This window comes from Rattus norvegicus, chromosome 18 (assembly GCF_021556685.1).
Source record: "Rattus norvegicus strain SHRSP/BbbUtx chromosome 18, alternate assembly SHRSP_T2T, whole genome shotgun sequence".
Taxonomy (NCBI): Eukaryota; Metazoa; Chordata; class Mammalia; order Rodentia; family Muridae; genus Rattus; species Rattus norvegicus.
In genome coordinates, this window is record NC_141551.1 from 53,986,552 (window position 1) to 54,108,447 (window position 121,896).

General features: G+C 40.7%; 1 protein-coding gene and 1 non-coding gene across 2 annotated transcripts; one reads left to right on the forward strand and one right to left on the reverse strand.

The window, feature by feature from the left end:
• The first annotated feature begins 43,197 nt into the window (after window positions 1-43,197).
• Slc27a6 (solute carrier family 27 member 6) lies at window positions 43,198-101,446 on the forward strand. The gene is given in 10 exon segments (NM_001106145.1): window positions 43,198-43,900; window positions 58,208-58,411; window positions 65,468-65,626; window positions 68,013-68,137; window positions 86,806-87,000; window positions 90,873-90,963; window positions 93,643-93,841; window positions 96,312-96,409; window positions 97,367-97,497; window positions 100,749-101,446. Coding segments are annotated over 10 exon segments (1,860 nt in total). The 5' UTR covers window positions 43,198-43,419; the 3' UTR covers window positions 100,926-101,446.
• Window positions 101,447-103,188: 1,742 nt separating this feature from the next.
• On the reverse strand, window positions 103,189-103,320 carry LOC120098379 (small nucleolar RNA SNORA17). Its single transcript, XR_015643190.1, has one exon. It is a non-coding gene; the product is annotated as a small nucleolar RNA SNORA17 (small nucleolar RNA).
• Window positions 103,321-121,896: the final 18,576 nt, after the last annotated feature.

Consider the following 121,896-nt stretch of genomic DNA (forward strand, 5'->3'; position numbering starts at 1 on the left):
GATTCTCTCTAATGGCCATGTTTACATTTCCTAACTAATCCCTTAATATGCAAAATATCAGATGTTAAAAAACCATTTGCTTCTGTATCATCCATTCAGTATCATTTCTCACGATGCTTGCTTACACTGTTTTACCCTTTGATACTCTGTACCTGCCCACAGTACCTTTTGGTTATTTTCACACCCCTTTACCCTCTCCACTTCTATAGAAGTCTTTCTTTTCTCCAACATGTCTCCATCCTACTGTATTGGGCCACTGGACTGTGGTTACACCATCTTGTAAAAGTATTCTTAAGAATACTTTAAGTGCTAAAACTATCGTGGGTAAACTGGCCTCCAGTCACGTAAGACCAGACAGAAACTCAATGGCCACAGAGAGCAGCCACAGATTTCTGTAAAATCTATCCCTGACCTCCAGGTTATGAGAACAGTCTGAGCACTTCACTGCTGTCTCTCTGCATCTGTAAATGACACCTGTTTGCCACACATGTCCAGGGATGCCTTTCTGTATACATCACAACTGTGATATTTCTGCCTTTTAAAACCTGAATAAATTCGGGGTCATGGGTGCTTCCTGCCACTCTGCCTAGGACAGCCCGTCTATCAGTGAATAAAAGCTCCATATAACTTGACTTATTCAGGTCTCTTGATGATTTTTGCTTTCCTCAGAGACCCCCATAACATTACCACCATGAATCGGGGATCAGGTTTGCTTTGAATTGCTTCAAATGCCACGTGGTAGATTCTTAGTGAATTTTAATCACATTAATATTTTCATTGCACTTATTTATCTCTGCGTGTTTGTCTGTCAGCACAGTGCATGTTTGTCTGTCACCACAGTGAATGTTTGTCTGTCACCACAGTGAATGTTTGTCTGTCACCACAGTGCATATGTGGATTCCAGGGACAGAACTCAGTAGGTCAGGCCTGGCTGGAAGTGTCTTTTGCCCCTGAGCCATCTCCCTAGTCCAGAATCACATTTTTTTTTTAACTTGAGTATTTCTTATATACATTTCGAGTGTTATTCCCTTTCCCGGTTTCCGCAGCAGCAGCAGAATCACATTTAATAGAACAGTCCAACACTCTTAAAATGTTCTTGCTTACTTAATTTCATGTCAGACCATAAGCACAAATTAACCTGTCTATAATTGCCTGAGCCCGTACCACCTCCATTATGACCCTGCTTGTTTAAAAGAGGAGAACTCTTAGACTATTATATCTTCTCTTTCCCAGATTTCTGTTCTATTTGTTTTTGAGACAGGGATTCTTTGTGTAACCCTGGCTGTCCTAGAATAGCTCTGTGGATCCCATTGGCCTGGAACTCGCAGAGGTCTGCATGGCTGATGGCTAGGATTAAAGACTACACCCCTAGCTCCTTCCCAACTTTAAGGAAAAGAGGAAGAAAAGCAGAGCAGCAATGATCTGGGTCATGCTATCATCACTAAACACTAAACATTCACCAGCAACTTCTGTTTCATGCAGCCGTATGTATGTATGTATGTATGTATGTATGTATGTATGTATGTATGTGTATGCATGTGTGTATGTATATATATTATGTATACATCATATTTTAAAGTATCTTTAAATATAACTCAACTGTGGAATTTAAATAAAAATGTTTTAAGCTTTCTAAAGAGTATTGTGCCTAAATCTATTACTTGATAGTTAAAGTGAGAAAGTGTTGAATCATACATACTATGAATTATTTCTTTGAAGATTATCAGGAGTCAGCATGAGTTAGTTCTATTTTTATCTTTTATTGAAAATAGTTTTTCCCCTCATACGGTATCTCCATATTATGGTTTCCCCCTCTCTATACCTTCCAGCTCTTCCCTACCTCTCCTCCTGTCAAGATCCACACTCCCTTTCTCTCTCTTGTTAGAAAACAGGGCTGGAGAGATGGCTCAGCTGTTAAGCACTAGCTGCTCTTCTGGAGGACCCGGGTTCATTTCCCAGCACCCACAAGGCGGCTCACAACGGTAGCTTGAGTTCCAAGGTGTCTGACACCCTTGCACAGAAATGCACACAGGTAAAACACCAATGCACATATGGATGTAGGTTAAACACCAATGCACATAAACTAAAAATAAATGAATTACTTTTTATAAAGAAAATAAAACAAACAGGCTCCTAAGGGACAATAATAAAATAAATCAAGACGGACTCCAGGCAGTGCTAAGGCAAGGTATTGCTTGGGTTTAGGGGGGAGGTGATCCAGCAAAGAGGTTCATTTGAGTCGCATTGGAGCTGTGCTTAAGGAGGAAGGCTCTTGTCAGGGCCATCGATGACACAGCACCATGATGGATGCTGAAAGCCACACGTGGTTTAGTTTGGTGGGAATCAGAATGAAGTAAAGGAAAGAGAAGTTGGGGAGGGAGGAAGTAATGAATGTTACGATTGATTTATTCTGCCTTGCAGAGTGGCTGGCCGGGATCTTCAGATTATCAGTTCACTTCCATCATCACCGTTCGAGCAGCTAAAGAGCTTCCTTAATTCCTAGAAAACGTTTTAGGTATCTCTTGAGGATGCACCAGTAACTCCATTATCATTTTATTTCATCTCTTGAGATGAGCAGACATAAATTTACTTAACATAAAGTAGTAAAATTTTAACTGCAAGAAGTCTTAAAAGGTTCATAACTTATGAATAATGCACCACGTGGCTTCCATCCATCCCTACCAGAAACGGACTGAGTGAAAAGAAAAAAAGTTAGGTGAAATAATGGTCAGTTAATATGGTTTCTGCTTTCTAGTTCAAGAGTTGGTGCTATGGGCGCTCATAGAGATGAGGGAGTGTGGCTGACTCAGAGCTGTGGACACAGCGGAAAGATGGGAGAGAAAATTCTATCCCATGTTTGATAATGAATCAAATCATCCTATTGAGCTATTAGGGCTCTTATAGCAGTCTTATCATGCTGGGATTTTGTTTTGTTTTGCTGTTGTTCAGTACAATACAGTTTATATATAAAACATATTAGATGTATACTGAACATAAATAGCACAGCAAAGCTTTTATAGGAGCCCTGAAGCTTCAATAGGATAATGCCCCAGAAAGGGAACCCTTGAAAGACCAAAGTAATGATTGCACCAATGCACTGAAGCTCAATTTACTGAGCCAGTGAAATGTATTGGGTCACTAACAGGCGTGTGAGTGAGCGCTTACTCAAAAGGATATGGAAAACTCGAAAAGCAGCTGTATCACCTAGAAGCTCATTGCAACGAAGGTAATGACTCTTGAAAGCTGCAAGCAAGGAACTGAAGGGTAGCCTGACGGGTCTAAAAGTCTTCTTTCTGAGGCTTTGCTGAGTTTGCTCAGTCTGCTCCCCAAGCATCTGTCTACTCCTCTACAAAGCTGGGAGGTGTCCTCAAAAGTCTTCCAGGTTTCAAAGAGGCATCCCTCAGAATGGGAGACAAATCTTTGCCAATTATATCTCTGAGAGATGGTTGGTTTCTAGAATATACAAAGAACTCAGAAAACTGAGTGTGATAAATATTAGTAATGAAATAAACATTTATAAATGGGGTATAAAACTAAACAGAGAGTTCCCAAAAGATGACACAGTAAAGACTGAGAAATAGTTAAAAATGTTCAACATCCTTTGCCATCAGTAAAACGGAAATAAGAAGTACTTGGAGATTTCACCTAAGTCCGAATGGATGAAACAAATGGCAGCCTATACTGGCAAGAATGGGGAGAAAGAGGACCATTTATTCATGTCTTGGTGGGAGCAAGAACTACAACATCCAGTATGACATCAATTCAAAGTTTCCTCAGGAAGCTGAGAAGATATCTACCAAAAGATCCAGGTATACCACTCCTGAACATAAGTCCAAAAATCTCTGTGTCTTGCTACAGAGATACTTGGGCATTTTTGTTTTTTTGTAACTCTGTTCCCAAAAGACAGAGATTAGAAACAGCCTAAATGCCCAACAACTGGTGATTGGGTCATGGAAATGTGAAACATTTACACAACAAAGTATTATTCAGCTGTTACAAAAGGAATATTATGAAATTTGCAGGTAAATGGATGGTGCTTGAAACAATCACTCAGAGAAAACCCAGATCCAGAAAGAGAAACATTGCTATGTTTTATTTTATATATGGATATTAGCTTTTAGTCTTTGATTATAAGTGTTTCATTCAGAATATCCATAGTAGCTAGGTAGTTGATAAAGGACTATGGAGTGGGAGGAGGGAAATGTAGGGTTCTAAAGGAACACAGGAAATTAAAACAGAAGGATTAATTGGGAGGGAGAGGTACTGGGTGAAGTAAAGAAGAGAATGTAAGGAGGACAACTAACACTAAAGCCCCCTTTAAAAGCCACAAGAAAGTCTACTACTGTAAAAACTGCCTAAGACACTTTCATATTAATAGTAGTTTAAGTAAAGTTACCTTATAACGAGGAATATAATACTCCAACTAGATATCACATGTCACCAAACTAAACCCCCCACTGCCAGGAATGAATTACTTGTCAAAGAGGTTCAATAATAAACCTTTCAAACATTACCAACTATTGCCAATGCTTGCCTGATGATAAGACTCCGTTGTTGAGGATATCACTTACTTAGGTCATTGAACGTGGAGAAATTGTACTGGTGCTCGTAAAGAAGTTTCCCCCTTAATGACTAGCATCCATAGTGCTGGACAGTATTGTGTACACTACTGAAGGAGAAAAATAATCATCAACGTTATCCAGATACAAACTCTTAGACCTACAAAAATATGTCCACCAGTCCAATATTGCCGCAAATGTTATGGGAGTAATCAACCACTTTTAAAAATGAGATTTGAGGCTTGCTCCATTAGACCTACCCCTGACACTGTCAATGAGAACCCAGGACTAACTAGGTCATAAGTCCTAAGGGAAACCTACTCCTATTTTGTTACATGAATCTAGCTAGAAAATGATTCCTAATGACATATATGTATTGATGAGGACAACACTGTTCTTTCAACAGAGAAGTTTCTTCTTGCAGTGTGGTATTATCAGAGATACCCATAACTGGGTAGTGGGCAGAGAATCAGAATATTTGGCATGTCCAACACTTTGTGAAATGTCTTTACCACACCCCTCTCTTCAAGGCTCTAGGTAGTGGGCAGAGAATCAGAATATTTGGCATGTCTAACACTTTGTGAAATGTCTTTACCACACCCCTCTCTTCAAGGCTCGGGAATCTATGCTGAAGGGGAAAGGTAGAGAGGTAAGGGCCAGGGGTGGTGAAATACTGCAAAGAAACAATGTTTCAGTCACAACAGGACCAGTGCACTTATGAGCCCAGGAGACTGAGACAGGATGCAGAAGGTCTGCACAAATTCAAGCCATTCACACACAATTCTGGCTCTGAGAGGGGGGAGCGGGCCCAAAGTCTCACCCCTCTTTGCATTTGAAAATTTCTGGGAGAAGAAAAGTCCGTGTTTTTTTTTTTTTTTTTTTTTGCTTGATTGGTTTTTGATGTTTTGGTTTGGGGATTGTTTGTTTGTTGTTTGTCTTTTTTTTTCTCAATAGAATAACACAAGGTATGTGGATCACACTCCAGGGTAGGTCTCACATTTTTTGAACAGTTGGCCAACACAAAACAGAGTCCATGTTTTGTTTGGGGTTTGGTGCTTTTTTCCCCTTTGGTTGGCTGGTTTTTTTATCATCCTCACCATCACCACCATCATCATCATCATTATAGGAGAGAGAAGAACATGAAATTGGGTGGATAAGGAGGGGGAAGGAGTTGGAGAAGGGGAAAACTTATATTCAAAGTATACTATAGGAAAAAATTTAAACTTATTTTTTTAAATGTTCCAAGTTTTCACTTCCGGACAGGTGACCTTTGGTTTGTCTCCTGAGCCTTCCCCTCCCTGCTGGAGGGAATGTTTCAGTTCTGAGAAAACTGCTGTGTACAAGGGCCCTGCACATACTGAGACACGCTGCACAGCCATAGACAGTTGCCGAGGAAGAGGGAATCCCTTGATTGAGGACCGGAAGCTGGTACATTTATCATTCTCCAATGGATGGCCCATGTCCGTGTGCATATGGGCAGCTCTAAATGGATTTAACGGGTTATTTTTTAAAGGTGTAAAGTTGAAAAAGGGAAATAGGAAGTAAGTTGGAGGGGAGAAGTTTGGAGTAGGTGTGATCATATTTCGTTGTATACATGCATGAAACTCTCAGAATTAAGGGGGGTGTTTAAAACAACAACAAAAACAATAAAAAATACAACAAACTAGTATTGTAGGCTCTTGAATAGTTTAATATGTTGAGTAACATTTTTTGATTTTTCAGAATCTGTTCCAATATATATTAGTGTGTAGTTCTTTTATCACTGCTTTACGAAACAGTGCTTGAAAATAATCTTCAACTTACAGGTTTACTGAAAACTTATTTAGTGTAAGTCTGTTTTGTTAGCACACGGATCCCAAAGAGGTTTGAGACTCTCTCCCTTCAAAGGTGTGAGCATCAATTTTCAAGAGAAAGGGAAGAGTATGGCATGCTAAGAAAACCTACAATTGGAGTCCTGTGAAGCTAGCAATGTAGTTAAGGAAGATTTCGTGTCACATGTTATAATAAAATACCTTCTAATTTATGTAAACATGTGTTATTCGGTGTTATAGTCCATAACCTAAAACATCCAAATCTACCAATCCTGGAGGCTCTCACAAGACAGAGATAGGACAATGCTCTATTAGATCGGACTTTGAGGATCCTCTGAGGGCTCGTGTGTCACAGATTCATTCCTTGGAGCTGCTCTGCACGGGAGTGGCTGAACCTTTAAGATATGATGTATGTTGGGAGGTCTTCGAATCACAAAGCATGTCCTCGAAGGAGAGGATATGACTCCAGTCTCTCCCTTTCCCCTTTTCATATCTGAGCCATGAGGTGACCAATCTTATCTTCCCAACAGACCCAAAGCAACAGGGCTGAATGATCATGGGGCCAAATGGACCTTTTCTCTCCACACATTTATTATCTCAGTAACAGAAAGCTGACTGACACAAGCGAGCATATAGTTTCCCTTTATTCGTGGTTTGATAATTATTTCCATGACATTCTTGTGGTTCCCTTCCCTTCCAACAACACTTTAGTAGGAAGAAAGAGGGAAGGAGGCACTGCAGCTAAGTCACTGGTGTGAATTCTCAGCTGCCTCTAAACTGTGAGAAGTAAGTCTTTTCTGTTTACAAAATGTAGCTGTCTAAAAAAAAAAAGTCCTACAGAACTTTTGTGATGATCAAAGACTTGATAAATGCTGAAAAGAAAAGTAGTTACCAATTCAAGAGTCTCTTATTAAGCTCTAGGTTTAACTCAGACATAATGTTTTCAAAAAAATAACATTCTTTACGCCCTCAGGAAATCAGCAGTTTGTTTTTCTGAATGAGAACATGACTGTGCATTCTGGTGGATGGTTTTACAGTTATTCTTCCTTGCTCTGTGAATCATACCATATAGCAGGAGCCCAAGTAACAAGATAGCACTTAACCAGTAGATGAATTAAAGGATTTAGTATGTTCTTCAATGGCACAAAGAAAAGTCCCAGTGTTGTGTGTTGGAAGATGCTTTGTAAGACATGTTCACCTCTGTGGACCAACTCAAGCCTGACTCTCAGGACCTTCGAGTTAGTGATACTCAATGATAGAGAGACCGAGGAATGACTAGCTGAGACAATGGGTTGATGTCCATCTTTGCTGTGGTCTGTAAAATGCTGACTTAACTTTTGGAAGCCCTTAAAAAGACTTTCACTTTTGTGTCAGAGAACAAAGGATGAAGCAATTTCTGGATGTCTTTCCACTGCTGCTTCGTATGTTTATACTTGAGATGCTTCCCCTAGTGCCCATGTGGCTTTTCTCCAGCCCAGCTTCTACTTAAGACCATTTGAGGAAGTTGCAAAATTATTGTGAATCAGTTGTTTCGAAACATGTTACACGTGCAGCCTGCTTAACAGTGCTCGTAACGTGTCAGTCACGACTGTAGATCCTTCCACAGTATGGAAGTTCTTTCTAGAGAAGTTCATAATGAATTCCGATTTGAGAGAATGCCCCACTACCCCATAACTGTACCGCTTACCCAAGTGCTCATTTTGATCACTTAAGGCTAGTCCTTCTTCTGCTCAGGGAAACAGAAATAGTCAGGAAAACTGCATGGCAGGCCACCGTGTCATCTCAAAATATTTCTACCAGTCAGGAAAAACAAACAAACGAATGTCGCAAAGAATGTAGGGGAAAAGAGACTTTCATGTACTGGAAGGGTACATTAGTAAAATCATTAGGGACGCCAGCATGGCGGTTCTTTAAAGAACTGAAAGTAAGATAACCACATAGCTATCCCCTTATTAAAATAGATGCATGCATTACATTAATTTCTGTTTCTGTGTTGGGTGCCTCCCCGAAACAGTAATCTAGGTGAGAAAAGGTTTACTGAACTTACAATTCTCGTTTGTAGTCCATCCCTGTGGTAAAGTCAAGACTGGAACTTGAAGCAGCTAATCATGTCTGCAGACAAGAGCAGAAGGGGTACACGCTGCTCATCTGATTATCTCCACTCTAAGACAGTCCACCACCCAAACCCAAAGAATGATGGTCTCATTAATGGTGGTTTTAGTGCTCCCACATTCTATAACAATTAATTTCCCATGGACGTGCCCCACAGGCCAACCTAAACTAGATAAAATTTTGAGGTCCTCATGCTGGGAGAATCTCCATTGTGTCAAGTGGACAATTAAAGCTGCTATCACAATGCTAAAGATAGGAACTTGGCCTTTAAAAGACATAGATAGAATTCCCCATTTAATGCAGTACCCACTCATAATGGCAGCTAAGAAGTGAAATCAGCCCATCTGCCCATGATACGTGAAGAGAATGTTTAATGCACATAATGGAGAATTAAATCATAAAGAAAAAACCTGTTGTTTGCAGCAAAATGGATCAAATAAGAAGACATCACTTTATTTTAAGTGAAATATGCCAGACACAGAAAGATAAATACCACATGTTCTCTCTCACATGTAGAAACTTTTTAAAAAGACGTTGGTCTGAAAATACAATAGTAATGACTAGAACCTGTAAGAGTGTGAGGAACGGGGAGAACAGAGCAGAGGGGACGAGTGCATGCTGTGGGCATGTATGGAAATGTGCATGGATATTGTCAATCCCTAATTAACATGTTAGTAAAAGCCAGAGTTAAGTTCCAGCCTCCAACCTTGGGAAAAGGGTACTAGAAAGAAGACTGGAGAGTTCTCTCTCACATGCTATTCAGATTTCTCACAGAGCCCTGAAAGTAACTCAGATAGTTCCAACTCCAGTCCCAAGTCAGCTCATTGGTGGCCATGTTCTGTTCCTTCTCCCCTGCTTCTTCCCAATGCCAAGACTGTTGCCTAGACGCTAACCATACAGCTGTCTGAATAGCAGTTTTCATTGCTATTGGTTATGTACCATAGTTTATGGAAAAAATGTGCTCAGTTGGGGCTGAAGAAATGGGCCAGTAATTAAGAGCACTTGCTGTTCGTTAGAGAACCAAAATTTGATCCCCCACCCACGTGCCTACCTCATAACCACTTACAACTCCAGCAGTAGGAGATTTGAGACTGTCTTCTGGCCTCTGCAGACATGCATGTGAGTATATACACATACATACGTGTGCGCTCGCATGCGCACACACAAATACACACACACACACACACCACAAAAATAAAATAAGTCTTTTAAAGAATATCACGAGGGTATTTTGTCTTTTGTAATTTAAAAATATGGTAAAATATACTTTAAAAGTAAAACAAAGAATTTTCACATCATCCCCTAAATGATCAAAATGATAGCTACCATTCAACTGAACACTTAGTTCACCGAATATTTAAGCTTTTTCTCGTCCTCTTTTTTCTGGTTTTGAGAGGGCAGCCACCTCTGTAGCGCTAGGTGTCCCTCAGATATGTGATTCTCCGGGTCTGCCTTCCCAAGAGCTGGGATTACCGGTGTCTGCCCCTTAGCATGTGAGTATTTTGGCTTTAGAAGGCCCTCCCATGAGAAATGAAACTTGGAGAAGCATCTGCTCTTTAGCTGCCAAAGAGTTCCATAGTCCACACCCTTTTTCTCTGGTCCCCAGAATGAAGACAGAGCAAGATCCTTTGAAGCCTTTGGCCTGGAATAACAAATCCTCTGGCAACATAAGTAAGGCACTCACTGGTTGTTTTGAGAGAGATGCCCAGTGCGTGCTGCACACTGCCAAATGGGCTTGCGTTCCTGATGCCGCCCCCTATCTAGGCTGCCAGGCAGTAATGTTTGCAGAAAAGGTTTTAGGGCTCTGGATTTCACTGGCATCATTTAGCCCAACCCTTCTCCTCTTGTCTGGGTCTGAGTCTCCGAACTTTGTGATAATCTGCATTGGTTAATCTTTTTGTAATCAGTTGTAGCCATTTCGCCTGTGTCTCAAAAGGAAGGAAAGAGAGCCTGAGTACAAATTTTGGAGGATTAATGTGCATTGCTGATGAGACAGGAAGTAGAAGAATCCGTGTTGGGTTTTTCCCAGTTTCCTTCTTCTTTTTTTGTTTTTTCATCTTTATTAAATTGGGTATTTCTTATTTACATTTCAAATGTTATTCCCTTTCCCAGTTTCCAGGTCAACATCTCCCTAACCCCTACCCCTCCCATTCTATATGGGTGTTCCCCTCCCCATCCTCTCCCTATTACCGCCCTCCCCCCAAGAATCCCACTCACTGGGGGTCCAGCCTTGGCAGGACCAAGGGCTTCCCCTTCCACTGGTGCTCTTACTAGGCTGTTCATTGCTACCTATGAGGTTGGAGTCCAGGGTCAGTCCATGTATAGTCTTTGGGTAGTGGCTTAGTCCCTGGAAGCTCTGGTTGCTTGGCATTTTGTTCATATGGGATCTCAAGCCCCTTCAGCTCTTTCAGTCTTTCCTCTGATTCCTACAACGGGGGTCCCATTCTCAGTTCAGTGGTTTGCTGCTGGCATTCGCCTGTATATTTGCTATATTCTGGCTGTGTCTCTCAGGAGAGATCTATATCCGGTTCCTGTCGGCCTGCACTTCTTTGCTTCATCCATCTTATCTAGTTTGGTGGCTGTATATGGATGGGCCACATGTGGGGCAGGCTCTGAATGGGTGTTCCTTCAGCCTCTGTTCTAAACTTTCCTCCTATTCCCTCCCAAGGTTATTCTTGTTCCCCTTTTAAAGAAGGAGTGAAGCATCTGCAATTTGGTCATCTTTCTTGAGTTCCATGTGTTCTGTGCATCTAGGGTAATTCGAGCATTTGAGCTAATATCTACTTATCAATGAGTGCATACTATGTGTTTTTCTGTGATTGGGTTACCTCACTCAGGATGATATTTTCCAGTTCTATCCATTTGCCTATGAATTTCATAAAGTCATTGTTTTTGATAGTTGAGTAGTATTCCATTGTGTAGATGTAACACATTTTCGGTATCCATTCTTCTGTTGAAGGGCATGTGGGTTCTTTTCAGCTTCTGGCTATTATAAATAAGGCTGCTATGAACTTAGTGGAGCATGTGTCTTTGTTATATGTTGGAGCAACTTTTGGTATATGCCCAAGAGAGGGATAGCTGGGTCCTCAGGTAGTACAATGTCCAATTTTCTGAGGATCCTCTAGACTAATTTCGAGAATGGTTGTCGGCAATCCCACCAACAATGGAGGAATGTTCCTCTTTCTCCACATCCTTGCCAGCATCTGTTGTTGCCAGAGGTTTTGATCTTAGCCATTCTGACTGGTGTGAGGTGAAATCTCAGGGTTGTTTTGATTTGCATTTCCCTTATGGCTAAAGATGTTGAACATTTCTTTAGGTGTGTCTCAGCCATTCGATATTCCTCAGCTGTGAATTCTTTGTTTAGCTCTGAACTCCATTTTTAATAGGGTTATTTGTCTCCCTGCAGTGTAATTGTGTGAGTTCTTTGTATATTTTGGATATAAGTCCTCTATCAGTTGTATGATTGGTAAAAATCTTTTCCCAATCTGTTGGTTGCCGTTTTGTCCTAACAGTGTCCTTTGCCTTACAGACGCTTTGTAGTTTTATGAGATCCCACTTGTCAATTCTTGATCTTAGAGCATAGCCATTGGTGTTTTGTTCAGGAAATTTCCTCCAGTGCCCATGTGTTCCAGATTCTTCCCCACTTTTTCTTCTATTAGTTTGAGTGTATCTGGTTTTATGTGGAGGTCCTTGATCCACTTGGACTTAAGCTTTGTACAGGGTGATAAGCATGGATCGATCTGCATTCTTCTACATGCTGACCTCCAGTTGAACAAGCACCATTTGCTGAAAATGCTCTTTTTCCATTGGATGGTTTTGGCTTCTTTGTCAAATATAAAGTGACCATAGGTGTGTGGGTTCATTTCTGGGTCTTCAGTTCTATTCCACTGGTCTATCTGTCTGTCTCTGTACCAATACCATGGAGTTTTTTTTATCACTATTGCTCTGTAATACTGCTTGAGTTCAGGTTTAGTGATTCCCCTGGAAGTCCTTTTGTTGTTGAGGATAGTTTTAGCTATCCTGGGTTTTTTGTTATTCCAGATGAATTTGCAATTGTTCTGTCTAACTGTATGAAGAATTGGACTGGAATTTTGATGGGGATTGCATTGAATCTGTAGATCGCTTTTGGTAAAATGACCATTTTTACTATATTAATCCTGTCAATCCATGAGCATGGGAGATATTTCCATCTTCTGAGATCTTCTTCAATTTCTTTCTTCAGAGGCTTGAAGTTCTTATCATACAGATCTTTCACTTGCTTGGTTAAAGTCACACTGAGGTATTTGATACTATTTGGGACTATTATGAAGGGTGTCGTTTCCCTAATTTCTTTCTCGGCTCGTTTCTCTTTTGTATAGAGGAAGGCAACTGATTTATTTGAGTTAATTTTATACCCAGCCACTTTGCTGAAGTTGTCTATCAGCTTTAGTAGTTCTCTGGTGCAAATTTTGGGATCACTTAAATATACTATCATATCATCTGCAAATAGTGATATTTTGACTTCTTCCTTTCCAATCTGTATCCCTTTGATCTCCTTTTGTTGTCTGATCACTCTGGCTAGGACTTCGAGAACTATATTGAATAAGTAGGGAGAGAGTGGGCAGCCTTGTCTAGTCCCTGATTTTAGTGGGATTGCTTCAAGTTTCTCTCCATTTAGTTTAATGTTAGCTACTGGTTTGCTGTATATGGCTTTTACTATGTTTAGGTATGGGCCTTGAATTCCTATTCTTTCCAGGACTTTTATCATGAAAGGGTGTTGGATTTTGCCAAATGATTTCTCAGCATCTAATGAAATGATTACGTGGTTTTTATCTTACAGTTTGTTTATATAGTGGATTACATTGATGGTTTTTGTATATTAAACCATCCCTGCATACCTGGGATGAAGCCTACTTGATCATGACGAATGATTGTTTTGATGTGTTCTTGGATTTGATTTACAACAAATTTATTGAGTATTTTTTCCGTCAATATTTATGAGGGAAATTGGTCTGAAGTTCTCTTTCTTTGTTGTGTCTTTGTGTGGTTTAGGTATAAGAGTAATTGTGGCTTCATAGAAGGAATTCGGTAGTGATCCATCTGTTTCAATTTTGTGGAATAGTTTGGATAATATTGGTACGAGGTCTTCTATGAAGGTCTGATAGAATTCTGCACTGAACCCGTCTGGACCTGGACTCTTTTTGGTTGAGAGACCTTTAATGACTGCTTCTATTTCCTTAGGAGTTATGGGGTTGTTTAAATGGTTTGTCTGTCCCTGATTTAATTTCGGTACCTGGTATCAGTCTAGGAAATTGTTCATTTCCTCCAGATTTTCAAGTTTTGTTGAATATAGGCTTTTGTAGTAGGATCTGATGATTTTTTGAATTTCCTCTAATTCTGTTGTTATGTCTCCCTTTTCATTTCTGATTTTGTTAATTTGGACACACTCTCTGTGTCCTCCTGTTAGTCTGGCTAAGGGTTTATCTATCTTGTTGATTTTCTCAAAGAACCAGCTTTTGGTTCTGTTGATTCTTTGTATAGACCTTTTTGTTTCTACTTGGTTGATTTCTGCTCTGAGTGTGATTATTTCCTGCCTTCTACTCCTCCTGGGGTATTTGCATCTTTTTGTTCTAGAGCTTTTAGATGTCAAGTCAACCTGCTGATATATGCTCGCTCCTGTTTCTTTCTGCAGGCACTCAGAGCTATGAGATTTCCTCTTAGCACAGCTTTCATTGTGTCCCATAAGTTTGGGAATGTTGTACCTTCATTTTCATTAGATTCTATGAAGTCTTTAATTCTTTATTTCTTCCTTGACCAGGTTATAATTGAGTAGAGCATTTTTCAACTTCCATGTATATGTGGGTGTTCTTTACTTATTGTTTTTCAAGACCAGCTTTAGCCCGTGGTGGTCTAATAGGACGCATGGGATTATTTCTATCTTACTGTATCTGTTGAGGCCACTTTTGTGCCCAATTATACGGTCAATTTTGGAGAAAGTACCATGAGATGGTGAGAAGAAGGTATATCTTTTCGTTTTAGGATAGAATATTCTATAAATATCTGTTAAGTCCATTTGGTTCAAAATTTGTATTAGTCTGTCTATGTCTCTGTTTAATTTCTGTTTCCATGATCTGTCCATTGATGAGAGTGGGGTGTTAAAATCTCCTACTATTATTGTGTGAGGTGCAATGTGTGCTTTGACCTTATTAAGGTTTCTTTTATGTATGTAAGTGCCCTTGTATTTGGAGCATAGATATTTAGGATTGAGAGTTCATCTTGGTGGATCTTTCCTTTGATGAATATGACGTGTCCTTCCTTATCTTTTTTGATGACTTTTGGTTGAAAATCGATTTTATTTGATATTAGAATGGCTACTCCAGCTTGCTTCTTCATACCATTTTCTTGGAAAGTTGTTTTCCAGCCTTTCACTCTGAGGTAGTATCTGTCTTTGTCTCTGAGGTGAGTTTCCTGTAGGCAGCAAAATTCTGGGTCCTCATTACATATTCAGTTTGTTAATCTGTGCCTTTTTTGGGGGGAATTGAGTCGATTGATGTTGAGAGTTATTAAGGAATAGCCATTGTTGCTTCCTGTTATCTTCGTATTTGGAGGTGAGATTATATTTGTGTGCTTGTCTTCTTTTTGTTTTGTTGCAAAATGATTAGTTTCTTGCTTTTTCTAGGGTGTAGTTTGCCTCCTTGTGTTGGGCTTTACCATTTATTTTCCTTTGTAGGGCTGGATTTGTAGAAAAATATTGTATAAATTTGGTTTTGTCATGGAATATCTTGGTTTCTCCATCTATGTTAATTGAGAGTTTTGCAGGATACAGTAACCTGGGCTGGCATTTGTGTTCTCTTAGGGTCTGTATGACATCTGTCCAGGATCTTCTGGCTTTCATAGTCTCTGGTGAGAAGTCTGGTGTAGTTCTGATAGGTCTGCCTTCATATGTTACTTGACCTTTTTCCCTTACTGCTTTTAAAATTCTTCCTTTGTTTTCTGCATTTAGTTTTTTGATTATCATGTGACAGGAGGAGTTTCTTTTCTGGTCCAATCTATTTGGAGTTCTGTAGGCTTCTTGTATGTTTATGGGCATCTCTTTTTTAGGTTAGGGAAGTTTTCTTCTATGATTTTGTTGATGATATTTACTGATCCTTTGAGTTGGGGGTCTTCACTCTCTTCTATACCTATTATCCTTAGGTTTGATCTTCTCATGTGTCCTGGATTTCCTGTATGTTTTGGGCCAGTAGCTTTTTCCATTTTACATTATCTTTGACAGTTGTGTTGATGGTTTCTATGGAATCTTCTGCTCCTGAGATTCTCTCTTCCATCTCTTGTATTCTGTTGGTGATGCTTGTATCTATGGCTCCTTGTCTCTTCCTTTGGTTTTCTATATATATCCAGGGTTATTTCCCTTTGTGCTTTCTTTATTGTTTCTATTTCCATTTTCAATTCCTTCACCTGTTTGATTGTGTTTTCCTGTAATTCTTTCAGGGATTTTTGTGTTTCCTCTCTATGGGCTTCTACTTGTTTACTTGTATTTTCCTGCATTTCTCTAAGGGAGTTCTTTATGACTTTCTTAAAGTCCTCCATCATCATGATCAAATGTGATTTTAAATCTAGATCTTGCTTTTCTGGTGTGTTTGGATATTCAGTGTTCGCTTTGGTGGGAAAATTGGGCTCTCTTGATGCCATGTAGTCTTTGTTTCTGTTGCTTTGGTTCCTGTGCTTGCCTCAAGCCATCAGGTTTTCTCTGGTGTTACCTTGTTTTGCTATTTCTGACAGTGGCTTGACCGTCCTATAGGTCTCTGTCTCAGGAATGCTGTAGACCTGTTTTCCTGTTTTCTTTCAGTCAGTTATGGGAATAGAGTGTTTTGCTTTCAGGCATGTAGTCGTTCCTGTCCACTGGCTTTCAGCTGTCTCTGTCAGCGGGAACAAGAAGGGCCTGCCCTGAAGGTCTAGCTCTCCCTCCCATTGGATTTGGGTGTAGGGAGCTGTTTGACTGGGTCTATTCAGGTCTGGGCAGTGTCTGGTCCACAGTGGACCTGCAGCTTGATTGCCCCTATCTTCCTGTGCCCAGAGGCCCTATACAGTTTCCTCTTGGGCCAGGGGTGTGGGCAAAGGTGAGCAGAAGTGGCAGTCTCTCCTGCCCTGCAGTCTCAGGTTTGCCCACATGTCTGGGCAATCAGCTCTCTCTCCCATGGGGTTTGGGAGCAGGGCTCCTTTTTTGTAGAGTGACTTCCTCATTAATTTAGCTTTTATCATAAAAAACTCACTCTGGGAGACTTGAAAGACTGATTGAATGAGGAGAAAGGGAAGGCAGCCATTGACAAATGGAAATGTCACAGGATGTGTACCCTTAGGGAGAGCAGCACTGTGACACCTTCCCTTTCTCATGTTCAAAGCCAGCCCAGGGTGACTTTGACAGGAGCAGCATATGCAGTCCTATGTGAAGGCCAGTGAAACATGTGAAAATTGAGATCTGGTTGAGTTCTTCCTCATCAACAGATGTGTGTGCAGTTGTAAGCTTCCAGGCTGAACTACTCAGAGGGTGCCTTCTTTCTTCTGTCATTTCTGAACAAGATTGGAACAAGGTTAATTTCAAACCAAATGATGCAGATTGAAGCTGCATGTTGCCTTTGTCTTTGCAATTCTATGTTTTTATATTCTAAGCATCAGCTTTGCACAGGACATTTCAGACCAAACATAAACTCAATGAAGGCATATTCAAAACTAGTTCTCCAGCAGAATATCATCAGTTTACCAAATCTGCACTGAATTAGCACACATGTGTTAATGTCGTGACTTCTTAGGCATACCAGGAAGCCAAGTCAGGATAAATGTCTCCAGCAAATGATGAAATAAAGAAGCACAATTAAATAAGAAAAAACCCCAAACCTTGGGCAATGAAGATGATTTGATGGTTAACAACGTCTCTTATGCAGCCGTGAGGACCTCTATTTGAAAGCCAGGGACCCTTTCTCAAGAAAATAAAGACAGATGGGTTCCCAATACCCTTCTTTAGCTTCTAAACATATGTACAGACATGGATGCCCACATAAACACACACACTCTCCCACACATATACACATACCATACACACACACACACACACACACACACACACACATACACCATGAATACACTTAAATTAAAAACAATAAAAACAAAAATTTAGAAATTTTTAAAAATTGCAAGTGTGTGTTCTCATGAGTGTTCGATTCAGAGGACAGCTTATACAGGTCAGTTTTTTTCCCCTCTGTCATGTGTATTCTGTGGATTTAGCCCAGGTTATCTCACTCTAGTCATTGTGTCTAACCTCTATTATCCCTGTCTTGTCCAGAGGTAGACCTACTGCTTGCCAGGCCTGAGAAACGTCTCTAAGACATTTGTCCTCTTTTCGACATCATTATAATCACAAGAAACCAGTACAAATCATAGATATTGTTCATATGGTTCTTATGTAGTAGAGATTTCCATAATGTCAGTTAAGAATTAATAGTCATTGCCTGTAATTTCAGACTTGAATATGGTCAGGATCAATGTCTTAGTGTGTCTACTGCGTTAGTAAAACACCATGACCAAAAGCCACTTGAGGGACTAGGGGTTTGTTTCCTCTTACAGTTGTAGTCCTTCATCCATGGAAGTCAGGGTAGGAACCTAGAAGCAGGAGCTGATGCAGAGGACTCGGAGGAGTGCTGCTTACTGGCTTGCTCCCCATGACTTGCTCAGCATGCTTTCTTATAGCAAAAGATCAGTAGCCCAGAGGTGGTATTGCCTAAAGTGAGCTGGATTGCCCACAGCAGTCATCAATTATGAAAATGCCAGACAGGCTGCCTATAGGCAAATCGGATGGAGGCATTTTTTCAGTTGAGATTTTTCTGTTCCAAAATGACTCTCGATTGTGCCCAGAAAAGGTAAAACTGTCGTGCACAGCCAGCAAATCTAAGCTTGGTTTTGGACTGTGAAGGGGCAGTGTGATGAGGGGGACATGGCTTTCTAACTTCTGTACAGCTGAAGTCTTAGGGGTTGGAAAGACTAGTTCTTACTCATGAGTTAAGGATAAACCCATCAGCACCCATAAACTGAGAACCAGGGGAAAAATAAAACTAGAAGAGACAATGTTAATCTTCGATCCAAGTAATGAAAAAGTCATTGAAGCTATGTATATACATGTATGTATGTACATGTATGTATGTACATGCCTATAATCCCAGAATTTGGGAGCCAGATGTAAGAGAGCAAGAATTCCAGGCCAGCTGTGACTACGTAATGACACAACATGAACAGCAAATTTGAAGGTTTGACACACATGACACGAAGGTTTTGAAGTCTTTCTTCTCTAATCAAAAATTCTAAAGTGCACCCATAGTTAGAAATAGTTACCCCGGGGCGTAAGCATATTTAGGGTTTTCTTTTAAAAAAAGAAAATTGAAATCTGTTTCCAGAGACTTCAAAACGTATTTCTCTAGTTCGTTACCTGTGTAGCCATAAGTTGCTAGCCTCTTCGTCTCTGCTTTTCCTTCTCTCCGAGTCCTGAGCCAAGTGGTACAACCATCCTATATTATGGCAGGAAAGAAAGCTAGAATAGATCATTTGTACTAACAGCTTATTATGTGGCTGAGGACATTTTCCCCCACACGTGTGTTACATTGTTTAATGCCAGCAATAGCCTCCGCTAGGATAGAACTACCTCACTCTGTCATACCGCGCCAAGATCAGATGTTTCCATGCCCGTGCCTGAGTCACTTCTCATCCTTGAAAATGAAATGAAAAACTCACTTCAAGCATCATTTCCTCTAGTAAGCTGACTGAGTTTTCCATGCAGATCAGCTGTATATCTTTATACATATTTATATTATATATAAACTTTACATTGAGTAAGAGAGGCAAAATAGGTGAAACAGCATCAAACTGATATTCTAAAACTACTTAATACAAAATACATTTTTTCATTCAAAGGATTTCTCCAGTGAACAGAAAGTAAAATTTACAATATGTGCTAAGCAGTTGCATTGCAGAAAAGGAGCAAAGCTCGTCCTTAGTGAGATAGCACTACTTACACTCAATAAGATTGCCACTGCTTCTCTCTTGTTGGATCCTTGACTCCTGAAACAGAATCCCTGATGGTAGTGTTTCCTTTCTTCTGCAGGCAAAGCACACTGAATTTGGAATTTGCCTATAGCACAGGTGTTAATCTTTCTTGAGATCGAGACTTTGCTAGCATCTCATTTACTCTTTGTCTCCAGTCTCTACAGGAGAGCGAATGGACGCTGTTCACGCAGCTGTGCTAATGTGTCCGATAAAACCCCGAGTCTGGGGGTTGGGGATTTAGCTTAGTGGTAGAGCGCTTGCCTAGGAAGCGCAAGGCCCTGGGTTCGGTCCCCAGCTCCGAAAAAAAAGAACCAAAAAAAAAAAAAAAAAAAAAAAACCGGAGTCTGACACGCCTTAAGAGTTTCACATATTTATGGAAATTGGTTTCCAAAATACTGAATATCTGCCACAGAAAAATAGCAACACTCTCTAAGGCGTGAGAGGGGACAGAGGAGGGACACTGAGGGTGCCTGGTTTGCTTACAGGGGAGTTTTGGAGAGCAGTACATTGGAAAAATTAGATGTTTCTGGAAGCTTCCCTGAACTGAGAGGTGGATCTCAGAATCCAGGGAGATGGACATGACTATACACAGCCATGGCACAGCGTTGGGGAGGGGAGGGGCTACCCAGAAAGGACAAAATCTGCAGTGCTATTTAGACCACAGCTAAGTTCGAATCAGTCTCCACGCAAGATGAACCCATGTCTGACAACAGTCAACCCAAAGAATGGGAGAGAGCACCAGTCCACACTCACACAGGACCTGAGCATTCTCTCCTAGCCGAGCATTCAGAGTGGAAACCCAGCACTCACAGGACGCTGTGTCGATGGTCAGAGAGCTTCTACCTGAGTACCGCAGATTCCATACCAAGTATCATTGTGGGTTTTTCTCACTGAAGCTTGAAAATTAGTCTCAAGAGGGCTGGAGAGATGGTTTGGGAACCTAAAGTTTTAAAACACATGACGCAAAAATTAATAAAATGATGAAAGGAAATATGCAGCTGTAGTTAAGGATTTTAACAATCCTCCCTCCATAAAATGTATAGGACATAGCATATTATTACATTTTGTTTTGTAGGACAATTAGTCTGAAATGCTGTATAAGGCTTTAATGACACTATTAGGCGTATTGACCTAACGGAGATTTTTTTTTATATTGGATAATTTTTTTATTTACATGTTCAAATGTTATCCCGTTTTCCGATTTCCCATTCAGAAATCCCCATCCCATCTCCCCTCCCCGACTTCTATGAGGGTGTTCCCCCAACCTTTCCTGCCTCCCTGCCCTGACATTCCCCTACACTGCAGGGATCCAGCCTTGGCAGGACCAAGGGCTTCTCCTCCCATTGGTGCCCAACACGGCCATCCTCTGCTACATATGCAGCTGGAGCCATGGGTCTGTTCATGTGTACTCTTTGGGTGGTGGTTTAGTCCCTGGGAGCTCTAGTTGGTTGATTTTGTTCTTCTTATGGGGTTGCAAGCCCCTTCAGCTCCTTCATTCCTTTCTCTAACTCCTCCAATGGGGACCCCATTCTCAGTTCAATGGTTGGCTGGTAACATTTGCCTCTGTATTTGTCATGCTCTGGCAGAGCCTAACAGATTTTTATAACTCTCAACCCATTCATAGAAGAAGACCTACTGTGCTTAATGTCCTTGGAACATTTGTGGAGCACAGTTTGGGTCACAAAATGAGTCTTGATGACTTTTAAGTGATTCCAATTATCAAGTGTGCCTATTTTTACCACAGTGAAATTCAATTAGCTGTTATTTGAAAAGCTAACACGGAAACTGCACATTCGTAGGCACCAACGACACGGTAGTAAATAAACCGGGGATCAAAGATGCAATCAACAGGGGGTTTTAAAGTATTTTGAATTACAATTCCAAAAGATAAAATTACAAAACACACAAAACAGAACTATAGCATTTTCTGAGCAGGAAATCAAGCAGCTGGAGTTCCTCTTCTAAGAAAAGCCAGGAATAAAGAACAAATTAGATCCAATCAGGGCTCCCTCTTGAGAGCTCTTCACCTCGTTAATAATAGAATTAAGAAACAGACTTGGGAGGAATCTTGAGGACAGTCCTATCAGGGTTGTGAATGCCTTAGATCTTTCTGAATATGCATGTTGATTTATAAAAAAAAAAAGTTTCCTCTCCCTCTCTCCAAAGTATGGTCTCACTTTACAGCACAGGATGGCCTTGGACTTACTAGCTAGGGTGGCCTCAAACTCATAACTGCCTTGCCTTAGCTTCTCAAGTATTAGGATTACTGGTGTGCACTATTACACCCAGAAGAGTCTTTAATTTTTTTTATCTCAGTTGTTGTAGTCAAGTATGAATTTTCTGAAAAAGCTTTCAGAGTTCAAATCTTTATGAAAGTCAAACAGTTTGTGAAAACATCTAAGGCAATCATCCAGGACTGTCCAACTAAGACAAGAAGCCACTGTCACAAGTAGGATACACGTTCATAAAGAGTCCCGGCCTCGGCTTGGTGTTTTAAAGAAAACTGAAATCAAAGCAATGAAACTGGATGAAGTAAGCTGCATTTTCAGTTTATAATGTAGCTTCTAAAGCACATGGAACCCATCTTGTAATTCCCAGATACATTAACAAGGAAGTAAGAGGTTCTGAGGAGATCTCTGTGGAGGCTCGTCAGTTCCCTCCTCACCCTCTATCAGACTGTCAGTAAAATGTCAGTCACAGCACCCTTCCAATGCCATGCCCACCCCTTGCTGCTATCTTGATCTTCTCCTAGCTGGCCGATATTTAAACATGTGGTTTACAGGGACCCGCTCTTCTGACCGCTTGGCTTCTCCCCTGCTTCCACCGAGGCTTTGACACTTACACGGTGCTTGACGTGGCTGAGATAGGTCAAGCAATACACGTTGACTCAGGACTTCACCCATGTGGGGCTTCCTCTGCACTCCAAAGCATATGAGAATAGGTTTATCATGCCACCGGGTCTGGCCCTCTATGCTTAGTACTGAGATTCAGGAGGAAAGGGGAAAGATGAGACAGGGCTTCATGGGATAGCAATGGAAGGAATGGTGAAAATAAATCTTGGGAGAAGTATTAATACATTGAAGGCCAAGGCTTTCCTGGTGGATTAGCTTAGACCCTGAGTATCAGCCAGGGAAACGTTGATATTTAGTACTAGGTCCAAGCAGAATGATCCCTGAACCATAAGAGCTAATTGCAGCTCATTTCTACCCAGGATATGTATGGACATAAAAACTGCGTGTGACTGTTCTCCATAGTTTATAGGTTCAGATATCATGCAGCTTCCCTAAATCCTGGCCACAGCATGCTGTAGGATAAGTTCACAGCTGACAGGAAATGTGTGTCCATGCAACACTGTTAGCTTAGATATGAGTGCTATGTAATTCTATATATTTACTTGAAAATTCTATATATCTACTTTTTAAAAAAACTATCAAGAAAAGAATATTACTTGAGTTTTTGGGTCTTATGTCAGATGACCATGGAAGCCAGGAAGGAAGAGCAACACAGAACTAAGTTATCCATAACAGAATCTGATTGAGCCCCCTGCCCATTCTGAATGTGAATATGAATACATAGTGACATAGACTAAACCCTGGGTCATTGGTAATCAGGAGCAAACACATAATAAATAAACATATAAACTCTATTCCATCCAGATGAATAATGCCCCTTATGTCCTGTGAGTATCACAGATGATATTGAAGCTCTGATTCTGTATGCTTGACGGTAGTGGATCATGCCAGACATAGGTATAGGGCAGACATGGTTTTCTGGGGCAAGATGTTATTTAGTTAATTAACTTCCCCCTCGGGAGACCTTAAAAAATGGTTCCAGTTTCATAAATATGTCCTGTGTCTAACCTTGGCCTGATAACAGTGAAGTCTAGCCTATGATGCTCGGTTCTCCCCCCAGCAAATCTTCTAACTTGATGCTGGAAGACATTTGCTTGGCACTCTCTATCTCTTTGCGAGACCCATAGCTGTGAAGGAAAAGCAAGCTGGCCTTTTGTCTCAGGTTATATATATATATTGTTGGCACAAGAATGGAATACCAAATGTGTTACTCTATTCATGGCATTGCTACATTGGAAAAAATGTTTACAGTAAGACCTTTGAGAGGCTCTCTGAGTTCAGAAGCTAATTCTGGAAACCAGCAGGTTTGTCGTGGTGTCAAGCATCAGACATCTGTTGCTACAGCTCTAGATTTTAATTTGGTGTTATACTACACAGCTCATGTGCATCGCTGACTCGTTGAGCCAAACTTTCCACACACCTCCTGCAGCAGATCAGGAGACACACTCTTACGATAGTCCAAAGAACAATAGCTCTTTGAAGTGTGTAGCCTAGACTTTGAGGCCATGTCTGTAAGATTAGGTTGTTTGGTTTAAGTTTTTTTTTTAATTTGTCTTTCTAGTTTGGTTATATAAGTACGTGTAGGAAATTTAGCACAGTGAAAAGTATAAAACATATGGACTTTGAATCATGTAATTTCATGCCAACTAACATTTTCATTATATAGTGGAAAACACTTTAATAATGTTATTAGCACACAGAATCAAAGCCTTTGTGTGTATATGTGCATATGTAATATATCATAGTATATATAAAATAATAATAATATATATAAAACTAACTTTCACAGAAATACATACGTGTGAGAGATATAATGGATTTGGGTTCAGGCCCCTGTAATAAATGCACCATTGTAGTGAAGTGACTCACAGGGTTTTTTGTGGTTTTCAATTCAATATAAAAATTTTAAATTTCATTATACTGTGTAATCCTTTTAGTAAAAAACAAACATACCCTAATTAAATATAATTTATTGCTAAAAATGCTAAAGTTTTGCTGGTGGACATCTTACTTCAGGGTTGATTGCTGATCCTGATGACTGTGGTAGAGAAAGACAGGTGTTTTTGTTAATTGTTGAAAGAGAGACAGCAATGAAGTTGGTATCAACCGTTAACTTCTCTTTTCATGGAAAACTTTGCTGTCACATACAAGCTAGTTAACAATATTCTCATCATTATCGAACCTTAAAAATGGACTCAAGCTCTTGCTCTCTTGCTCTTGTCCTCTTTCCCTCCCCCCTTCCCTCCACGTGCTCATGGCCGACCTTTACTCCTCTCCTCTTCTACTGTTCTTCTCTCATTAAACCTTTCCATGTGGAAAAAGAAAGTGGACTCGATCCACTTAGACTCTGATGCTTCACTAACTAAAGCTTATAGAATAATGTGACTCTTGTCATTTCAGCAGCATCTATAGCATCTCTTCTTGGGGAAGAATTAATAAAAACAGTTTGTGTGTGTGTGTGTGTGTGTGTGTGTGTGGTCTGTCTGTCTGTCTGTCTTTGACTGTGTGTCTGTATGTGTGTGTGTATTTTTGTGTATGTCTGTCTCTGTCCGTGTGTCTCTGTGTCTGTATGTCTGTATTGTGTGTGCCTGTGTCTGTCTGTGTGTGTGTCTGTGTGTATGAGTGCCTGTGTGTGTATCTGTGTGTCTGACTGTCTGTATATGTGTGTGTCTATGTCCGTCTGTGTTATCTCTGTCTCTGTGTGTATCTGTCTGTGTGTGTCTGTCTGTGTGTGTCTGTCTGTGTGTGTCTGTGTGTCTGTGTGTCTGTCTGTGTGTGTGTTCACAAGAAGCAACTCTCCTGCCACTAAAGGTTTTACTGTTAGTTGTTGCTCCACGTTTCACAAATAACTCCAGGTTTTTGTGTCATTGGGCCACAAGCAGGGTAACTTCTTGAAATGAAGTCATAAGACCTCTTAAAATTTTTCATGACGTTAAGTCACTTTTGTCAAAATTCCTTTTAAAGTTGATATTTTAACTTTGAGGCGTACTGGATGCTTTTAATGGGACTTGCAAAGAGAGTCTCATCCTGAAGGTTTTCAACTTACTGTTCCAGATCTATCCAGTGAATCATTGCCCAAGACCTTGCAAAATGTAGTTCTTAAAGGCTTGAAAGTCCATAAAATAGCCTAAGAATGGAAGATTTGTTAATAGACATCCTTATATTTACAGAAATGAATATTTAATTGAAAATGTCAATTAAAAACCCACTAAGTGTAATGGGTGGAGGGAGTAAGGTTAGAAGCAAAATTTCTGAGTATATCTTCTACTTTTAAGGCTGAATGATTTATATATATATATAAATCATTATTTATATTATATATATTATTTATATATATAAATGTAATATAGTTTAGGGTTTCTCAATATAACTTGAAAGTGGACTACCTTATGACTCAGCTCTACCACATCCAAGCCATATTCCAAAAAGGACTTTAGTCTTACTATAGAGACACTTTCCCTCTTCATTGTTGCTCTATTCACAATGGCTAGGGAATAGAATCAACTTAGATGTCTACCCATCGATGAATGCATAAGAAAAATGTGGTTCATGTACAAATGAAATATTATACAGCTGTAAGAAAAAGTAAAATCATTAATTTTTCAGGTAAATTGGATGGAACTGAAAAAAAATTATACTGATTGACATCACCCAGGTCTAGAAGGACAAATATTTGTCTCTCTTTCTCTCGTATGTAGATCTCGGCTTTGAATTGCTCAGTCTGTGTGATGACTACAGGTAGAAGCCAGGAAGCTAGAAACACACCATTGGGGATGAATGAATTAAGATACTTGAAACAGCAAAGTGAGCATAAAATGAAAGTAGGCATGGCAGATACTGAGAGGAGAGAGATTCGAGCAGAGAGCCGGATGAAGAGATGGAGATAAAGGAGAACAGAGGAGGGATTAACCAAAATGAAGGATGTGTTAAAAAGCCATATGGAAAACTACTATCTTGCAATCTCATTTAAGGTCCCAGAGGCTCCCAAAGATAAATGTAGACTATTGCTATTGCTCCTGGTTGCCCATCATAGCTAGCTATTAAAACCCTGTTGCTGAAGACAACACTCACTCAGGATGCATGACAGAGAAAACTCGATCTTGCAATCAATAAGAAATTCTCTGCTTTCTGGCTAGCTTTCATGGTGCTGGGTTGTGGTATGCAAAGTGGTATGAGGGAGAAAAGACATCAGTGATCTCTCTCTGTGCTTGACCTTACATCGCATAATAGCATCTGCTGGACAAGATGTGCCAACTGCAATCATTTCATGATGGTTACAGGGGTAACTGATCATGTTCTGACTGGATTTTTATGCCAGCTTCGACGCCACAGGGTAAACTGAGGGAGGCAGCATGTGCAGAGTCAGTGTTTGGAGTAGGTCCTGATAGTAACTGACATTCCTCCTCCACTCTACTGATAGTGGCAAGTTATTAAAAGGAGAGGGAGAGGAGGGGGAAGCTGGTGCTGACGGCACCACGGTGTAAGCTTCTCCTGGTGGTAGCAGGCAACAGGAGGAAAGAAAGAGGAGGAAACCAGTGCTGGTGGCAACTGGCTTAAATTGCAGCTGATAGTAGCCAGAGGAAGCTGGGCTGTCATTGATGGTGGTCTTAGATTAGAGAAAAGAAAGAAGGGGAAAAATCACACACACACACACACACACACACACACACACACACACACACACACACACACACTGGATGAAACAAAGCAAGATCCAATCATCTTACACATTTGGTGGACAGAGTCAAGCTCTAATGAGCAAGCTCTAACCATTTCATATATTATATACATATATACAAATATACACACAGTTAGTGGATGGAAAAAACTCCAAAAGCTGTATTTTTCCTTTAGTCCTATATCCCATAAGACAAGGTTCTCTATGTAAGCAAAAGAATTACTTCATAGATAAAATGTTATGCAAGAGGGAATTGCAGCAGGGTTGTTGGCATAAGCTCAAGGCAGTAGTTCTTTTGATCTTCTGCTCCATAAGCTCACTATAAGTTCAAGGCAATAGTATTTTATGCTCATGGCCTTAGTTATCATGGTGCACATCTGTGGCCTCATTCCTGGGCCTAACCTAGAATGAATGCTTTTCTTGATCACTAGCTTGTTTCAAGCTTATTTTTCTTCCTAGTGCAATTTATGTGCTTGTGGTGCACGAAAGCTCAGTGTTCTTTTCTTCTTTCTTTTTTTTATTGGATATTTTTACTTACATTTCAAATGTTATTCTCTTTCCCGGTTTCATAGTCATAAGCCCCCTATCCCATCCCACTCCCCTTCTTCTATAAGGGTGTTCCACTTCCCAACCAACCCCCCTTCCCACCTCACTCTGACATTCCCCTACACTTGGCAGTACAAAGGCTTCTCCTCCCATTGGTGCCCAATGAGACCATCCTCTGCTACATACGCAGCTGGAGCCATGGGTCTGTTCATGTGTACCCTTTGGGTAGTGGTTCAGTCCTTGGGAGCTCTGGTTGGTTGGTATTGTTGTTCTTATAGGGTTGCAAGGCCCTCCAGTTCCTTCAATCCTTTCTCTGATCCCTCCAATGGGGATTGCATTCTCAGTTCAATGGTTTGCTGCCAGAATTTGCCTCTGTATTTGCCATGCTCTGGCTGAGCCTCTCAGGAGACAGCTATATTAGACTCCTGTCAACATGCACTTCTTGGCTTCATCAACATTATCTAGTTTTGGTGGCTATATATATCTGGGCTGTGTCCCCAGGTGGGGCAGGCTCTGAATGGCGATTCCTCCAGTCTCTGCTCCAAACTTTGTCTCCATATCACCTCCTATGAATATTTTTGTTCCCCCTTTTAAGAAAGACTGGGGCATCTACACTTTGATTGTACTTCTTTTTAAGTTTCATGTGGTCTGTGGATTGTATCTTGGGTAATTCGATCTTTTGGGTTAATATCCACTTATCAGTGAGTGTATAACATGTTCAGTTTTTTGTTTTCTATTTGCTCGTTTGTTTGTTTCTGTGATTGGGTTACCTCACTCAGGATATTTTTCCAGTTCCATACATTTGCCTATTAATTTGAGGAAATCATTGTTTTTGATAACCGAGTAATATTCCATTGTGTAGATGTACCACAATTTCTGTATCCATTCCTCTGTTGAGGGCATCTGGGTTCTTTCCAGCTTCTGGCTATTACAAATAAGGCTGCTATGAACATAGTGGAGCATGTATCTTTCTTGCACATTAAAGCATCATTTGGGTATATGCCAAGGAGAGGTATAGTTGTGTCCTCGGGTTGTGCAATGTCCAATTTTCTAAGGAACCTCCAGACTGATTCCCAGAGTGGTTGTACCAGTTTGCAATCCTACCAACAGTGGAGGAGTGTTCCTCTTTCTCCACATCCTCATTAGCATCTGTTGTCACCTTAGTTTTGATCTTAGTCATTCTGACAGGTGTGAGGTGGAATCTCAGGGTTGTTTTGATTTGCATTTCCCTGATGACTAAGGATGTTGAACATTTCTTTAGGTACTTCTCAGCCATTTGATATTCCTCAGCTGAGAATTCTTTGTTTAGCTCTGTACCCCATTTTTAATGGGGTTATTTGGCTCTCTGGAGTCTAACTTCTTGAGTTCTTTGTATATTTTGGATATTAGCCCTCTATCAGATGAAGGATTGGTAAAGATCTTTTCCAAATCTGTTGGTTGCCGATTTGTCCTAATAACAGTGTCCTTTGCCTTACAGAAGTTTTGAAGTTTTATGAAGTCCCATTTGTTGATTCTTGATATTAGAGCATAAGCCATTGGTGTTTTGTTCAGGAAATTTTCTCCAGTGACATGTGTTCAAGGTTTTTCCACACTTTTTCTTCTATTAGTTTGAGTGAATCTGGTTTGATATGGAGGTCCTTGATCCACTTGGACTTAAGCTTTGTACAGGGTGATAAGAATGGGTTGATTTGCATTCTTCTAAGTGCTGACCTCCAGTTGAACCAGTGCCACTAGTTGAAAATGCTATCTTTTTACCAATGGATGGTTTTAGTTCCTTTGTCAAAGATTAAGTGACCATAGGTGTGTGGGTTCATTTCTGGGTTTTCAATTCTATTCCACTGATCTACCTGCCTGTCTCTGTACCATGCAGTTTTTTCACTATTGCTTTGTAATACTGCTTGAGGTCAGGGATGGTGATTCCCCCAGAATTTCTTTTACAGTTGAGGATAGTTTTCACTATGCTGCGTTTTTTGTTGTTGTTGTTTTGTTTTGTTTTGGTTTGGTTTTGGTTTTGGTTTTTTGTTATTCCAAATGAATTTGCAAATTGCTCTTTCTAACTCTATGAAGAATTGAGTTAGATTTTGATGGGGATTGAATTGAATCTGTAGATTGCTTTTGGCAAAATAACCATTTTTACTATATTAATCTTTCCAGTCCATGATCATGGGAGATTTTTCCATCTTCTGAGGTCTTCTTCAATTTCTTTCTTCAGAGACTTGAAGTTCTTGTCATACAGATCTTTCACATGCTTGGTTAGAGGCACACTGGAGGTATTTTATGTTATTTGGAACTATTGTGAAGGGTGCCATTTCCCTAATTTCTTTCTCAGTCTGTTTATCCTTTGAGTAGAGGAAGGCTACTGATTTGTTTGAGTTAATTTTATACCCAGCCACTTTGCTGAAGTTGTCTATCAGCTTTAGTAGTTCTCTGGTGGAACTTTTGGGGTCACTTATGTATACTATCATATCATCTGCAAATAGTGATATTTTGATTTCTTCCTTTCCAATTTGTATCCATGTGTCCTGCATTTGCTGTCTGATTGCTCTGGCTAGAATTGGAGTACTATATTAAATAAGTAGGGAGAGAGTGGGCAGCGTTGTCTAGTCCATGATTTTCGTGTGATTGCTTCAAGTTTCTCTCCATTTAGTTTAATGTTGGCTACTGGTTTGCTGTATATTGCTTTTACTATGTTTAAGTATGTGTCTTGAATTCCTGATTTTTCCAAGACTTTTGTCATGAAAGGGTGTTGAATTTTGTTAAATGCTTTTTCAGTATCTAATGAGATGATCAGGTGGTTTTTCTTTTTCAGTTTGTTTATATAGTGGATCACATTGATGGATTTCCATATATTAAACCATCCCAGCATCCCTGAGATGAAGCCTACTTGATCATGATGGATGATCATTTTGATGTGTTCTTGGATTCAGTATGCAAGGATTTTATTGAGTATTTTTGCGTCGATACTCATAAGGGAAATTGGTCTAAAGTTCTCTTTCTTTGTTGGGTGTTTGTGTGGTTTAGGTATAAGAGTAATTGTGACTTCATAGATGGAATTTGATAGCGCTCCATCTGCTTCTATTTTGTGGAATAGGTTGGACAGTATTAGTATGAGGTCTTCTGTGAAGGTCTGATACAATTCTGCACTAAACCTATCTGGTCCTGGGCTCCTTTTGGTTGGGAGATTTTTGAATAACTGCATCTGTTCCTTTAGGAGTTATTGGGTTGTTGAGATGATTTATCTGTTCCTGATTTGACTCTAGCACTTGGTATTTGTCTAGAAAATTGTCCCTTTCTTCCAGATTTTCCAGTTTTGTTGAATATAACCTTTTGTAGTAGCATTTGATGATTTTTTTAATTTTCTCAGATTCTATTTTAGGTCTCCTTTTTCATTTCTGATTTTGTTAATTTGGACACACTCTGGGTCCTCTGGTCAGTCTGGCTAAGGGTTTATCTATCTTGTTCATTTTCTCAAAGAACCAGCTCCTAATGTTGTTGATTCTTTGTATAGTCCTTTTTGTTTCTACTTGATTGATTTCAGCCCTGAGTTTGATTATTTTCTGCCTTTTACTCCTCTTGGGTGTATTTCCTTCTTTTTGTTCTAGAGTTTTTAGGTGTGCTGTCAAGCTGCTAATGTATGCTCTCTCCAATTTCTTTTTGGAGGCACTCAGAGCTATGAGTTTTCCTCTTAGCATGGCTTTCATTGTGTCCCATAAGTTTGGGCATGTTGTGCCTTCCTTTTCACTAAATTCTAGGAAGTCTTAATTTCTTTATTTCTTTCTTGACCAAGTTATCATTGAGTAGAGCACTGTTCAACTTCCATGAATATGTGGGCTTTCTGTCGTTATTGTTATTGACGACCAGCAGTCCCTGGTGATCTGATAGGATGCATGGCATTATTTCAATCTTCTTGTATCTGTTGAGGCCTGTTTTGTGACCGATTATATGGTCAATTATGGAGAAGGTACCATGAGGGACTGAGAAGAAGATATATTCTTTGGTTTTGGGATTAAATGTTCCATAAATATCTGTTAAATCCATTTGGTTCATAACTTCTGTTAGTTTCTCTATGTCTGTTTAATTTCTGTTTCCATGATCTGTCCATTGATGAGAGTGGGCTGTTGAAATCTCCCACTATTATTGTGTGAGGTGCAATGTGTGCTTTGAGCTTTATTAAGGTTTCTTTTATGAATGTAGGTGCTCTTGTATTTGGAGCATAGATATTTAGGATTGAGAGTTCATCTTGGTGGATTTTTTCCTTTAATGAATATAAGTGTCTTTCCTTATCTTTTTTGAAAACTTTGGTTGAAAGTCAACTTTATTTGATATTAGAATGGCTACTCCAGCTTGTTTCTTCAGACCATTTGCTTGGAAAGTTGTTTTTCAGCCTTTCACTCTGAGGTAGTGTTTGTCTTTTTTACCGAGGTGTATTTCCTGTATGCAGCAAAATGCTGGGTCTTCTTTATGTATCTAGTCTGTCAGTCTATGTCTTTTTACTGGGGATTTGAGTCTATTGATGGTAAGAGATTTTAAGGAATATTGTTGCTTCCTGTTATTTTTGTTGTTAGGGGTGGAATTATGTTCATGTGTCCCTCTTCTTTTGGTTTCTTTGCAAAGAGATTACTTTCCTGTTTTTCTAGGGTGTAGTTTCACTCCTTTTTGTTGGAGTTTTCCATCTATTATCCTTTGTAAGGCTAGATTTGTAGAAAGATATTGTGTAAATTTGGTTTTGTCATGGAATAGCTTGGTTTCTCCATCGATGTTAATTGAGTGTTTTGCTGGATATAGTAGCCTGGGTTGGCATTTGTGTTCTCTTTGGGTCTGTATGACATCTGCCCAGGATCTTCTGGTTTTCATAGTCTCTGGTGAGAAATCTGGTGTAATTTTGATGTGTCTGCCTTTATATGTTACTTGACTTTTTCCATTACTGCTTTTAAAATTTTTCCTTTGTTTTGTGCATTTAGTGTTTTGACTATCATATGATAGGAGGAGTTTCTTTTCTGGTCCAATCTATTTGGAGTTCTATAGGCTTCTTTTATGTTTATGGCATCTTTTTTTTAGGTTAATGAAGTTTTCTTCTATGATTTTGTTGAAGATATTTACTGGCCCTTTAAGTTGGGAGTCTTCACTCTCTTCTATACCTACTATGCTTAGGTTTGATCTTCTCATGTGTCCTGGATTTCCTGGATGTTTTGCGCTAGGAGCTTTTTGCATCTTACGTTATCTTTGACAGTTGTGTCAATGCTTTCTACGGTCACTTCTGCCCCTGAGATTCTCTCTTCTATCTCTTGTAGTCTGTTGGTGATATTTGTGTCTATGACTCCTTGTCTCTTTCCTAGATCTTCAATATCCAGGGTTCTCTCCCCTTGTGCTTTCTTTATTGTTTCTATTTCCATTTTTAAATCCTGGATGGTTTTGTTCAATTCCTTCACCCTTTTGGTTGTGTTTTCCTGTAATTCTTTAAGGGATTTTTGTGTTTCCTCTTTAACGCCTTCTACTTATGTACCTGTGTTTTCTTGTTTTTATTTAAGTGGGTTATGTCCTTCTTAAAGTCCTCTATCATCATCATGAGATGTGATTTTAAATCCAAATCTTGCTTTTCCAGTGTGTTTGGATATCCAGTATTTGCTTTGGTGGGAGAACTGGGCTCTGATGATGCTAAGTAGTCTTGGTTTCTTTTTCTTAAGTTCCTGAGCTTGCCTCTAGCCATCAGGTTGTCTCTGGTGTTAGCTTGTGTTGCTGTCTCTGACTGGCTTGACCCTCCTGTAGGCCTGTGTGTCAGGACTCCTGTAGACCTGTTTTCTTTCAGCCAGATCTGGGAACAGAGTGCTGCTCTTGGTTTGTGTGACTCAAAGCCTCCATGTGGATTGCTTGGAGCAGAACAGTTGGTCTTACCTCTGCTCTCAGGTGTGTCAGCGCTCCAGGCAACTGGCTTCCAGCTCTATGCTCAGGCTGAAACTGGAAGGGAACTACCCCTGTCTGCTCCTAGCTTCCAGTATCCGGAGGGCACTAGGCAGGTTCCTCTTGGGCCAGGAACGTGAGCAGAAGTAGTGGTCTTCCCTGAGGTCTCAGGATTGTCCTCACTTCTGAGAGTCCAGCTCTCTCCCCCATGCATTTTGGGTATAGAGAGCTGTGGCACCGATTCAGTTCAGTTTTGGGTGCAGGTAGAAACCAGAAGGTTCCTGCTGCTGACTGCTGCTAGATTCCTGTATCCAGAAGGCGCTAGGCAGGTTCCTCTTGGGCCAGGAATGTGAGCAGAAGTTGCGGTCTCCCCTGGGATCTCAGGATTGTCTGCACATCTGAGGGTCCATCTCTCTCCTTCATGGGATTTAGATACAGAAAGCTGTGGGACCATTTCAGCTCCAGGTACAGCCAGAAACTGGAAGTCCCATGGAAGTCCCAGTGTTCTCCTTTTCATGCTGTCTTTTTTTTTTTTTTTTTTTTTTTTTTTTTTTTTTTGGTCAGAGGAAGCATGCTCTAATTTTGATTTTTAACTCAAACCTTAAACTTACCGCCAACTATCTTAACTTTTTAAAATTCTTTGAATCAAATCAGGAAATCTATAAAATCATTAATTCATCTAAACTGCATTATTTCATGCCTGTTGATCTGTAGGAAATTTGCCCAATAGGTTGGGCTAATACCCAAGTATCAATCATAACAGACTACAGGCAAAAAGGGACTTTATTTGCCCAATCACACCATGTCAGAAAAATGAGGAATACGGTAACGACAAACATGAGAAGTCACTTCAGCAGCAAGAAGCAATCCTTGGGCTCAGCTCCTGGGGCTGTGTGCCTGCCAGTAAACCTGATCAAATACCCATGTGTGGGAAGGTTGTATACATTAGAAAGAACCTACTAGTGGTGTTTAGCTAAATAGTCATGCTTTCAAACTGCCTTCTAAATATTAATGTTTATAAACTTAGATTCATGCTGCTTTCAATCTTGGTCAGAGAAGCTTTTTTTCACAGTTGGTGGTGGTTAATGCAAAGCCTGATAACTGGTCAGTATTCTGAAAACAAATGAGTCTAGGTACTGAGCTATAAAGGAGTCATCTATCTCAACCTTCCACTGCCCCAGGACGTTGTATAAGATGGGCACCTGAAGGACTGAAAGGACCCAGATGACAGGGTGAACAGCTCTGAGAAAGTCTTCTGGATACAACTTGGCTATTGAGCAACTCAAAATTTTAGAGAGGATTTGGAAAAGGTTCTTGAGGCCTCCAGGCCTAGGATGAGAGCTGTTGGCAGTTGATGAATACAGAGGACAGCAAGGCCACTTTTCCTTGTATTATGGCAGCTGGTTGAGTGCCATGCCCCAAAGGATGGGCTCATATCCATGTACATGTGGACATCACTAGTTTGACTCAGTGTGAATTATTCATTTTTTTTTTCAAATAGAACAGAGATTGAGAAAGACACTCGCTGGTGGGGGTCATTGGTGAACCTTGAGGGGGTAGTAGTAGATATATAGTCAAATAACTATATGAATGTATGCAATTTTCAAAATATATTTAAACATTATTTTTTAAAGTAATACACAATTCAAAACAAAAATATATTTCTGTTTCTTAATAATGAGTTTTGTTGTTGCACATCTTCCTTTTACCAGTTAGTTACTACAGAAAGGGAATGAAGCATTTACCGAACTGTCTTATACAAATATACAATCTAACCATAAAGACTTCATTATTTTTTTCTTTTTTTCTTTTATCTTTTTTTTGGAGCTGGGGACGGAAACCAGGGCCTTGTGCTTGCTAGGCAAGTGCTCTACCACTGAGCTAAATCTTCAACCCCAAGACTTCATTATTTAAAAAATGCCAGATAGCAAGGTAGGTAGGATGATAGTCAAAGAATTTCATTCAGGGCAAGTATCTATTACTTGATGATAAAAACAAACAAACAAACAAAAACATTGAGTGCTTGATAAAAACTTGGACATTGTCAGAGAAACAAAGGCCACTTGGTAGTGCTTGCGAAGTGACACACCACAAAGGGAAGACAAATCAGACATCACCACCTGAAAGCATTAGTCAGTATTGTCATTGCCAATAGTGATTGTTGATTGACTCATGATACCCAAATATCCATTATTGTGATATAAGGTGTATAACATCACCTATGGCGCATTCTTTTCTTTTCTTTTATGTACACTGGTGTTTTGCGTACATGTATGTCTGTATGAGAGTATCTGATCCTCTGGATCTGGAGTTATAGACAGCAATAAATATGAATGTACAAGTGTCTCTAGAAGGATGTCGCTGAATGCCCCAGTATGATGTAACTGGGTCACATGGTGGTTCTACTTTTAATTTTCGAGAAATAGTCACATTGATTTCCATATGACTGTATTAGTCATACTCCTGCCAGCAGCAAATAGGAAGTTTTTACTTTTCATTTCTTCATCATTGGAAGTATTTGGTGACCTCTTTCATGATGGTAGCTATTCTGCTGTTCTTCTTTGTGGTGGCTTAGGATGCTGGACCTTAAAAATCTTTATTAGTGATTCATATACTTTATTTCAAGGGCTTTCTGTTCAGTTGATTGCCTCATTTATTGATTGGCAGATTTTAATGGTATTTTATTTTAGCAGTCATTTATATTCTAGATATTAACCCTCTAACTGACGTAGCCAATGTAACCTTAAATGGAGAGAATGCTATAGTAGGTATCACCATACCTGACCTCAAGTTATGCTACAGAGCCATAGTGACAAAGTCAACATGATATTGGCATAAAAACATTAGTGTTGACCAGTAAACAGAATATGAAGAAATACACCTAAAGCCATCTGAGTTTTTATCAGGGTGTGTCAAGAACTATAGCGGGAATAAAAACCAGCCTGTCAAACAAAATTGGTGCTGACAAAACTGTATATACTGCCAAAAAATGAAACTAGATTTATCTTTCTCATGCCACTTAACAATCAATCAAAGTGGATCAAAGCCTTTAATTTAAAAAGCTGAAATCCTGGAACTACTAGAAGAAAAACACCAAAATATATATCAAGATGTGTGTATACAAAAACTTTCTGAACAACATTCCAACAGCACAGAGCTATCTTCAAGAAATAGCAAATGGACCAAATTAGATTTAAATGTTCCCGCACAGCAATGTGAACTACCAGATGCTTCGATAGTCTACATAATGAGAGAACATCTTGGACTATTCTTTTAAAAAAATAAGTCTTGGGAAAAGGCAAAGGAGGTTGTGACAGGGACTATACAGATTAAACTTTTTTGTAAGCTAGGGCTGATTTTAATTTGTCTTTCTCCCCCCAACCTCCCAGAACTAAGGATCGAATCCAGGGCCTTGCACTTACTAGGCAAGCGCTCTACCACTGAGCCAAATCCCCAACCCCAGTTTTAATTTCTCTAAAGCAACAATGACTAAACTGTTTTCAGAGGTATTGCCTATGGAACATTAGACTAAGCACTGATTTTTGAAATTCTTACTAGATGTAATTATTATTGTCAGTGGAAGAATTTAGTAAATAGCATTTTACAATTTGTTTGTTTTTGTATTTGCTTGATTTTTAGACGAGTTTCACACTGTAGCCTCACCTAAACTAATTTTCTCGACACAGCCTTCCAAGTACCTAAAGTATAATTGTAAGCAATTACTCACTGCTACAATTTATTTACTACTGCTTAGTGTCCGTGATACTGGAAAGGACTTTGTATGCTACCAAAGGAGAAAGGTAAGCACCAACACAGCTACAAACTCCTTGATCTGCAATAGTGTCCCGCCTGCAAGATATGCTGGGACAATAGTGACACAAACGTAGTAAGAGTAATCAACAAATATCTGATTGGATTTCATGCCTATATGAGATGCAACCCGTGCTCAACCCTGTTTGGGTGGCCAAGGACCTGGGACTTGATAGGCCATGGACCTAGAGGAAAACCTACTACTGGTGCTCTACTAAAGGAAGATAGTAGTAAAACGGTTACTCCTGATAGTATCTGCTGTACTCAGATTCAGTGCTTTCCCCAGTCATCATTAGAGAAGCTTTCTTCTGCAGTCTATGGGAACAAAAACACAGACCTAAAACTCAACAATGTGGAGAGAGAGAGAGAGAGAGACAGAGAGACAGAGAGACAGAGAGACAGAGAGACAGAGAGACAGAGAGACAGAGAAGGGGTATGTGTTTGGGTGGGTGGGTAGGAAGAGAGATTTTGGAGGAGTTTGGGGAGGAGAAACCATACCCAGAATGTATTTATATTGTATGGTAGAATCTACTTGTAATTTTTAAAAAGAAAAAATTCTAATTCTACCCTTAAAAATGTATTTTTTAAGATTTTATTGAGTTAATATATTGTTTATTGATACATTCTAAACTGCCCCTGAACTTAGTGTCACACAGAAAAGGAAGACAAACGAATCGAGCACAACATTGGTCATTAGTAGGCCAACAGTTTTTATTTTTTCTACCCTTTTGCATATTTGACGTTTCTGAAGTAATAAAAAACCTGAAAAGTCAACACTGAAACCGAGAATCATTAACTGGTGTGACTTTTCTCAGCTATTCCCCTTTTCTGATGCTCATGAGGATAAAATCTGCAGCCCAGAATCTGTGCTGTCTGTGAAGGCGAAGCCAGTACAAGATGACACTGGCAGAATCAAACCAACCACGGACTACTTAATTATTCACATAATTATTGTTCTATAATTAGAATACTTTTTAAAAAGAGCTGTAAAATGTGAAGAGTGGATAAAATGGAGTGTGCACATTAGATTTTAGAAGTTTCTGGTTCTTCCATACATTAGGAACTAAGTCATCACCCTTATGATGTATTTAAAAACAGGGACCCAGGAAACAATCCCATGCAACATTTAGAGAATAGTTCATGCCCTGCAGAAGGTGCCAGAGAGGCTCTCTGATTTGCTTTAGTAGTGATCAAATGACCTACATCTACACAGGCGGCTTATAAACTAGAAATGAAACTTCCACGAGTTCTCAGTCAGTAATAAAAATTTACATAAATATCTTTCCCAGAAAGTCAGTTTCACCAATAGCAAGAAAGGGAAAAAATTTTCATAACCAGCAGAATCTGGACTAAAAAATGTGATGCATAAAACACATGTGTGAAGAATCTTGTTAGGACTTTGACTCACATAAATTCCTAGTTGCATTTTCAATTAGTGGTGAAGTGATAGTTAAATATTTAATTTGTTTGAGAGTTGCTCCCAGAACTATTATTAAGGGATGTTTTTAGTTGGTACTATAAAACTTTTTATATTTCAAGATGTGTTTGATGTGTCTAAGACATGTAGCAATGATAATAGCCCCCAACTCCAATAGCACTCCTTTAATATTGTTTGTTTCATGAGGTCTTGTGTGTGTGTGTGTGTGTGTGTATGTGTGTGTGTGTGTGTGTGTGTGTGTGTAGGGGTGTTCTAGACATAATTATTCATTGATGCAAGTAAATATTGAACTACAGGAAAATTAAGCCTTCAATCACAATCAAACTTGGTACCCCATCCTAAAGGCAGTCATTACAAAGTGTAAATGCCTGCTGCTTCTGGGTGGAATTATGAAGGGGGCGAGATCTGCAATCAGTATTTCAACTCTATTCTTCTCCTCTTTGGAAGAGAGGACCTGTGTCTCCCTGTTTCTGTAGAAGGGTAGGAACCAAACTTCTCCATGAGCGCCTTGCTCTATGTGGCAAATTACCTCATGTTGTGAAGATGGGAGACAAGTTTCTAGTCTTTTGGGTGAGACCAATTAGCTGTCATAAATAGCCTTTTCCCTCTTCCTTCCTCTGTAATGAGCATACCATAGTACTCTCCTCACCCTCAATCATGGGAGGCCTACAAGAAATGAGGCCACAGCTGAAACCTAGCTGGGAAAATTGGTCAGTTAGCCATCATTAGAGATGAGAGATCGGGTGAGTAGAGGGTTGTCATGGCTCCACAGACCTTAATGTTTCCTTCTCCATACAGGATCAACCAAGATATTCCACACATGACCAGCCGAGATCCACAGCTTTTGTAGGACTGCTTTCAGGGAAGAAACTGAGATTTAGCCCTTCATTTATAGACGCACAGGTAGCCTTTGATGATGATGATGATGATGATGATGATGATGATATCATCTCTCTCCCCATTTCCTGGCAGTATTAAGTACCCAGCCTGTTGATTCCCTGAGAGCACCCATTGAGATGCTTTCTGTCAAGCTCACATCCCGCAAAGTCATTTTCAGCCTCTTGTATTTCACCCCGGCCTTCCTTCATCCTAATGCTGACTTGCTACAGAGCTTCACTAGAAAGCACAGGAGGGAAATGGACATTGTGCTGGCCATGTTCTGAGGAAGTGAGTTACTGCCTAACCTCTGTTTGTTCAGACTGAAGTTGACCACTTGGTGCAGTTCATCCTCAGCAGAACTGAGAGTGCAGAAGGGACTGGAAGAAGGGATAGGGAAGAAGGGTAGAGAACCCCAAATTAGAAGTGAGGAAGAGGTTGACAAGAGCGTATGGTCGACTGGGAAGACCCTTCTCTTCCTGTGCTGACTTGTATTTAATCATTCTGTTTTTTACTTTCAAATACCCTTAGAGGGGTTGGGGATTTGGCTCAGTGGTAGAGCGCTTACCTAGGAAGCGCAAGGTCCTGGGTTCGGTCCCCAGTCCCGGAAAAAAAAAAAAAAAAAGAATTTCAAATACCCTTAGAGAAAAAAACATAGTATTGCTATATGTCCCAGAGTGAACCTGTGTAGTATTGCACTGTCCCTGGTCAAAAGCAGTCTCAGAACAGGCATCAGGATGATTTCTGGACTCTTGTTTCTCTGTATTTTACTTAAGGCATAGATCTATTTACTTGTAGCTATGGCTGTCTGGCAGCCACCGTACAATAACTTGGTATTGTGGTTTATGTTATATCCGTCTTTGATAGCTATCTTTGGCAATACTTAAAGTGGATATAAAATTAGGGATGAGATAACCAATTCACATGCTTACACAGGAACACTCATTCCTCTTAAATGCTTCAAGGTGTTTACAGAGTTCATCTTCCGTGGAGAGGAAGCACATAGGGAATATGCCTGTGTAAGTTTTAACAACCTGAGCTCTAAGATCTTAATATGTTAGAGTCTGATATTAACAGCGTAACAGACTGTCTCATACTGACAACCATGCACATTCTCTATTCTGGTTTATATAAACCACTGATAAAAATTAAGTTCTGTCCATTGAAATGGTGTTAGACGTTCAGAAGGAGAAACAAGCATGTTTCCCTGTGAGAGGCGAACATGTTTACACACCTCGGTGAGCCAACCACCCGAGACACTAACTGCTCTGTGTTCATTTTGTGGCTCAAAGGGGTTTTCCAGGATGTGACTGAATCCCTGGGCCAGGAAGGCAAGCGATGCTGTTTCAGACATGCTCACTGCTCCCGCCTTCCTCCTACCCAAAAAGATCTTTCTGCATTGAAAAGCTAAAATTGGAAGACATTCTCTTCATCTACCTGGGAGGGTCTAAGAGTCTGTGACTTCAGGGACTTTAACCGTGATTTCAAATGAACCAGGGCAACTAGAGCCCATGTTTGGTTTTAATCAAGGGTTTTGTTGTCGTTTTGGTTTGGTTTAGTTTGTTTTTTGTTTTGTTTTGTTTTTGTTCTCTCTCTCTCTCTTAAAGAATCTGAAGTCTAGCTAGAAGCTAAGGGATCTATGGAAGAAAAGCCATGCATAATTAGGCTCTGATAATTATTTAAATATACTATTAGCCTTGCATATACATTTAAAAGGGAAGGGCTGGGCTGATGGTGCCACTAGGAAAGAAGTTATTAGTGGGAGCTAGGGAGATGAGTCAAGCACCTGCCGAGCCAGCAGGAGTAGCAGAGTTTGGATCCCAGCATTTAAGTAGAGCCACGCAACATGAGCCCACAGTCTCATCGCCGGAGAGCCCAGCAGGCTTGTCAGCCAGCCAATCTTGTCCATTAGTTCAATGAGAGACCCTGTACCACCACCATCACCACCACCACCACCACCACCACCACCACCATCATCATCATCATCAAAGATGGAGAGTGATGGAAGAAGCCGCCTGACATCAGCCTCTGACCTCCATACCAAGTGTACAAACCAGTGTGCACACCAACCAACTTGCAAGTGTGCATACATGAACACATACACACTTACAGATAATTGTTGTGTATGTAAACACGCAAAAACGCATGATTTAACATGTGTGATTAAATGGTCCCCCGTGTTTTCCTTTTAGTAGAAGGCTCTTTAGGCACGAAAATCTGTATTCTTTTACTACAGCTGGCTCTCTTCCCACTTCAAGCATGACTATGAAACCCTTTGAACTTTGACCATTTTTTTATTGGCTGAACTGGAAAAAAAGCCATAATTTTTATTGGATTCTTTCCTTGACAATTTCATACGTGCATTTAGGGCATTCTGATGACTGCCTGCTCTCACGCCTTTCCCATCCCTGTTTCCCCCTTCACCCCTACGAGTTCCTTTTCCCAAATCTCAGGAGAGGCAGCATTTCATACATTAAAAAACACGGAGGTGACTTAAAATATTAAATCAATATTTTAAGAAATTGGCATTCTGAGGGTAGTGTTACAATGGACGGGCCAACACTAACTTAACCACACACTTTTTTTAAAAAAAGGGTCCAAATATTCCTCCTTTTCTCAGAAAATAATCCTTCTGGGACCTAACTAATTCATAACTGTACGTTCTCCTCCCTTTCTCGGCCGATTTCCCCATGCATTTGCTCACTCTATTAAAGACACCCCGCCCGCCCCCGACATCATTCTTTCACCTCACAAGTCTGTCCAGAGGCCCTTCATCACCCGTGACAATAGTTGGGTGCCTCCACCATGTTTTTCAGTCTCTGTTTTACTCTACTTGGGATTGCAGGATGCCCAGCCTGAGGTGGGGCTTGAGGTGTGAGCTTGAGGTGTGAGCTTGAGGTGTGAGCTTGAGGTGTGAGCTTGAGGTGTGAGCTTGAGGTGTGAGCTTGAGGTGTGAGCTGGCTACTACACTCCCCCGTGGAAGGGGAGGACCATTTGCCCAGCAAGAAGCCTGACAGATTCCAAGCAGTCACTGTCACACTGGCTCCAGGCTGGGGGAGGCGGGAGGTAGGAGGCGACTCTTCCAGCTCCAAGGACACTGGCAGGAAGATCGCTGGCCTCAGTGCCCAGCAGCTCCTTCCAACAGACTGGAGCTTGTGTAGGAGGAAAGGCAGAGCCTTGTCCTGGGCGGGGCGGGGCTGACTAGGAGAGGGTGGCGCTGACTGCAGCATTGATCTGGGGACTGTGAGGCGTGGCTGATCCCTTGCGTGCCCCAGGGAAGAAGCCAGCAGGAAACCGCGGGCTTTCTCAGCCACCCCAGTTCCAAAGCAGATCCCAGATCCTGGTGCTCAAAGGAGCCGAGCTTAGCAGGGTTCTCTCGGAGGGAGCAAGAGGTGCCAAAGGCATTCGCAACTTGGAACACAGGAGCTCCTGCAAGGAGCCTGTTGGACAGCGAGGGAGGGTGGGTACGTTGAGCTGCCCAATACAGACGCTTTTTTTCCCCCTTTTCTTTTTTTATCAAAGAAGACTCTCCGGGCTCTGCTCCACAGCTGCCTCGTCCAGTGCCCCAGGCCTTATCACCAGCACTCTGTGAGCTTTCTGGGTGAAAACTTTTGATTTCTTTCACGGGATACACAAAGAAATCTTGGGACAGAACTGCAGGTGCCAGCCTGAGTTGTCAGGACAGGAGTCCCCAGGGCAAAAGAACTGAAGCTCTTGGAAAAGGAAGAGACACTGGTAGGACCCATCCGGTCAGCTGGAGTTCTGGGCGCCCATGCTTCTGTCATGGCTCACAGGATTTGGGGCTGGACTGCTCTCCCTCCACTTCGTGCAGAAACTTCTGTTCCCGTACTTCTGGGATGACTTGTGGTTCTTGCTGAAGTTGGTGCGGTATGGAATTCAGATGGAGATATACAAACTGAGGGGTGAGCTGGTCACGGTGCTGGATAAGTTCCTGAGCCATGCCAGGAGGCAGCCAAAGAAAGCCTTCATCATCTATGAGGGGGATGTGTACACCTATGAGGATGTGGACAAGAGGAGCAACAGAGTAGCCCACGCCCTCCTGAACCACTCCGACCTGAAAAGGGGGGACGTTGTAGCTTTGTTGATGAGTAACGAGCCCGACTTCGTTCATGTGTGGTTTGGCCTGGCTAAGCTGGGCTGCGTGGTGGCCTTCCTCAACTCCAACCTTCGCTTCGAGTCCCTCCTACATTGCATCCGTACCAGTGAACCCAAAGCCATGGTGGTGGGCGAAGGTAGAGTATGAAATGTGGTCTGCTATGCACAAAGCGAACCAAACCTATTTTCCTGCCTTCCCTTTCTAACCATATTTCTGTCTAATACTTTGAGGTGGGTGATAAGGTATGTAAGTTATGTGTATGCAATACTTTTCCCATCCCCATAGCCAGTGGCTTAGGTCCTCCCACGCCTCCTCAAACACTTTGCTGTAGATCAGCAAAGAGCAATGAAAGAATATCTTTATAAAACTTCTGCTTCTTGCCACGTTGGGAAAGGGGCAACTGGTACCTTCAGTCCCTGCAAGAATTCAAGAGAGATAGGGTTGGGTCTGTTATTTTATTGTTCCTGACAAAATGTCTCATGAATAAGAAAGCTATCATTTTTTTTCTAAGTGTCCCTTCCCCATGGGAACTTTATCATCACTCTTCCTATGTCTCTGTGTCCTTCAGCCTATCTTGTGGTTCAATCAAGTCAGGAAATATTTAGTGTCAAGCACGGGTTTCAGCCAATATAGGACCATAGGAACAGAGAAGCTAAAAGTGTTCCTCGAGTGCTGTCTGGTGATTCCCTCAGTCCTGTGTTCCATTCACCGTGTTTGTACACTGAGGCCTCAGTGACCTATGGTAATGAGTAGAAAAATCGATGAACCATGCAGAATTTTGACAGTGTAGCTAAACAGCATTTGCTAATTACTTACTATAGCTCTGGACGTAGCAGAAAAGTAGGCAATGCTTATTGTGTATGGACATACTCCGACATTTTAGTCACGACTTACATCACTACACATTATGTAACAATTGGAAACTCCGACTTGTGCTAGAAACAGCTACCTCCTTTCCGAAGAGCAAAAGAGGGTTACAGTGTGAGAATATCTTTGTGGCCAAGATGTTGAGGTGGATACGAGAAGCTCCACTAGAGCAAAGCACTCAGGAGTTCTCCTCAGGGACACAGTACAGCGCACCTCTCAAGCTGGCACGCATACCTGGCTGGAGCATGAGGTGGTGTCTAATGGTCAGTTAATGGTACCGTTCATATGTTCTAGCTTTTACCTAGTTCTCCAGTAATTAATGCATCCCAGCACCCCCCACTTCCTTTTGAATACATAAAAGCTATGGAGAAAGGAAACATAGTTAAGTCCAGCAAAGTACCATCCAAACACAGAGACCTAAGGTTGATCTCCAGAACCCAAATTTTAAAGTAAGTAGGTAAAGCTGTGTGCGGTAATCTCAGAGCTTTGAGGCAGAGGTAGGTGGATCCCTAGTGCTCAACTGGCCACTTAACGTAGCCTACTTGCTGACCTCCAGGCCAATGCGAGACCTATCTCAGAAATTGGTAAGGTGGAACTCAGTGAAAGAACACACGAGGCTGACTTCTAACCTCCACACAAGCTCACACTCATGCACTTTCACACACACGCACACACACACACACTCATACACATTCATACACAAAGTGGTACACACACATGAACACGCATATGCATTCACACATCCACACACATGCATACACAAAAAATACATGCACACACACACATACACACACACAAACACACACAGACTACTACTTTGGGTTACTGGGTTTTTAAGTCAATATTAAACAGTAGAGTTTTTCAGCAAAATAGCAAACTAGAGAAATCAAGTTTAAGTCACATTAACTATTCATTTTAACACTATCTCAAAACAGAAATGAAAGATGTGATAGATCTATTTTAATTAATGAATGGGTTGCTTTAAGGACAGCATAGACCTCAGTAAACTGTGTGCATTTAAAGTTCTACTGTGGAATACTGTGTTCTTTTAAGTGGCATTTTAAGCAGTTGGACAACATACTCATAAAAATTTGATTGTTAATTTTCAGAATCCATAGGTTCTGACCAGCTATTCCTAACAGGGGTTCATATAATCCTAGAGCAAGTGTACTGAAGTGGAAAGATGAGTGGTTTAGACAGAGCAGCCAGCCAGACCTGAAGTTGAGGTATAGTTAACTGCCTTGTAGCTGATGGAATCTGTTGTGAGTGTCACTTTACTAAGCTATAAGATGGTGACAATGCCAACTACTTCACAGCTCAGTTCTGAGGATTATATGATCTGGCTTCCATGACTTAGGCAAGAGCATCATAGGCTAGATGCTCAGTGATTGAAACTAATTCGTGCTGTGCTCACCAAAACATCCTACACTCAACTATACGCAGTTTGTTCAAAATGGTATTTTAGAAAAATTACACTTATGTACAGTTATGTACAGTTTTTAGGGCGTGTGTGTGTGTGTGTGTGTGTGTGTGTACAAGAGTGTATGTGAGAGTGCACATGTGTGTGAATGCATGCAAATGTGTGCATGTGGAGACCACAGGACAACTTGTAGCACATTTCTTCAGTTGCTATCCATGTTCCTTCTGTGTGAGTCTCTCTCACTGGCCTGGACCTCATTGAATAGACTAACCTCGTCAGCCATTAAACACCAGGGTTCTGCCTGTGTCTCTGTCTCCCCAGGACTGAGATGAGAAATGTGAACTATGACACCCAACTTGTAAAGATAGTATGCTACAGTGATCAAACTCAGACTCGGGGCTTACTTGACCAAATGAGATGTCCATAGCCCAAGAAGTTATATACGACTTTAAACAAGTTTCAGGGGTCGGGTCAGATAATGCCCTTGGTGATAGATACAAATTCCACCTTGGCTTAGCTTTCTGGCCATCTTTAGGAGGAAGCCAGAGGAAAGGTATCAATCAGGCCATCAACAAACCTTATTCAGTACTCATTTCTCAAGGCTGATTTCCTGAAAGGTGTTCCCGGTGGCCCTGAGAGGCACACGTTGTGATGTTAGGCCAAGAAATCAAATAACTCAGTTGGGTAACTCGCTTTAGTAAGTTGCAGAACCGGGATCCAAATCCTGGCTTCTGATGTGGGGGTTTTGATTTCATCCTAATCCAGCTGTGTAGGGACTGCCAGTTACACTGCATACAGCTATTAAAAAAAATATCTGTCCAGGCTCTATGAAAACATTACACAGTAGCAACATCATGATGCCGTGATAATTATAAAAATGTGTATGATATTATTCCCTCCAACAGAGTCTGAAGACTCACATAGACATGCAAAGGAGTCTGCTATCTGAGCTACAGTCTAGGGGTTTGGATCAGGGCTGTGTTTTTGACTAGTCAAAGAATGCAAATGAAAAGACAGGAAAAATCCCAGGCAGAACAGGTGACTGCCTGGAGATTCTCGACCCAGCCCACAGAACCTGCTGTTGAACAAAGCTTCACTCGGGAAGAGGAAACGCTACTCTATAAGAAACGCTGTTCATCCACCCGGTGTCCACCGTTTCCTTGTTACTGGAGCGTGTGTCATACACTGCCGATTAAATCACTACAAACAGGGAACTTAAAAAGTTCTCCCCTTACCCCGGTCTCCTCTACTTTAAATGTGATAGTACTTAGTGTGTGGGTTTTTTTTAAAAGACTTGAGATGGCCCTTTATGAGAAGTAACTACTTCCGGTCACAGTAGCGGAGCCCTGCTTTTGTGAGCAGCAGCCCTCAGGCCAGGCAGAGGAAATGCTCAGGTTAGCTACTGAGATGTTGCAATCCTGCACTTTCTTTTAGTCGTAAATGCAACAGAAAGAGAGGGAAAAAGTCCCTTTACCTTTTATAGAAAACTGATATGTACAAAGGTACAGAAAACTAAGGAATCCTGTGAACTTTATTACCTACCTGTGTTCCGTGATACCTTCTCACAGAATCCGTGTACATTTTTTTTTTCAGGACCTTGCAAATTTTTCCTGTATTTTTTAGAACGGCTGTTACCACATTTTTCCTCATCTTGGATTTAGCAGGGTCAAGAAAAGGTCTTTTGTTACCTTGCCACAAAAGAAAATAATTGTATTAATTTAAATGTATAGTGTAATTTTGAAAAAATGAAAACCTAGAGAGAGAGAACTGAATGAAACAGAGTGGCTCAGACCCATCCCTTCTCAATGGGAAGGGGAAAATGAATTACATCAGGTGGAGGCTGCCCAATTTGAAAATCATTATAATGAATGGGAATGTAGAAACCATGCTAATTTGTGGCGGGTGGGGGGGATGGGTGGCGGTGGGTGGGGGGTGAGGAGTGGGTGGCGGGTAGGAGGGGATGGGGGGAATGAGGGGGTGAGGAGTGGGTGGCGGGTAGGAGGGGATGGGGGGTGAGGTGGGGGTGGCAGCGCGGGTGTGTGTGTGTGGGGGATAAATGTTGAAGTTCAGTACATCTAGATTAAATCAAGGGCACTAGCCTGGGCAGACTATCTCCTTTTAGACTTTCAGTCGCCTTCATATTCCTTTCATTTCCAAGATAGGAAATAGCACTGAGAGATTAGGTGTTCTATGACTTACAATAAACTGTTCGTGAAAGTATGCATAAATAGCAAATAGATTATTCGTAAGTATCATAAATACACATGGATAGTACACACTTCCTGAGAGTTCCGTGATTTATAGTAAATAGTGTTCATAGAAGTAGCCAGACCACTATTTACGCCAGAGCCAGTTTCTGGCCTGCACACAAAACATTGTTATCAGAATGTCTGTATAGTACTTTAGGACACAGCTTACTTCAGGGTCATTTTCTTAAAAACCAGAGCCTAGCTATGCACAGGAGAGTGACCAGCCACATATGTAGCAGAGGATGACATTGTCCAGCATCAATAGAAGGAAAAGCCCTTGGTCCTGTGAAGGCTTGTTTCCCCTATGTAGGATAATGTCAGGGCGTTGGGGTTGGAGTGGGTGGATGGGAGTGGGAGCATCCTCATAGAAGCAGGGGGAAGGGGTATAGGAGAGGAGGGAAAAGGGGATAACATTTGAAATGTAAATATATAGAATATCCAAGAAAAGTAAAATTAAAAAAAGATGTATAATTTCACCCTGACTTCCTTAGGAACACTGTTTTGCCCTCTAAAGAGAGCAGGTCACCTATTTAGAGCTTATTTTTATATGTGGTTTATTGCTGCAATGTTTTTGGTGCTGGAAATCAAACCATGGACCTTACCTCGAGATATATATATATATATATATATATATATATATATATATACATATATATATATATGTGTGTGTGTGTGTGTGTGTCTTTTACCTTTACATTTTTATTTTATAAAATATTTTATTTTTATAAAATACTTACCAATATATTAATTATTTATATTAATTATACATATGTATATTTATATATGTATATATATAAAATCAACGCCCTTCCCTCACATTTGATAGTATAAGTCTGCTAAATGTACAGCTGGATAACATAAAGGGTTTTTGCAACATGCAAAGCACAATTCATATGGAGGGACATGTGGAAATTTTGTTATTGACTTTACAGTCTCAGAAATATGACTGAGAGGTGCGATGACAACGTAAGAAGGAGAAATCACTTTGTATTGAGGGTTCTGAAGGCTCAGGCAAAGGAATGTCACTCATGTTTACACTTGGGTTCTCCCTAGTGCTGTGCCTTGAATGTAGGAGAAAATTCTGCATGTTTCTTGAAAGAACCTGCTGCAAAAACAAACAAACAAACAAACAAACAAACAAAACCAATTAACCAAACACCAAGTGCATTGAGCCTTCTGCACTTGGATTTTATTAACCATCACAGGAGACCTAGCTAACGGATGTTCCCTCACACTTCACTGCAGAATCTGCATCTAGTCTCCTAAGCACAGACCCCAGCTCCTTCAACCGAAAATCTATGCAGAGCAGCGGGAGTCAGCATTGATCTCTTTGTTAAGGTGTCTGCAGTAAGGCAGGCACCAGTGATTTGTACATTAATGTATTTAAACAATGTTATTCTAGGGGCTGCTTGAACAGGGTAGGATGCTCTTCCAGAGGACCCAGGTTTGATTTCCAGCACATATATGGACCTGGCACGCAGCCTTGTCTATAACCCTGGTCCCAGTGGATCTGAAGAGAGGATACTCTTCTGGCCTCCACAGTCACTAGGGGTGTGCATGGTACAAAGGCATACATGTAGGCAAAACAGCCACAAAATAAAATAAACTTAATTAAGCAGTAATGTTTTGAGTCATATCTGTATTCTGAATTCCCATTCAAAATCAAGGAAGCATCTTTCATGTTGTTAAAATTGATAACGGTAAGGAACTAGTGATTCTGTATCCTTTCTTGTAAGATTGATTTTCTTTTTACTTAAGGTTGGGGGTTGGTAAACCCCAAGTGTATGCGGATGCTCTCAGAGGCCAGAAAGAGGGGGTCTGACCTCTTGGAGCTGGACGTGCCCGAGGGGAACTGAGAACTGAATTCTGGTCCTCTGGAAGAACAGGAAATCCTCCTACCACATTTCCACCCTCCAGTCTCTCTTCCTCCTCACAGTGATGCTTCAAGCTTTCATTTCAATGCCCATTACCACTTTTATTTTATCCATTATGATTTATTCTCTACTCTGACGACTTGTACTCAGAAGTTAGATAGCCAAGGGGCAACCAAGCGCCATGCAAAGAATTGGTCTGGAATCTTTGCAGTGAAGGCCATGTAATCTCTTCAGGGAAACAAAAATAAAAACACAAAGAACATAGTTTCTAGGCTTCTGAAATCTCAATGGAAAGTAGCACCATTAGTGAAATTGTTACCATAGCATGGAAAACAGATTGTGCTCAAAATATTAAAATTAACACCCAAGTATAGATGATTTTTTTATTATAAACAATGATATGTATACATACATATATATACATATACACACACACACACACACACACATATATATATATATATATATATATATATATATATATATATATACACTCAACTACAAACCCTTCATGTGGAAAGGGTTTCTAACATGAGTTACTTTAACATTGTGAAGTGAAAACGTTTTTAAGAACCTCACAGCCACTACTGAAAGATCTGTATCTGAGAATTCTGCCTCCGCTGTAGCAGCTGGATTTTAAGGATGTGAAATCACGTTGCCTTTGAATTATGCTCACCTCCTTTGCTCTTGTAAACACGATAACGGTTTCTAAACCCTCACTGTTCCCTAGACTCTGGTCTCAATCAGGGTTCCGTTCCCAATCATATTGAAACTCCATATTTACATCCCAGTTCATTAAGAAGTTATAAAAGTTTAGCCGTTGGCTTATAATTCCAGATGGCCAATTTGAATTTATTATAACTGCAATAGCTAGTTGAAAAAAATTGATAAGAACAGAATGCCTGAAAGAGTGATTTAAACAAAATCTAGAACCATTGTTTTAAAAGGCTAACTCTTTTGTGCTGCCTTTCTGTTCCCCTCTTGTCTTTCCTCCCAGCCGTCCTCGTGGGCTTTCGCTCCTTGCCAAAAGCAGTCTGTACACAGCAGGGTGTAGCTGTGCGCTAACCAGAACTGAGAACTCTTGGATTCTAAAATCTTGCTTTATTTCAATTTGTGATAGAAATAAAGGTTAATAAGACACTTTAAGATCTAACCCTCAGCTCCCTAGCAATGTGGCACCTTGCTATTTACGTGTTTGTTTTAAGTTTCTTACAAATTCTTTTTATGAGTTATCTAGTGCCATTGACTCATTAATTTTATTAATTGATTTCATTGAAAAATATTTTTCATAGAATATATTTTGTTCATGTTTTCCCCTCTCCCTCAGATCCTCCTGATCTCCCTAACTTCATGTTCTCCAACTTTTATGTTCTTTGTTTTCTCTTTCTGAAACAAAACAAGAAAGGAAGCCACAAGAAACACACACACACACACACACACACACACACACACACACACACACACTCGCCCCAAACACAAAAATGAAAAATCCAAACAAGCCAAAGACAAAAGAGGAGGAGGGAAAAATGCAAAATGAAACTAAAATAACAAAACTACACACAAAATACTTTTGAGGTTTTTGGTGTTGGCAAATCAGTCCTGGTCACGAGGCTTGCCCTGAAGTGCGGTTGTCACACCCAACGAGATTGCATTGGAAAAAAATAAAAGACCTTCCCTTTGCCAGCAAACATCAACTGGAGATAGCTTCCTAGTTAGACCTAACCCTGTAACTACTTCCCAGTCTCAGTGCTAGGACCCCTTTTTAGCTGAACATGAACTAGGCTCTGTGAATCCTGACACAGCATCTGTACGTTCATATGTGTGCCAGTCCTGTTGTGCCTGGAAGACACATTTTGCTTGGAGTCATCCATCACCTCTGACTTTTAGAATCTTTCCACCTTCTCCTCCAGGAGAAGGATGTGATGAAGACATTCCATTTAGGATCCAAGGCCTTTCACTCTGAACTTTGTGCAGTTATGGTGTTAATTTCCTAGCGTCTCTAATGTGTGCTGGGCAAAACACTCATCTAGTAATCTAGCAGAATGTCCTTAGAAGAGTCATTTTATTACGTTAGCAGAGTAAGAGGATTAGGTTCCCCCCAGGTCCAGGTCCTATCTAGCTCTTGACTACTTTAGCCATGACAGGTATGGGATCTATCTCGTGGAGCAGGTCTTAAATTCAATTTAAAAAGTGGTTGTGATTCCCATAACATTTGTACCAGCACTGCACCAGTATTTCTTGTAGCCAGGACACTGTTGTAGGTCATAAGTTTCGTCTCTGGGTGATATTGGTGTACCTTTCTCTTATGTGCTGTTCAGTGTATCTTCCAATACCACAAATGATGGTCATTAGGGGTAAAACTTCTAGTTAGGCACCGGCTTGATGTCTGTGTGTTTTTTTGGCATAAATGTCAATAGGGCTTTACCATCAAACTGTGGATGTCAAACAATAACATTGGCAGTAGCCTGTGATATTTGGGGATTTATATGGGACTCCTTTGTACAATGACTTAACAAGATTTAACCAATTCCTGCCACTGGAGATTTCACTTTGTGCGTAAGATATCTAGTTGAGGACTTGGCACCACGATTATATCTATTTCTATCATCTATATAGATTTCATATTTGGTACATACACACACACAGACACATACACATACATACAGACACACAGACACACACACAGAGACACATACAGAATACACACATATACACATACACACACACATATATATACACACAGACACACACACACATATATACACACACAGACACACAGACATGCACACAGACACACACACATAGACACACACAGACACACAGACACATAGACACACAGACACATACACATGTACACACACACATACACACAAATACACAGACACAGACATGCACACAGACACACACACAGACACACACACATATATACACACACACACACAGGCACACACACACACACGCACACACACACACACACACACACACACACACACACACACACACACACGGAAGCTTCTATAGTAGTAGGTTTTATCTGTCCCCTCCCATATCCCTTTGTTTACCCTTCACTCCCATATTCTTCCTTGTTTAGTCTTCCTTTTCTAAGTTCTTCTTGTCTCTCCATAACAATAATTTTACTTTTCTTCCCTCTCCTCTGGTCCCTTACTAGCTACTTAACCTCTGTGCTTCTTTGGTTTAAGCCACACATTGTGAAAGCTTAAAAACTAACATACGCATAAAAGAGAAAAGATAGAATATTTGTTATTTGGGCTCTGTGTTACCTCATTCAGGATGATTTTTTTCCCTAGTTCCATCCATTTAAAGATGAATTTTAAAATTTAAGTTTCCCTTGTGAATAATATTCCACTGTGTAAATGCACCACATTCTCACTATCCATTCATCAGCTGATGGACAGCCAGGCCCTTTCCAAGTTTGGGCCCTTAGGAATGGTCAGTAATGAATGTGGTCGAGCAAGTGTCCCTGTAGTAAGGACATAGAGTCCTTTGGGTGTATGCTCAAGGGTGGTACAGCTGGGTGTTGATGTAGTTCTATCCCCAGTTCTCTGAGAAACTAACATGGATTTCCACAGTGGTTACACAAGTTGACACCACCACTAGCAACAATTGAGTATTGCCCGAGCCTACACCTTCACCTGTATGAGCTGCCCTTTGTTTTATTGATCTTGGCCATTCTGACTGGGGTAAGAGTTTTAGTATGCATTTCCCTGATGACTGAAGACATTGACCATTTCACTAAGAGTTTCTCAGCCACTCGGTTTCCTCTTTTCAGAACTTTCTTCTGAGTTCTATACTCAATCCTTAAATTGTGTTATCTACTTTCTTGCTGTTCATGATCTATTGTTTAACATTCTTTATAAATTCCAGATACTGCCCTTATTATCTGTATAATTGATAGAAATATTTTTTCCTTTCTGAAGGCTGCTGCTTTGATGGAATGATACTGGCCTTTGCCATTTAGAAGCTTCTTAGCTTTATTATGTGTTAAGTGTTAGGGACTGTGGCGTGGGTATCCTGCACTATCAGTATCCTGATTAGAACTTCCTTTCCCATACCAAAGATTTCAAGCCTACTTTTCACTTTCTCTTTTATCAGGTTCAGGGTGGATTTATGTGGATTTATGTGGAAGGACTTGATCCATTTGGAGTTGAGTTTTCTACGGGGTGATAGACAGGAGTCAGTTTTATAACTTCTACATGCAATCATTCAGCTGAACAGAGCCATTTGTGGAAGATTCTGTCTTTTCTCCATTGTATTTTTGTCTTATTTGAAAAAAATCAAATGTCCATAGATGCAGACTTATACCTGGGTCTTCAATTCTATTCAGTTGATCAATGGGTCTACTTTTATTCCAATGCCATTCTGGTTTTATTACTATAACTCTGTATGTAGTACAACTTGCAATCTAGACTGGAGATTCCCCCAAGAATTCTCTTTATTATTCAGGATTGTTCAGCTCTCTGGTCTTTTTCACTGTTTTCTCAATATCTAGAAGAATTATGTTGCAATTATGTTTTTCCTATGCAAGCCTTTTAATTGCTTGACTGGAGTTATCCCAGGATATTACTTTTTATTTTTTATTGAGGCTGTTGTGAAAGGTACTGTTCCTATTATTTCTTCCTCAATCTGTCCTTCATATATAGGAAGGGTACTGATTATTTTGTGTGTTAAATTCGTGTCCTGCTATTTTTTATTAAACTGTTTACCAGCTGTTTGAGGCATTTCTTGGTGTAGATAACTGTTCTAGTCTTTATTAGATGGTGATCCACTCTTTGGTTGCCGTTCCCCACTCTGGATCCTAGGCAAGTGTGGTGGGTGTGTGGTCCCTGGTAGAGAATAAATTTGTTGGTTGGTACGTAGGTGATGCAAAGGAATGGAGATGGGCTAGGAGAAAAGTTGAGGTTGGTTGGGAAAAGGTTTGTTGGAAAGAACTAAGGAGGTTCTGGGTCATCACTGATGGGCAAGGTCTCTAGAAAATGACTCCTAGGTAGGCTAGGAGAAAAGGCTCCTCTAGGTAGGCTGCAACAAGACGAAAAGAAAGTCTGAAGAGAGAGAAGTGAAATATGACTAATTTCTGCTGTAGCTTCTTTATGATTAATCTGAATTATAGAGATCTAAGCAGGCGTGTTTCCAACCAGTTACAGTGTAATAGAACTGATCAGAGACTGACAGCTTTAACCAGATCGTCCTCCATGCCTCACATCCTCATTCATGAAAATGTGTCACATAGAACTATAGATTCAGTTTCAAGGCAAGATGTAGCTTGTGATTATGTTTCAAGTTTAATTTTAAATAACATATAGTCGCTTTTTATGTACAGGCCAAAAAAATCACATATTCTAGAGCATCTGACCTGGGTCTATTGTATATTTAATGATATTATTCTTAATCACTTTTTTTACAAGATTTTTTAGAGCATGTATATTTTTGTGTGTCTCTGTGTTGAAGAATGTGCATGTGAGTACAAGTGCCCAAAGAGGCCAGAAGAGGGCCTCTAACTTTAGGAGCCTGATTATAGGGCATTGTGAACCTCCTGATGGGAACTCAGGAAACTGAACTCAGGTCTTCTGCAGGAGCAGTGCATACACTTCACCTCTGAGCCCAATCGCTCCAGGTCAAGTCATTGGTTTATTTTATGATACATATATAGTTTTAAAACCATTTAATTTCAGTTCGATTACATGTTGCGCCGGGCACCATTTTGAGACCTTGTTTGATTAGCTTTCTCAAGATGCTGTGATAAAGTACCCTTAACTGGGAGTTTAAAATAAGAGAAATATATTCTGCCCAGTTCTGGAGGCTAGCAGTCTAAAGCAAAGGAGTTGTCAGGGTCACATCCACAGGAAAAGAAAGAATCTTTCTTCCCCTTGTCTGGCTCTGGTTGCATCAATTGCAAAAGGCCAGTGGGTGTCATCATACGGTACCACCAAAGACGTTGTAGTAGATGTTAAATTAAAATAAATACAGCATTAAAAAGTCCTTCACACCTTGGAAATGAATAACGTATCATAGAAATAATGAAAAAACTAGCAGCTATAATAAATGTAAAACTTTTTTTCTCAGAGATCCACGTTAAACTATGGCAGAAATACAGTAAAAAGAATGTAACAAACAAGTGTAGTTCTCTCTATGTTCTGGGAAAAGGGGTTTTCAGGAATGATGGATTCTGTTTCTTGGGTACTGGGTACCTTAGTATCTAAGGTTCCCCCATGAGAGGCTCACTGCTACCTCATCTTCCCTCTCTAGAGGATGAGACTCCATCCTATATTAGTGGCTAAATGAAAGTTTTAAAGAATTTAGTCCCACCTCACTCCAGCCATTGCTTTTTGTATTCTTAATCCTTGGGGGGTGGGGGGAAGAGTTTCTTAAAAACAGTTTCCTGCTTCCTTTCCAGTCCCCTAACACTCAGACCCTTGGACTCACTACACCCCAAGGCTTTCCAAGAGCAGAGAGACAAGCTCTCAGGATGGTCTGTTCTTCTAGTCTGCTTGACTTTGGTTCTGTCCTTGGCTTTAAACCTCAGGCTGTTCTGGACTTTCTGGTCACTCCACTCTCAGCTGCCACATAGCTTCCCGTGTGGGGGACCTTGTTCCTTTCTGGAAGGTAGCCTTCCTTTTCTTCCCTCTCTGCTTCAGGTATTTGCAACTTTGCTTAACAGTGGTGCCAAGAACAGGCTTCTTTCTAAATTCACTTAACCTTTGGCTTCAAACTGGCCTTAAAACCACAATGATCCTAAGATTTCCAGAACAGCCAAGGGATTTACCCAAATGTGTTTTATTAAGGTTGAGCAATTAAGCACCTAGATGAATTCCCAGAGCAATTAACTACCAAGTTGTATTTAAAAGAAAATGTCTAGTGGGTTAACCTAAATTTAGAGTTGAAGGGAATCTGGAAAGTAGGACTCATCCCACTGGGTGAGAATTAGACCACAACCACAATTTGGAGACAAATTTGAAGCAAATTTAATTAAATACTGGCCAGAATGTTGTACTCTGACCATATCTCTTCCTGGGTTTTCAGAACATGGCAAAGAGTTTTTTTTTTTCCTTAGTCTTCAAAAATAAAACCATAGGGTCCCTGTATTTCCCATCAAGTTGTACCAGGAGGCAAGCATATAGCCTGATGTAGTTCCTCCTGCATACGTTCAATCAGGGGTAAGCATGGACCCTGATGTGTTTCCTGCCCTCTTACCTCCTGCCTACATGTGATCAAGCTTATCCGACTCACTCGGGTCAAACTCGTTTAGAGGAACAAAAACATGTGGCTTGTTATCTTCCCCACACAATATTCTCCAGTATTCCAAGAAGTATCTGTCCTTGGGCAAGTGGGGCTTACCTTACAGGTTAACATTGACACTTACAGTAGTTTTATTTTAAAACTGAAAAAAATAATACTTTTAGTAATAAGTCTTTAGATTATTTAAGGCAGCCATAACAATACAGAAGGCAGGAAGAAAGCAAGTTTTTGTATCTGACTTACTCGTGATAAGGAGCATTTGCGCAGATGGTCAAAATATCTACAGAAAATGAGAAGATCTGGCCCCTTATAGGGACAGAAGCTGCGACCACACCGTAGTCCCTCTTTCCCAGATCTAATTGGCCTGGCCAAAGGAAGCTAGAATATAAAATCTTTTAGCAGAAAACTATCAGAATGACCAAAATGCATGTGAATCTGTTTGTGTTGTTCAATCAGTTCGACGAAATTGTTCTTTCAGGTGTTCCTGTTGAAATAGAGCCACAAGGCCCAAAATGGTGGCTTGTGCTTATAATCACTGGATTTTGTAAACTGAAATAGGAGGCTGCAAATTCAAGGACATACTGGACAGATTAGGGTGATGTGCCACAAAGCAAAACAAAATTTCTCAGACCAGATATAAGGGTGAAATAGCCTTGAGGTCACGTAGTCAGACAGAGGAGACACTTTGTTTCCACTTTATCTATGTCCTAACAAAGGAAACCCAACCTGAAACGTTTGAGATTTGAGTTCGTTGATCTTTTCTAATCTTTGCTTCTCAGATTTGCTTGGAAGTCTAGAAGAAATCCTTCCCAGCCTCCCGAAACATATCAGGGTTTGGGGAATGAAGGATTCTGTTCCAGAAGGTATAGTTTCACTCAAAGAAAAGCTGAGCCTTGCCTCTGATGAGCCAGTACCACCAAGCCATCACGTCACCTCAAGCCTTAAGTCTACTTGCCTCTACATTTTTACCTCTGGAACAACAGGTATGTTCTCCTCCCTCTCTCTCGTCTGTGTGTTGTGTTGCATGTACGGATGTTTATGCTAGTGCATACATGTAGAGACCAGAATAAGATGTCCTGTGACCTCCATCGCTCTCCACCCTGTTGCCTTGAGGTAGGTCCATCATTAGATCTTTCTGGCTAGATTTACTTGCTAGTTAGCTCTTGGATCTACCTGCATACACCTGCGTGTGAGCAATGCTCTTGTTACAGGCACTGCTCAGACATGATGCTCATACAAATAATAAAAAACAATAGAATCTTAGATCTAATGTGTTGGATCTCAAGTTCAGGACAGGAGGTTGACTGAGGAGTCTATTTAAAGCATCAGAATGGACATATCTGCCAAGGTCTCCCAACAGCTCTGAGTACCTAATACAGAGTCATCCCTGAAGGAGCTCAAGCATGCCTGAACATGACAAGCATGACTTTGACAGACCTTGCCTTTCCTCCATTTTCTCTGCCCTGCTAAAAACTACTAGATTACATTCCTAAATCTAGCTATGAAGATCTATTCCATTACTTGGCCACTCCTTCTGAAGCTGACTACCAAGGTCCAGCTATAAAAGTATTGAAGTCCAGCAACCAAAAGCCCCCTTTTGGGTACCTTATTTAACCTGTCCTTTTGGGTACCTTATTTAACCTGTCCTTTTGGGTACCTTATTTAACCTGTCCAATCAGAATTAAACACTTCATTCTAACACAGGGTTTCCCCTTTTCTCTTTATAAACTGTCATCTGCCTACGGCCCATGTCTGTCTCCTCCCTGTCTAGAGACAGTCCTTTGCCCTCCCTGGGAAAATATTCCTTCTCCCCTCACCTTTCTTCCTTCCCCTTTCTCCTCAGTCTCCTCTCTTTGTCCCTTATTTCCTTCCTTCTCTCCCTCTGGGGCAAACAAATCTCCTTTGTGCTGAGAACTTGGTCTTGGGGAATCTTGTGCTGAGTCCTTTCCATTTTCACTGTCATACCCTGCCCCGTACCCTAAATTCTCCAGCCTAGGGACTGAGTTGGGCCCCTTCCCCAAGCTTCTCTTCCCTACATAACCCTTGGGCTGTGCCAGTCTCTAGTTTTCAGCTTCTCTCTTGCCTCTGCCTCTTCTCTCCTATCTTGCCTCCACTCCCATCCAATCTGGGTCTTCCAGATGGATGTCTCTAGCTATGCTTTCCCTAGTATGTATAAAAAAACCTTCTCCCCCACTATACCTAGGGGTATCATCTTTCTTTTTATGTTTTTATTCATAATATAATGCATGCCTTTGATGCTAGGACTTGGGAGATGGAGGCATGCTGTATTCTGTCAGCTCAAGGCTAACCTAGGCTACATATGAGTTCTAGGTCAGATGGGAACATAATGAAATGCTGTCTCAGTAACAGCGTGTTTTTCGGCCTTATATAACAAATCAACATCTGAGAAAACATGTATTCAAGAAGACCTGAAGTTCTCTCCTACAGGCACTTTCAAATGCAAATGGAGAAGTTAATAGCTTTGACTTTAAAGAGCCAGTTGTTTCCATTTTGGCAAATCTCCATTCTGGTTGGCCTTAATCTCATCTGAGATTTCCTTACTGTGTAAGATCAAAGGACACTAAGATTTCTGAAGACTTTGACCCAGCCCCAGAACTCTGACAATTTAGTCTTGAAGACCCTCTCATTGTCTGGAAACCAAGATAGTTAACTCCAATCGACTGTCCACTGGAGGGAGGTTTGCTTACATATGGCAGGATGAAAACCAAGGGTAAGAAGAAGAAAGAATGAGTTACATACAGGTCTCAGAGAGGTGAGGGATGCCATCAAGTCAAGGGACAGCAAGGAAACCTAGCTCAAGTACTGTGTGGGAGAGGGGACAATAGGGCTGTATCCCTTAGATTATGAAGATCAAGTATGGGCTAGATTAAAGAAAATACTCATAAAAAAGGGAATTTACATGTCCTGGTGCTGATCCTTAGTTTTCTCCTGGTCAAAACCTACAGACCATGAGTGTTTGGGTCAGTGACACGGGGGACACGTTAGTTACTTTAGCACGCTGTCTCATGCTTAAAGTTCTCTGAAGCTGAAAGGAACAACTGGGTTCCCAACGAATGGATCCTGAGATAGCATTGTCGAACTAATCTGTGATGTCTCCTCTTCCTCAACAAAGAGGAAATAATCCCATGCAGTCTGTCAAGGTGACTTTGGGACATCCCTGTCCCGACATCCTTCTTTCTCCTTCAGTCCTCTGCAGCTGCTGTGTTCTTGCCTTCAGTTAGTTCTTTACCGTCACCTAGGAAATTCCTTCCATGTTTTCTTTACTTGGTACCCTACTCAGCAAAGCATCTTCTATTTTACTCTTCTTTCTTTCCCAGCCCAGTTCTCCCTTTGCGCAGCATCCTGACAAGGGATGCGTGGAAAGGAATATTTTTAAAAATTCTTATATATCCCAAAATATCTTTTATTCTATCCTTGTAGATGGAAGACTGTTTGTAGAACCATAAGTTGGAATTTATTTGTACTCAGGATTTTGATTTTGGATTTCCTGAGTGATGGAATTAGGCAGTGGGTTCCAACAAAATTACACTGTGCAGCAGGTCTCACGTGGAAGGTTTATTAAGAGGAAGAGGTACAGAAGCTGCTTCTAGAGAGAAGGAAGGGAGAAAGAGAAAGAGGGGAGTGAAAATTGGGCCTTTAATCAGTTCATGGGACATGCACAAGAGGATATGCAGCAGGATCAACAATGTGTCACGTCTGGGCAGCTAGTGACGATGTGTCTTGTTGCGGCTAGGCCCCCAGGAGCTGGCTGTGAAGATGCCTGATTGCCACATTGTCCCAAAGTCTCTTTCAGCTGTCCCTGGAGGTGCCTGATTGCTAACACTGTGTACGTGGTCATACGCCTTTTATCTTTCTGTTTCGTGTCCTTGAATCTCCAGGAGTTCATAGCATCCTGATGATACTATGCAGGTCTCGTCTTGCTAATAACCATTTTCAGTCTAGAAACTAATGTCTTACCGCTCTATGTATTTTTAAAATTAAAAAAAAAACCCATACATTTCTCCTCTTTGTTGCTGTTCCTCCCCCCTCTCCTCCTATTATGCCAGGTGCTTTGTTCTTTCCTCCATCTTTGAAGCCTTTTCATTTCTACAGATTGAGCCTCTTGAATTAAGTCATAAATTTCCTATTTTACTCTATTTTCTTTCTCTTTATTTTTAATTTACTTTTTGAAAGATTTATTTCCCCATTCTGAGTTCTTTGAATATTCTTCTGTGAGAAATCTACTCTTCCTTGTACTCGTGATAGTTTATTCCGCCGTATCTTTCAAATGTCTTTATCTTGTCTGGTTTGCCCAACTTTTTTTTTTTTATGTGTTAGTTTCTATTGCTCTGTTTTATGTTACTGAATTTCCTTAAATATTGGGTTTCTTTTGACTGCCAGTTCATACTTTAAAATGTAGGTAATAAAATCCAAAACAAACGAAGTCATGAGCAGAAGCGCGTGCGCGCCTAACTACTTGTCTTCATTTGTGAGCTATCAAAAAGAATCTCCAACAATAACAATAATGAATGGCAAGTGTTAAAGGGGAAGTGAGAAGTTAGGAATGTTTGTACACTTCCTCTTCTCTCCCTGCTTTAGTCTCTATTTTTCTTGACATTTCCAGAACTTTTTGCTTGTCTGTTTGTTTGTTTGTTTGTTTGTTTGTTTATTTCCAGAGAGAAAAAACCTTAGCTGTCTAAAGGGTTGTTGGGACAGCCCATGAGTAGAATTGTTTCACAAACAGAACTTCCCACACAGTAGCATATTTATGCTTATACCAGTATTGTCTACTCTTTGAGGGGGCTTACTTCCTTATTCAGGATCCTTTCTGGGGTTCTGTGGAGACAAACCAACATTCTTTTGCCTTCCCTTACATTCGGCTTTGCTGGCTGGGTTGTGTGTCTGAGCACTCTCTCATCTCTTTAATGGAAGTCTGGGGCTGTCTGCCTCTTTTCTGATTAGGGTCTCCAGGGTCTGATTAGGACATTCAGTCTCATCCTGCCATTATGAGCTGGACTTGAAGAAGCCAAATCGGGATTCTCTAACAAGGCCATCTCAGCATGAATGGGGCAGCTTCAAATATTCCTGTAAATCTTGGGAGGAAACCAAGCCTTAGCTTGATTTCTGTGTCTGGAGTCAGTTGTCATTACCATAGAGAGAGTTCCCTCTTTGCACATTCCTTCCTCCGTATGGATCCCATCTTCATGCATCCAATTTAATAAACAAGTTTTCACAATTAGCCTCTCCAAACTACACTTGCCTTGGAATTATCTTTCTCTTCACATGTCCTAGCCCTTATCTGTTCCCTAGCTCTCAAGTCACAGGACGTATCCTAACTCCCTCTTCCTTTTGGACCCTATGCCAATGATCTTTCCAACTCAAATTACATTTAAAGGGTTCCGGTGTCAGGAGTCATAAAGGTTTATAAGTGTCAAGAATTTGAGAGCCTACATAAGGTAGCCTTTCTCAAGAAGTTCACCAGGAAAGATGCCGACAGGTGCATTGTGTTGGTTTTAAACATAGCAGTGATGTATTTTCCAAAGTTCCTCTGTTCCTTTACATCTTAACCTCTGGCTTTTTGTGTGTTTGTTTGCTTGCCTTTTTCCTTCAAGACAGGGCTTCCCTGTGTAGCTCTGACTGTCCTGGAATTCACTCAGTTGACCACATTAGCTTCAAGCTCAGAGCTCATCCTGCCTCTGCCTCCTGGGGAGAAAAAGCACGTTCCCCCAAGCCCAGTGTGTTAATATTTTACCTGAGAGCCCTAAACTCAGTTTGGTTTATTCCTTTGCTTGTCTTCTTTATTCAAAACTAAACCCCATCAACTTTTGATCATTTTCTGAGAAGTTCCTATCCCTTTCCTCCTTTATCAAAAATTTCACCATGTACTTTCCATTGCTTTGGGGAAGTTCATGAGTTTGTTACACATGGAAAAATAACTAAACTGTTAAGGGTAACAGGTCTAGAAATTCACCATCATAGCTTGAAAGATGGCAGGAACATTGGATGTAGTGTCGCTACTTTTGGAACGGCCTCTCCATGAAGATCATTTAATTTAATGTTTGGTTTGCCCTGAGCTTCACTTCAGGGAATGAAGGATGTGGTTACTAACGCATAGAACTTCTCTGAAGCAGAAAAGGCATGGGTATTTTCTCTCCTGGATGAGGAACAGAAAGTTATTCTTTAAAATCATGGCTAAAGCTAGTCTCACTTCACATATTTACATGTAGTTTTTGAGGAGGAAATTTGGAGAGATTTTCAGTGTAGGCTGTAAAAGACCAAGCTAATGGGAGTAATTACAAAGATATCTTTTGGGAAAGAACATGATTTTGAGTTAGTGGCAAAAATCAACCCATCTTCATATGTAAGGTCAAGTCTGATCCCATTAATGAGGTAGAGCATGAAGTCTGTCAGGAATTTCAGAGCTGGTACAGAACAAGACAGACTTGGGAGCTCCTGGAGGGCATTTGAAGTCTCCACGGACTGAGACTGACTGTCCTTTGATGCCTCCTATGATTTCTCGGGCTTGGCTTCCCTGCCCGCCTCCAGGAAAACCCCCTGATTGGCCTCATCCCCTTAATATTATATGAAGCCAATGAGTTTATTAATGATATAGCTTGTTAGTTTCTGTGCTCTAGGGTTTAGATTCAGGGCTGCATACCCATGAATGCTAACCGAGGGAGCCAAACCAACATTCCACTTAGCCACATTTCAAGCCTTAATGTGGAAGAAATAAGGTAGATTCAAAATGGAAGCCTGTGCAGGAAATTGTTTGAAAAACTAAGACACTTTAAACACCAAGAAGAGTAGGATACAATCAAATCAAATGAATTAATTAAAGTAATGATATTTATCAACAGAAAGACAAATAGTGTTCCATGATAGAGATATATAGCTTGAAACACATAAAAGTGCTAATGTTCAAACATCATACAATATCATATATGTTAACATTTCAGATTTTTTTGTTGGATGAATTTCTTACACTCACATATTCAAACATGGTAACAACAAATTCAAAAGCAATAAAGAAAATATCAGTCTGTAGATGGCAGTACTTAAAGCACTATGAAAATTGCAAACATTTGGATATTGCTTACAACTCTACATTTTCTGAGAAACATTATATGTGGAAGAAGGCTAGACAGAGAAGAAAATGTTGTTTGGCTCATGAATTCTATGGAAGAGTTCCAACATATTTCATGAACCCTGAATTTTTAAAGAATCATATGACAAGACATGTTTAAACATGACAAAGTGAATGGTTCATGATGAGAATCCTATTTGGAGGAATTGCTCTCTGGAAAACTGCTTTACAACATTTAGATTTTATTACGATCCCTCTCATTTGAGGGCACATGTTTTCAGATGTTAGCATTTCTTCCATTATTTTAGCATATTCTACCAATCTCTAGAACGTTCTATAATATATTTTAGACTCTAGAATAATTTGATGTATTTTTGTGTCAATCTTTTGTGTAGTTAGTATGAGGATAATCTTTCTTTCATAGATCTACATGTAATCTTTCATATATATATATATACATAAAAATAGCAACTACACTTAAAAGAATGAGAAATAGTTTATTCTGAACACTATATGACAGACCATGATCCTACATAACAGGTTCAAGGTACTCTGGAAGCCATATTCTGCCACTGAAGCTACAGAACAAAGGAACGTATAAGTCAATCCATTCAGAAAATACAGTGAGGACATTCGACTACAGCAAAGCGGGAAAATTTTTTCAATATGCTTTAAAGCATTCTTAGCTATAGGCTATAGGTTGATGGAAGCTAGAAAAAAGCTGCTAAATTTCCAATGATTATGAGAAAATAAGCTCATATACAAAGATAAACTCATATATAAAGCTTTTTTCTAAAGCATATAAGCTAGCCAAGATAATTTTTCTTCACATATATTCCATCTCCCCATAATTATGACAATTTACTTTGCTGAGGTCAATTTGTGTGATCTTTAACTTGGATGGCAATCCCTTCGAGAACGCGTGTGGGCTAATGAGTCTTTCTTTCTCTCCCAGGTCTACCCAAAGCAGCTGTGATTAGCCAGTTCCAAGTGTTGAAGGGATCTTTTGGGCTATGGGCGTTTGGCTGTACAGCTGATGACATTGTTTATATAACCCTCCCTCTGTACCATAGCTCAGGGGCTCTCCTTGGAATTGGTGGATGTGTTGAGTTGGGTAAGTGTTTTTTGATAAGTCATCATAATGTTTAATCAGGGATTATGTTCATTAGAACTTGTAAGTTCATAGAATTTGAAGGGACTGTACATATTGCACAATTTCAATATACTATTTGTGGAAATGACACATTTTTGTAACATAGCATATTCTTAAACCATAAAAAACAGCATTGTGGGCATTTGCCTTTGTGGAATAGACTCCTTTTCCTTGTGGTTGCTCATTCTCTGGTAATTAGTCCCCAGATCTCCAGACAGTCAGTCACAGTGAATACATATGTCAGTTACATAATAGCTTAGGACAATCTCTGAGACCACAAAGATAACCTCAGCAGCATTCTGCTGAGCAGAACAAGTCAAAGCTCAGACAGGATTCTAGATATGAACATCGGGAACTAGGCTCCACCTCTTTCAGGCAAGAAGGACTGGATTGTATTACATAGATGAGTTGTAAGGCCAGTTTCTTCTCTCCCCACAGTCTATCCCAGAAGTCTTGTGATAGATACAGTTTATGATTTAGTAGATTCCATTTGCAGACCTGCAGGATGATGTTTCATTTGCTAGCTCCAAAATAATAGAGCTAGCATTAATGGCTGCTAGTATACACCTGACCTATGACTGATTGCAAGTCATTCAGGCTGTGATCACATAAAATCAGTATCAATTGTTCAAAGCACGTATAGGAATATGTATAGAGACATGCATTGTAGTCAAAACTGGGTTGTTAGAAGTGGGTGTAGGATCATAGTCATTTCTCCACGGACGCAGCAAGATACTCATCCATACACATACACATAAATCACCTTTGTGAGAGTTAAGGAAACCAGATGACAGATAAGAGCCCCTGACTTTAGTATAACAGAAAGAAGGAGGGAGGGGGAAAGGGAGAGAGGGATAGTGAGAGGGAGAGATGGATGGGGAGGGAAAGGAGGGAGAGAAGGAAAGAAAGAGAGGGAGGGAGGGGGAGAGGGGGAGAGAGAGAGAGAGAGAGAGAGAGAGAGAGAGAGAGAGAGAGAGATCCTTTGTGAAAGAGAGGCATTTTACCTAGGTCTGTTCTTGAAGTCTGTTGCAGTGAATTCACTGCCAGCCCCAAGAACCCAACTGCCACACCGTAGCTGTTACGGACTGAGCTATGGAATGCCTTAGGCTGGTTTACTAACTGCCTCTAGCATCTCTTCTTGAACAATCAGAGACAGGGCTGGAAGCAAGACTCCATCCGCTGTGAAGGAGAGCATGAAAACAAGTGTGGGTACCCATTTTAGAACTTAGAGGCAGAAAACATGGGGTAGTCATAAGATCAAGTGATTCTACTCATGGATACATGTCCAAGGGACCTGAAACATGAAGTCACACTTGGCCATGGGTGTGCCTATTATTGTTGATGGCCAAGAGAAGAAGCGTGCCAAATATACACAGTGATGTGCAAACAAACAAAATATTACATAGCCATAGATACATTCAACCATGAAGAGGATGGAGTACTGATACATGCTACAAGACAAACAGACCCAAACCACATTTTATAGTAAAGAAAAAGACCAGACACAATATGTCACACTAGTCCAGAGCAGGAAAGTTTAGAGGCAGATGTTCATAAATAATCACCAAGGGTAAGGGAGTTGGGTAGGGCACGTTAGGTAGAGGGAGTTGGGTAAAAGGAATTGTAAGTTAGAAAGACTGCTAAGGTGATGATGGTCCTTTTGGGGGAAATTAAAACAAATGTTCTAGAATTAGATGATGATGACAATGGCGCCTTTGTGACTACATGAGAAAACTCTGGATTGTAGACTTTAAATTGTGAATTACATCCCAATCAAAAATGGACTTCGCATTAAAATGTGATTAAAACTAGGTTCTATACCCATTGTTGATGGGATTTTAGCACAGCTTATTAAATCTTGACTTCGGGGTATCATGAGCTGCTTTAAAGTCTTCACAATAAACTGCATGTTTTTGTGCAAAGATAAAGTGATGCAGTACCATTCATCTCTGAGAAGGAGGATGGATGACCCGCCCTGTGCCCATGGTAGTATACATGTACTTCCGGTCATGTGGTAGTGTGCATACATGTACTTCCAATGCTGTGGTAGTATTTGCATGTGCTTCCACGGCTGTGGGAGTATACCTGTACTTGGAATGCTGTAGTAGAAAAAAATGTAATTACTGATTTTGATTTCCATTCCACAAATTGCAACAAGTACATTTGCTTTTGATACCAGGTGACTACACTAAGACATGGATCTTAGAGGTCACGTTTCCAAATGAGTTTGTTACCAGTGACCAAGGATGAGGCATGAGAGCCTGGGAAGTGAGAGGATCTGTTAGGACATCACCCTCCATTGTGGGTCGCGTTAACTCAATGCCTGTTTTCCAATCCCTTCTCATAGGTGCCACGTGTGTGCTAAAGAAGAAATTCTCTGCGAGCCAGTTTTGGAATGATTGCAGGAAGTACAACGTGACTGTGTTTCAGTACATCGGGGAGCTTTGCCGTTATCTGTGTAAACAACCTCAGGTAAAATAGTGCTGTGGAGACACCGAGGGCCTCAGACAGAAGAAGCTTTCTTTGCCTTCACCGCACAATCCTCCAGAGGAGAATTTACCAAACACACAGGCATTTATAGGATACAAGACAAAAGAAATACAAAAGTCCAAGGAAATAAGAGGAGAGGGCCACCCAAGGAAGTGTGAATAATACGCTTTGTCCTGTACCAAGATCAGGTTCAGACTTGAGTCAAATTCCAATGTGTGAAACTAGATGCATAGATTTACAGAAAAATAATTTCAAGTTGAAAGTAGAAAATGTTGAAAAATCCCTAGTCTTGAGTACATGGTTACACTAGGTATATTACGCTTCCTTTTTTTTTTTTAATGTTGAAAGGAAACTTTATCCTGTACTCATCCCCTGCCCCTCTCCCACCCGGGCAGTCATGCTGACATTCCTTTGATCAGTTGCTGCTGCATGAAAAATAGGTACAGGTGGAGATTTGACAGAGTCTGGGGTTTGTCTTTGTGATTTATTTGCTTATTCTGTCCTTGGCTTTGTTCTGGTCTCATTTATCTTCATCAATGCTAAAAACAAACAAAAAGAAACAAAAGCAAATCAACTTTCTGACTCTCTAAACTCTCTTGTCAACTAAGATGTGTTCTTTTCTTCTTTAATCAAATCAACACGAACCCTTTCCGGAGGAACTATAGAGCATGCTCCCCTTTGCAAGGAAGGACAGCAGAGCCAGGACTCTGAGCTACACCTCTGGCCTGAGTGCCCTCTCTCAGCGTGTTTGCCAAGGTGTGGGTGGATGGTGAACTACGATAGCTCTTCTCTTTTCCAGGGTTAAAATATTAACACTGCTGTTTCCACTCATTATATACAGTCCAGATGAAGCCAGACTGGGAGCCCTAAATAAAAATGTAATAAGTAGGTGTGATTGCACAGGACAGATGAACATAGAAAAGAATGAATGTGGATAGCCTGGACTCCAGGAGGATTTTATTCATGAGCTTAGAGTTCATCATGGGGAGACTTTCTGTCTATTTGTCTCCTTTTGTCAGAAGCCATCTATATTTTTTTCTTATTAGCAAGTCTGTATCTACTTAAAGAATATTTGGTTTCATTACCCTTTCTTATCTCTCTCTCTCTCTCTCTCTCTCTCTCTCTCTCTCTCTCCCTCACTCTCTCTCTCTTTCACACACACACACACACACACACACACACACACACACACACACACACACACATGATATCTTTTGCGCTCACACTACCTAACTTGCTTCTTGTACTGTCTTAGTATATTGTTTGAAAGGAAAGCCAACTGTTGGAACACACGTTTTTCTTAAAGAGGCATAAGTGTGTTGGGGACATGCATGCACGTTATGGATAGGCTTTAGGGCCAAAAGATCTTACCTAGAATCAGAGTAGAGGGGAAAAATCCCCATCATCTGCTGCTTATGCTTTTAGATGACCATTTCAGAATGGAACCCTGTTTTCTACAGTGAGCAGCTCTGCACGCTGGGCTGTAGGCAACAGACATTTGGTTTTGCATTCTGTGTGTCTTGCTTCTACCTTTATATGTAGCAACGAACATTCTTAGCTCCTTAAAACTGAAAGTTATGCAGAATTTCTGCATGTCAGAGAAACTCTGAAGTGTCAGTTCCTGTGAGCATCTAAAGAGGGTCTTCAGCCCAGTTGTATTACGGCTTCTAAGTTGGATGGGAGTCTGTGTTCTGGAAGGACAAGACTATTTCTGGGAAGGAATTGCTGACCTGGTAGGAGGTAACTTCCCTTCAGTCCCTGCTGCACCAGATAGTCATTTAGCAAAGAGGGATTTATTTATTTATTCATTTATTCATGTACTTATTTATTTATCTATCTATCTATGTATTTTTTTTTAAAAAAGCAACCAGAGCTTCAGTGTTGGTGTGACTCCTTTGTGGTTGTGATCACGCCAGTCTGCACTTTGTACTGAAAGCCACATGGGCATGTCTACTGAGAACTAAGCCATAGGATATCTCTGAGAGAAGCTCTGACAGTGTCAGAAAATCTGTTTAACTGTTAAGCATGACTTTAAATGGCTGAGGAGTAAGTATTTTCTGTGGTTCTTAGTTGGCTCTATTTAATCTATCATCGATCTATGTATCTATGTATCTATCAATCATCTATCTATCTATCATCTATCTACCTATCGTCTATCTATCTATTATCTATATCTATCATATATGCATGTATCTATTTAATCTATTTACATGTCATCTATCATCATCTGTCTAATCTATCATCTATATATCTACTTTTTTCTATATATCATCTATTCATCATCCATCTTCCTCTCATTCTTTCCACACATGTGTAAGACTTGAGGGTAAAGATGTAAAGGGTTCTGTGTGATTTTCCAGAAACGTAAGAGAAAGGCAGTGCATCAGAGCTCATGTTTGGATGCCTCCTTTGACTGAAACCACTGTTTTAGTTTTAGTAAAATGAAGTGTGGACTTTTGAGACTTCTTCAAGTCTGCAAACATTAATAAATAAAAGTCTGTAACTGTCAGAGAAAAAATACCGTAGAAAAAAATCATCGAAAGAATCTGTATCACTTTTCTAGGCTTACACTCCATATTGAGGATCTTGTCCTCAATGGACATCGATGGCTTTTTAAGGGGTCTCACATAGATTGACTAGAATGTTTATGGGAACATTTCCTGAAGAAATAACAGTTTTCTTTTCTTACCCTTGGATGTTAGAGGATGTGTGCTGTAATCATAGCATGCATTCTGAGTGTACAGTCCACATCCCTTCTTCTGGATGCTGGGAAACACTTGTTCTCTCAACTTCTTTCAAATAAACCCCTTCATGTGACTGACCTGACTGTCCTTCACATAGTGACCTCCATGAAGAGAGTGTGTACCCAGTGCTCAAACTCTCAGGCTGCACATCTCAGTTCCAGAGTGACAATGAAATTAGTTAAGGTCACTGTGAAAACTGTGCCAACTTAACTAGTTGGTACTGTTTGTGTGAAAAATAAAGGTTTTGTACTTTAATTGTGATTTAGGAGAAAGGACATCAAGCTTGTTCTATAAAGATCCATAATAACAAATAACAAATATTTTTAGCTTTATGGATCCCAGTGCCTCACAATTACATGACTCTGCCTATGTATCTCAAAAATGCCATAGGTGATCTCCAAATAAAACCTATGGCTATTATCAAAATGTTTGAAACAAACAGGTAGACCAGTTGTACTCTTTGAAGGCTGTAGTTCACTAAACCTTGATTTAGACTTCATGATAATATTAGACACCTACATAAAGCAAAATTCTGTTCATGCGCAAATAAGATTTTTAAAGCTTTCATTTTTTTCTTTCCTTCCTTTCATATATGTACGTATGTGTGAGAGTGATTATGTATGGACGTGTGTGTCCAATAGGATTCACTTTCAGGGCTGTGATAGAGATTTGGGATGTTGCATTTTCATTACCGTAAGTAAATCATTTTCACTTGTGCACACCCATTTCTGTGCCAGTGATCTGAGTTAAGGAAACAAAATCGTGTATCACGACTGTGGTAACTTTCAATAATTAACTCAATGACCTGTGAAATAATAGCTTTATATCACTCAGGAACATAATTTCGCTGTGCTTTACATCCAGAAGGGCATGTGTTTGGGTTTTCAAGTAGTTGCTGGGAATAATTTAAAGGATTTTGCTTATCTGTCTAGCAAGAAGGGCTGAAAGACCGCTGAGCTGGAGAATATCTGTGCTTGCGAGTGTTTTCAAGTGCAGTGTAGGATTTAAGACTACACTAATAGAATCTAAAGCTGACCATTCATGATGTGACTCAGTCCCTGAGATAAAAGAAGCTGAGCCTTTGTTGTAAAGTTAACACTACATTGATGTACTTAATAGTTTAGTATGAAGAGGCAGGGGAAATATTCTAGTCATTATTATTATTGCTACTTATGTGATAGGAGTATGCTAATATTAAATGAAGGGTATAAACAAGAGCAGGAAAGATTATATTTAAATACAAAATGAATGATGATTACAACATTAAAAAGAAAATAATGCTGAGAAGAATCTTGGTAGCTATTAAAACAGTGTATCTGTTGAGTACATCAGTAAGCAGAAAGAATTCAATTTGCTTGAACACAGTCAACTAAGCCTGCAAAATATTGTGTCTTCTTATGGAATGATGTTTTAAGTGAAAATCCTTAGCTTTTAATTTGTTAAAGTGGTAGTCAGCTCAACTTCCAAGGAAGACAGTAATTTGGTAACATAGCAATACAATATTTACCAGTGATCTCCTCTAGGAATGTATCTTCACGAAATATAGATTCATCGAAAAGATATTACATGTCATTGGTATTATTTTGTTGTCACTGTGGTTTGCTTTTTGCACAGGGGCTCACGTTGTAATCCACATTGGCCTCGGACTCAGTATTAAGTAATTGCTTCAAAGTCTTACCAGACCTCCTGTCTCAGATCCACCCTCTGTGATGTATCCATTCCTGGGATGGCAGGCATGGAGATCAGTTTAGTAGTAGTAATAACGGTGAAGATTTGAAAATGATATGGTAATCAGAAAATAAATGATAAGGAAACAAACCATGGTATAATTATCTGGTAATTCTATAATCGTGGGGAATCGTGTGCTTGAGGGATGACAGCTGTCGTAGTTGGGGTTAATAGGCAAAGCAACAACATCTGGAATCACCTGAGACAGTCCTACCTGTCCAGGCCACAGTTAGATAGGTCTTCCCGCATTGGTTAATCTATTGAATGTCCAGAAGCTAAATAATCCCTTGTTTACTGCTCTAGTTGGCAGGCGGACCTGGGAGAGTGGCGGCTGTGAGGGATTGTCAATCCTGTGAGGGATTGTCAGACACAGTTCAGGAGTGGAGTCATATAAGGAGAATTCTGAGTGCCTATGAGAAAATTCCAAGAGAACAAGATAAGTCTTGTGATCTCAGTTTCTTCAGAAACATAAAATTGTTCCTGGGTCGGGTTTTCATGATCCTTCCCAGTGTAGCAAGGAGGAATGAGTTTACCTCAGATTATTCATTACATCTGGCTACAGTTATTTGTTTATGTACTTCCATGGGCAAACAGATCCTTGCCCTGTATGGTTTGTCCTTGTTATTGTATACATGACCTCATGAGAATTTGCTGAGGTGACCTTTCTGAATCCTCAGAGGATAAATTTCCTGAGGCTCTGAATAGAGTTAACTATTGCATTAGAGTTTAGTCCGCCTCATTTCTAGGCGCCACTCTCCCAGGTCTGGCTGCTAACTGGAGCAGTAAACAAGGGATTATTTAGCTTCTGGACATTCAACAGATTAACCGATGCGGGAAGACCTATCTAACTGTGGCCTGGACCATGCCCTGGTGGAGATCCCGAACCCTACAAGACGGAGTGAGTTGAGCATTGATGTATATTCCCATTCTTTCTGATTTGAGGTGCTGTGTGACCAGGTGCTTCAAGCTCCTTCTGCCTGTGTTGCTGTCATCATATGGCCTTGAACTGGGAGCCAAAATAAACACATTCTCCTTTAGGTTTCTTTCAACAGGATTTTTAGTCAGAGCAATAGGAAAAGCAATGATTAAAACCAGCCTACAGTTTGGAACAGTATGCAGAACACAGCACCAAGGCAGAATGTATAGCTACACCACGGTGTAATTTTATCAGTGCACATAGGTGGATCTGTAAAAATAATATTGTATGGTAAAATTTTAGGCTTTATTTCCTTTTCTCTTCAGTTTACAAGTTTTCTGTATCATCTGTAATTCTCTTTTTCTGCAGCATCGCGCATTGGTTCTGTTTACTCTCTAAGGACAATCACCCGTTTTCTTCTTTTTCTTTTTGCTTGCTTTCTTTTTAAATTTACTTTAAGGGATACTGGTAGCTTCCTGCCTCACTTACAGGCCTGGTGCCCATGGAGGCCAGAAGAGGGGGTCAGGTCTTCTGCGGCTGGGTCACAGACAGCTATCAGCTACCATGTGGGTCCTGGGTGTCAAACCTGGGTCCTCTGCAAGAGCAGTTAATGCTCTTAATTGCTGAATCATCTTTCCATACCCTGAAGCTTTTCTTTTAAAGAAAACATGAGTAGAGTAAAGAAGGCCTAAGCATCAGAGGAACAAAATTGACATTTTGGACTAAGAGGATCTGGCAAGCCTTTTGATTTATTTGGCTTTGTATATGAGCTAGAGTATTGAGAAAACTATTTCTCCCATTGAAAGATATATATTTATAAAACCATAACCCATACAAGTTCAAGCCTGTGGAATCTGATTTACAGACTCCATTCTATATTGGCTTCAGTACTTTGCCAACACATTTCACAGTGATTCTTGATGAAACCCATCTCTAACTTGAACATCACCCAAGAATTATGCCATATAAAAGATTGCTGTCTGCTTAAGCAAAACAAATCATAAGACTGGCAATGTAACTGTCTTATTCAGAAAAATAGTAGTGCAAAGTCCAAGAATTAGTTCCATTCCAGAGAAGCAATAGCTACAGGCTCCCAGGAGGCAGGACCAGGATAGCTGCTTTGGGCTGTGTGGGAAGGAGCTGCTCTCACCAAGTGAGTTTCTTTCTCTGTCCCCAGAGGTCACCTGAAGCTCCTTTGATCAACTACTCATGGAACACATTTCAAAGGATTCTGTGACCTTTGATCTTATTCTATTTATCCCTATTGTTTTTAAAATTGAAGTTGTCATTTTGCACAGTTAAAAGGTTGAAAGAGGAGCTAGAGAAATGGCTTAGGCCCTAAGAGTGGTACTAGGATCGCTCAGGACCAGACTTCAGCTCCGAGAACCCAGGTTAGGAGTCTCAAACCACAGTTACCCCAGCTCTAAGAGATAGACCCACATATGCACAACTAAGTTGAAAGAGATTTGAAGAGGTGTCTCAGTGGGTAACATTGCTAGGGCTGGAAACAACATGACCGGAGATCAAATTCCTAACACTCTCCTACAAAGCGCAGTAGAGCCTTGCTTGGCCATAACGACAGCATTTGAGACAAAAACCATTCAGTTGCTGGGACCTCACTTGTCAGCCAACTTAGCCAAAAGTTGAGCTCCAAGTTCAGGGAGAAACCCTGGATCAAAAACATGAAGTGATAGAGAAAGATGTTCATCATCCTCTTCCGGTCTCCACATTTCATGGTGGGCTCAGCCACCCCGAAGTGTGTGCATACACTGTACATATATACACCCTACACTCAATTGAAAACTATAAATAATTTTTAAATGAAGGAGAACTCAAGATTATGAAGCATCCCACCTTTTAATCCTTGATCTATAAAGGATTTTAGATATTCAAGATTTTGATATATTGATTTTAATATATTCAAGAAAGGTTTTATTTTTTGTTTTATCCGTGTGTCTAAATAAACTGTGCATGCTATCATTTTGTCATTTTACTTCCATTTTAACTGTCATCCACTTGGTTTTCGTTCACATAGCCACATGCATTCCTTTGCTGTGACTACAAAAAGAAAGGAAGAAAAGCAATTTGAGGAGGAAAGGATTCATTTCACCTTACAGTTGTCTGTCCATCATACAGGGAAGTCAGGGCAGGACCTCAAGGCAGGAAGGAAAGCAGAGGCCATGGAGCATGGACCAATGCTACTCGCTGGATTGCTCTCCATGGCTACACAGTTTTCTTTCTTATGTGACTGAGGACCATCTTCACTGGAGTGACACCATCCACAGGGGCTGATCCTACATCAGTCATCAATCAAGACAATGACCCAAGACTTGTCTACAGGCCAGTCTTGGGAGGCATTTTCTCAGTTGAAGTTTCCTCTCCCCAGATGAGTCCTACCTCTGTCAAACTGACAGAAAAGCTATAATCTTAGTATAATGCCAGTACACTTAAAATATTAGTGTTTGAAACTATTTAAAATATACTAATTTTTCAGCTGAGACACATATAAGTTAAACTCAACTCATTGATTTGTTCCTCATATAATAGCTATAATTTTATTTTTTAACTTAGCATTATTAAAATGGCCACTAATTTTCCTTCTATTCTGCACTGTAGTTGAAATTTCTCAATAGGATGCCTTAATCCTTTAACTCTCTTGATGGAATTTACTTATTTACTTAAAGACATTCCTCCATGGAGTTTTTCCTTAGGCTTTGTCTTCACGCACATAAATATAGTTCTGATTTCTGGCAGCAAATACTAGTTTGCCCTGTTCTTAAAAGCTGAAGCTGAACGGAGGCACAAGCCTGCATTCCTTGGCTTCCTCGTCCAGCACTAAGTCATGACATGCAGGTCTGGCTTCATTCATAGCAGCAGTTCCTTTCGTCTCTTTGCTTCAGAGTTGTAGGATTAAAAAATAGGAAAGAAACAGACCGGATAAACAGTTCTCTGCACCCAAATCCCGTGGGAGGGAGAGCTAAACCTTCAGAGAGGCAGACAAGCCTGGGAAACCAGAAGAGACTGCTCCCTGCACACACATCTCGGACGCCAGAGGAAAAAGCCAAAGACCATCTGGAACCCTGGTGCACTGAAGCTCCCGGAAGGGGCGGCACAGGTCTCCCTGGTTGCTGCCACTGCAGAGAGCCCCTGGGCAGCACCCCACGAGCGAACCTGAGCCTCGGGACCACAGGTAAGACCAAACTTTCTGCTGCAAGAAAGCTGCCTGGTGAGCTTGGGACACGGAAGCAGAATTTCTCTAGGAGGCACGGCCTGTGTTTACCGGAAGTCCCACACCCGCGGATCCCGGCCCGCAGCAGCTCTCTGCTCCCAGACCTGGTGAGAGAGAGACCCAACCGCCTGGTCAGGTGGGCACTCCTGAGGCTGCAGAGCGGAAGAGACCACCAACACTGCTCACCCCTGCCCACATCCCTGGCCCAAGAGGAAACTGTATAAGGCCTCTGGGCTCCCGTGGGGGAGGGCCCAGGAGCGGCAGGACCCCTGTGCCTGAGACACCGCCGGAACCTGAGGGAAACAGACCGGATAAACAGTTCTCTGCACCCAAATCCCGTGGGAGGGAGAGCTAAACCTTCAGAGAGGCAGACAAGCCTGGGAAACCAGAAGAGACTGCTCCCTGCACACACATCTCGGACGCCAGAGGAAAAAGCCAAAGACCATCTGGAACCCTGGTGCACTGAAGCTCCTGGAAGGGGCGGCACAGGTCTTCCTGGTTGCTGCCGCTGCAGAGAGCCCCTGGGCAGCACCCCACGAGCGAACCTGAGCCTCGGGACCACAGGTAAGACCAAATTTTCTGCTGCAAGAAAGCTGCCTGGTGAACTCAAGACACAGGCCCACAAGAACAGCTGAAGACCTGTAGAGAGGAAAAACTACACGCCGGAAAGCAGAACACACTGTCCCCATAACTGACTGAAAGAGAGGAAAACAGGTCTACAGCACTCCTGACACACAGGCTTATAGGTCAGTCTAGCCACTGTCAGAAATAGCAGAACAAAGTAACACTAGAGATAATCTGATGGCGAGAGGCAAGCGCAGGAACCCAAGCAACAGAAACCAAGACTGCATGCCATCATCGGAGCCCAATTCTCCCGCCAAAACAAACATGGAATATCCAAACACACCAGAAAAGCAAGATCTAGTTTCAAAATCATATTTGATCATGATGCTGGAGGACTTCAAGAAAGACATGAACACACTTAGGGAAACACAGGAAATCATTAATAAACAAGTAGAGGCCTACAGAGAGGAATGGCAAAAATCCCTGAAAGAATTCCAGGAAAACACAATCAAACAGATGAAGGAATTAAAAATGGAAATAGAAGCAATCAAGAAAGAACACATGGAAACAACCCTGGATATAGAAAACCAAAAGAAGAGACAAGGAGCTGTAGATACAAGCTTCACCAACAGAATACAAGAGATGGAAGAGAGAATCTCAGGAGCGGAAGATTCCATAGAAATCATTGACTCAACTGTCAAAGATAATGTAAAGCGGAAAAAGCTACTGGTCCAAAACATACAGGAAATCCAGGACTCAATGAGAAGATCAAACCTAAGGATAATAGGTATAGAAGAGAGTGAAGACTCCCAGCTCAAAGGACCAGTAAATATCTTCAACAAAATCATAGAAGAAAACTTCCCTAACCTAAAAAAAGAGATACCCATAGGCATACAAGAAGACTACAGAACTCCAAATAGATTGGACCAGAAAAGAAACACCTCCCGTCACATAATTGTCAAAACACCAAACGCACAAAATAAAGAATATTAAAAGCAGTAATGGAAAAAGGTCAAGTAACATATAAAGGGAGACCTATCAGAATCACACCAGACTTCTCGCCAGAAACTATGAAGGCCAGAAGATCCTGGACTGATGTCATACAGACCCTAAGAGAACACAAATGCCAGCCCAGGTTACTGTATCCAGCAAAACTCTCAATTAACATTGATGGAGAAACCAAGATATTCCATGACAAAACCAAATTTACACAATATCTTTCTACAAATCCAGCACTACAAAGGATAATAAATGGTAAAGCCCAACATAAGGAGGCAAGCTATACCCTAGAAGAAGCAAGAAACTAATCGTCTTGGCAACAAAACAAAGAGAATGAAAGCACACAAACATAACCTCACATCCAAATATGAATATAAAGGGAAACAATAATCACTATTCCTTAATATCTCTCAATATCAATGGCCTCAACTCCCCAATAAAAAGACATAGATTAACAAACTGGATACGCAACGAGGACCCTGCATTCTGCTGCCTACAGGAAACACACCTCAGAGACAAAGACAGACACTACCTCAGAGTGAAAGGCTGGAAAACAACTTTCCAAGCAAATGGTCAGAAGAAGCAAGCTGGAGTAGCCATTCTAATATCAAATAAAATCAATTTCCAACTAAAAGTCATCAAAAAAGATAAGGAAGGACACTTCATATTCATCAAAGGAAAAATCCACCAAGATGAACTCTCAATCCTAAATATCTATGCCCCAAATACAAGGGCACCTACATACGTAAAAGAAACCTTACTAAAGCTCAAAACACACATTGCACCTCACACAATAATAGTGGGAGATTTCAACACCCCACTCTCATCAATGGACAGATCATGGAAACAGAAATTAAACAGTGATGTCGACAGACTAAGAGAAGTCATGAGCCAAATGGACTTAACGGATATTTATAGAACATTCTATCCTAAAGCAAAAGGATATACCTTCTTCTCAGCTCCTCATGGTACTTTCTCCAAAATTGACCATATAATTGGTCAAAAAACGGGCCTCAACAGGTACAGAAAGATAGAAATAATCCCATGCGTGCTATCGGACCACCACGGCCTAAAACTGGTCTTCAATAACAATAAGGGAAGAATGCCCACATATACGTGGAAATTGAACAATGCTCTACTCAATGATAACCTGGTCAAGGAAGAAATAAAGAAAGAAATTAAAAACTTCTTAGAATTTAATGAAAATGAAGATACAACATACTCAAACTTATGGGACACAATGAAAGCTGTGCTAAGAGGAAAACTCATAGCGCTGAGTGCCTGCAGAAAGAAACAGGAAAGAGCATATGTCAGCAGCTTGACAGCACACCTAAAAGCTCTAGAACAAAAAGAAGCAAATACACCCAGGAGGAGTAGAAGGCAGGAAATAATCAAACTCAGAGCTGAAATCAACCAAGTAGAAACAAAAAGGACCATAGAAAGAATCAACAGGACCAAAAGTTGGTTCTTTGAGAAAATCAACAAGATAGATAAACCCTTAGCCAGACTAACGAGAGGACACAGAGAGTGCGTCCAAATTAACAAAATCAGAAATGAAAAGGGAGACATAACTACAGATTCAGAGGAAATTCAAAAAATCATCAGATCTTACTATAAAAACCTATATTCAACAAAATTTGAAAATCTTCAGGAAATGGACTATTTCCTAGACAGATACCAGGTATCAAAGTTAAATCAGGAACAGATAAACCAGTTAAACAACCCCATAACTCCTAAGGAAATAGAAGCAGTCATTAAAGGTCTCCCAACCAAAAAGAGCCCAGGTCCAGATGGGTTTAGTGCAGAATTCTATCAAACCTTCATAGAAGACCTCATACCAATATTATCCAAACTATTCCACAAAATTGAAACAGATGGAGCCCTACCGAATTCCTTCTACGAATCTACAATTACTCTTATACCTAAACCACACAAAGACACAACAAAGAAAGAGAACTTCAGACCAATTTCCCTTATGAATATCGACGCAAAAATACTCAATAAAATTCTGGCAAACCGAATTCAAGAGCACATCAAAACAATCATCCACCATGATCAAGTAGGCTTCATCCCAGGCATGCAGGGATGGTTTAATATACGGAAAACCATCAACGTGATCCATTATATAAACAAACTGAAAGAACAGAACCACATGATCATTTCATTAGATGCTGAGAAAGCATTTGACAAAATTCAACACCCCTTCATGATAAAAGTCCTGGAAAGAATAGGAATTCAAGGCCCATACCTAAACATAGTAAAAGCCATATACAGCAAACCAGTTGCTAACATTAAACTAAATGGAGAGAAACTTGAAGCAATCCCACTAAAATCAGGGACTAGACAAGGCTGCCCACTCTCTCCCTACTTATTCAATATAGTTCTTGAAGTTCTAGCCAGAGCAATCAGACAACAAAAGGAGATCAAAGGGATACAGATCGGAAAAGAAGAGGTCAAAATATCACTATTTGCAGATGATATGATAGTATATTTAAGTGATCCCAAAAGTTCCACCAGAGAACTACTAAAGCTGATAAACAACTTCAGCAAAGTGGCTGGGTATAAAATTAACTCAAATAAATCAGTTGCCTTCCTCTATACAAAAGAGAAACAAGCCGAGAAAGAAATTAGGGAAACGACACCCTTCATAATAGACCCAAATAATATAAAGTACCTCGGTGTGACTTTAACCAAGCAAGTAAAAGATCTGTACAATAAGAACTTCAAGTCACTGAAGAAAGAAATTGAAGAAGACCTCAGAAGATGGAAAGATCTCCCATGCTCATGGATTGGCAGGATTAATATAGTAAAAATGGCCATTTTACCAAAAGCAATCTACAGATTCAATGCAATCCCCATCAAAATACCAATCCAATTCTTCAAAGAGTTAGACAGAACAATTTGCAAATTCATCTGGAATAACAAAAAACCCAGGATAGCTAAAGCTATCCTCAACAATAAAAGGACTTCAGGGGGAATCACTATCCCTGAACTCAAGCAGTATTACAGAGCAATAGTGATAAAAACTGCATGGTATTGGTACAGAGACAGACAGATAGACCAATGGAATAGAATTGAAGACCCAGAAATGAACCCACACACCTATGGTCACTTGATTTTTCACAAAGGAGCCAAAACCATCCAATGGAAAAAAGATAGCATTTTCAGCAAATGGTGCTGGTTCAACTGGAGGGCAACATGTAGAAGAATGCAGATCGATCCATGCTTATCACCCTGTACAAAGCTTAAGTCGAAGTGGATCAAGGACCTCCACATCAAACCAGACACACTCAAACTAATAGAAGAAAAACTAGGGAAGCATCTGGAACACATGGGCACTGGAAAAAATTTCCTGAACAAAACACCAATGGCTTATGCTCTAAGATCAAGAATTGACAAATGGGATCTCATAAAACTGCAAAGCTTCTGTAAGGCAAAGGACACTGTGGTTAGGACAAAACGGCAACCAACAGATTGGGAAAAGATCTTTACCAACCCTACAACAGATAGAGGCCTTATATCCAAAATATACAAAGAACTCAAGAAGTTAGACCGCAGGGAAACAAATAACCCTATTAAAAAATGGGGTTCAGAGCTAAACAAAGAATTCACAGCTGAGGAATGCCGAATGGCTGAGAAACACCTAAAGAAATGTTCAACATCTTTAGTCATAAGGGAAATGCAAATCAAAACAACCCTGAGATTTCACCTCACACCAGTGCGATTGGCTAAGATCAAAAACTCAGGTGACAGCAGATGCTGGCGAGGTTGTGGAGAAAGAGGAACACTCCTCCATTGTTGGTGGGATTGCAGACTGGTAAAACCATTCTGGAAATCAGTCTGGAGGTTCCTCAGAAAATTGGACATTGAACTGCCTGAGGATCCAGCTATACCTCTCTTGGGCATATACCCAAAAGATGCCTCAACATATAAAAGAGACACGTGCTCCACTATGTTCATCGCAGCCTTATTTATAATAGCCAGAAAATGGAAAGAACCCAGATGCCCTTCAACAGAGGAATGGATACAGAAAATGTGGTACATCTACACAATGGAATACTACTCAGCTATCAAAAACAACGAGTTTATGAAATTTGTAGGCAAATGGTTGGAACTGGAAAATATCATCCTGAGTGAACTAACCCAATCACAGAAAGACATACATGGTATGCACTCATTGATAAGTGGCTATTAGCCCAAATGCTTGAATTACCCTAGATCCCTAGAACAAACGAAACTCAAGACGGATGATCAAAATGTGAATGCTTCACTCCTTCTTTAAATGAGGAAAAAGAATACCCTTGGCAGGGAAGGGAGAGGCAAAGATTAAAACAGAGACTGAAGGAACACCCATTCAGAGCCTGTCCCACATTTGGCCCATACATATACAGCCACCCAATTGGACTAGATGGATGAAGCAAAGAAGTGCAGACCGACAGGAGCCGGATGTAGATCGCTCCTGAGAGACACAGCCAGAATACAGCAAATACAGAGGCGAATGCCAGCAGCAAACCACTGAACTGAGAATAGGTCCCCCATTGAAGGAATCAGAGAAAGAACTGGAAGAGCTTGAAGGGGCTCGAGACCCCAAAAGTACAACAATACCAAGCAACCAGAGCTTCCAGGGACTAAGCCACTACCTAAAGACTATACATGGACTGACCCTGGACTCTGACCCCATAGGTAGCAATGAATATCCTAGTAAGAGCACCAGTGGAAGGGGAAGCCCTGGGTCCTGCTAAGACTGAACCCCCAGTGAACTAGTCTATGGGGGGAGGGCGGCAATGGTGGGAGGGTTGGGAGGGGAACACCCATAAGGAAGGGGAGGGGGGAGGGGGATGTTTGCCCGGAAACTGGGAAAGGGAATAACACTCGAAATGTATATAAGAAATACTCAAGTTAATAAAAAAAAAAAAAATAGAGCATTTCAGAGATGCTCTTGTCCTGTTTCTAAATATGGGTTCAGTAGGAACATTGGCAAAGGACACCATACAGATATTATAGTTCTGACTCTGAAATCACAAGATTATCCCATAGATGCAAACCAGTGCTAGAGGCTTTAGAAGTAGAGGCTGCAAGCGAGAAAGGTTTAGCATGGGAATGTTAGGTACTTTGCAAGCATGGTTTGGGGAGCAATGAGTGATTTCTGGACCCTATATGTATAGACCTATGTTACAAGACTAAAGAGAGGCTCCTGTGACCTGAGATACCCCCCACCTAGCCTACGGCACAGAAAAGAAACCCATAATACTACAACGTCAAGGAACTAGGTTGCCAGGAACCTGGACGGAGGAGTGAATTCCTCTAACACCTCCAGATTAGAGCCCAGCAGTCAGCACCTTCATTTCAGCCAATGTCAGCTATGGCCTCCATGAATTAAGAGATACTACATTTGGAAGGGTTCAAATGGCTACATCCGAGACATGTATGGCAGAGATAGAAGGCTAATGAGAGTAAGACGATCCTCGAAAGAGAAGGCAATGGACATCTTTGTTTCTTAGGAAACATCTCACTGCTTCTTAGCAGCGGGTCCCACTCACAGTCCAGGATTCCTTTCTCTCAGGAATGCCCCTGCCCATTGTTAATATGGGCCTTCTACATCAATTAGAGAACCAATCATTTCCTCACCATCAGGATAAGAGGCCTGTGTGACAGGTGAGTCTAGATCCTATCAAGCTGACAGCACTAAGAATGTGTCTGGAGCTTAAGGCCTGTTTCTCACATAATGTATAGTGCAACTTCGTCTATTTATGGGTTAAGAAAGTGTTTTCTATGCAGAATTTATATTTTTATTTAATATCTTTTCTGACATATTTGAGTTTAAGTCTTCTATGATGTTGCTAGTTTTTATTTGTTTCTTTGTTTTATCTGTGGTTTGTCCCCTATTCATTTTTTATCTTTAAGTGAAATCTTATTTTTATTATGCGTTCATTGGCTGTCTCTTTAGATATACAGTCTTTTGTTTTCTTTAATGTTTTCCTCTGGGTTATTGAAGTTGGCTCAATTGGTAAAGGCTCCATCTGCCAAGCCTGAGGATCTGAGTTTAATATCTGAGAGAGCTGATGCCCAAAGTTGTCCTCTGACCTACACATGCTGGCTGCGGCATGCACGTGCACGCACACATGCCACACACACTCACACACTTACCTCAGAAACTTAAAGGCTGTCCCTTGAGTCACTTGAGTACTCTAATTACTTTAAATACTGCATCGATCTTTCATTTGTCACATGCTATCATAAAATGGTATTTTCCCACTTTACCAAAAATGCAGTGATTTTATAAAACTAATTTAGTCATAGACCTTGAGTGTTTATGTCCTAGCTATTGTGTCTAGCTGTGCACATTAAAAACCCTATAAGCATTATCAACATTAAAGGGTGTCTATTCACATGTACATGTATGTGTGCGTACTCTACTTTCTAGACCTGTCCTTTCCTTTCTGCTATTTGTTCGCTTGCTGCTCTATACACATTATTATATTTTTCTATGTTGAGAGTATCCTTTGCGTTCTGTTTAGTACGACTCTACTAAATACACATGTTTAGTTTTACAAATCTTTGTAGACATTGAATGTGTATGTTTCTGTGTGCATGTTCTCCACGTGTATAGTGTCCTCAGAACCTCTGGCACTGCAGTTACAGATGGTTGTGAACAGGCATAGGCACTGGGAACTGAGCTCAGTTCCTCCATAAATGAATCCAGGGTCCCTGACAGGGCAGCAAGTGCTCTTAACCACTGAGCCAGCTCCTCTTTTGTTTTTAGTTAGATGAAGGTATGATTTGTTTTTTAAGGTTTTCAAATATGCTTTCATAGGATATAAAATAGCCAGCCATAAATAGCCTCCCTACCTCTTTGAGAATATCCTCCCCCCCCTTTTCTCTTGTTTTCCACATTTCCCTTTCCCTCTTTTTTCCTTACCACTTAACTTTACTGGAAGATGTTCAAGAACCATAGTGATATTTATTATTTCTGTTACTTTCAACCTTAAGTATGTAGCCTGATAGTCTCCCAGCCCTTTTAGAAATTGTTCAGGTAAATTTATTCTTTTTCGGTTTCTTACTGTTCTGCAGTAATATTTTTTCCCTCTGGGACAGTTTTCACAGGACCCACCTGTGGAACTTCCTCTCACATGTTCTAACCTTTAAAACTCTATGTTTTAATAGCAGTTCAGAACGGCACTAAAATCTAATTACAGATGCCTGGTATTTGGCGCCCAAGGGTTTACCGTCGGGTTTAGCATAACTGAGATTAAATCATTTCATGGATGCCCTTCCAAAGTCGATATATTTTCTCTTAACTAATTTTTCTGATTATGTACCACACCTGTCCAAAGTCACAACATTGTAAATTGTCACTGCGATGAGGGGAAGGGGGTTTCTCATCCAAAATACACTTTCATTATGTTCTTTTGTTTTGTTTGCTTCTCAACCCAAACTGGTTTCCTTATATCTGGAATTCAGAGAGTAACTTTCCTAGCATTTGGCAATAAGGAGCAAGTAACAGAAGACTCCCCAGCAAGCTTCAGAGCTCCCTCATTCTTTCTCATAATCTCATGATATTGAGGAACATTTCCTGGGTCCCCACCTATGGGCTTAAGCATCCACCTCACCCATTTCTAGTCACATGTTTCATGTGTTCACTCTTTAGTTTCCCAATTAGCTTCCCGTTCATTTCTGTTTATCTTTGAGCATTTAAAGACTAAACTGTTTCCATTTTAAACCATTTTGGTGGTGCTTAGAGAAACAGACTCTGATCAACTGATCAATCATATTAAATTGTCAATAGCAATGCCACTGATTTCTCTACTTTGTCATTATTATTCTCATTTAATATTGCATTTACCTATTACCCACAAGTAGTTCTGAGCACATTATCAATTTACCATGATTACAATGATAATACAGTCTTACTTGTACTTAAATATGCATTATTTCCATTAATTGACATCACTTCTTCCTTAATTTGAATACAAATAAAAGTTGAGAAGGTCATGCACTCTAAATATGAATTATGTCGAATTGCCTCGTTTTCAGTCAAATTGTCTCTAAGAACTTAATTTTTATTGTTACTTCCTCTGCTGGGAGTTGGCGGTTACTTGTTGGCTGCCAAATTATACCGGTAATAAATGAAAATAAATATCTCATAATCCTTTAAAAGTCTGGTTCATCCTAAGACATAGTTTCTCTCTCCCTAGATTGTCTACCCCCATCAAAGGGTGATTTGTTATTTGGAAAGAAGGTTTTCCTCCCGGATATGGAGAAGAACCAGACACACACCCCCACACACCCAGCATTACCTGCTGGACACAATTCTCCAACAGAACTTTGTGGCTTCCTCATTGTATTTGCCTCTCCTGCTACTGCACATGCCCCGTTTACTTTTAGGAAAATTCAGTTGTCCTATAAATAACAGCAAAGGAGAGAGTGGGGAACCAGAATGACTTACAAGTGAAATCCTATATCCTAACAGAGAGAAGGGGAAAAGGACCATCGGGTGCGTTTGGCAGTTGGAAACGGTATGAGTAGTGATGTGTGGAGACAATTTTTAGACAGATTTGGAAACATTAAGATGTGTGAATTTTACGGAGCTACCGAAGGAAACATATGTTTCATGAACCACACTGGGAAGATTGGATCTGTCGGGAGAGTGAACTTCTTCTACAATGTGAGTATAGCACTTTCTCTCCAGATAACATTCGGGGGTCTACACTCTTGGCTAGAGCTTATGCTTCTACACTATGAAAAGTCTTATTATGCTTTTGAAGCTGGGAACGTATGCAAAGGTAATGGTGGCTGTGTGTGATCTGGGATGCTGTGGGTTCTGCAAACCCCAGCCCTCAGCGTGTGCTCCCTCTGCAGCATGGGGATGACTGCAGCATGGGGATGACTGCAGGGTGGGGATGACTGAAGTGTAGGGATGAGTGCAGGGTGGGGATGACTGACTATAGCCTGGGGATCACTGACTGCAGTGCTAGGATGAGTGCAACATAGGGATGACTGCAGCATGTGGATGACTGACTAAAGCCTGGGGATAACTACAGCATGAGGTGACTGACTGCAGTGTGGGGATGACTGACTGCAGTATGGGGATGACTGACTGCAGTGTGGGGATGACTGACTGCAGTGTGGGGATGACTGACTGCAGTGTGGGGATGACTGACTGCAGTGTGGGGATGACTGACTGCAGTGTGGGGATGACTGACTGCAGTATGGGGATGACTGACTAAATGTGAGGATGACTTTGTTTTACTTTTGTTCAGTTTTCAAGTTTAATGTTTAATAGTAAAGCTTAAGTCCTGAATGAGTCAATTCCTCTTGAGTATTTTCCCTCCACGGCTCCTTGTCTTTATCATTCATACCACATAAGTTATATCGCTCGTAGTATCCCACAGTAATAGTATTTCAAGAATGAAAGAACCAAAGCAAGGGCTGGAGAGGTGGACCAATGGGTAGGATGCACTGCAGCTGGTCCAGAGAACCCTAGCACTATGTCTGGTAGTCACTCAGTCATCTAATCAGCTCCCTGGGATCTGATGCCCTCTGCTGGCCTCTTAGGTACCTGCACACCCAGGACATTCATTCACCAACCCATGCGCACATAAATAAAGATAATACACATAAGTAAAGAAATGGACAAAGGGATGTACAAAATATAGCCTGATTGGTGATAGATCATGGTACAGACATCCCTCAAATACAGACAGAATGCTGAAGACCAGACAAAGGAAAGAGAAATAGTTTCATCCTTCATGCAGGGATTGCAGTGATGATTAAATTGCTCTCCCAGTATAAGAACAACAAAGGACTGTTCTAAACGTTTTACAAATAAGGAGAGAATAAGATACATATGCATTGTAAGAATGCTGTACTTCTCTGAAAATGCATTGAATAAATGCATCTGTTCAATCTGAAGATTAAATAAAACTTAGAAGTCGCCTTCAATTTAAAAAGTTTGATGGCCAGCATTAAATCTATTTAAATACAGGAAATTAATCAGAGTCAATTTATGCCTCTAAGTGGAATGGAAAGAAAATCTGAAAATACAAAATATGTGTTATTACAAACAGAGAGAAAGAGAGAGAGAGAGAGAGAGAGAGAGAGAGAGAGAGAGGAAGAAGAAGAAGGAGGAGGAGGAGAAGTAGGGGAGGAGGAGGAGGGGGAGAGGAGAGGAAGTACAGATTGTATTTCTTCCATAGCAGTACATCTAAAGCTATAATATGAAGATAAAATATGGGATTGTTAAAAAGCCTATTTCCTGATTTTTTTACAAGCTGTTTAATCATCTTAAATATAAGCATCTCCTTGCCAAGAGCAAAGTTCACTGAATGCCAAGAAGTTGGAGCACATTCGACGTAAGACCAACTGCATTTCTGACATCATGTGTACTTCAGCAGCCTCCAAGACCACCCTTAGGGTTGACACTTGACAAGGACTCAGCTCACTGGAGGCTGTTACACTCCAGGTTACAGCTAAGGGACAGTCTAAATGCAGCCAAGGGAACAGCTCCCAGGCAGAATCCAGGAGAGTATCAAGGGCAAGGCCATGTGTCTTCTCCTGAATCAGAGCAGCTTTACTGCCCACAGTACTGACCTCCATTCTCTCCCGTTCAGAAATGCAGATGGTGTCACTCAGCTACACCACTGTTGGTGTGGCTTAGAGATCCCAGTTTAAAGTCTCATTGGTGCTATGTAGTTGACCTAAGTGTCTCGGGCAAACGAGTGCATTCCTAAATAGAACAGAATAGCCAGGTCTTAGAGGCAGCCAGTAAGACATTGAGGGTGAAGGCCAGGCATCATTTTCAAGGCAAAAATCAGACCCAGAGACAGATAGTCCAGCTCCAGTGCCTGCTCGACTGCTAATGGACTCCGTAACCTGAGCGAGTGAGTTGCTTTTCTTCAGGTTAAAGTTTCCTCGTGTGTTAATCAGGAAGATGACTTGTGGGTTCCTCAGCAATATAGATACTTATGTATCTGAATATAGAAAGAGAAAGGCATGTAGGTGGAGCTGGTGGGATGGCTCAGTGGTTAAGGGTATTGGCTGCTCTCCCAGCGGACCTGGGTTCGATAGCCAGGCAACCACATGGTGGCTCACAAATATCTCTAGTCCAGCTTCAAGGGATCCGATGGCACTTCTGGCCTTTGTGAGCTCTGCATGCACACGGTACACAGACATATGCTGGTCATATGCTGGTGAAACACCCCTAACAAACAAACAGAAAAAAAAGGTATAGAAGTAGAGAGGGGACTCCTGGAGCCATTGTACAGTCATGTAACTGTGTACAGAAGTGTTCAGAGGAAAACACTTAGCAATAATGTTGTGAACAAGACTTCACACAGCTCTGCTATGAATATGTGCACCAAGACACGTGCATACGATTTAATTTGGATTTTAAAGTGTGGTGATTGTTTTTATTTGCAATACTATAGCATAGCCATTGCTTCAATTTCATGGTAACCACGTAAAGATAGAAAGGAGGAGCTTCCTCTAGTTAAACACTTATGCTTTAATCCAGACTACTTTTCAGAGATAATGTATCTCACTTCTCGTGGAGTTAAAATTACCTCTGCTGTCAAGTCCCATTTATCTGACAATAGACTCACTGACAGAAATTCATTATAAAATGACTCTCAGTGGTGTACACTGTTGCCAAATTGACTGAAAATAAATATTACCAAGGCGGATATTTGAAGTGACTGGGAAAGTGTTTCAAAGTGTAGAATAAGAGAGAAAGGATGTGAGAAAAGTCTCTCTTTCTTCCTGTTGGAACAAATGGTAAAAGCTGAAACAAATGTCTGGAATCTTTCCACCAGGCACTAGACAAGTGTAACAGTGTCACCAGGCACTAGACAAGTGTAACAGTGTCATGTCATCAAAGCAAGAAATACCAGCACCATATACTGCATCTTAATAGCCTTTATGTGGTGAAGAACAGTATGTTCTTTGCAGCGGCTCTGATAGGCCCTTGTCTTCAAATGGGATGACAATAGCCACTCCCTCATGTAGCATTCCAGTGCTTAAAGGGAACTCTTAAAATCTTAGCCCTTTGGCTTGGACTAACTGCTCAGTTGGCATTAGATGCTGTCATTTGAACCGAATTAAAATGGTGAACTGTGGAGTGGTGAGAGAGCTCAGTGGGTAAAAGTGCCCATCCTGAAGAGAAGCAAATCCCAAAAGTTGTTCTCTGACCTAAACACACACACACACACACACACACACACACACACACACACACCCCACATGTATCCACTCAAACACATGCACACATAATGCTATACATGTGCCCATAGACATACACAAACACACATGCATGCTCACAGTAAATAACTAAATATAATTAAAAATTAGAAGTTTTTGGATGTTAAATTGTAGGGAAGTCTGCTTACTTGTACCTCCTACTTCAAGTTTTAAATCTTTTGTAATTGTTTTTTTATCAGTAAAAGGATTCCTTGTTTAAATTGAACATAGGTTACATTAGCAAATGCTGTTCTTGCACAAATAGTCAAACGATCAATTTTACTCTTCATTTTGGGTTTGCAGCTTCTTTTCTCCTTTGAGTTGATAAAGTATGACTTTCAGAAGGATGAACCATTGAGGAACGAACAAGGCTGGTGCTACTGTGTGAGAAAAGGTAAGATGGGTTGCGAAGTCATTGTCTTAAGCAAAGAACCCGACTCCACATGTGCTGAGTTGAGGAGAGAGACAGTGACTCTTCAGAACGTGATTGACCTTGAAGGGCGATGCAGGTGGACTGGCTTAACTGTTGGATTTGAGCCCTAGTTAGGTTGTAAAATGGTTGAGCGGCATCTCTTTGGTTTTTATTTCTTCTCTACATCACATATCACCAATAACATTAAATTAAAACTTCGTCCTAGGTACAATGGACAGTCAAGCCACCTCTGCTTTACATTTTGGTTTTGAGACTTAGAAACCATGCATCTGTGGGCAGACCGGCTGATCTACTCGTTTCCGTCCTATGTAAAACAGTGGTGACGTTATTTATTCCTTGAGGCTCACGTTGACAACTAAGGGGTGTACGAATCTTTGTGGTTTCCTCCTTCCTCTCTTCTCCATTCTATTCCTCTCAAGGTAGACTAAAAATTTCAGCTTAGAAATTTTGATGAAAACAAAGCCTCAGTTACCTGCAGATCATCATTGAAAATAGAATGTATAGAGATATGCACTTAGAAATGAGTAGATATTATCTAAGCAAATGTAAGCCAAGTCCCAGAATGAGGCAATACCTCATACTGTCTCATGCTACCCTAGACATGACTTCCTAGATCTTTGTTTCAATGTGATAATACAAGTAGTAAACCTGCTTTGATTTTATTCTTGTTATATTTGCCTTACTGCTGCTGGAGAGACTATAAAAGAAAGTATTAACAATCTCCCAAGCTTCGGAATATCAAATGTTGCTTGATGGCTTGGAAGATGACTCAGAGGTTTTGCTCTCACAGGGGACCAGAGTTCACTTCCCAGTACCCGTGTCACAACTGCTCACAACTGCCTGTAACTCCAACTCCAGGAGATTTGAGCCTTTGGTCTGTAAGGGCATCTGCACTCAACTGCACTAGTGTACACACACACACACACACACACACACACACACACACACACACACACACAAATAATAAGATTAACATGCTCAAATGTTTCTTAATTCAACTCCATAGACACTGTCCAAGAGAAAATGGATGAGGGCTGGAGAGTGGATGAGGGCTGGAGAGATGGCTCCGTGGTTAAGAGCACTGGCTGCTCTTCCAGAAGACCTGGGTTCAGTTCCTAACATCCATCTGGCAGCTCACAACTGTCTATAACTCCAGCTCCAGGAGATACAACATATATGCATACATGCAGGCAAAACATCCCAGCACATAAAATAAAAATAAATGTAAATAATTTAATAAAATAGGAAAAAGTAAACCTTTGGAGGTCTTGGAGAACTTGAAGTCTTTCTTGGCGTGTTATTTAGAACCATCGTAAGATCCGAAACTGGAACTTAAATCTTTGGACTGTGCTGATGCAATTTTAGCAATCCCAAAAATGCTGACTGAGACCACTCACCAGTCCTCGTGATGAGCAGTGTTCCTCCATTGTGTCAATTATGCCTCATCAGGAAGGACATGCACATGCTGTGGCCTATAATGTGTTTATAATAACTTGTCAAAGGAAAAATTACTATGTATACCCTGAGAAGTGGAAGCAAACAGCATAATCTGTGAGGAAGAAAGGAGTCTAGAAATTCTGCAATATTAAATGCAGCCTAACAAGGTTCACAGAGAATGTGAGGCCTTGAGGGCATATGGACCTTGTTCTGAAGTGTGCACTCCAACTTCTATGTGTGATGGCAGTATGACATTGGGAAGACTACTTTGTCTGCCTCCCTTTCTGCATTGGTAAGATGGAGCTGTCATGGAGACCTTTCTTAGAGGCTTTTGCTGACCATGAGAGGGTGCATGTGCAGGGCTCTAAGGACAGGGACGCTATGCTGATGTGTGCAGTGTAACTGTGGTGACCTTTAAGGCAGTTGCTGTGACCTCTGCTCTTCTTTACCTGAAATGTAACTTTGCTTTGCACATTAACAAACACAACCTCGATTAAATGACTTGACTGGAATGCTGATTTTGGATAAATGTCTAAGCATGGGTGTCATGACATTAATAAGTGTCATGAGGCAGGAGATCTTTCTAATGCCCTCCCCTCCCCTGTCAAGGATTTATGGAATAAACCATTAACTGGGTCAACCTACTTCATGGACTCTTTTCTCCAAAGGCTTCATTTTGAGTTCTGTATCAATTTCTTTTTCTAATTTTGACTGCTGATTTCACCCTTCTGGTCATTAGTTCTTCTCTTAATAAGATTAGTATTGTAATGGGAATTTCGAATAATTGCTCATCAAGATAAGTACAATTACAATGGCAGAGCAGGTGTGGAAACTAATATGTGGTGCTATTAACAGCTTATTAAAATTGTTAGTTATTTGCTCTCAGTAGTACCTGGGTTAAAAATCTGTGCAACTCCAAAAGCCATTACCCTTCCTTGGTCAACCCAGGGTACAAGAGAAATTAAGTTCACACTTCCTTTCCATGCGATTCTTTGACTGTTCAGTTTTGCAAGGTTGCTTGTGAAAGCATATGTTTGATGCTGTCACCAAGAAGAAATGGCATTGAGTAGAATGGAAACAAACATAAAGGAAAATGAGAAGCTACAATAGCGGGGTTTCTCCGCTATAACTTAGGTGTGTGCATGGTGTCTACGCTGATCATTGTTGGAGCAGATGGCTCCTAAATGGGCCTTTGTCTTGCAGGAGAACCTGGTCTCCTTGTTTCCCGTGTGAACAAGAAGAATCCTTTCTTTGGCTATACTGGCTCATACAAGCAAACGAAAAGCAAGTTGCTTTTTGATGTTTTTAAGAAGGGGGATGTTTACTTCAACACAGGAGACCTAATGTTCCAAGATCATGAGAACTTCCTTTATTTTTGGGACCGTATTGGAGACACTTTCAGGTAGGAATGGCACCACTGGATGCCCAGCTGGCCCTGTGCCTGTGAATCCCTCTTGTGTGGAAAGTGTGAGGTCCTGCTTCTGATAACTCAGGACACTCGGGATCCTTTCAGTTCCACGATGATTTCCCGCACAAAGACGATGGCTCATCATCTGTTTTTAGATGTACTAGAAGTTTGGTTCTGATGTCAAACTCCATGGTTGTCTTTTTAAAAAATGAACTGGTCTATTCCCAATCAGTAAGCTTGACTTTTAGTATAAAAAAGTAGAAGCAGCACGTGGAGTAGAGTTAGGGATATACAGAAGAGCCATGAGGTCTAAAGTCATTTCCTATTTTATTTTATTTTATTTTATTTTATTTTATTTTATTTTATTTTGCAGTTATTGTTCTTTCCTTTTTCCTTATTAATCTATTTATTCACTTTACATCATGATCACAGCCCCCCTCCTCCCAGCGCTCCCCTTCACAGGGCTCCTCCTTGTAAGCTCCCCCCACTGGTACCACCCTACCCTGCCACTTCAAGTCACTACAGGACTAGGCATATCCTTTCCCATTGAGGTCAGGCAAGACAGCCCAGTTAGGGGACCAGGATCTACAAGCAAGGACAAAGTCAGTATATGTGCCTGCTCTAGTTGTTGGGGGACCTACACAAAGACCAAGTTGCATATCCACTACATATGTGGGGATGGGGGAGTTGGCCAACCCTTGTATGCTCTTTGGTTGGTGGTTCAGTCTCTGGGAGCCCCCAAGGGTCAGGTTAGTTGACACCGTTAGTCCTCCTGTGAATCCCTATCCCCTCAATCCTTTCCTCAGCTCTTCCATAAAACTTCCTGAGCTCTGTCTAATGTTTGGCTGTGGGTCTCTACATCTGTTTCTGTCAGCTGCTAGGTGGAGCTTCTCAGAGTAGTGTCATGACAGGCTCTTGTCTGCAAGCATAACAGAACACCATGAATAGCGTCAGGGATTGGTTCTTGCCGTGGGATGGATCTCAAGTTGGGCCAGTCATTGGTTGGCCTTTCCCTCAGTCTCAGCTCCATCTTTGTCCCTGCACTTCTTGTAGGCAGGACACATTTTGTGTTGAAAGTTTTGTGGGTGGGTTGGTATCCTTATCTCTCCACTGGGGGACCTGCCTGGCTTCAGGGGGTGACTCTGTCATGCTCCATATTCCCCACTGCCAGGAGTCTCAGCTAGAGTCACCCTCATGGACTCCCTGGAGCCTCCACCATCCCAGGTCTCTGGCACATCTTAGAGATGCCCCCTTATCTCTGCCAACTTCCAGTCACTCTGCTGACCCGCTCTCAGCTCTCCCTACACCTGATCCCCAAATTACCCTTCCCATCACCTCTGCCACCCAGTTCCCATCCTCCATCCACTTTTGGAGACAATTTTATTTCTCTTTCTCAGTGAACTTTAAGCATCATCCTCCCTTTGTGCCCTCCTTGTTTACTTATCTTCTTTCAGTCTACAGTATGGTACTTTATGGCTCATATCCACTTTTAAGTGAGTACCTACTATGCCTGTCATTTTGTGTCTGACTTCTCTCACTCAGAATGATATTTTCTAGTCCTATCCATTGGCCTGCAAATTTCATGATGTCCTTGTTTGTTTTTAATAGCAGGTTAGTATTCCGTTGTGTAAATGAACCACATTTTTTTCTTTCTTCTTTATCTCTTATCTCTCTATTGAGGGTGAGGGTTGGGGTGGAAATGCAACACCGTGCATGCATATGACATTTGGGAGTTGGTTCTCTCCTTCTAACTACATCTGATTAAACTCTTAACTCTGATTCAATGGCAAGAGCCTCACTGCTTACCAACATGTCTCACCAGTCCTGAGATGATTCTTGATGTAATGAAAAAATACTGAAACTGAGACTGTCCCCTCCCATTTCTTTTAACATTTTCCTAATTTCTCAAGCTTGTCTTAGCCTACATAAAATTTTATTTTACTTTGTTATTCAATGGCTATAAATAGTCAGGAGCATAGAGTATTTAGCAAGGGCTTGCATGAATGGACAAATAAGGAATAAATAGGAAATATGTCAAGTTCTCACTGTATAGCATTGGCTTCATTAAAATAGCAGCAGCGGAGGCATTAATGCCCAGAAAGTAATGTGCTGATGTGGTTATAGTATTTCCTTTAATTCCTACCTCCAAGGATAAAGCTTTAAACTTAATTTTTGTTATTGCACACAGTAGTAACTTTGTACTGTTATATTCCTCCTTGTCACTTCGGTTCACAGCTCTCTTAAAAACATTTTACAGTGAACAATTTATACCCATAAAACTCTTAACTTATTTTATCCAAACCACAGATGCTGGTTTTATTGGACTCTGAACGAAAAACTTTTGTAGACGTGGCTTTTGCTTGGAAACTCGTTATTTTGGGCCACTAGGTACTTCTCAGAGCCAACTGCAAGTCACTAAAACTGAAAGCAGGAGCTGACTCTTAAGACTCCATCTGTCCTTTAGGTGGAAAGGAGAAAATGTCGCAACCACAGAGGTGGCCAATGTGCTTGGAAGGTTGGACTTTATACAGGAAGCAAACGTGTACGGTGTGCCCGTGCCAGGTATGTGGCCGCGGTTGACTTTGAGAATCGTAGAAGAGAATGTCTGTGCATGTTCTCTTTAGGTTTTTAATCACTTTCCAAATCAACATTTATAATTTTGCATAGTAAAGTTAATATTTTAAAATATTTTCATCTTGTCTTGACAAGCAATGCCCTTGAATATGCTAGCAACTCATTAGGGAAAAAGATATGGATGAATTTTAATGTTTTCGTGTGTTTTGAAAATAGTTGAAGATGATCTTTCCGATTGCCTCGTTTTTCCTGTCATGACATGTGTTGTCTGACTCCACTAAATAGGAACATGTTCTAGTTTAAATGTGTAATAATACCTCTTGTGCCTGAAGTGTGTCCTTTTATACAAATGACAGTGTTTCTCACTGATGCTGTGGGATGGAGGGGAGGCGAGGGATTGAAGTGTCCACTTAGCAGCAGGAGAAGGAGACAACAGACTGAGAGACTGTCCCTGAGGACTGGAGAAAAGGGCCAGCCCTATGAGGTCTGCAGATCACATGACGGGCAGTAAGCGATGTAGACTTAATTTTCATTAATAAAAAGAAAATACCCATTTCTACGTTTCCTTACTTCAAATATTCCTTGTGATATTTTTCATTATTGATTAAAATGTTTATGTTTGCTGGGCTATACTTAGCTCTACATAAGTTTCCTTAGTATTTATGCTGATAGGATCAAAATTATGTATAGCTTATTGTCTTCTATCCAGACTGTTTCATTTTTACAGGCCAGACAATTAAAGACAAACTGTGCTCATCCCTACTGATCAGTTACTTCTAGTGATTAAATCATATGTGAGGGGAAGACAGAGACTCAATTTATCCTGCTGCCCCGCTGTTACCTCTGCAGTAGAGCGTAGAATGAGCATCTGGCAGTCTGTGTCTGGCAGGACTGATTTTGAAAATTCACTAGTAACACACGGGTTTTATTTCAACTTTCCCCCAGGTTATGAAGGAAAAGCTGGAATGACTTCCATTATTCTAAAACCAAACAAGTCTTTAGACTTAGAAAAAATGTATGACCAAGTGGTGACATCACTACCAGCTTATGCCTGCCCACGGTTTCTAAGAATTCAGGTAATTTTACAACCTCACAATTTCTTGTCAAAGGTAGGAGCCAGAACCAAGAGGTGGGTCAGTAGCAAATTACTCTTCTCTCCTTCATAGACTATGTCTGTTTCTTTATATTAGGTAACTTTAAGAATAAAAATGAGAGAAGGGTAGAGTTGATGCTCTCGGGTGCTGGGCTTGGAACTGCATAGGACAATGGAAGCATGATGAAGGGCTAGGGGTTTTTGTCCTGAGTGTAGAGGTATCTCTTTCTCTTCTCATGGGACCTTAGAGTAAAATGATGTTCTCAGTGAGGGTGGCAAGTCAAAAATGTGTCTCACACAAACCTTCTGAAGACAGAGCTATTTGCCTAAAAGTGGGTCACACTGCATCAACACCAAAGTGTTTGCACACAGACCTCTGATGTATCTTTTACCTACATTAACACAGGCACATCTGACATATTAGGATAGCACAATCCAAGTTTACTATCAATTTGCCCATATTACTTATGTACTTACATGTTATAGCCATGTGTTTCCTATTTATCATCTTCTGTATAGCTTCTATATAGCATCTTTTTCTTTGTCAGTATATTTATATAGCTATATATATATATATATTTCCTAAATACATAGATAAAAATATATGTATTACACATAACATATATTCCTAAATATATAATTACAACCTGCTCAGTTAATATGTTGTCTATATGTACTTTATTTTGGGGCTGACCATTTGGTATTGATTAACCAATTAGGGGACTCCTTCTTGGGAAAGTCTATTTCTTCCAGTCCTCAGCATTCCCTAGTTCCTTAGTCTAGTCTTGGGACCCTATGAGATTTTCTCCTTTTGTGTTAGCATGTCTGTCAATATCATCCCTGTTCAGGTTTTGTTTAGACAGCCATGTTGTTGAGACTTTGTAAGTATAACTTCCGTGCTATTTCTAGGAGATCTAATCTCATAGCAGACAAACATCCTGTTTGTACATTCTTTTATTGATTGATGTTGGTCATAGATGCTGCAGTAAAGACATAAGCTCACCAATGCTAAACCTTCATTTTCAGGGGTTCTGCCTTCTTGGAAAAGACTGACACCCAGCTAGCTTACTCCAGTTACATTGTTCAAATATTATATGAGGTTAACTGGGGCTGGGAAAGGTCCCAACTACCAAACTCATCTTGCCCTTGCTGCCCCTGAGAGCAGACAACACACAAAATCTCAGTTCCTTTTGACCATGCCTAGCCATAGTCAAAAATAAAAACTCTGGGTTTGCCAGAGTGTCTTAGGACAGAGGTTTGTACAACTGCATGCTCCCAAGTAGCACCAATCGAAGACTCTCTAAAGAGACATTTCTTCACGGTTCAAAGAGTCTCAAAACAATTTCTCAGGCTCTACTGATTGGTCCAAACATGGCAAAAGCTTTGCTCAAACATTTCACTCAAAGCCAGACACAAAGGCTTTACTACACATTTCACTTAAAGACAGACATAAGGGCCGGACTACACATATCACTACAACCCTCCTTCCTCCTCTTTTGAAAATGTTCCTGAGCCTTACATGCAGGAGTTGTGTTGTAGATGGTTCAGTTGATGCAGGGTACCACATGATCACTGCTTCTGCATTATGACTAACTACAGCTGTGATGGCCTTCATCTCTTGCAAAAGATGTTTCTTTGTTGGGGGGGGGTGTAGGGTGGTAAGAGCTACACTTATCTGTGGTTATAAATATTTAGAATGCAGTTAGGAATTATCCGGTTTAATAAGGAGGCGATTGATACAAACTTGATAAGATTCATGACCTCACTAGCTCTGGGTTGTTGAATACACTTCTAGTGCAAGGCATAGTTTTCCTCTTTTTGAGAAATTCTTACATCCAATTATCTATGGAGCCTTTGGTTGCCACTAAAATGTGAGTGTCCTTATTGCACTATTAGGGTTACTGTGCCATCTGCTCCTTGTGGTAGTTCACAGGCCCCTAACCAGTTGCTGGTCAGGAAAGCCAAGAGTCCTAAAACCTAGTAGGCTCTTACTCTTCTTGCCCTTGGTTATCTCCCATAGGTTGTAGATAGGTCCTTATCACTTAAGAGACATATATTGTAGACACAGAAACCAGAATATCTGAGCAGAACACCTCCTTCCAAAGGATTGCCTTTATGGAACCAGATGTCATGTAAGTTTCCAAGTGAGGGAAAGAGCCAATAACCACACCACACCTATCTGCCCTGTCCTTCTGTAGCCAAGGCTACCCTCCCCATCCTTCCTTGCATTATTCCATGAGAAATATTTCTTGATAGAATAGAACACAGATTTAAAAGGTAATATTTTAAACCTTTAATCCAAGCATAACTTACAATTCACTCTCAGAAGCAGAATATTTTGACACTGGACTATTCTAGAAGACTGAGACAGCATTATATACATTTAGGAAATACTTTAATGTCATTAATTTTCCAAACAAAGCATGGGCCATTACAGTTAATGATTATTTTCACTTGTACAATTAACAGAAAGTCTAACATTCTTGGATCTCAATATATTTATGTAGCAGGGTTTATACTACATGCCTTTAATCCTAGCATTCAAGGGGCAGAGACAGATACAGGTGGATCTCTTTTGAGTTTGAGGCCAGCCTGGTCTGTATCGTGAGTTCAAGGCTAGGTAGGGCTACACAGTAATACTGTACCTCAAAAAAATTTATAACAAACGAATTGTAGTAATAGATAATCTGAGAAAATGCAGAACTAAAAACCTCTAACCACTTGAATTAAATAACTACTCTGTGAAAAATTTAAGTCACATTCCTAGCAAGATAGTTTTGCTCATAGCAAAAAAATTTAAATGTGATAATACTCAATATTGCTGAAATTAATCCAACCCTGTCCTTTTGTTCTGCTCTAGAGATACAAATTACCAGAATCTCCTGTGAAAACTTGCATCATAGATTTTGTCTTTTATAACTTTAACTCCTATTACAGTGTCATATATTCATAATATTGTTTTGGCATTGCCTTGAGATAGGATATGTATTTCAAACATGCTCAATTTGTTGATCACATTAATAATTATTATTCACACAATAAGATAACATTTCAATAAAGATTACAGATAAATGCTTTCTACTTCTAATGTCAAATTAATACTAAATATAAAAAAGTTAATTAGATATAAAATACAATAAGGATAAAGGGCCTATTTTGTTAAACATTTTGCTCATACATAGTAACTACTGTGCATACTAACTTGCTCTGGTCGTATCTGCAATTATTTCCTAGGACAAAATGGAGACAACAGGGACATTCAAGCTAAAGAAGTTGCAGCTGGTGGAAGAAGGATTTAATCCGCTGAAGATTGCTGACCCACTTTACTTTATGGATAACTTGAAGAAATCTTATGTTCCATTGACCCAAGAGATTTATAATCAGGTAATGTTAGAGGAGCTTAAGCTTTAAGACCATATTTATGGGACTTCGATGGCCTCCTGGGAAAGGTGAAGGAAGATTTATGAGCTTCTTTGCAGACAGTCAGGGAGGAGTTCCTATCATAAATCAATCATACATTGGAAAAAATTGTACATGAAGAATGCATTTTGTATACCCAAGCTTTCAAGGCCCACACTTCTCAGCACAGTGAGCTATAAAGTAGGGGCTGTTTACCTTATGGTCTTGAGGCTGATTTGAGGATGCTGCTCACTGCCCAGAATCACCAGAAAGAAGTGTACTTCATCGCATGAGCCCAGAAGTAGGCTACAGTTCAAAGAACAGTGATTTCTGAATGCGTTTGGGAAGTAAAACCAAACAAGACATAGTATTACCACCTGACTCTGGGACCGTCAGAAATGTGATGATTTATGCTGAAGAGGAGATGGGAAGCAGTGTTCAGCAGATCCTGCATTTCCTTCACAAGCAGAAGTTCTTTGCGTCGAATATGGCTTAAATTTGCTTCGATTGATGTAAACTTTAGCTGATTTTTTTGTTATTAATTTTAAGATTCAGTAAGTAGATAAACACTTGCCTTATTATTGGAGATTTTAAATAATGCATCAGTAGTTAACAGTTTGATCATTTAAGGTATACTTTCTATTATGTAAAGATTCTAGTTTTCAGTGAGTAGTAAAATTTTTACTGAGTTTATTTTTATGTGATTTATCTTGTAACTCAATAAAACCATCTTTACTAATATGTGATTTGGTTGTCTTAAATGTTTTATTATTTATTTTATCCATGTGGCTGTTTTGCCTTCATGTATGTGTGTTTACCATGTTTGTGCCCACAGATCCCATAAGAGGGCACCAGGTTCCTCAGAACAGAAGTTACATGGTTGAGAACTGCCAGCAGTGGGTGCTGGGAATCAAACCCCATGTCCTCTGGAAGAGCAGCCAGTGCTCACATTCACCAAGCCTTCTCTCCAGCCCAGCAGTCTTTGTTATACTCTTTCTAAGTAAACTCCAATCAAAGGAACCCAACAGAAAATAAATGTATTGATATTTCCTTCCTCTCCAAAGTACATTAAGGGAGAAGCAAATGTCAAAGTATAAAAGCGCAGAGCAGGGAAATGGGTGCTCCTACATCCCAGGTCTCCCACCCATCATAGATGGAAAGGGGAGAGTGGGAGGGTATCTTTCTTGTCCATGCCATCACACAGGACATGATACTGCCATTTCCTACACACTCATATCATCAGGGCTGACTCACCTAAAACTCCCTCAATGTGTGGGATCTACTCTTCCCTAATCATAAGCCTAACCCAAACCCTGAATACTGCAGCTAGCTAGGGGTGGCGTCAGCTTTCCTGCTGTAGAATTCCCAGGGCTAGCTTTCCCATGACGCCCTGACTAGGAGTGGGGTCAGTTCTGCACAAACTTTAGACATTAATATGTCCCTAGGAGGCAGCCTAGACCAAGAGTATCCACCTGGATGTTGATGCTTCTGCGGGGCCAGGGAATAGATGTGTTCCCAGAACCCCACTACGGTCCCAGGTGGCATCACTGACTACCCATGTCAGGCTGTTCCACAGTTCTGCTTCTTTTTTTATTGGATATTTTATTTATTAACATTTCAAATCTTATCCTATTTCCCAGTTTCCCCTCTGGAAACCCCCATCCCATCCTCCTATGAGGATGCTTCTATGAGGGTGCTTCCTCACTCACTTCTACCTCCCCACCCTGGCATTCCCCTACACTGGAGCACCGAGCCCTCCCAAGACAAAGAGCCTTTCCTCCCATTAACGTCTGGCAAAGCCATCCTCCGCTACATATGCGGCTGGAGCCATGGGTTGCTCCATGTGTATTTTTTGGTTGGTGGTTTAGTTCCTGGGGGGTCTGGTTGGTTGATTTTGTTGTTCTTCCTATGGGTTGCAAACTCCTTCAACTCCTTCAGTCCTTTCTCTAACTCCTCCATTGGGGACCCCGTGCTCAGTCCAATGGTTCGCTGTGAGCATCTGCCTCTATTTGTCATGCTCTGGCAGAGCCTCACAGGAAACAGCGATAACAGACTTCTGTCAGTTGTACCCACAACCTTCTGTTTCTCCACTACTTACTTTCTCCTCATAGTGGTGCCTGGTGTCTCTGAGTGGGTCATCTCAGGAGTGGTCTCAGGAGTGCTATATCAAGTTCATGTAATATGGCACCAAGCAGAGGTCATCTCTGGCATGGTTTGGCACACCCACCTCACGGACTGCAAGGCGTTAGACTGATGGCCATCTTAGGTGGGCTTTTTTCAGGGATTATTAGGTATTCAGATGTTCACAGTTCAGAACACTGAGCATAAGCAGAGCCTCTCTCCTCTCTGCCATCTGCTGGCACACCTGTTACACAGCAGCCACATCTGCAGCGCCTCAAGGAGCAGGGAGGATTGACATTTTTAAAGTGAAAATTACACTCAGAGAAAATAAACAGAAACATCTTTATAGTTTATGAGTGAGTAGTTGCATTAAAATTAATGCAACTATGTTGCATGAATACAAACTTTCCTAAAAATGTTTCAGAAGACTTCCAATGTAACTTTGAATACAAGTCTGAATATATTTATGTAGAGATGGATAGACGTTTATGAGAGAGGGCAGAGGTGGATGAGGACAGGAATCTAGTTTAGTATCTAGTGGTTTTGAAAGCTAGAGCACTAGTTACCAAATTACTGGATTTCGGACAACAAGGAAATATCTCAACAAATTAAGTATATTGGCCATGTGAAATAGTAACAGCCAAACTTTGTCTGATTGATCAAAACTAAGAAGCTCAAGTGAGGTAAATAAGAGACTTCGGTATTTAGGGGGAGTTCCAAACCTGCGGATCCCTGCCCGCAGCAGCGCTCAGCTCCCAAACACCGTGGGAGAGAGACCTCACCGCCTGGACAGGTAGGCACTCCTGAGACTGCAGAGCAGAAGAGACCACCAACACTGCCCACCCCTGTCCACATCCCTGGCCCAAGAGGAAACTGTATAAGGCCTCTGGGTTCCCGTAGAGGAGGGCCCAGGACCAGGAGGACCGCTGCGCCTGAGACACCGCTGGAACCTGAAGGGACCGACCAGATAAACAGTGCTCTACACCCAAATCCCGTGGGAGGAAGAGCTAAACCTTCAGAGAGGCAGACACACCTGGGAAACCAGAAGAGACTGCACTCTGCCCACATCTCTGACACCAGAGGAAAACACCAAATACCATCTGGAACCCTGGTGCACGGAAGCTCCTGGAAAGGGCGGTGCAGATCTTCCTAGTTGCGGCCACCATGGAGAGCTCATAGGCAACACCCCATGAGTAAACTTGAGCCTCGGGACCACAGGTAAGACCAACTTTTCTGCTTCAAGTGACCTGCGTGGTGAACTCAAGACACAGGCCCACAGGAACAGCTGAAGACCTGTAGATAGGAAAAACTACACGCCCAAAAGCAGAACACTCTGTCCCCATAACTGGCTGAAAGAAAACAGGAAAACAGGTCTACAGCACTCCTGAAACACAGGCTTATAGGACAGTCTAGCCACTGTCAGAAATAGCAGAACAAAGTAACACTAGAGATAATCTGATGGCGAGAGGCAAGCACAAGAACCCAAGCAACAGAAACCAAGACTACATGGCATCATCAGAGCCCAATTTTCCCACCAAAGCAAACACGGAATATCCAAACACACCAGAAAAGCAAAATCTAGTTTCAAAATCATATTTGATCATGATGCTGGAGGACTTCAAGAAAGACGTGAAGAGCTCCCTTAGAGAACGAGTAGAAGCCTACAGAGAGGAATTGCAAAAATCCCTGACAGAATTCCAGGAAAACATAAATAAACAAGTAGAAGCCCATAGAGAGGAGTCACAAAAATCCCTGAAAGAATTCCAGGAAAACACAATCAAACAGTTGAAGGAATTAAAAATGGAAATAGAAGCAATCAAGAAAGAACAAATGGATACAACCCTGGATATAGAAAACCAAAAGAAGAGACGAGGAGCTGTAGATACGAGCTTCACCAACAGAATACAAGAGATGGAAGAGAGAATCTCAGGAGCAGAAGATTCCATAGAAATCATCGACTCAACTATCAAAGATAATGTAAAGAGGAAAAAGCTACTGGTCCAAAACATACAGGAAATCCAGGACTCAATGAGAAGATCAAACCTAAGGATAATAGGTATAGAAGAGAGTGAAGACTCCCAGCTCAAAGGACCAGTAAATATCTTCAACAAAATCATAGAAGAAAACTTCCCTAACCTAAAGAAAAAGATACCCATAAGCATACAAGAAGCCTACAGAACTCCAAATAGATTGGACCAGAAAAGAAACTCCTCCCGTCACATTATAGTCAAAACAACAAACGCACAAAATAAAGAAAGAATATTAAAAGCAGTAAGGGAAAGAGGTCAAGTAACATATAAAGGCAGACCTATCAGAATCACGCCAGACTTTTCGCCAGAAACTATGAAAGCCAGAAGATCCTGGACATATGTCATACAGACCCTAAGAGAACACAAATGCCAGCCCAGGTTACTGTATCCTGCAAAACTCTCAATTAACATAGATGGAGAAACCAAGTTATCCTATGACAAAACCAAATTTACACAATATCTTTCTACAAATCCAGCACTACAAAGGATAATAAATGGTAAAGCCCAACATAAGGAGGCAAGCTATACCCTAGAAGAAGCAAGAAACTAATCGTCTTGGCAACAAAACAAAGAGAAGAAAAGCACACAAACATAACCTCATATCCAATTATGAATATAACGAAGCAATAATCACTATTCCTTAATATCTCTCAATATCAATGGCCTCAACTCCCCAATAAAAAGACATAGATTAACAAACTGAATATGCAATGAGGACCCTGCATTCTGCTGCCTACAGGAAACACACCTCAGAGACAAAGACAGACACTACCTCAGAGTGAAAGGCTGGAAAACAACTTTCCAAGCAAATGGTCAGAAGAAGCAAGCTGGAGTAGCCATTCTAATATCAAATAAAATCAATTTTCAACTAAAAGTCATCAAAAAAGATAAGGAAGGACACTTCATATTCATCAAAGGAAAAATCCACCAAGATGAACTCTCAATCCTAAATATCTATGCCCCAAATACAAGGGCACCTACATATGTAAAAGAAACCTTACTAAAGCTCAAAACACACATTGCATCTCACACAATAATAGTAGGAGATTTCAACACCCCACTCTCATCAATGGACAGATCATGGAAACAGAAATTAAACAGAGACGTAGACAGACTAAGAGAAGTCATGAGCCAAATGGACTTAACAGATATTTATAGAACATTCTATCCTAAAGCAAAAGGATATACCTTCTTCTCAGCTCCTCATGGTACTTTCTCCAAAATTGACAATATAATTGGTCAAAAAACGGACCTCAACAGGTACAGAAAGATAGAAATAATCCCATGCTTGCTATCAGACCACCACGGACTAAAGCTGGTCTTCAATAACAATGAGGGAAGAATGCCCACATATACATGGAAATTGAACAATGCTCTACTCAACGATAACCTGGTCAAGGAAGAAATAAAGAAAGAAATTAAAGACTTTTTAGAATTTAATGAAAATGAAGGTACAACATGCCCAAACTTATGGGACACAATGAAAGCTGTGCTAAGAGGAAAACTCATAGCGCTGAGTGCCTGCAGAAAGAAACAGGAAAGAGCATATGTCACCAGCTTGACAGCACACCTAAAAGCTCTAGAACAAACAGAAGCAAATACACCCAGGAGGAGTAGAAGGCAGGAAATAATCGAACTCAGAGCTGAAATCAACCAAGTAGAAACAAAAATGACCATAGAAAGAATCAACAGAACCAAAAGTTGGTTCTTTGAGAAAATCAACAAGATAGATAAACCCTTAGCCAGACTAACCAGAGGACACAGAGAGTGCGTCCAAATTAACAAAATCAGAAATGAAAAGGGAGACATAACTACAGATCCAGAGGAAATCCAAAAAATCATCAGATCTTACTATAAAAGCCTATATTCAACAAAACTTGAAAATCTGCAGGAAATGGACAATATCCTAGACAGATACCAGGTACCAAAGTTAAATCAGGAACAGATAAACTAGTTAAACAACCCCATAACTCCTAAGGAAATAGAAGCAGTCATTAAACCTCTGCCAACCAAAAAGAGCCCAGGTCCTGACGGGTTTAGTGCAGAATTCTATCAGACCTTCATAGAAGACCTCATACCAATACTATCCAAACTATTCCACAAAATTGAAACAGATGGATCACTACCGAATTCCTTCTATGAAGCCACAATTACTCTTATACCTAAACCACACAAAGAACCAACAGAGAAAGAGAACTTCAGACCAATTGCCTTATGAATATCGACGCAAAAATACTCAATAAAATTCTGACAAACCGAATCCAAGAGCACATCAAAACAACCATCCACCATGATCAAGTAGGCTTCATCCCAGGCATGCAGGGATGGTTTAATATACGGAAAACCATCAACGTGATCCATTATATAAACAAACTGAAAGAACAAAACCACATGATCATTTCATTAGATGCTGAGAAAGCATTTGACAAAATTCAACACCCCTTCATGATAAAAGTCCTGGAAAGAATAGGAATTCAAGGCCCATACCTAAACATAGTAAAAGCCATATACAGCAAACCAGTTGCTAACATTAAACTAAATGGAGAGAAACTTGAAGCAATCCCACAAAAATTAGGGACTAGACAAGGCTGCCCACTCTCTCCCTACTTATTCAATATAGTTCTTGAAGTTCTAGCCAGAGCAATCAGACAACAAAAGGAGGTCAAGGGGATACAGATCGGAAAAGAAGAAGTCAAAATATCACTATTTGCAGATGATATGATAGTATATTTAAGTGATCCCAAAAGTTCCACCAGAGAACTACTAAAGCTGATAAACAACTTCAGCAAAGTGGCTAGGTATAAAATTAACTCAAATAAATCAGTTGCCTTCCTCTACACAAAAGAGAAACAAGCCGAGAAAGAAATTAGGGAAACGACACCCTTCATAATAGACCCAAATAATATAAAGTACCTCGGTGTGACTTTAACCAAGCAAGTAAAAGATCTGTACAATAAGAACTTCAAGACACTGAAGAAAGAAATTGAAGAAGACCTCAGAAGATGGAAGGATCTCCCATGCTCATGGATTGGCAGGATTAATATAGTAAAAATGGCCATTTTACCAAAAGCGATCTACAGATTCAATGCAATCCCCATCAAAATACCAATCCAATTCTTCAAAGAGTTAGACAGAACAATTTGCAAATTCATCTGGAATAACAAAAAACCCAGGATAGCTAAAACTATCCTCAACAATAAAAGGACTTCAGGGGGAATCACTATCCCTGAACTCAAGCAGTATTACAGAGCAATAGTGATAAAAACTGCATGGTATTGGTACAGAGACAGACAGATAGACCAATGGAATAGAATTGAAGACCCAGAAATGAACCCACACACCTATGGGCACTTGATTTTTGACAAAGGAGACAAAACCATCCAGTGGAAAAAGATAGCATTTTCAGCAAATGGTGCTGGTTCAACTGGAGGTCAACATGTAGAAGAATGCAGATCGATCCATGCTTATCACCCTGTACAAAGCTTAAGTCCAAGTGGATCAAGGACCTCCACATCAAACCAGACACACTCAAACTAATAGAAGAAAAACTAGGGAAATATCTGGAACACATGGGCACTTGAAAAAATTTCCTGAACAAAACACCAATGGCTTATGCTCTAAGATCAAGAATTGACAAATGGGATCGCATAAAACTGCAAAGCTTCTGTAAGGCAAAGGACACTGTGGTTAGGACAAATCTGCAGCCAACAGATTGGGAAAAGATCTTTACCAATCCTACAACAGATAGAGGCCTTATATCCAAAATATACAAAGAACTCAAGAAGTTAGACCGCAGGGAGACAAATAACCCTATTAAAAATGGGGTTCAGAGCCAAACAAAGAATTCAGAGCTGAGGAATTCCAAATGACTGAGAAACACCTAAAGAAATGTTCAACATCTTTAGTCATAAGGGAAATGCAAATCAAAACAACCCTGAGATTTCACCTCTCACCAGTGAGAATGGCTAAGATCAAAAACTCAGGTGACAGCAAATGCTGGCGAGGATGCGGAGAAAGAGGAACACTCCTCCATTGTTGGTAGGATTGCAGACTGGTACCACCATTCTGGAAATCAGTCTGAAGGTTCCTCAGAAAATTGGACATTGAACTGCCTGAGGATCCAGCTATACCTCTCTTGGGCATATACCCAAAAGATGCCCCAACATATAAAAAAGACACGTGCTCCACTATGTTCATAGCAGCCTTATTTATAATACCCAGAAGCTGGAAAGAACCCAGATGCCCTTCAACAGAGGAATGGATACAGAAAATGTGGTACAGCTACACAATGGAATATTACTCAGCTATCAAAAACAATGACTTTATGAAATCTGTAGGCAAATGTTTGGAACTGGAAAATATCATTGTGAGAGAGGTAACCCAAACACAGAAAAACACACATGGTATGCACTCATTGATAAGTGGCTATTAGCCCAAATGCTTGAATTACCCTAGATCCCTAGAACAAACGAAACTCAAGACGGATGATCAAAATGTGAATGCTTCACTCCTTCTTTAAAAGGGGAACCAGAATACCCTTGGCAGGGAATAGAGAGGCAAAGACTAAAACAGAGACAGAAGGAACACCCATTCAGAGCCTGCCCCACATGTGGCCCATACATATACAGCCATCCAATTAGACAAGATGGATGAAGCAAAGAAGTGCAGGCTGACAGGAGCCGAATGCAGATCTCTCCTGAGAGACACAGTTGAATACAGCAAATACAGAGGCGAATGCCAGCAGCAAACCACTGAACTGAGAATAGGACCCCCGGTGAAGGAATCAGAGAAAGAACTGGAAGAGCTTGAAGGGGCTCGAGACCCCATATGTACAACAATGCCAAGCAACCAGAGCTTCCAGGGACTAAGCCACTACCTAAAGACTATACATGGACTGATCCTGGACTCTGACCTCATAGGTAGCAATGAATATCCTAGTAAGATCACCAGTGGAAGGGGAAGCCCTGGGTCCTGCTAAGACTGAACCCCCAGTGAACTAGATTGTTGGGGGGAGGGCGGCATTGGGGGCAGGATGGGGAGGGGAACATCTATAAAGAAGGGGAGGGGGAGGGATTAGGGGGATGTTTGCCCGGAAACCGGGGAAGGGAATAACACTGGAAATGTAAATAAGAAATACTCAAGTTAATAAAAAAAAAGAAGAAATGTAAAAAAAAAAAAAGGAGCACAAATGAAAATGGGAAAATACTTCATTTTAAACACTGTAACCCAGTAGTTCTCAACTTGTGGGTTGTGACCTCTTGGGGGGGGGGTGTCAACCATCTCTTCATCTGGGGTCACATAAGGCTAATCCTGAATATCAGAATTATGATTCATAACAGTAACACAATTACAGTTATGAGGTAGCAACAAAAATAATTTTGTAGTTTGGTCTGTCATAATATGTGGAACTGTATTAAAGAGCTGCAGCATTAGGAAGGTTGAGAACCACTGGTCTAAGAGTCAAGCCAGAGTCAAGCCAGAACTCTACACCCAATGAAAATGTTTTCTAGGAATGAAGGTGAAGTGCTTTGGCCTTGGTTATGCCACCTTAAAAACAGTCAGGATGTTTTGTCCTGGAGGATGCTTTGCCCTGCTTTTAGTATTTAGTAAACACTAAAGTAGGATCTTTCAAGACCAAAGTAAAATATTTCTCAGAGGAAACTCCTATCTTCAGGAAGGAAGAGATGAAGCCACAGATTTGGGTAGAATTAAAAGAATTTTTCACCTTTTCTTTCAGTGCAAGGAAGTTGGTTCAATGGGATTAGGCCTTTGAAGGGCAAGTTAGGACCCTAGCCTCTCCCTCTCCCTCTCCCTCTCCCTCTCCCTCTCCCTCTTTGATTTCCAGTTGCCATGAAGTGAGAACCTTTACAGCAGGGTACACTCCCAGCCTGGGGTTCTGCCCAGCAACTGTCCCTAAAGCAAGAGTTAGTTGACCATGGTTCTAATGAACTAAAACCTTGGGTACAATAAGCCCAAACAAACCTTTCCTTCTTTCAGTTGACTTGTCTCAAGTATTTTGTTATAGCAGTGAAGGCTGACTGGCACAAATGCCCATTGATGAACAATTAAATAATAATACAAAGAGTCTACCATTTATTTTTAAAAATATTTTGACAAATGCAAACATTTGGAAGGAAATTTTTAAAGAATTTTAGTTAAGCAAAAAGCGGGTGGGTAGATGCAAACAGATGAGATTTTACTTTATAAACTTTATTATTTAAAAAAACCTCACAAGTAAATAAAAATATCACTCAGAAAATTTAACCAGACCCAAAGTCTATACATCTGGAACTTCTAAAGAGTTAGAATAGGAACTAAAAATGAAGCTATATTGCTTTGCATTAAATTGACCTTACACTTTCAGTGATGAATATGAATGTGTATAATTTCATTCATGGTGTAAATTTTACTCTCATACTTTAAACCTTTTTTAAATTGTTATTTTTTCAATATATTATACTTACCCAAAAAAGTCATCAGATTTTGACTTTTTCAGGAATGAAGAGCACCAAAGAGCCTCAAAAATCTGATCTTTTAAATAAATATTAAGTACCAGCCTTAACTTCTTGAGGAAAGTCAGCCCCCTTGTTTAGTTCTCCGTAAATTTTAGTAAAACTTTAAGTGACTTAATCACATTCATGATGCTGCTTCTGGATTGATGAGATTGCTCAGCGAAGTGCTTGCCTATCAACAGCAGGGTGGCCTCTGTACCCACAACTCACGTCAAAACCTAGGTGTGGTGACAATGTTTATAATCCCAGCTCTGGAGATATGGATGGGCGGCAGATTCCCAGGGTTCCATGACTAGCCAACCTAGAGCCTCTAGGCCAGTGAGAGATTATACATCCAAAATCAAGAGTGGAATGTAGGGTGAAAGATCCTAACTCACTTCCAGGTTTGAAAATGTAACCCAAACCCGCCAGTACCTGATCACAAAAGCCCACACATCCCTGAGCCTGAAATTCTACCAATCCCTGGTCTCAAAATCTGAGGAATAAAGGCTTGGCTTGAAATCTCACCAATCCCTACCCTGGAAATCTCCACCCCAGAAAGCTCTCCCAAGAAACACCACATAGGACTGTCTCCTTCTCCTGCTTGGATCCCTGCTGCTTCTTGCCTGAGCAGAGATAGCTACCCTCTCCTGTCTCTCCCAATAAATCACATGTTTAGGGTTTGTGGTATTGTATGACTCTGTGGAGTTCCTTGGCTCCTTACTACCAGGATAGCTTCCATCAGAACTCTAACAGTTGCCACATCTCTTAAATTGCAAAACCCAAGGTTGTCTGCAGGCCTCCACTGACATGTGCATATACACACACCCTTGATGAAAATACACCCCCACGCCCCCACACATGCACACACCCACCCACACACACACATACCCATACACACACCCACACATACATACACATATACACACATACATACACACACATACCTATACACACACACACATACACACATACACATATACACACATACACATCACACACACACACACACACACACACACACACACACACACACACACTGTTTCTTTGAAAGCTTTGTCCCAAGTGTGACTATTTCACTGTGAGGGGTTTTAATGCCCTGACTGCAGCCTCCATAGGAAGTAGCCCTGGCAAACATCATTACTGACAGATTAAAGGGCAACATTAAAATGCAGCACTAAAACTGTCTGTGGAGTTTATGTTATGAATTTGCAATGCTTTCCTTCCTCAGGACACTGGTTGCTTAGTTTAAAGTAACTGCCACCTCCCTCTGTAAACTGTGGGACTCTTGACACTTTTATAGGTCAGACACAGCTTTGCACTTGCTAACGACACCTGTGACATACTTTTGCCATGTGGTGAAAAGGGCCTAAGTCTTAAAAGACTTAGGTAACACACCTGACCTTGTAAACAGCAATTGCTCTTACTTCTCCGTGGAATTACTGCAGTTTCAACAGTAACTGAAATCTTTATAAGCTTAAGGCCCTTCCTTCAATAAATATCAGATGGTTCGCCAACCTAGAGTATGTAACAAGTATTTTTTGCAACTTTTAAAATGTGTGTTTCTGGGTTTTACCAGAATTATTGAATCCAGAACTCAGTGTCTTGTAAATATTAATTTGTGACCGTACCTCTAGAACTCTAAATTGATATACAGGCACCCAAATAGATAAGATGGATGAAGCAAAGAAGTGCAGGCTGACAGGAACCGGATGTAGATCTATCCTAAGAGACACACCCAGAATACAGCAAATACAGAGGCGAATTCAAGCAGCAAAGCACTGACCTGAGAACGGGACCCCTGTTGAAGGGATCAGAGAAAGAACTGGAAGAGCTTGAAGGGGCTCGAGACCCCTTATGAACAACAATGTCAAGCAACCAGAGCTTCCAGGGACTAAGCCACTACCTAAAGACTATACATGGACTGACCCTGGACTCTGACCTCATAGGTAGCAATGAATAGCCTAGTAAGAGCACCAGTGGAAGGGGAAGCCCTGGGTCCTGCTAAGACTGAACCCCCAGTGAACGTGATTGTTGGGGGGAGGGTGGTAATGGGGGGAGGATGGGGAGGGGAAGCCCATATAGAAGGGGAGAGGGAGGGGTTAGGGGGATGTTGGCCCGGAAACCGGGAAGGGGAATAATAATCGAAATGTAAATAAGAAATATTCAAGTTAATAAAGATTAAAAAAAAAGAACTCTAAATCATAGTTAGAATTGTGTCCTGTGTCTTTACTTTGAACTACATTTTCACCTGCCTTTCAATCTTCCTGGCTTGTCTCAAAGAGGAAGCCGGCCTGCAGCCTCTCTCTGGAAAGACATGGAACACCCATTCAGGCTGCTATGCTTTCTAGCTGAAATCTGGGGGTATTCATTTGTAATTTACCTGTTTCTGAGAACAGGTGGGGCCCACAGTCTTTGGGTCCCATTGGAACGCCAGAGAACAAAGCATTGGTTAAATGTGTGTGACAGCACCATTAGGAGCAGATGATGAAATCAGCTAGAAGAAAGGTTTTGTGAACTCAAAGACAGATGATTAAAAGTCATCTAAAGGACCAATGAGAGAAGCTACCTTCAAGGAGGCTGCAAAAGCCAACAATCTGTGTTTTGGGCTGTGTTCCTTCTGTAAGAAGGAAAAATGAGATAGCTCAATTAAGTAAACGGTGTCTGAAAAGCAGCCAAACCCAGAGAGACGTATCCGCATCCAAAGCCAGAAATCCCTGAGGACATAAAAGGGAGGCACTAACCATTTGCTCACTAAACTGTCAAAGGCTACACAACTCTGGAAGCATCAGCAGTAAAACGATTTCCTAGGTAGGTACATGGGAACCTACGTAAGACTGTAGGCAAACTTTGTTTGTTTGTTTGTTTGTTTGTTGTTTTAGCAGAAAGCGTGCAGGCCTTTTGGGATGATATACTGAAAAGTCCGAAAGAAACATGCCCATAAAGAATACCCCACTTGGCAGACATGTTCTTCTGCAATAGAAATGGGATATCTTTTTGGTCAAACAGTATCTAAGGACCTCCATCACTATTGGACCTTCCTTCTAGAAGAGTTTCATCCAGTTGAAATGAAGGGTGCTAGGCAGTGCCTCGAGAACATCCGAAAGCACAAGATTCAGTGGTAAAGATAACTCTATAAGCAACATGATAAAATGGTGATAGGCAAGTTACCTTCACTTCTGGTACAGACTTTAAAAACACACAAGTATTAAAAATAGCTGTTGTTAAGCTGTATTAATGGAGCCCCAATTTAAGTAGGTATGGATCGCAACATCAGAAGCATGATCATGTAGGAGAAAAGTGAAAAAATATAGGGTGTCCAACTCCAAGAAGTTAAGGCAGGTGCTACCATTACAACCTACTCTTCATAGGCTGTGCTACCTACAGAGATAAGATCTGTAGATGCTACATAAAAGAAAAAAAGAGAAAGGTGTCAAAGCCCATTAGCCCAAAAGACAGTGAAATACAGAGCAAGTACGAGAGTAAGAAAGTGGACTCGAACACTAGTGCAAAGAAATGGAAAAGAGCAATAACAAAAATGTATTTATCAATTATCCAAATATAAATGTCATAAAGATTCAAGATCCATGTTAGTAATGGACATTGAACTCTTTCTATATTCAAGTACACGCATAGGCTGGGAGATAAGAGACAGAAAAAGAGATGTTATGCAAAACAGGTGAAAGATAGTAGCAAGGCTACACTTCCCTAACACAAAACAGACTCACATTACAAAATACTGCTAGCGAGACAATGTGAATACATGACACTAAAACAACCACATCAACAAAAGGATATAGCAATTATAAACATGTATTACCTGACAAGAGACCGTTCAAGTCAGCAAATACTGACAAGTTTAAAAGAAGAGATTGGCAGCCATAGAACAATGGAGACTTCAATACTCCACTGTCAACAACGGATAGAATGTCCAGCCCTGAGTGTCCTGGTGCTCATTATGCGGCCCAGGCTGACCTTGAACTCCTGGCAGTTCCTTAGCCTCAGTTTCCAAGGTGCCAGAGTTACAGACCTACCTTTCCACACCTGGGGTAACTTTTTAAACAAGGAACTTTCACATTTCATTAAGCAATGTGTCAAAAATATAAAAGAAAATGGGCATAAGACATAAACACATAAAATTGAAAGAAAATAATTCCTAAAATGTATAAAATATATAAAATTTTGAGTATAAAAGTACTCCATAGTTACAGGAAGTCATGAAGTATTCTTTACTTCGACTCTTATCAGATTGGGGAAAAATTCAATAACGGTTGGCAAGGAAATGGAGAAATTGGCCTTTTATACTTTGCCCATGGATCATCAAACTTTATGGCACAATGAAAGTCAGTTTATCCAGTTCTGCTGTATTGGTTCTTTTTCTGGTGCTCTGATAAATCACCACAAGCAAGGCAACGTTAGGAAGGAGAAGTGTAATTTGGATTATAGTTCTAGAGAGATGTGAATCCATCATGGCAGGAAGAAACAGCCACAAGAGGCAGGCATGGCTCCAGGAACAGGGAACTGAAAGCTTCCACCTTCAGATGCAGGCACAAAACAGAGAGCCAACAGGAAGTGGCAGGAAGCCCCAGTGATGCGGTTTTCCCAGCAAGGCTTCATCACTACCTTAGGGTTTCAATGGACTTGAATCACAGGACATGGTAGTACTAAGAGATACCCCAAACTCATACACTCCAGATATAATCCATTTTACCTTCATTGTGAAGAGGCAATCCATAGTAATCTGGATCTATTACCCCTTCTAACACTGTTATTTCTTTCTTAGCCTATTTGTTTAAGGGCACTAGAAGCCTAAAATGACTAGGGGGACGCCCGAGCTTCTAGTTCAATGGAATGTTTGTTGTGGCTCCTAACAGGAGCTCTACTCCCTCTGGAATCAAATGTTCTAGGCTGGCAGAACTTAGGGTTGTGGGCACAGGAAGCAAAAACTTTCCTAGTGGGTCACTAAGAGTGACTATTCCCTTTTCCATCCCTTGATTTCTAGACCCGTGGATGCTGGCTATGGGAGAAACTACTATATATTGGATGCTGATTCAAAGCATATATTGCCTTCTGAAGAACTCTGCCCCAGCCCTCCATGCTGCTGCCATGCTAATTGTTTCTATAACTGTGTCTTCAAAAGGCCATTCCACCTTTGTATCAGGTCAACTGCTTCAGGATGGTGGGAAACATTTTAAGACCAATGGACTCCATAACTGTGGTCCCACTGTCACATTTCTCTGGCTGTGAAATGAGTTCCTTGGTCAGAAACAATGCTGTGTGGAATACCATGATGGTGGATAAGGCATTCTGTAAGTCCATAGATGGTGGTTTTGGCAGAAGCATTGCATGCAGAAAAGGCAGATCCATAACCAGAATAAGTATGTACTCCAGTAAGAACAAAACATTGTCCTTTTCACGAAGGAAGTGATCCAATGTAGTCAACTTGCCACCAGAATGCAGGATGGTCACCTCGAGGAATGGCACCATATCTGGGACTCAGTGTTGGTTTCTGCTGTTGGCAGATATGGCATCCAGCAGCAGCTATAGCCAGTCAGGCCTGGTGAGTGGAAGTCCATGTTGTTTAGTCCAAGCATAACCCCCATCTCTGTCACCATGGCTACTTTGTTCATGTGCCCACTGGGCAATGACAGGGATGGCTGGGGAAAGAGGCTGACTGTCCACAGAATGGGTCATCTTATCTACTTGATTATTGAACTCCTCAGCTAAAGTCACTTTTTAATGAACATTTACATAGGACATAAATATCTTCATATCCTTTGTCCATTTGAGGAGATCTACTCATATACTTCATCTCCTTCCCCAGATGTCTTTCTCATCAGTTTTCCAATCATGATCTTTACAAGTCCCTGACCATCCAGACAATCCATTGGCCACAGCCCATAAGTCAGTAAACAATCATACATCTGGCTATTTCTTCTTCCAAACAAATTGTAATGCCATGTGTACTGCCTGAAGTTCCGCCCACTCTGAAGATTTCCTTTCACCAGTATCTTTCAGGATTGTCCCAGAAAGGGATTATGATGCTGCAGCTGTCCACTTCTGGGTGGTGTCTGGATAATGTGCAGAACTATCAGTAAATCAGGTCATAGTATCAGATAGTCATGATATCACTGTTCTTTGGTCAACTGTAATGATATAGACAGTCCATTTAGCTTGGTGGGATCTTGCTTTGAGGTCATCACTCCCTTAATTTCATTTAATATCCTGGAACATGGGGCTAAGCTCCATTCCACTTTCCATTTGATAACAGCCTGCTGAAGTGCACATTTGATTTTATAACTTGCTGGGTCTGATAGCACTGAGCTCATGATGGGCAGTTCTGGTCACATGGTAATTTGGTGTCCTATTGTCAAATGTTCAGTCTCTACTAAGGCCCAATAGCAGGCCAAGAAATGTAATTTGAAGTGAGATTGGTTGTCAGAAGATGATGTTAGAGCCTTGCTCTAAAATCCCAAAGGTCTCCTTTGTGATTCACCTATAGGGACCTGCCAAAGGCTCCATACAGTAACTTTATCTGTCACTGGCACCTCAAGTACCATCTGCTGGAATCACCTAAACCTCCCAGACATCACCAACTGTTAACCAAGTGTACAAGTAAGGGACCCTATGAAGGACATTTCTCATTCAAGCCACCTTCCTCGTTAGGATTTTTATTGCTGAGATGAAGCACCGTGACCAAAGCAACTCCGGAAGGAAAGGGTTTATTGGGCTTACGCTTTCACACCACAGGAAGTCAGGACAGGAACTCAATCAGAGCAGGAACCTGGAGGCAGAAGCTGATGCACAGGTCATGGAGGGGTGCTACTTACTACCTTGTACTCATGCCTTGCTCAGCCTGTTTTCTTGTAGAACCCAGGCCCACCAGCCCAATGACGATACCACCCATAAGGGGATGGACTCTCCACTATTAATTATGAGTTAAAATGTTCTACTGCCAGATATTTTGGAGGCATTTTCTCAATTGAGATTTCCACCTCCTAGATGACTCTAGTTCGTGTCAAGTTGACATAAAACTAGCCAGCACATCACCATGATCAACACAGTTTTTTAAAAAACAAACATTAAACCAGCAATCCCATTTCTGGGAGTTTATTCAAGAGATTCAACTAGACTTATATTGGGAGAAACATTTAACAGCCCATTAATTTGAGAAGTTACACAGTAGAACACTATTGGTAGCTTCTAAGCATCTACTAACAAGAGGGCTATTTCAATAAGTTATAATAGCATATTAAAAGTACCATAAAAGTCAAATGGCTTTCTGTGTACTAGTTTTGGAAATATCTTCCACAGATAACGTGAAAACAAAGACTTCATGTACGAAGGTGTAGTAGAGACCACAACCCACACTAGATATCTCAGACTTTTACTCTATACCCTACAGAAAAACAAAAACAGAGTTTTTGTGTTACTTGAAAAATGAACCAAAACAGTATTTACAAGTATGGAATACATTTCTTTGTAAAGCCCCAAGGGGATGAAATCATACCCTGTGCAGGAAAAAAAAAAAAGACAGAACTAAAGGTCACTATGTCAGGCAAAGGAAATCAGATGATGAAAGTTAAGGCTTGCATATTGACTTTCTTGTACAGTAGCTGGGGCAAGGGGTGTAACAAACATATTAGACTATTAGAGAAGGTCAGGGGACCAAGCAAAAATGGATAAGAGGGTTAGAGAAAACTTTTGTAGACTGTAGATATGAGGATGATATACATTCCAACAGAAATTCACAGTAAAAATTATTGCTATGTATAATTTTCATTCACTGATGACTATAAAAGCATTCCTAGGATACCTACCAGGTATTATGCCATTGTTTTATTGTTAGGAAGCACCGGAGACAAAAACTTGCCCTTTTTTGGAATAGATATCCTGGACATTCCTTAAATTCAGCTCTAGATCCTCTGAAAGCTTTATTGATCCAGCAGTGTTGTGTGACAAAACTTTTCCTTGAGAGACCCAATACATACACAATACAGACATCTGCTCATCCCAGATAGGAAGCCCATATCAAACCAAAGTACAGGTACCACTAAAGTCTAACTTGGTAAATTAATGAGGTTACTTAAGAAGTATGAATGAGCTCTTGCTTTTGCTCTTGCTCTCTTGCTCTTACCCTCTTCCGCCTTTTTTCCCCTCTTTCCCCATTCCTCCATCTTCCCTCCACGTGCTTATGGCTGGCCTCTACTCCTCTCCTCTTCTACTCTTCTTCTTCTCTCTCTTGTCCCTCTCCCTTGTCTCATCCTTTCATTAAACCTTTCCACGTAGAAATAAAAAGGAGTATGAATGAGGGGTTTTATATATATGTCAAAGACAACCATGTAACAAAAGCTCACCCCATAATGTTTGACAGCTCACACAGCTGACAATGTAGATCATACTGCACAGTCTGAACAGGTTAGAGGGTATCCTTTCTATGTGACTCTGGTCTAAACCTCTTCGGGGCAGTTGGTTTCTGCTTCATCTAGGCTCAACCTGCCTGGCATGTTGCTATTTTAGCACATAGGGTCCTTAGCCAAACAGAAATGTTGGTGACAGTTGTTTACCAGTAGTCAACATGGCCCCTTTAGGCACTATGAAAATCAGCTAGCATGGTGAGTGTTTTCAGTACAGTCCCAATTTAATTTCTCCATGTCCTGTAGTTACAACATATACATGTGTTTTGGGCAATAGAGTCTTAGCTTTGAGTTTTGCATACAACCGACAGCAGTAGCAATAGCCTTTATTATTTGTAGGACCTCAAGGGCTTCTGTGGCCAACAATTCACAGGTAATTCATCCTGTGAATTCACAGGGCAACTCATCCCTGGTGCTGGGTTTTATTTAATAATCTTACAGCCTCTGCAATTGTCCTTTTCTACCTATGTAGAGTGCCTTTTGAATTTTTAAATTAACCATGCCCCAGAAGGTTGTAAGGGAGGTGGAAGCACTATTGCACCTGGATGTCTCTCCAATGTTTTTTTTTAATTCATAAAACACTCAGAGATTGTTATTTATATAAAACAAAACCTTTTGTAGAAAATGGGCAGCACAAAGCAACATCCAAATCATGGTCCCATAGCAAACATCAGGTTTGCAAAGATAATCTTGCTGAAGCACTCTGAAGGTCTGTTGTAATCCAGTCTCAGCAAGTGTTGGGTGAACCCAACAAAATATAGCTTAAAAGACACCAAAAGACATAAGCAATAAACAGTCCATTTAATTGTATTATTTTCCCCACAGGTCAAAGTTGGTTACAAAGTATGGTTCGGACATGCTCACTGTAATCCTGAGTCATTGTCTTGGAGCTGTTCATGTAGCCTGCCTTCATTTCTCCATCCATGATGAACTCAATGGTACTGACTTAATCTGCTCAGACTTATTCAGTTACTTTAGCCTGGCTCTTTCCTGCTGTGTCTGCTGCCTCCCTGGGTCAGAGTGACCCTGGGTTGGCACTGTGGCTGTAGTCATAGCTATTGCCTTTCTATGCATCATACTCTGGATTGGAAAACCATCTCCACTCTTAGCATCACATTTTGCTGGAGCAGAAAAGCGTACCCTCCTTAGTCTGGGAGAATAATTACCACACCTGGAGCAGGCTTGGTTGTTTTTACCTGTACTATTTTATCATGGCTCTCTTTTCAATGTCTTCCAGCAGTTCCTTAGCATACATTTTGGCTTTTGATCAACTTTTCCTTAGGTCTTACAGCTCAACACAAGCCTCGCCACATTTTTCTTCAAGGAGCCCTGATAGCTCTCTTTCTCTGTTTTATCTTCTTTTTAAATCTTCTCTAGGCTGTTCTCTCACTCTATGGTTACTATTTACATGCTATCCAAGTTACTGAGATCTGACAAAGCCTTTCCTATTTTGTAGAGTCCTTGCCCCACCAGGAGGCTCTGCAAAGTCAGTAAATTTCCATGCCAGTCTACAGGTCCCTGCTAGACCAACTTTTTCTAAAACTCCTCTGTGAACACAGGTCTATCTGGCCCTGGAACTAAGTTCAAGCACAGTTTGTCTCATTCTATGTTTCTCAATAGTGCCTTTCCTTTTTCCATGCTCCCCCATTCCCAGTCATTTTGGTGGGGACTTTGGATGGACATAAGGGAATAATGGCTCTGATAAGACAGTTCCTCAGGGACTAATTTCCCTCATACTGACTCAGGTTATGCCTTAAGTTAGTTACGTTAATCAATTTCTCTGCCTCCACAACAATAAGACTGATTCCATCTGTCCCCATGTCCCACAGCCTCACAAGCCAGGCCATGACAAGCTCTTCTGTTGTTTTCTTAAAAGACTTCCTTGATTACATAAGTTTAAGTTCTGAGTATTTCCTAGTCACCC